This window comes from Crassostrea angulata, chromosome 8 (assembly GCF_025612915.1).
Source record: "Crassostrea angulata isolate pt1a10 chromosome 8, ASM2561291v2, whole genome shotgun sequence".
Lineage (NCBI taxonomy): Eukaryota > Metazoa > Mollusca > Bivalvia > Ostreida > Ostreidae > Magallana > Magallana angulata.
In genome coordinates this window covers 50,738,879-50,883,057 of record NC_069118.1, presented here as the reverse complement: position 1 = coordinate 50,883,057, position 144,179 = coordinate 50,738,879, and the positions used below count along the sequence as shown (strand labels likewise).

General features: G+C 32.9%; 3 protein-coding genes, 2 long non-coding RNA genes and 3 pseudogenes across 5 annotated transcripts in view; 4 read left to right on the top strand and 4 right to left on the bottom strand.

Annotated features, from left to right (window-relative positions):
• Positions 1 to 1,116: 1,116 nt before the first annotated feature.
• LOC128159231 (uncharacterized) lies at positions 1,117 to 1,938 on the bottom strand (annotated as a pseudogene).
• Positions 1,939 to 16,834: 14,896 nt separating this feature from the next.
• Positions 16,835 to 20,207, top strand: LOC128157884 (uncharacterized). Its single transcript, XR_008239873.1, has 3 exons — positions 16,835 to 16,948; positions 17,349 to 17,439; positions 17,842 to 20,207. It is a non-coding gene; the product is annotated as an uncharacterized LOC128157884 (long non-coding RNA).
• Positions 20,208 to 45,396: 25,189 nt separating this feature from the next.
• Positions 45,397 to 90,331, top strand: LOC128161072 (uncharacterized; annotated as a pseudogene).
• LOC128159747 (uncharacterized) lies at positions 51,692 to 78,096 on the bottom strand. Its single transcript, XR_008240177.1, has 4 exons — positions 77,956 to 78,096; positions 70,397 to 70,502; positions 55,047 to 55,159; positions 51,692 to 52,636 (listed from the first exon to the last, which is right to left on the bottom strand). It is a non-coding gene; the product is annotated as an uncharacterized LOC128159747 (long non-coding RNA).
• On the top strand, positions 79,522 to 87,761 carry LOC128159745 (uncharacterized). The gene is made up of 6 exons (XM_052822930.1): positions 79,522 to 79,959; positions 80,393 to 80,527; positions 82,209 to 82,421; positions 83,986 to 84,041; positions 84,874 to 85,011; positions 85,755 to 87,761. Exons 1-6 carry the CDS (start codon positions 79,597 to 79,599, stop codon positions 85,792 to 85,794), a joined length of 945 nt encoding a protein of 314 aa, XP_052678890.1. The 5' UTR covers positions 79,522 to 79,596; the 3' UTR covers positions 85,795 to 87,761.
• Positions 90,332 to 111,089: 20,758 nt separating the features above from the next.
• LOC128161071 (uncharacterized) lies at positions 111,090 to 112,926 on the bottom strand. Its single transcript, XM_052824320.1, has 2 exons — positions 112,851 to 112,926; positions 111,090 to 112,338 (listed from the first exon to the last, which is right to left on the bottom strand). Exon 2 carries the CDS (start codon positions 112,194 to 112,196, stop codon positions 111,090 to 111,092), a length of 1,107 nt encoding a protein of 368 aa, XP_052680280.1. The 5' UTR covers positions 112,197 to 112,338; positions 112,851 to 112,926.
• Positions 112,927 to 124,188: 11,262 nt separating this feature from the next.
• LOC128160037 (uncharacterized) lies at positions 124,189 to 134,402 on the bottom strand (annotated as a pseudogene).
• Positions 134,403 to 142,807: 8,405 nt separating this feature from the next.
• Positions 142,808 to 144,179, top strand: part of LOC128161443 (uncharacterized) — a 3,297-nt gene continuing 1,925 nt past the window's right edge. The window contains exon 1 of the mRNA XM_052824727.1: positions 142,808 to 142,878. The gene's annotated coding sequence lies outside the window, so the exon portion shown is untranslated. The remainder of the gene's footprint in view (positions 142,879 to 144,179) is intronic.

Genomic DNA, 144,179 nt, shown 5'->3' with positions numbered 1-144,179 from the left:
CTTCTGTCAAGTTGTCTGTATACATAATGATAATGCTATATACAGTATAATAAAAATAGATATCGAAGAAACAAAATATACTGAAGATTTAAAAATCTGATTTTTTTCTCAAATTAATAGTACAGTGCCGTACAGTGGGGTACAGTGATGGTCAGTGCCCGGTACAGTGGTGTACAGTGGGGTACAGTGCTGGTCAGTGCCCTGTACAGTGGCGTACAGTTGGGTACAGTGGAAATCAGTAGGAATGTACAGTGGGATACAGTGCTGTTCAGTAGAAATGTACAGTGGGGTACAGTGGGGTTCAGTGGAAGTCAGTGAAATGTACAGTGAGGTACAGTCAATGTACAGTGGATGTCAGGCAATGTCAGTCAATATTTGGGAATATCAGTGGATTTTGAATTCAGTAGTGTAACGTCACTGGTATATGACGTTTTTAAAAGAGTTATGACGTTATGACGGTTTAATTTCGCGTTCGTTGCGTAAAGCGCACCTGCTTTGAGATGGATATTCTACGGAAAAGTCAGCTGAAATTATATGTCTTGTATTCTCCCATTTTATATAATTTAGCTTTCATTTGATACACGAAATATCATTAAAACTTTGATTTGTAAGTTGATAGTGAACTTTCACAGTGTGGTAAAGATGTGGATTTACAAGTTTTCTATTCCCCAAATTAAATACACCCCTTTTTGGGCATTTACAAATAAATGTACAATATGGAAGGGATTGCAATTTTTGTTGCAATTATATTGCAAATTTTCCGATTTATTTTCTAAACCGTTTAATGCACCTCTAAAAGAAAAAAATATGGGTAAAGCTGATATTTTATAACATATTAACATCATGCGAATCATCTTAGTCAATGATTTTATAATTTACCATATATACTCTTGCTTTGTGTCTAGCATGTAGCGTTATAACACAATATTAAAAATGAAAATTCGCTATCAAAGGGTGGACAAGCACCGCCCTTCTTAATCAAATTTAATTTGCAGCTGTTAAAAAGTAGACCAAATAAACTTTAAACGTGAAAATTGCAAATTCCCAGGAATTGTGTTCACAAAAGAATGTTCTATTTTGCATTCAAAAAATTTATTTTCAATTAATCGCTACACACTATTCCTCCACACACAAATGCTTTTTTAAGCAGGCAAAGTGGAGGCCTTTTAAGCATCTCGTGCATTGCGTTCTTGATCGCCGCCTTTGCCCTGTGGCTCTGTCAGAGCATGCGACACAGTCCTTTTCTTCTCTGGCTAATAAATAAAAATGATAAATAAAATTTGATAAATGAAATATAATAAAAAGTTTTCACATCGTCAGTCATTTTATCAATTTCCTTATTGTACTCTCTCTCATTCATCTTTCTCTCTCTCATTCATCTGATTTGTTAATTTTTTATGTTTGTCGGAAAATCTATACGTGTTACTGTATATGTGGTATGAGGAGTGTATAATATAAGATAAAAATCATGTACAAAAATCACCGCTGCATGGATCGAGCAGACCAATATCTATTTCTATAAAAATCAGATTAAGGGGGAAACCTTTTCTCATATCACAGACCACAAATCTACCTAAGTTTTGATTTTATCAAAGTAATATCATGAATGCAGGCCTTTTAAAAAATTCAACTTCTGTTTTTAACAATGTTAACATTTTTAACATTTAACAGTCCCGTCTCGTTTGCCTCACGCCTCTGACGGGCTGGTCCCTGCCGACCAGGTACTCACTACTTAGGGCCTCAATCACCTCTTGTATAAATCTCAGACGGGATTTCACTGGTGCATCTAATGTGTTCTTTCTGTACAGGATGTAGGCGTTACTGCACATTCGATGAATGATATTAATGGCAAGTTTTTTTTCAGACTTTAATAGATTTGCGATTATCATTATAAAAGTGTAGCATCATATCTGCCACATCCACTCCCCCCATGTTCATGTTATAATGTTGTATTATTTTTGGCTTTCCATTTGAGTTTGCTGCATTGATAAAAGTACTGATCATTCTAACTGGTTTTTTACTCTCCCTCCCCTTGTACGCTGCTGCCAAAATTTCACCTTGTCTTACATACACACTTTCACCAGGTCCATGGGCGTTTCTGATTGTTAAAGGCATTTTTCGGTTAGATCTAAGGTTCCTGTCAAATACGTGTTCAAGTCTATTAATTTCCTTGCGAGGTCAAAACTGCAAAAAAAAAAACTGTCACAGACAACATGATAACCTTTCTGGAGTAAGTTGCAGTTTTTTAGGAGTCGCAGGACTACTTCTGTTCCTTGTAAAAGATTGGATGTGGGAGTAAACTTTTAACCTAGATAGCATTTCAAATGTGCAACATATCCAGTTGTACTTTCGGCTAATACCCAGAATTTCACTCCAAATTTTGCTGCTTTTGACGGGATGTATTGGAGCATTGCTATGCGACCTCTTGTACCAATCAATGATTCGTCCACACATATGTTCCGGTCAGGCATGTAGAAATAGGTGACGACACGGTTGAAATGGTCAATCAAGGGGCGAATTTTACTGTCGGGTCTGTAAAGTTTAAAAGCAAAACAAAATAATGAGACTGATTTTTAAGAATTTAAACATTTCTTTAAGAATTTAATTGAAATATATTTATCTAGGTTTTTATATAAAGCATTATTAACATAATTATACATATTTTGACATCGCATATATCCCAGTGGGTACATGTGTTTGTCGTTATTTTGCATGATTCTTGCTATAGCCCCAAACCCCACCCCTTTTTACCAATACCTTATGGTAACGTGCCTCATTTAAAAAATATAATTTTTTTTTTGGTGAGTTATATGGGTACAAAGGTAGCGACATTGCAGTAAAATACGTACGTTATGTGATTTTTTTCTGCAATGATCGCGTTTTAGCCCGCGTTTTATTGTTTTTATTTACACTTTTTAAATCAAAATTTTGAATAATCATAAAAAGTAGGTAATTAAAAAGTAACTAAACTATAATTGTTAATGTGCAGCAGTACGCAACAAATTACCAATGGCTGTCAATAAACTCCGTTCAGACAAAAAGTACGGGAAATGTGCATTATGACATCACAGTATATTACAAACCTCGAAACTTCTTATTAATCTATTTATTAGTAATATTAACTTATACTAATCTTTTAATTAAAAACAACAAATGCTATAACTTACAATTTTGATGTCCGTTATATCGTACACACTGAAAAATAAGCGAGATGTCGTTCTCGCAGTACTACAAAATATTACGTCATATGCTTCAAAATGACGCATTAAGTTAAAACATTGAAGGCTATCGTGCAGTTTTATAGCGAAGAAAAATAAATGTCATACATTAACGGAAAAGTATAAATGAATATTTTGTTTAAAATTATTATTAGTAGAATGCTACCTACATAGTCTTATTTTCATTTTGTTAAAAGTATGCATCGTATAAAGAAGCCACCTCGGTTTTGTATAAAATATCGTATATCTAAAATCTGAGTACCTAAATAAATCACTTAATTGCAAGGGCATACACTTACCTGATCCCGACAAACTTTTACATGTGAATTTGAAATATACTATGTAACTTAAAAACTTCTACGATCCTTGTAAAATCTTACAAATTATTTATTTTTTAATGAAATTAACCCTGTGACCTTCAAAATTATTCAACATATGCATTATAAATTACGGTTTCTACTAACAAAAATTCTTATCTTAAAAAGTTCGCACCTTTTTTCAAAATCTACGATATAACATCAAGTTATTTCATAATTCAGTTGTGAATTTTGACATGATTATGCCCTTGCAATATTGAATTTTTTAAATGACCTCAAAACCACAAATACATCTGCTTGTACCATGCGACTGCCATATCACGTGACCACTATGAACATAAAATATTGTACTGTTATATATATATTTAAGAAATATATTGCATTTGAGTGACTGTTATTGATTTTAAAAAGGACATGCCAGTTTAACTTAAGTATACGTGTTTTCATCACAAAAATTTGCCCATATTTTTATTGACCGCCTTAACTGTACTGCGTACGTTATATAAAAGAAATATTTGTGAATTTGAGCTGGACATCATCATGATTATTTCGTGCAGTCCGTGATTTTTTAAAGGTTTGTTGAAGCTTTCGACCAATCAATAAATTGATTAGAACTAGCGGGTTATGTGAATTTTTCCTGCAATGATCGCTACCTTCATAACCCGCATGAATCATCAAAGAAAGCATTTCATTGTTTATATTAACATCTTTCTTTAACTAATTATTATATTGATTATGAAAAGTTTGTAAAATTCACTAAATTACTGTTAATGTACAAAAGTCCGTTAGCTAAAAGGAGCAGCCAAATCGTCCCCTGTGAGACTTTGAGTCTGGCATCGTCATGATTATTTTGTGCAGTCCGGGATTTTACTAAATTTTAATAAAGTCGATGTAGGTTCAGACCAATCGATAAACAGGGCGTGTCAATTTCAGTCATGTCACTTTCAACCGCTGTAGATTTCGACCAGTCGATAAATAGGGCTTGTAGATTTTAGTCTGGCTGTTTCTATAGAGCTATAAATTAACTATAAGGTTCCGTAAGAAATAGAGGAAATTGTCACGAAAAAATATTTCGTGCTTAGGATTGTTGTTGTTAAAGTTGGTTTTCTGTACTGTAATTGATAAATGGAGTCGATATACAATAAAGATATTTATTCCACAAGGGTCCAGCATAAAGTGACGCGCTGGGATCTTGGGACAAAAATGGACTTAGTCCAGGTGAGGTACATTATAGGTTAATTACTTATTGTATCAATAAAAATAAGAAAGGATTCCCTTGCGAGGGCCTCTTGACAAAAAGATAGGTAAAGCGTGGGTACAGACAAAGGGGCTTAATCCGATGACCTGACACTAATTGAGTAGATCAAACATCGAAAGAAATTTCTAATTGAGAAGTGATTTGTTACGTAAAATTTGTTTGACCTTAACTAGATAGATATTTCACTCATCGCCGTGATAAGTGTGAATATTTACGAAGCAGATTATCAAGTAATAGAAAATATTTCCTTGCGGCAAAATGGGATTTATAGTGACAAAAAGATATTAGTTATTTTTTTGTGCATTTTGTTCCAGAAATAGTTTGAAACACAATTACAATATAAAGACACAATATGTAGAAAATAGGAGAATTTTCTATATTAAAATATATCTGATAAGGGGTCAAATGTACCTTATGATAATTCCCAACTATCACCGTGAAAAATTCACTGTTCAATTATAACTTTATTTTGGACTTTACTTTTAAAATTTAACATATGTTTTTTAATATTTTCTCACAGTCTATTTCTTACAAAGTTACTTATTTAATTAGTGATTAACACTTTTCGGACTCTATGTGATTTCAAAGAGACAGAGTGCCACGTCTCAAGGACTATTAGTCTTTTAAAACAACAATGTGAAATTATCAGCTTTACATGTCTTGGACATCAAAGACTCATTGAGTTTATTTAATTATTTATATCTGTGAACCTTTCACTCAGCTTACTTATGTCATCACCTGTCAATTTATACTTATTGTTCAGATTCTTATAAATAATTATGTACAATTGTCAATGGTCAGTCTGGAATACGGCGGCCAGCCTCGGCCACGTCCGACTCACCCAGAGTCTTGAGTCCGGAGGCCACTACTGGCCATATCCGACTTGTTTGTAACATGTCTGTCTGTTAAAATGTTATAATGTTGCCATGATGATCGTTAAATCTCGTCAAATAAAAACGGAATCCTGCATCAATTGCCTGTTTATTTCTCTGGAACTGTATACTGGTGGACCTTCGGGAATACGGCAAACCTACCCTTCGTTTTTACCTTACGGCCCACAGCGCGCCTCAACCTTATACTTTATACCCTTTACGCCAACATTCCCTCACCCCGTCCGTACTGCACACGGCGGATATACAGCTCCAGAAGAATTTATTAGCACCGTAAAAACTACGCGGTCACAATTGGTGGATGAATCCTAAGGGTAACAACAACGCCCGGGGCTGCTGCATATATTTTGCAGTAGTCAGATCCTGGACCTCTTCAGCCAGCGAGTTCCCCATTGAACATCAACCCAGTCTCAACGTAACAACGATGGACAACAAAAGCCACAGTCATCATAAACAGCGCAGATCTGATCACCGTGAAGTTCCAACCAACGTTTCAACACCCTTTCAACGCCCAATTACAACTATCTCAAGATAGTGATATTTCATTCAAAACACGAGGACGTGTTTTCCCCGGAGCGGTGGGAAACTATCACCGTGAAAAATTCACTGTTCAATTATAACTTTATTTTGGACTTTACTTTTAAAATTTAACATATGTTTTTTAATATTTTCTCACAGTCTATTTCTTACAAAGTTACTTATTTAATTAGTGATTAACACTTTTCGGACTCTATGTGATTTCAAAGAGACAGAGTGCCACGTCTCAAGGACTATTAGTCTTTTAAAACAACAATGTGAAATTATCAGCTTTACATGTCTTGGACATCAAAGACTCATTGAGTTTATTTAATTATTTATATCTGTGAACCTTTCACTCAGCTTACTTATGTCATCACCTGTCAATTTATACTTATTGTTCAGATTCTTATAAATAATTATGTACAATTGTCAATGGTCAGTCTGGAATACGGCGGCCAGCCTCGGCCACGTCCGACTCACCCAGAGTCTTGAGTCCGGAGGCCACTACTGGCCATATCCGACTTGTTTGTAACATGTCTGTCTGTTAAAATGTTATAATGTTGCCATGATGATCGTTAAATCTCGTCAAATAAAAACGGAATCCTGCATCAATTGCCTGTTTATTTCTCTGGAACTGTATACTGGTGGACCTTCGGGAATACGGCAAACCTACCCTTCGTTTTTACCTTACGGCCCACAGCGCGCCTCAACCTTATACTTTATACCCTTTACGCCAACATTCCCTCACCCCGTCCGTACTGCACACGGCGGATATACAGCTCCAGAAGAATTTATTAGCACCGTAAAAACTACGCGGTCACAATTGGTGGATGAATCCTAAGGGTAACAACAACGCCCGGGGCTGCTGCATATATTTTGCAGTAGTCAGATCCTGGACCTCTTCAGCCAGCGAGTTCCCCATTGAACATCAACCCAGTCTCAACGTAACAACGATGGACAACAAAAGCCACAGTCATCATAAACAGCGCAGATCTGATCACCGTGAAGTTCCAACCAACGTTTCAACACCCTTTCAACGCCCAATTACAACTGTCTCAAGATAGTGATATTTCATTCAAAACACGAGGACGTGTTTTCCCCGGAGCGGTGGGAAACTATCACCGTGAAAAATTCACTGTTCAATTATAACTTTATTTTGGACTTTACTTTTAAAATTTAACATATGTTTTTTAATATTTTCTCACAGTCTATTTCTTACAAAGTTACTTATTTAATTAGTGATTAACACTTTTCGGACTCTATGTGATTTCAAAGAGACAGAGTGCCACGTCTCAAGGACTATTAGTCTCTTAAAACAACAATGTGAAATTATCAGCTTTACATGTCTTGGACATCAAAGACTCATTGAGTTTATTTAATTATTTATATCTGTGAACCTTTCACTCAGCTTACTTATGTCATCACCTGTCAATTTATACTTATTGTTCAGACTCTTATAAATAATTATGTACAATTGTCAATGGTCAGTCTGGAATACGGCGGCCAGCCTCGGCCACGTCCGACTCACCCAGAGTCTTGAGTCCGGAGGCCACTACTGGCCATATCCGACTTGTTTGTAACATGTCTGTCTGTTAAAATGTTATAATGTTGCCATGATGATCGTTAAATCTCGTCAAATAAAAACGGAATCCTGCATCAATTGCCTGTTTATTTCTCTGGAACTGTATACTGGTGGACCTTCGGGAATACGGCAAACCTACCCTTCGTTTTTACCTTACGGCCCACAGCGCGCCTCAACCTTATACTTTATACCCTTTACGCCAACATTCCCTCACCCCGTCCGTACTGCACACGGCGGATATACAGCTCCAGAAGAATTTATTAGCACCGTAAAAACTACGCGGTCACAATTGGTGGATGAATCCTAAGGGTAACAACAACGCCCGGGGCTGCTGCATATATTTTGCAGTAGTCAGATCCTGGACCTCTTCAGCCAGCGAGTTCCCCATTGAACATCAACCCAGTCTCAACGTAACAACGATGGACAACAAAAGCCACAGTCATCATAAACAGCGCAGATCTGATCACCGTGAAGTTCCAACCAACGTTTCAACACCCTTTCAACGCCCAATTACAACTGTCTCAAGATAGTGATATTTCATTCAAAACACGAGGACGTGTTTTCCCCGGAGCGGTGGGAAACTATCACCGTGAAAAATTCACTGTTCAATTATAACTTTATTTTGGACTTTACTTTTAAAATTTAACATATGTTTTTTAATATTTTCTCACAGTCTATTTCTTACAAAGTTACTTATTTAATTAGTGATTAACACTTTTCGGACTCTATGTGATTTCAAAGAGACAGAGTGCCACGTCTCAAGGACTATTAGTCTCTTAAAACAACAATGTGAAATTATCAGCTTTACATGTCTTGGACATCAAAGACTCATTGAGTTTATTTAATTATTTATATCTGTGAACCTTTCACTCAGCTTACTTATGTCATCACCTGTCAATTTATACTTATTGTTCAGATTCTTATAAATAATTATGTACAATTGTCAATGGTCAGTCTGGAATACGGCGGCCAGCCTCGGCCACGTCCGACTCACCCAGAGTCTTGAGTCCGGAGGCCACTACTGGCCATATCCGACTTGTTTGTAACATGTCTGTCTGTTAAAATGTTATAATGTTGCCATGATGCACTGGATGAAAAATCAAGTTTCAGCAAAACTGAAACTATATGGAAACCTTGCTGAAACTTGAAGTTGAAGTTTCATGTATAGTTTCCGCAATGCGGAAACCATTATATCGATTCAGCAAGTATCCGTTAGGTTTCAGTCAGCAGAAACTTTAGTCTAAGATTCCTGATGGTTTCCGCAATGCGGAAACTAAATTTGAATCGTGTGAATAGTTGTGTAAATTATTATGGAAATATCAATCAGTTTCAGAACATTTCCGCTAGGTTTCAGTATGCTGAAACTTTAAGTTAAGATTCCTGATGGTTTACGCATTGCTGAAACTATTACTAAAATTGATTTGAGTTTAATAGTGATATCATTTATTTTCAACAGGTTTAAGTTTAATTCTAGCCTAATGATAATGAATCCGTACATACTAAAATGTATAGTAAGGTTTCAGCGTGACTGAAACTATATGTATACATGTAACTATCTTCAAATGTGGCAAATAAGGCGATTAAGAACCTTACTAAGTAATTAATTGAATTTGAAAAGAAAAACTGATGTCTGATCTTGTTTAATGCATATGATGAAATCATTAATCTTAGGTACTCGGGCACGTGTATACATGTGTATACATTCTTTGTCCAGGTGACCTCCTCTGTGATTTTCCTGTATATTCTGTGTGGATTGCAGGGTTTTTTCTGTCAGGAGTGAACAAAAGACTGTTACATAACATATACACCGTACGAAGCGTGAGTTTATAACTGGAGCCCGGCGGAATTTGTTTTCAATTTGTGTGTACTTGAGTTAGTAAAACTGATAAGTAAATTATAATTATTTAGTAAAATAAATTAATATACCTATTTTGTAAGACTCCTTCTTAAATCATTTAGTTATCATTTGAATGAACCTTGAGGTACAGTAACTAATTAAGCAAACAAATTAAGGTAAAGTCGTTGTAAATTTTTACAAATCGTACCAAATATTCGTACAACCTGAAGTTTAGAGCTAATTCATTCCTTTTTTAATACCACGCCAACACATGTACACAGGAATTTTTTTTTAAAAATTCTACAGTTGATAATAACAAGTAAAACCCACTTGGAGTTTGAGTCTAATATAATAATTGTTTAATTATTTACATGCATTTCAGACTTTACTCTGCATGTATGACTGTATCATGATTCACTGGCGTCGGAAGCAAATTGAAAGTGAGGGGGGGGGGGGGGGGGCTAGACTAATCCTCAGAAATATTGAGGAAAAACCCTAATTCCCAAAATCATGAAAATCCTAATCCGTGTCGGGGGGGGGGGGGGGGGGGGGGCTAGTATGCCTATTACCGTTCAAGGTAAATTTAGGAACAATTCAATACTAGGCATATAGCCCCCCCCCCCCCCCCCCCCCCCCCCCCCCCGGTTCGACGCCTATGTGATTCGTGCATTTCTATACTTTGTATTTACTTTCTGTACTGTAAACACAGATATTGATACATGTTTATGAAACATGCACATGTTTCTGTTATAAGATATAATAAGCATTATTTATAATTTTACTGAAGTTATACGTTATATTACAAAATCAGTTTAAAATCCAGCACTAGCCATGTGGTGCACGTGATTTTAATCCCATTAATAAAATTAAGGTCTTCCGTTTCCAACGGAAGACCTTTCTATTATTGTGCGGGAAAGATTATTTTTCTTTTTTTTTTTTTTCTTCCTAGACGCGAACTTTGAGGCTTCATATCTTGCTTATTTCTGAACGGTTTTTGCTCAAATTTTCAGGGCTAATGTACTTTACAAAACACTATCTTAAGCAATTCATAAAATTTAGAATTCCCTTTCCGTTAAAGAGTTATTCCCCTTTTAAAATTTTTTAGGGCCTTTTGTTTCCAGACAAAGGCTCCGAGACTATGATAGCAGGGAATGGGAATCCAACGAATTTGAATAATAGAGACATTGTAGTTGTGCACATCTGTTTTTGTTTTTAGATTACGTTTTTTATTTAGGAAAAGGTAGGGGGTCAAAAAACAGGATTCAAAAAAGTGCGAAAATTTAGACATATTTTCCTTTATATCTTTTAAACGAAAAATATTTTGTTAAGACATGTAGAATAAAAGTTGTGCAAAATATAGAGGGCTTTCATTTGACACCAAAAAAAAGGGCTGGCCCCTTAAATTAAGGGCCAATGGCCCCTAAAAAAGTTTGCTTAATAACTCAAAAACGGTTAGGATTTTGATATGGCTGTCGCTGGAAAAGTTGTTTGTTGGGATCTCATAAAGGTCGCTACAATGTTATTTTGTATGTGATTTGTGTAGTATGAGTGTAAAAAGCTTTACATGTTAACATGTACCTGTTTTCATTTGACAAGTTAACGAAAGTCTTTGCGCGTACAACTGGCATAAAGTCACCGCAGAAAGTATGCTGGTTTATACAAACGGCATTAATTCATAAGAATTGTTTTTTTAGAATATACGTGCTTTTTTTAGGAGTTTAAGTCATTGTTGTTAAGTTCTTATAATGCTCAACCCTTAAAAACGGGATTTGGAAAACAAATCATTGTTTTTCTTTTCTAGTAAACCACAAAATATGGAATTAAAAAAAATCTGTGCATTACATTTTAGTTATTAACTCCATACATTTAAAATCTACCTTGAATCAGAGCTGGTGTGTACCATTACGTAAGCTCTCCCTCGCCCGCGGCCGAGAAAATCGGTCACCATGGTCGCGGCTGGACTACCTAGCGGTCAGGGGTTATCTAATACACGAGAGTTGCGTCTCTCATATATGATTTTATTTATCCACAAACCCAAGAATTGTTTTCGTTTTGATTACACATGTTTTTTTATGGATTAAACGATTGGGTGTCAATTAAGAAATCGTTCAGTTAATTAATAAAAGCAATGCCATTCTCAATCTAAAGCAATAATAGATATAGATAAATTGTGGGTTTTAAGTTTAAAATAAATAACTTCTATTTGATAGAGTAAGGTCATTATACTGCAATTTTCAAGGCTTACTGGGTTCTGAGCTGTGTGGGTCTGTGCGTTGTACCTTTACGTAATCTATCGTTCGCCCACGGCCGAGGATCTCAGCCACGGCTGCACTACATAGCGGTTATTTATACACAAGATTCGCACACCGAGACGCACACTTCCATGCATATGAACGTGTTTGAGTTAATATAGTCGTAAATACAAGAACTGTTTTAATTTTATGTTATAAAAGTTTGTCCATTTTGTATTTATTTAATTAAATTTGAGTGTAAATGAATATTAATGAACGATATTAACCCAAATGGGAAACATCGTCAGACATAAATTAATGGTTGGTTTGTTTATATAAAATATTTTATAAACTGTACAAATAATGTTTTAAATCAACAACAACAACCCCCCCTAAATATTAAACATTTAAATGATGATCATCCATCGCCCATGGCTGAGGAGATCCGGCACGATTGGACAAGTGATCCGCGGTCGGTTCGTGATCTTGTACCTTATCACGCGTTCATGTTTCATATTTTGGCATTTTGCACGGACACAACTATATTTTATTATGTTTTCAACTATTATTTTGGTTTAAGATGAAAAGATAAATTTATTTTACTTGTACAGTTGATTAAGCATTGGTGTATACGATAGCGTACAAGGTAGTTTAAAAATCAAATCAAATTATAATCAAAGTTCCATGTTACATGTTTGCGGTAGGTGCTAGCACGATAACAGAATGTCCTGAGTTGAGGCATTCGATGATTATTTAAAAGAATATTCACATGAGTTTTAAACAACTTTAGACTAGATTCTGTCGGTCACATATTAATCACTTCTGTAGTTTTTCTACATGTTCGTTTCATTATGGAAGCGAACTCATTGCTGCCCCCCCCCCCCTCCTCCCGCCCCGCTGACAGGAGCTCGCGCTGTATTTTTTGGGGGGGGGGGGGGGGGGGGGGGGCGAAACGATATCAAGATCTGTCGAAAATCATTTTTGGTGGCTTCTTCTTATGTGAAACATTTTGTTTCACTTTCCCAACCGTTTGTTTATTCGGTCAGTCTGTGTTAATTCAATCGCCACGTGCGACCGAGAATCTTGTGTCGCTTCAGCGCACACAGCTCAGAACATATATAGCCCCGGGTCATCAATTGTTATGTAATTGAGTAACAGTTGGAATGGTGCTTTTACTACATAAAATATAAATTAAAAAATCATCCAGAAAAAATGTTACCGTAACTCAATAGTCAATACCAAAAATAAAAATCCGTATGATTACAAACTGAAATCGGTTTTTCAGTATTCGGCGGGATTTGATTTTTTCTTCTAACATTAGTATTTTTATTGGTTTCAGAGAATACGATGTAAAAATACAAACAGGAAATAAATCTGATATTATTTACATTGATAATGTTGAAAAATATTTAAAATTAAATTAGTCACATTCGTTAGAAAACAATGTTATACATTTTCCTATGTCGTATCATTCGCGTAAATAAATATGTTCTGTACATATCCATGTACCTCAGAAAAAATTCAAATGATTAAACAAAAAAGAAAGTTGTAATTACTATTTCGGATTTTTTTCAAAGTAATTTAACATTGTATTGAAAAGAACAAGAAATAAAAATGATTTAAATTTTTGACTCAATCTTCGTATATATTACCGGCGCTCCTTACATGTATAACGGCGTTCAGTGTATATAGATTATCATGATCTATTTGAATTAAGTTCCATTCGTAAAGATTCCCTTAATAATTTATTGCATGACTGTGTACATTGTAGGCAAATCCCTGTGCGTTAATTACGTCTTGTTTTCCGTTAACAGTGGTTTAAGTAATTAAAATAATTACTTGTAAAAATATCTATAATCGGGATTCCAAAGAACTTACTTCCCGCAATTCATAGAAATGATCAGTATGTTTTCTTTCTTTGTTTACATTTAATTTTGTTCAAATAATTAATAAATTTTCTATCATTTAAATTGTGTGCTTCATCAGATACTGATTCCAATTACCTTGAAGTCATTAATTTTTCCATTGGCTATTGACAAAAAAAGAGACGCTTGACCATCCAATGAAAACAAATACACAGAGTTTGATTGACAGGTTCAGCCAGGTGCAGGTCTCACCCGATGTCCGAGGTTATGTGTGCCGCGAGTGGTCTCAATAAGAGTTATCGATGTAAATAAATTAAAAAAAGATACATCAAAACATGCTCGTGTAAGTTAAATTTGATTAAGGCTTGTTCCATCAGAAATCATGTTTTGCTAACTGTACTTAATATTTTTTATGTATAGCGAATTTTAATATTGTACAGTCATTTTACCGGTAACGAATCAGTATGCGGTTTCTCGTGCATGCAACTATTATTATCAAAATTCCAAAATGTTTTTATTTTTTGTTTAAATCGCGTTTCTTTGTCCTTCTAAACTGTATCGAACTTCCGAAAATATAAAGGATGAATTACGGAGACAGTAATTTCAACACCCCCTCCAGTTTCCTAGTTTCGAATTCGTTTCCCAGTATCGAATTAAGCGCCCTTTATCACTTCTGACCGAATATTTTGAGGCGAATTAATTTCAAAAATATTCTAGAGGTACATGTTAATGGACTTATAAATGAACAAGGAAAAACGATTGTGGGAATATGTCATTTAAACAAATTATATGATCGTTATTTTTATCATACCGTTTTCCGGTCAAATTGAAACTGGACTTGAACAGTTTTCATTTCCGTTACTTTATAATATTGAATTTTCATAAAAACACTTTATAATAGTTATTGATGATAAGTAGTTGCCATTTTCCTTTGTTTTTCCCGTATATCTATCAATTTTTGCAGCCAAATAATACTGCTGTCGCAATGAACCGTAACTAGGAAAACTACACGTGGTTCTATTTGAAGTCGTAATTTCATTCAAAGCTCCATTATTATTTGATATGATGTATTATCTTTTTAAATGAATTATATTTACTAATTATTCACTAAATAGGGATCAATAACAAACTTATTTTCATAGTTAGGCTTAATTGTTTTCACACTTTCGTTTTTTCTGCTTTGAACATCCGGTAGCTCATATCTGGGGCACATTTTTAATTTGTAAACAATTCGGTAAATAATCGTGCAAATGGCAAAACTTCACGTACTGATATAATATTTATTTCTGTGTTATAATCACCTAGCTAGAATTTTTTAAAACCTCAACTTTTTTTTTTTTCTAAAAATTATTCGATACTGGCAAATATTCGTTACCGGTAAAACTGTACCAGTACTGAAACATCGTATAAAAACGTTATATATACATGTACTCTGTAACTAGTCGTCTTTTAATACAGATACCTTTCTTTTGTTTGTTAAAAATAAATTCAATTTTGTTAAAAGATAAGTATATCATTTCTTCTAGATTTTTTTTTCATGAAAATACCTACAAGAGAGTTTTGCCAATCACAAACAGTTTAAAGTACATGTAATGTAAAACACGGGCTCCATTTTGAAACAAATTGTCAGAGAGTTCCGAATGAAATCTGATAAACGTTTCACATGGTTCTCGCACGCTTTGCTCGAAATGATTTAAACGCATTGTCCGAAATTCTGCACGCTTTGTCCGAAACGCTAAACGATTCACACGAAACGCTAAACGGTTATTACGAAACGTTTTTCGCACGTAAGTCGCACGCTTTTTTGTTGTTGTATAGTAGTACGTTTCAGGGTCTGTAAATTTTGTCAGCACGCAACAATTCTAAATTGCACATTGTCTTCAAAAATTTACAAATATTTAAATAAAGAAGTTATCTTAGAGAAAAGGTTACGTGTTTTGTAAACGGGTTCGGTTTAAAAAAAAAAAAACCACAATTCCTGACATGACACATGAGTACATACTGTTTATTACAATGCTTGCTACCCTCTGAAAATTTAACTCGCCATTAAATATCTCATTTTTTAAATAATGTTTGTTACGATTACATAAACTGTGTGCGACAAATAGTTTTCCTAAAACATTTTCTTATTTTCTTTTTCAAAACACGTTTTATATGCAGGCTTTCAATCACAACACGTTTTTATAACAAAAGCAGAACTGAAAGTTTAGTAATTATAATCGTTTGACACCAAATCACATATATTTTCAACTCGCAGCAACAACGGAAGACCTACTCGTGGCTTTGCCACGAGCTCTGCTCTAGTTTGATTATACATTCGTATACATTTGATGTAGAAAGTATACCAAATAATTAAAATTATATTTTGTTTATATATCAGTCCGACGTGTACGTCTTACTTCCCGGCTTGTTTAACGCGTTTGTTTTTTAATTTCATAAGTATTCTTAACGTACTGTTCATCGCATGACCAATCAGTGCACATGTGTAACTGTAAAATAATTGCCATCAATTCATCGTAGTTGTAAATTCATCGTACTGATGAACGCTGTTAACCGGGCCCCGTTAATTGATCGGCATCTAATTATATTTGTGATTTCTGTGTGTTCATGCAGAACCTGCTCTGTGATGAACATATTTCCACACCTCTATATTTTGAATAAGAATATGACCGTGCTTAGAATCGCGGTGAAAATTGGACAAGTCGATCAAGACTAGCTTGTCAGTAAAATATATATGGCTCTATCATATTTAGTTTGGCAAAATCATCAGTACATGTAAATAAAATATAGTTAAAGACAAATTCTGATACATATGTCTCATTAAAACTTGTTAAATTTCATTGGACATTTGTAAACAAACGGTCGGCCATTTTTTTTTTTTGGTTAATCACGTGTTACAAATACAATTGTAACAAACACACGCCAATACTTTGTCGTATTTAACCAGGAAATACTGACTCCGAAAGTTCTTATTTACAATAAATATACATGTAAAAAGTATACTATTCGGTAAAAAATGATAATTTTGAATAAACATTATTCATTTTAAACTATCCCAAGATGCACTCTTTCAAGATTTAGCGGGTTCTGATTGGTCAGTATTGGCGCACTTTATGATTCCGAGCGAAGGTTAAAATGGACAAGAAGGTACTGTTGTAAAATGGAGAATTGAGAAGCATAAATAGCCTCTACAACAAGGAGATAATGCAGGAACGAAGAACTCATGTCAAGGTAACTTAATTCACAATATAGATACTCCCAATAACATTTTCAAGGCTCTAATTTATATCTCATTTGTAACGAGATCTCGCGCCATCAAATCAAGATGGCGTCATTTTTTCAAACTTGGTTCGGCGTTTTAATTTTTATTACCGTATCTCTTTTAAATATACGTTTTGACCAAGTTAACCATTAACCAACTTTATATGCATGATAATCAAGATTATCCAGGGTATACACATATATAATTATATAAACGTCCCTAATATATGAATGCTTGGTTGGTAAACAAGACGAACAATGAATCTTTCGCACATTATACAATTTACAAACCCTAAATGTAACGAAAAAAATTTATTAATTAAATCCGGAAAATGAAATCTTTCACGTTTTTCTTTTTCATCATTGACAGCATACAAAGTCAATGTTTCCGGTGATTAGTTGCATCCTCTGTTCGGTGATTCGGGTGAATGTTTTGACCAGCTGGACGATGTGAACGCAAGGTATTGCTTTGAAATTGATTATTTTCACCATTAACTTATACATGTGTTGGATGTTTATAATTTACTGTAGTAATTTTTGGGAAATCCAGGTCTAAGTTCTTGAAAAGGAGGTTGAAAGGGGGGGGGGGGGTGAAACACACTTATTGTTGATAAGTTTTTCCATTGTTCAACAAACAATAATTGAATCAAAATGAAAATAACATAGCTTCAAACATAAAATGAAACATTTTAGACCAGATACTACTGTAGTCATTATATGACATAGTTTAAACAGCAACTGGCAACTGCATAGTAGCTTCTGTATTCAGAATTTTATTCAGAATGCTTTTATTACATGTTAAGCTGAATGACTTATGTTTATTGTTTAAAAATCTAAATGAAACTTTATTATTCATGTTTAAGATAAATAGAACAGACATAAAGTACAGCCCAGTGAAAGGAACAAGTTCATCGCAAGAAGAAGAGTTTTAATGCTACCACTGTCCAGAACTACTAAGTCTGCTGTAGCCATGATGTGATCATATGAGTGCTTCACCGGTCTGGACAATGCTCGAAAGTCCCCCAAAAAGGCCTATTTCCATAAACTACGACTCGGGTTACATCAACAACAGCCAAGGACACTCCTAATTGATTCGAATGGACACATCTCTACGACCCGACTAAACCTCTGCAGAACAAGACTTTTTAACTGTAAAGTATTCTCATTTCAAAAAACCTATAAACTATAAAAGTACTTTTTTATATGATCAAATACCAGTATATTACAATGTCTGTCTGTAAGCTAGAATCTTAGAAAAATCACATGGTTTTGACTTATTAAATGATTGATAAGACCTTGCAGATATTAACTTTCATTTTCTTAAATAATTTGTTATATTTGCAAATATTGCATAAAATATTAGACTCCATGTAACATATATCCCCACACCTCCAAGTTGATGAGTGTTAACTCCTTTTTTTCCCATTTTCTTTGTTTAAACATTTATTGATAACTTAGTTTTTATTTGCAGCAATATATGAAAAATTAAGAAACCAATCTTAAATGTAAAAACACTGCATTAGGAGATGAATGCATGGGTCATAGAAATGATAAAATACACCAAACAATATTCAATTATGTCGTATATGAAAATATATAAAGACAACATATACCCCATGTATTACAATTTTTATATAACAAAATTACTTGGATGGAAAGTTATTTCGATGTGGGTTTTATTTTAATCTGTGTTATGTAACTAATATATAATTGGAATTAGCTTTTATATCATAAGTAAAATGCTGGTATTGATGAGAATTGTAAGGTGAATGATCTGTGTGATACTTTGTATTTTATACATTCATGCTACAAAAAGCAAGTACATGTACATGTAGTAATACTTGTCATTTATAAACAATGTATATTTTACTTCATGTCTTGGATTTAAAAATATTAATGTAGGTAAAGTAGTGAAATGTAGGAAGGTAAACCGTGTGTAAAGAAGAATATTCATCAGGAATGAAGTGTGTTGCAATCAGCATAATTAATTACCGGTAAATGTGTACATCATAGTTTTGCACATGATTTGACAGGCTGCTCCATTGTTAGCTTTTTACTGGCCAACAAGCTTTTCATATCTCCCTCTGGGTCATCTCTTAAATACTGACAGTCTTATGATATTAAAATCTGATCAGTTGGTACATCATGGGTGGAAATGAAAAGTTCACTTTGGACTTAATGGATTATCAAAAAAAATGATATCAAATCCTGTTCTATTGTAAAACATTAGATTATACATGTATTACTAACAAAGAAAAGGTTTATCCCAACTTGTAAGTGGGTCACTTTGACCTCATTTTGGAATTTATTGACATATTCAAATCAAATCTGGGTCATACCTCTATAGTCAACTAGTATCTTGTAGTGTATATATTTTTTTTTTTTTAAAGATGGATACTTTAGACTTTTCAAAAATATTTTATGGTGTACATATTCATTGTAGTTCAAAACAAATTGAGACAAGTGTATCATGTTCATGTAACAGTGAAGTTTTCATTGTTTATTCATGTACGTGCAGTTATTTTGTAAATTGCATTCATATTTTTTAAAAAAGTAAGATCTTTGTTGCATTTTTAAAGGGAGATTTGATAGGCATTTAATCGAGATGAAAAAAAATACAAATGTAAAGATTTCTATTGGAGTTTTTTTTCTTGTGCAATTTTATCATTTTTTAAACTAAAGTCCCTAATAAGGGAATTGCCATATGGATGTTTCTCGATTATTGTATCTTGGCTGTATTTTATTTATTATTGGAAACAATTTCAGATTTTTGAACAAAATAAATTTGGAACTGTTTGAAACTGTTTTGTTTTTACATAAAGTAGAAACCTTGCTCAGCTTTTGTGAAAGCAAAAATATAAAAAGTTTCAGTAAGTTTCAGTTGCGGAAACCCTTTGTAAACAATATGTTTCCCAATTGTATATGGAGGTTGAAACTATGCAGAAACTTCAAGTTTCAGTAAGTTTCCATCGCGGAAACCATTTGTAAACAATATGTATCCCAAACGTATATGGAGATTGAAACTATGCAGAAACTTCAAGTTTCAGTAAGTTTCCGTTGCGGAAACCATTTGGATTCATGGACAGCCTAAGTTTCAGCACTGCGGAAACTTAATGAAACTTGAAGTTTCCGTGCTGAAACCTGTCGGAAACTTAAAGTAACCTTAAGTTTCCGCAGAGTTTCCAAAGGGTTTCCGCAGCGCTGAAACCAGATATTTCATCCAGTGTTATTTATTATTGGAAACAATTTCAGATTTTTGAACAAAATAAATTTGGAACTGTTTGAAATTGTTTTGTTTTTACATAAAGTAGAAACCTTGCTCAGCTTTTGTGAAAGCAAAAATATAAAAAGTTTCAGTAAGTTTCAGTTGCGGAAACCCTTTGTAAACAATATGTTTCCCAATTGTATATGGAGGTTGAAACTATGCAGAAACTTCAAGTTTCAGTAAGTTTCCGTCGCGGAAACCATTTGTAAACAATATGTATCCCAAACGTATCTGGAGATTGAAACTATGCAGAAACTTCAAGTTTCAGTAAGTTTCCGTTGCGGAAACCATTTGGATTCATGGACAGCCTAAGTTTCAGCACTGCGGAAACTTAATGAAACTTGAAGTTTCCGTGCTGAAACCTGTCGGAAACTTAAAGTAACCTTAAGTTTCCGCAGAGTTTCCAAAGGGTTTCCGCAGCGCTGAAACCAGATATTTCATCCAGTGATGATCGTTAAATCTCGTCAAATAAAAACGGAATCCTGCATCAATTGCCTGTTTATTTCTCTGGAACTGTATACTGGTGGACCTTCGGGAATACGGCAAACCTACCCTTCGTTTTTACCTTACGGCCCACAGCGCGCCTCAACCTTATACTTTATACCCTTTACGCCAACATTCCCTCACCCCGTCCGTACTGCACACGGCGGATATACAGCTCCAGAAGAATTTATTAGCACCGTAAAAACTACGCGGTCACAATTGGTGGATGAATCCTAAGGGTAACAACAACGCCCGGGGCTGCTGCATATATTTTGCAGTAGTCAGATCCTGGACCTCTTCAGCCAGCGAGTTCCCCATTGAACATCAACCCAGTCTCAACGTAACAACGATGGACAACAAAAGCCACAGTCATCATAAACAGCGCAGATCTGATCACCGTGAAGTTCCAACCAACGTTTCAACACCCTTTCAACGCCCAATTACAACTGTCTCAAGATAGTGATATTTCATTCAAAACACGAGGACGTGTTTTCCCCGGAGCGGTGGGAAACTATCACCGTGAAAAATTCACTGTTCAATTATAACTTTATTTTGGACTTTACTTTTAAAATTTAACATATGTTTTTTAATATTTTCTCACAGTCTATTTCTTACAAAGTTACTTATTTAATTAGTGATTAACACTTTTCGGACTCTATGTGATTTCAAAGAGACAGAGTGCCACGTCTCAAGGACTATTAGTCTCTTAAAACAACAATGTGAAATTATCAGCTTTACATGTCTTGGACATCAAAGACTCATTGAGTTTATTTAATTATTTATATCTGTGAACCTTTCACTCAGCTTACTTATGTCATCACCTGTCAATTTATACTTATTGTTCAGATTCTTATAAATAATTATGTACAATTGTCAATGGTCAGTCTGGAATACGGCGGCCAGCCTCGGCCACGTCCGACTCACCCAGAGTCTTGAGTCCGGAGGCCACTACTGGCCATATCCGACTTGTTTGTAACATGTCTGTCTGTTAAAATGTTATAATGTTGCCATGATGATCGTTAAATCTCGTCAAATAAAAACGGAATCCTGCATCAATTGCCTGTTTATTTCTCTGGAACTGTATACTGGTGGACCTTCGGGAATACGGCAAACCTACCCTTCGTTTTTACCTTACGGCCCACAGCGCGCCTCAACCTTATACTTTATACCCTTTACGCCAACATTCCCTCACCCCGTCCGTACTGCACACGGCGGATATACAGCTCCAGAAGAATTTATTAGCACCGTAAAAACTACGCGGTCACAAAATTATGCTTGGTAGATGTAAATATATACACGTAATCTACTCTTGAAGGCGGAATAACACATCATCAGAAAATGCATGGCTGACCTCTGATCGAAACGATAATTCGCTTGCTATACAAAATTTTATAGACGGATACATGTAACTGATTCCATGAGTAAATACGTAAATAAAATAAGTAAACGAGTGAATAAAGTGTCGGGCTTGTGAACCGTGAAGCCCGAGTTTGAATCCTGCAGGGACTTAAGTTGTTACTTACTGAATTAATTTTGTTTAGATATTCGTTTTTTTATCCCAAAACTGCAAATGTTTTGCCTGTTTGACATATGTACAGTTTATTTATCATTATATCTTTCATAACCAAATAATTCACTGTTAATTTGAGTGACCTTTTCCAGGCATGTTATTCCACCTTAAACATAAATTGGGAAAGCTAAGGGGTCAATTCACCTGTAATTTGGACTGTTACGGTTCGGAATTTTTTTTTGTTGTCCACGAGGTGGAAAAACTTCAATATAAGTTGAAACCGGTTTCGTGAGAACATTTTCAGAAACCAACGGCTCAACTGGCTGTCGTGACTCTTATTCCAATATTCAGGATTGTTGGCTTCCTCACAATACCCATGTTCAAAATCACAGCAAGAAATCCTTTCATTTCATTTATCGTCAGAGGAACCCATTTTCTTGCTCTCGAAAATCGAGAGAGAAAACTGTTTCTTATGTGAGTCCGAGCGTACCTTAAAAAATTAATGTATATAAACTACCAAGAGAATCCTTTGAGAATAATATGTTACAATAAATCAAAGTAGATTATGATATTCAAAGTAATGTTGTGTGAAATAAATTCGCATTTGTTTTAGGCACATATGCATGTAGATGTGAAAGTGTGGCATGTTGTTGTAGATATAATAAAAGGAATTTCAAGAATAATGTTTCTATATTGTGTACACGATTTTTATTCACAAAAGCATATTTTAAAAGCATTCAATATTTTTTCAACGAGCAAAGCACATGTTCAAATAAACTACCATTGCTAAAAACTAGAAATCCCTCATATTATATCTATAGTAATGTATTTCTAAGAACTTCAACGCAATTCTGAGAAGGGTGTTAGTAGCTAAATAATTTTGTCACATTATGAATTATTCAATTAACTTTATATACAATTTCCTCCCGTCTTGTTACTAAGGTTATTTCTGTTAAATTTTAGCGAAATGTAATTATTTGAAGAAAAAACCCCTAAACAAACATTCACTTAATGTTATATCAAAATATTATCTATATATATATTCATAATGCAGTATAACAACATTCACAACAACTATAGAATACAATACCTATTTGTTTGTCGCACAACTTCTCTGATGAGGTTTAGGTTGAAAAACACCAGGAAATACTGCAGAGGAGATGCATTTTGCGGTGGCATATTCTTAGGCCCCGGATAAAACGGTTTACTTTGCACTGGTACAGGTGGCATTACACGGAACCAGTCGCCAGCCATCTTGCACAGCGTATAGCAGAACGCACATGTTATTATGACGTCATTTACGTAAAATGACGTTATAATAAATCGCCGCGTATATACTTAGCAGTCATTTTTTTATTGCTTACAGTTATTGAGGTGAAATGTTGAATTTATTCATTATTGTAACATTTACAAGGAATATATATGGAATTAAAAAAATTAATTTTGAATCAGAACGGTTATTCAGACGTATTTTTCATTTATTTTCGGACAGAATAATCATCTTCTGGTGATTGATTTTCAAGATTGAGAAACAAATATATGCGGAACAAAATTATGTACAGATAAATATAAATCCCGATACATGTACATTAATACATGAAATCTTTACAAAATGTGCCTTTCCGCGCAATGTCTTGCAGCAATAAAATACAACTTGCCAACAAATAACGACTCGCAGATATGGCACATATGTGGTTAAGATTGTATTTCATTCTAAAAAATAAAATATTATGTCATATATTATTCAGTCAATATGTCGACGTATTATAAAATACTATTTTGTTATTCAGTCTCACATACTATGCTTTTATAATTATTGACATAGAATGGATAAATCATATGGAAAAAGTGTCAAGTTCAAATTGGCCCAAAATCGGCTCCGTGGCACTCTATGCAACTGTGTGATCGGCCCAAAATCGGCCCTGTGGCACAGAAGTGGTAAAATATATAAGGGTAAATTAATACTTTTTATTTTATCTCCTGTAATGTCGCCCAATTAAGTCCATTAAGTATTCGCTGGTAGAATTTGTGAAAAAACAATGCACCGTTATGCGCAATAGCATTTCTTACCGGCTTTTGTACCCCAAATCATACCACAGTTAAACAGCCCAACCCGATAACGAACCCGACTGTAATAATTGGGGAAAAACGGCCGAATAAAGAACAAGACGATATTTTCAACGTCTTTGCCCGCGTTATTGGTGTTTTGCATTGTACTATAATTACATGTATGATATTAGCTAAATCCCATGGCCACAGGTCCATCAATGACGTCATTTTACAATATGATGTCACTAATGTTCACTTAACATGGGAGCTCGTTGAAATGCGTTTCTATAATTTTATGATGGTTTATGAGTAGTTTTCATTAAAAATGGACAGTTTCACATATGCATGCGACAACTAATTTTATAGTTTACAAGTAAGCTTATAATTCCATCATTTATTCATACAATTAAAATGATGTTGGTTGTCTCATGTGAACAATATGAATATGAACAATATCAATGTGAATCAAAATTTCTAGAGAAGAGTTTCTCATCTCATCAAGTTATAAGTCAAGGTCAAAGTAAAATCTCCTAAATGCTGTTCACCCTGTTGTCCAATATTTAAGCGGGAGCCTTCGAGATGGTCACTATCACAAATTTATCTAGTTCATATTCATTTGAGAATGAATTTGAAGATGGTAAATCTTTTCATAGTTTAACACTTTCACAGTTTAACACTTCCTTTCATTCATTACTCAAATGGTGGGATGCGATTATAAAATGCATTTTATTTCAGTTATGCAATGGTTAAACATTATATTTTTGAATTCAAAACCTCAAACATTACACATGTTGTAAATTGCAGCAATAGGTCTGTTATCAACTTTTCTTATCATAAATTAAAAAATTTAACTCATTAAAAAGAACTAAATTAATGTTCTCAATTAAAACTGCTACATTATTTTTTAAAAAGAGTCGAAGATCGGTACACAATTCACTTTGCCATTAAAACCCAGTAAGTATCACCAAAATTTCGCAAAAACTATATACATTTTTAGGATACAAGCAACTACATACGTATGTTTAAAGATAAAACGTAATGAACGATTGCACACGTCTAATGGACGATCGAGGCCATTCGGACTCGATGTTAAGACATGCCTTATTAAAGACAATGTCATAAAAATTAATATCAATAAAAAATGATTGATATGGGATGAAAGAATGACAATACGATCAAACATGATAGTAAATAAAAACGATTTATGAATATTAATTTGAGCTGTAACATACCCCCCCCCCCCAACACACACACACACACACACTAGAAAACCGAATTTTTAAAGACAAAAGATAATGGGGGTATCACTTATAGCTATACAAGGTAAGTAACACATTACAAATGCAAACAACATTTTCAAACATATAAAGATGACCAAGTTACAATATGAAAAAGATGTTAATTACACAATATAAACATATATACTATATAGAACATCAATCCCATTCTAGAATATAATTTAGGGATCACAGAATGAAATGGGAGTCACAACAAAATTTAAAAATTTATAATGTATTCATACATTATTAAAATAATGTATTAACACATTATGACAATACAATATATACACTCCTCAGAGCTCCTGCATATATTACAACAGTTACTAACGTTATGTCACAACGTGCCCTTATTATTTCGACATTTTTTATCCCATTAGCATCGAGCTTAAGGTCAGCTAATGAATCTAGTTTAAAATAACTGTTTCAATGAAAAGCTGACGGAGGATGATCAGATGGGTCGGCAAATGACTATTATATATAATATTTCGGGCACCGTCACTGTAAAATCGAAAGAATTCCGGATCCCGGTGGATGAAGTACACACTGAGGGTGTCGTGGTTATAGCAAGACTGAATGGTCTTCCACTAGTTTGAAGAGTAGTGATTTTCTGTAATTCCCGATTATGGTCCTTGACGTTACTAACAGTTTTCCCCCGACATCTAGACCAATTCGGTATCTTTTTGAAGTAGCTACGTACCAGACGGTCACAGGAAAGGGTTTGTCAGTCTGCATCCAGGCATCTGTAAGACAGTATTTCCGTACGGTTTCCGTTGTGATAGTACGGATCGCAGTTGATGCGACCAATGACTCCGACAATGACACATCGGGAGACCCCTAGCACTGTTTCCCGTCCTTCCACCTCCTCGCTCATTGTGTCCCCGAACAGTCTTTGAAATGACTTTCGAACAGTACATGGGTTCTTTGGGGAAAGGGTCTTTTGATGGCTTTTGGGCGGCGTTTCCGGCTCGGGTTGATCCTTACATGAAACCTCCTCGGGTGGGGAGATAAATTTCGTCATATCCAGTAAATAAGGCTTTGTTGATTCAAGTTGAATCTGTTTGGCTTCTTTCTTTGCCTTCCTATATAATAAGGGTTCTGTAAACTTGGCCCTCTTTTTAACTTGCTCAAGTAGATAGAATTAGTCGCTAAAGACTATGGGTATATGTTTCATAAACTGTATCACGTATTTCCCCTCCCTTTCCTAAAAGCTCAAATTCCCTTTCCTCCTCCAGTGTCACGGTCTGAGTATCTTTTTTCACTCCCTGCAGTGTGGCTTCGACACAACCATGCTTTTGGTCTCTTCGCCCAACTAGTCGTTGTTGGTAAATGTTATGCGAGGAGTCAGCACGTCATGTGCCACTGAGATGCCTCTATGAATGTGTCAGTTGCACTGCACTCATTAATTTTTAAGCCGTTTCAGGGGTCAAAAATTTTCCGCAAAAACCACTGTCTATTATTTAATTAACACCGCTTTTAAATAATTACTAAATGAGTGGAACAATTTTTTTAACATCTTCAATTTAAACGGAACTGGTAATTAAAAAATTGGAAGAAACAATTCATGAGAACCAAATTGACAGCTTCGGACAATTCACAGACGTTGAATGTATGCTCAACGTTAAGGCAAGCTTGCCTACTTAAACGAGAGAGAATTTTTTGCGGTTGATGTTTTCTAACCATATACTGGTGATTTATCCTAACGTCTGATTCTTAAAGTCGAGAGTATGGACGTCTGTACCAAGGCTGTATGTAAAGTTATATTAAGCATAATTTCTATTGACCTGATTCTGTTTTGCGCGTTAACTAAGTTTACATGTATTCATAAATTAAGTTTTTATATTTTTCGTCGTTCTCTTAAGTATTGATAAAAATACTTTTAATGGATTTTCGAATAGGCTGTATTCTGAAGAGGTAAATGAAAGGACATGCAGCATACTGAGCGACAGTCAAAATGAAGGTGACGTTTATTAACGGCTGTAACTCATGAACTAAGCCTAGATAAAGCAATATCCGCGTTAGCCAATACGGCACATTGAAAAATAAAACTACAACTAAAACTAATAGAAACGTTTTGATGATATCTACGCTACGTCGGGACTTCAATTTAGTAATCGCTTTTTCTTTCATAATATCCCTTTCCTGTAAAGTCGCTTTATCAATTTGGTGATTTGCAGGAGTTTGAACAGACGAACTCGAAACTTGAAAGGGAGCAGAGATTGGTAGATTTTGTGATTTGTCGTGTGAACGTTGAAATCGGGGACTGGGAACTGGAGCAACTAAACGCATTATTTGTCTATACTGCTGCACTACTCGATATGTACAAACAAATGTAATCATTGCAATCAAAAACATAAAAGTAAGAACTGAACATCCATAGATAAACAATATGAAGTGGTGATTTCTTCCATAGACATCTTTTGGTCTTTTCTCGTCAAATTCGTAATACATCCCTAGAACAACGACTGCAAATACGCCAACAATAACATAACTTAACACTAAATACATAGTTTGTCTCAAGGACGTGAACAATTGTCTGTATCTGTCGAAATTTGTCCCGGATGCAAAAAAGCGTTCTAGTGCTATAATTCCTTGATGCAAATACGACTGAAAAAGCAAGCAGTCAAAGTAAATTCTTAGTTTGGATAAGTTGGTCGCTGGCGTAAGTTTCCTGAAAGCTGTTCCTCCCAGCAGGAAAGGACTGGTCATAATGGCGTTTACGCTAAGACAAATTAAAAAACGAAAGAACCGATGTTTTTTAAGTTGTGCGTCTTTTGCCATTACAACTAATGGTGTTGTGTTACACACAAGAATAATTAAAATTATCACAAATCCCAACCAAATGTAGGCATCGCCAATCTGTGTGGATTCAACTTCGTCCAAGCTAGCGTTTCGAAGCAGTAAAGCAGAGTTGTTTGCCATTATCACTACTACAATGACTATGCCTGTTAAGCCACATTCTGAAACCGAAAAATACATGCATCTCATTTAGTAAATCGATATCTTTGCCGTGCGTCATGAAGTAGGCATTATTCATATACACCACTTACAGTGTATAATATTAAATAAGATTACCAGGTGATATGGGACACCTTCATGTTGTGATGTATTTCCGATCGAAAAAAATAAAATCAAAAGTCATTTTTTAAAAGTTTTATTATCCCCTCGCGCAACTTGTTGCGAAGGGGATATAGCATTGCTACCGTGCGTGTGTATGTAAGTTTTCTGGTAAATCCTTCCAATAGAATTTCCTCAACCTTTGCACAAATATTACTCTTTGTAAAAGATTAAAACAAATGCAATGTCATATTAATTGGTCAAATTTTTATGCAAAAACTTAGATAAAATTACACCATTGTGAAGGAGGGGGGCATACATTATGACTAAATTCGTTCAAAACCAAAAATATTGATCATTGATTGCACACTTCTGTAAAATAACAAATAAAAAATGCATGTGCCTTTCCAAACCATTAATACTATTACAAATTATTATTTCATTAAATCAATGTCATAATCAACTTTGTAAACGAGTTATCAATCGAAATTTCTGAGTAAGAGTTATCAATCCCCCAGAGCGAAAGTAGCGTGACAGAACAACGTTACGGTGAGTTAATAGAGTTAATAGCTTAATGTGTGTTTGAATGTTTGTTATTATCCCCTCGCGCAACTTGTTGCGTGCGTGCGTGCGTGTGTGTGTGTTCAGCTTTTGAAGTAAGTTTAAAGAAAAACCCTTGCACGGATATTTATCAAATTTCGGACAAGTATATGGCATGCTAAAAGGATAAAGTCTGATTTTCAAGTCAATTAGTTAAGTACTTTTTAATATATCGTAAAATAACACAGTTTTACACAGAAATTTTATGTACGACTTGACAATAACTACTTCCGCTTCATTTCTGTGAAACCACAGTGAAAGTAAGCAGTTCAAATCAACAACGTGATATTTTTGGATTTAGATCTAGTACAGGTAAAGAAACAGTAGCTTATGTAGTAATTGAGGGTTAGTAGAATGTGATCTCCTCATTAACATAACTATATACATGTATTCCTAAATAATGCATTCCCCGCACATTAACTCACGTCGTGAGGGGATGCTCCGCTTACCGGTTCCCTTGTTTTATCTTAAAGTTATAGTTACTAAACAGCGTAGCACAATAAGTTAATTAGAGCGTCAACTACAAATCTGTAAGTTATGAGATCAAATCACGCTGGGAATTTTATAAATTTAACCTTTCCAAAAAATATGAAAAAATGATGAAAGATTTGTTTGTCAAATATAATACATTTTTTAGCTCACCTGAACTGAAAGCTCAATTGAGCTCTTCTGATCACATTTTGTCCGTCGTCCGTCCGTCTGTAAACTTTTCACATTTTAAACTTCTTCTCTATAACCACTTAACCAAATTCAACCAACTTTGGCTCAAAGCATTCTTATGAAAAGATGAATTTAAATTGCAGAAATGAAAGAAAGATTTTCATTGAAAGCGGAGAAAACCTCAAAACTGTAAAAAAAAAAAAAAAAAAAAAAAAAGAAAAAAAAATAAAAAAAAAAATGGGGTGCATTTTAAAAAATCTTCTTCTCAAGAACTACTGAGGTAAATTCAACGTGATTGAGCATGAATAATCCTTATGGGAAGGAAAATATAAATTGCAAAAATTAAGGGCTAATTCTGTTTCAAATCTGAGTTATTGCGAAAGAAAAGGCGTATTTCAAGCAATTTATAGCATCCATGAGTCTTGGTAAAATGGGTAGGCATGACCGGGCCAGTGCAAAACAAAAGATTGACAGTTATTAATCTGCCAATCTCATTTAAATTTCAAGATATTTTCTGACCAGTATATTTGTATTCGCTTTATATGCTGCAAAATAATGCGTAATTGGAACTGACGATTGCCGATCTGCCCCGGCTTTTATTTTGCCCCGGCCCGGGTTAGCTTACCCATTTACCAAGACTCGTATTCCATAATTCTAAAACGAGGTTCTTTGTTTAAAGCAGCCATGACACTATATGATAAACGGGTCGATCTGACAATGATGAATTTGTTTGTTGTGCAACAGTTCGTGTACGAAGGGAATCTTTGAAACATGCAAAATACATTGGTGCCGATTTTGTGAAGTAAATTGAGGCTAAATATTTCAATGCGTTGACAGTTTTCGCATATGTCGGTGGTGTTAGCTTGTTGTGATTTTCGTTTCGTTTTCATTTATGCTTTGCGTTAACCTGGGAACTGTCACTTGTACTTCCTGATTTTTACGTATCAAATCAAACAGAGACTTCGGTAAATCAAACAGTTTACTGTTTACCTGCGCAAATTAAGCAACATCTGAAAGAACTAAAATGCAATTCATTCTGGCTATCGGTAATTCGGTATCATCATTTGCGTAATGGCAGAATAATGCAATATGTTTTGTTGAGATGCTCGGCATTTTCTCGAGTTTATTCAGTTTAAATAGAGTTTATTATCGCTGACGGAAATATGTAGGTATATACATGTATATGATTCATTTTGAAAAATAAATTGTGTTCTTTATTTGTTATAGTGCATGTTTCTTGTGCTTAACTGTTTACAATTTCTATTTACTTACCATATTTGAGTGTTAAGCTTCGAATTATAAGCAAGATACAGAGATTTGCTCACAATTCTATGTTTGTACACAGATCTTAAGCCATTCATTTTTTTTCCATTTTAAAATGGAACAATTGAATTAAATGCCGAATAGGAAATACCAATTTAAAAATCTTAAGCTGAATGTAATAAACTCATGTGAACAAAATATGACCTAAACCTAGCAAAATTTTGAGCTTGCTTATAATTCTACGATTGACGCTGAAATTTTGGTTGATCATTAGAAATTCTATATGAATTAGAGTATGTTAAATACTTGTACACAAAGTAATTAAAGAATGATATGCTTTATATAACTAATCTCTGGGGCCCCCTATTTATACAATGAATAATGTGAAATGTGAGTAAATAAAAACGACATCGTTAAAACAGTTTCCATAGTTCTGACACATTTCTGTTGCGGGGATAAAAGAATTATCGCTATTCCTAAGAAAATATTACAGCCGAAAATTATCCTGGTTTGTAGCAATTTCTTATTTTTGAATAAAAATGAAAAAAATGGGAGGGGTATAGTAAATTAGAGTGAGTGCCTGTCAATACGGTAACATTGATTTTATGGCTCTTTGACATGTCACGTGACAACATTTTTCATTCCAGTGTATTCATCAATCAAGTGTGAGTAAAGTTATAAAAGTCACGAGTTTACGCGAGGTAAAGAACAGTCATTTAATTATAATGGAGAAGACAAATTAAATTGTTGAATATTTTTAATTTGAGAAATTGAGCGCATTGAGGTGCAATTTTCTTCTTCACATTTATACATATTTTTTGATAAAATACAATAACTATTATATTTAAAAAAAATACATTAACTAGTAAGTAGTTTAGGAAGAAAATGTACCTATATGCTCTCATATATTTCGATCGCTTTATTAAGTGGGGGAGGGGGGTGGTGGGGCAGAACAAAAATACAGGGAATTAGAAGTTATATAACAGTGTACCCCCTACCAAATATTAAGTTCTATATCTTGCGTAGGATTTTCTTATTCTGTGTAAAAACAGTATTTTATGAAGGTACAATGTCAAAGATTACGTGTATGCAAAAATAAGTGTAAAATTCGAATACTTTACAATATTTATTTTTTTGTCATTCTACCGAGAGCCATATGGCACAATATCTTTTGAACGCCCATTGTTGCTCAGGTGAGCGATGTGGCCCTATGGGCCTCTTGTTTTAATTATTTTGATAAAAATGTATTTTTATCTATATCATTATCGACAGGTTCCCATACTATCAAGAATGAAGAGTTGTTTTTGCAATTCTGCCGAATTTAAAACTACTGTATGTATTAACATGTTTACATCTTTTCTTCTTGCAATCAGTCATAAATAGCACACGGTTAAAAAAAATCAGCAACGATCAAAGGATTTAGCATTGAATCTTTATTGATAAACCTGCCTTGTCGGAAAAGGTACATAATCTTTGCGAGTCAAAATGAATGTTTATTAGTTGCACCCGCTCTGGTGCAAAACCTAGCATACAAATAAACCAAATTTAACAAACAATTGATATCAAATCTGTTTTTTCTTTTAAATTTAAGAATTAAGCATGCCTGATGATTATTGTTAAATTTCGAGCAATTGCGATTTATGATTGCCTAGAAATCATTATCGGAAATTTATTTGAAACTTAAGGCGGAAAACAAACAACAAAAAAGTCATTTAATATCAGATAATAATTAAATGGATCCCACCTCATGTCAACAGATATATATAAAAAATATAGAAATATAACAGCTTATTGTTATCATTTGAGTTTTAATTTTAAAAAAAGCTAAACATTAACTGAATCGAGTAAGATAAACTTCTTTGGGAAATTAAGTGAACGACATAATGCAACTGCGATCTGGAATGATAAGAAAAAGATTTATACTAATGTAAAATATGAGGTGATCTTTTAAGTTGTACATATGTACGTTACACAAATAACAATTATCTTTTTTACATTTAACTAATTGTTAAATAGTATTATTTTAAAATCCAACCTCCATAAAACATTAAACAAAGGATGCCTATCATTATTTATCTTGATTTTGGTCATAATTGTCTAATAGCTGTTTTCTCTGTGACGTCACTAAAATGAGCCAGTTGCCACAATTGCGCAAACAAATCAAAAATTTATTCACACTCTGTCCTTAGAAGTATAGAGTGTAGCTCTGCTCAAGTGCGATTTTTGAATAATTATGTTCTTTTCAATATCGTTTCAACTATATTAATCTTCAACCTTATTCTTAAAACCACCTATAGAGCTTTTTTAAGCGGAGGGACAGGGCTAAAAAAGCATAATTCAGTATCCTTATAAATGACGAACCAAAATTTGAGTGTCAGTTGTAGAGGTAAAATCATGATACAAAGTTTACAATTGATGGTTCGTGCAATGTTTCTGTTTATATTTGTTCAATATACCTTTAAATGTTCTTTTAAGGCCGGTTTTTAAATATAGGAATTTATATATAAATAAACAATTCCTAGTATATGTCATATTAGTAGAGGTAAATAGGTAAAGGTAGAGGTATATAGTCTTGCTCGCAAAGGCAAGTGCATCTCACGACTTCTACATAAAACCCAATGGCGAGACCCGTATAATCCGTAGCATCCTCAACTCCTTGGGGAAGCATACAGGCATAGCTTTTAACGCAGCACAGTTAAGGCTGTCAATAAATTCCGTTCAAACAAAAAGTACGGGAAATGTGCATTATTACATCACAGTATATTACAATCCTGAAAAGAACTTATTGGTGTATTTATTAGCAAAATTAATTTATGCTTATCTTTTAATTGAAAACAACAAATGCTATTACTTACAATTTTGATGTCCGTTATATCGTTCACACTGAAAAATAAGCGAGATGTCGTTTTCGCTGTACTAAAAAATATGACGCCATATGCTTCAAAATGACGCATTAGTTAAGTCATTGAAGGCCATTATACAGTTTTTAGCGAAGAAAAATAAATGCCATAGATTAACGGAAAATTATAAATGAATAACTTGTTTCACTTTATCATTAGTAGAATGCTGGCCTACCTATATAGATTTTTTTCAAAAAAAATGGTTGTAAGTGTGCATTGTTTAAAGAGGCAACCTAGGTTTTGTCTAAAATATCGTATATCTTAAAGCTGAGTAGCTAAATAAATCACTTCATTGCAAGGGCATACAATTAACTGATCCGGACAAACTTTTACATGTGAATTTGAAATATGCTAACTTAAAAACTTCTATGAGCCTTCTAAAATTTTAAAAATTAATTATTTTTTTAATGAAATTAACCCTGTGACCTTCAAAATTATTCAATAAATCACGGTTTCTACAAACAAATAATCTTTTCTTACAAAGTTCGCAACGTCTTTCAAAATTCACGATATAACATCAAGTTATTTTCGCCCATATTTGATATCATTTTTACAGGTCCAATACCACCTAAATTGAAATATAATACGGGTACAAAAACCATTAAAAATATCAATTAATAACAAAACATACTAAAGGGGATTTTGTAAATGGATGATCTTATGAAATTGTAAAATGAGATCACAAAAAGAATATCGTCAGATACTTGAAAAAATGATAAAAGAAAGAAAGAAGAAAATAAAAAAGATAACACGGACAAGGTTTCTAAAAGAGAGGGGTTAAAAAAAGTTGTCGGTTTTAAGACTATATAATACTATATTTTTTTAGACTATATAATTGTCCTTTAGAAGAAAACACTCTTTAAGAAGATATTGCTAATATTTTTAAATTTGAAGCTAAAGTATAAGAAATTGTTCTTAAGTAAGCAATGGCATATAGAGCTGAAAAAGACATATGTTAAATTTCGAAATTGATCGTTAATTTGTTAACTACCCTGCCTCTTTAACTAAGTTACCTTGACTCAACCAGGGCGGCGTCTTGGCGGCAAATTTTATTTTAATATTTAATTTACCAGTGATTTCACCATGCCAATTATGACGTTTACATTTTAATAAAAGGAACATTGACCTTAAGGTAGAATGCAACATTAGTATTTTTTCGGAGCCTGTATTGTTGTTCAAAGAATTATATATGGCCTTTATAAATTTTTCGGTTTTCGGGGGCATTTTTTATTAGAAAGTAGAAGATATGTTTTGGTTGCAATAACACACGGAAGCATTTCAAATGTTGTTGATAGGTGCATGATACTTACATTTAACAAATCATGACCTGTGAAGTTAATATGATTGTATAACATTTAAAAACTACTTATAAAAAATTATTTGTTCATTTTCAAAATTCGTACGATTCCGATAAAAACAAACTATGTAAATTGCAAAAAATGATCCTCGATCTCCATTAAATTTCATTGTTCTCTTAATTTACAAACCATGATACAACCAAACTTCATAGTTTTAGGGTCATTTATGTATATTTCAATTTTCCATCGTTCCGGTCGGGATCAGTTAAACGTGGCTAAAATCTGATAATAAGCAATATTTCTTAAAGTTCGCCAAATTAATTCAATTTCTTTTTTATAATATTATTGTCTTACAGGTCCACTTAAAAAGGCACGTCTCTTTAAAACATCTTTTACAAAGGTTGAAAAATACGAACTTAAGGTGTTTTTATTATCAATAAAAGAAATACATGTACACACGTTTTATTGATTCATTTGATATATTTATGTTTAACGGTGCGACCGTAAGGGCGAGCGCAGTTTAATTATGATTAACGCCCTAGGTTCGTTCAGAGTTCGTTCACCGTTCACGTGGGGAAAATAGAACGTTTCAGGGACTGTAAGTTATTATATAGCAGTTATAATGCAAGTATTCAATATGTACGCTATGCAGCATTCATCATGCAAACTTATTCATTTCTTTCTTAACATCTCTTAAAATTTCTTCATGTTGAACATTCATATTTACGTTTTTACTGCACTTTAATCAAAACAAAAAAAAATTAAATGTTTAATATCACGTTAAATTGGTATATTTATAAACATTTTAAAGTAATAGCCCTTGTGTTTTTATTAAGCGTCACGCACATAGCATCTATTTTGAAAGTGGGGGACAAGACTTGTTCAAAACATTTTGACAAGCCAATAAAAAAAAAGGAAAAAAAATACAAAAGGGAATTTTTCAAAATCTTCAAAATCCTAATCCGGGACGGGGGTGGCTTAGGCGATATTTTTTGCTTCTAATTTCCTTTTTTTCATTCTAATTTTTTACTTACTCCTAAAAACGTAAGAGGGAGGCATGATAATTCAATTTTTTTACATGAAAATATAAGAAAATTAGTTGCTGCGATTGTAGATCCGCTCGTGATATGTCGCGGCCTAAAAACTTTGCAATGAATCAAAAATCATAGGCGCCGCCATTTTAATTGTTGATGAGGTATGAATGGGAAAACTGGTGAATTTTTAAGCCAAAATAAAAATCAAATGACAATTAAGAGGTGGGGGGAGGTTAAAGTAAAATTGACCGTAACTACATATATATCATAAATGTGTTTAACTTACCAATTAAGTCAAGGCTGCCATTTTACGTTTCCTGAGAGAATTGGATAGATTGATTTTGTTTAACTTCCGTTAGATTGGTTCTTTTTGTCAGGTGAAAAAAGAGGTTCATAAAAGGGGTAAATGTATCGTAGGTATTTTTGAAGTTTTTCTCTCCGATACAGTATTCTTTACAGAAGGAGTCATAAACAGATTGTACAGTTCCATTTTTGGGTAGAGATTTCTGTACTGCTTTCTAGGTTGATTCTAGTGTAATTGTGAGTCAGTGTCTGTGTTTTTAAAATCGATTGAATGGTTAACCGTAAGATATTGGTATCCCTCACTTTTGATAGAAGAATAGGCCCTCCAACAGTCCAAAAGAAAAGTTGTGTCTGGTATTATACATTTTTTTAATATTGGGAATTAACGTGTCGGAACTTCGGTCTTCATTAATAAAGAAACACTTTAATTTTCCTCTTGATTCCTCCGGATACCCATACACCGTCTACTCTCTTGTCTTGGTGGTATGTACTTTTTCCAAATTTGCTCTCATCAATCTCCACTGTTTAACCAGGTCTTCCAATTTTTGTATTGTCTAATCTGAATATTGATAAACAAACTTCAACTGAGAAATTCTTCCCGTCAGCAATAGTGTGGTTATTTCCTATGCCCAATTCACCCAAACCCTTCAAAAGATCGTAGCTCCAATAGTAAGCGAGTTTTACAAGTTTTTACAAACGGAGGTCACGATCCTTTTCTGACGGACACTTTTTTGTTACATTTTCTGTTCGTGCACGCCACACTACACCGTTTTTACCGTAAGGTTTATCCTCTAATAAAGGTAGAGACCCTTCCTAACAATGGTAACTTAAATCGTTAAAATTTCCCAACAAGCCGTTGTTAATCGTTGTTAACCAACAAGTCGTTGTTAATCGATCAGAAAGCGCCTACTTTTACAAATTTCATAGATATCGTCGGAAACTAATGAAAAAAAAATCAATGAACGGAGGGATATACATGTATCTTATTTAGTGTGTTTATTACATGTACCTTAATGTTTTGGCATTGCATTAACAAAGCTTAACAATGATTTTACATGCCAATCATTTCTTTGGTAGGAATGCTTGCTTTATTTGTAGAGGTTGGGGAGAGGGTAAATTTGTTTTTTAGTAAATTTTTACGATTTTTTAATTATTTCTCGTATTGGGCATTTAAATCTGAGTAGAAAAATACAGCAAGAAGGTTCGCATAATTATTAAATATGTGACTATTACATTTTATGGGAGAGGTTCTTCTGGGGTGGCTTGAAGGATATTAAGGTGACTTACCTTATATTTCAAAGATAGTTCTTTGACATCAGATATTTGTTTCAGTATCCTAATAACCTGAGATAGGGTGATATCCAACAGTCAGCACTAAGCTCATAAATTGTTAACTTTGTTGATTTATATTTTCAGGTGATATACCGTAGAGCATCGAAAAAGATGCGGTTTATGAAACGATAGCAGAAGCTTTTTATGTACTAGCTTGAAGATAACTAAAAAAGTGAAATGCTTTATTAAAACATGTCTGTAATTTCTATAACTGTTTAGCGTTATTAGGTTATTATCCCAGCAAGATGAATATTTTCATAAATGTCAATCTCATGTCTCTCATTTTAGAGGAACACAACAGAGACACATTTCTTAGAACTTCTATTATATATCGATACTAGTTTTTGTGATGATAAGGTTGAAATTATTCATCATTAAAATTTGTTGGATAAAAAAAAGAGTACAAATTGATCTATTTAAAGGGGCATGGTCACGATTTTGGTCAAAATTTATTTTTCTGTTTTTATTATTTGCAATGATTTAGGAATGCATTTCTAATGATCAAATGAAATTTGGGTGCAAGTCGTTGAGTTTTAAGCAAGATACAGGGCTTACAGTTCTTCGTCAGGTAAACAAGGCTCGTGCCCTGTTTTTGTTTACATAGATTCAATATACCATTTAAAAAATCTTTTTAAAGCTGGTTTGTCAATCTAATTATTCATTTTAAGCATAAATAAACAGTTCCTAACGAATAACACATTCATTTTAGGTCTAAAACCGGAATTTTCACTTCAACATTCAAAATGTGAACAAACGCCTTGTTTACAAAGCAAAGAATTGCAAGCTCTGTAACTCGCTTATAACTCATCAAATGACACTCAAATTTTCGTTGCCTATTAAAAATGGCTTACTGAAGCATTGTAAACATTTAAATCGAAAAAATAATTTTTGACCAAAATCGTGACCATTCCCCTTTAAAGGTGCATGGGGTGTAACTGAATGTTGCATTTATCCTTTCTCAAAAAGTTAACCTTGCAGTAAAGTTAACTGTATGCGCATTGGAAACGCTATTTAAAAGCATCCGATATTTGGCACAATTCATGTCAAAGCTTAAAGAGACACGGTGACTCAAATGGATGAACTGGGAAAAAAATGATTTTCGCATATATTCAAAACAAAGGTATATCTAGGCGACCAGCACGAAAGATGGCTTTCCAAGAAAGAAGAATTAGGGCTAACACATGCTGGACTTGCAAAGATACTGCTTGACAGGTTTGCTGGATTTTTTTCTTTTACACTAGTATTATGTATGTTAATTTTCAAGATTACTGTTAATTTAAACGCAATAAGCAGTCAAATAGCTACATGCATGATGCTTATAAAAGAAAACTTATTGGTTGTACACACTAAGAAATTTGTTAAGTTTGGGGCCCCGACGGGGTAATTTTAAAATTTACATTTAAAATGCAGTCTTTAAAACATAAACTAATGTTGACTCTGTAGTATGCATGAAGATATATTTTGTATTGTTCAGATTTTTAATTAGTGTTAATTAAAATTTAAAGTAGATCCAGTGTTCTGTGATGTCATACTTTATTGTAAAACTTTGAATTCTTTAAAATGTGTGCAAGATAGTTTTATTTATTTAATGTGAATATAATCACATGGATGTAATTAAAAATACTGTTAAATTTAAGATATTTTCGCGGCTTAATTTAATCCTAAATTTCCATATTTGTATACATTTTATCTATGCCATGGGGAAATAACTCTTTTCTGACCTTTCTCTCAGTTGTATGTCTAAAATCTATACTTTTTCTTATCCCAATAGTGAATTTTAAAATGTGTTTGTAGTTTTGCTTTTCTGACACAGTTTACAATAAAATTAAACAAGATAAACAAGTTTCTGCCTACAAGTTTTTTACTTTTAACAAAGAAAGTATGGTTTTCTGAGGCTAAAATATGCTTTAGTTCAATTTTATCTGACATCTCAAAAAGTGTGATGACATGTATAATTTTTCTAATAATTGATGAAATTTAAGTCTATTAAATTGAAATCAGTTCTGTTTTTCAACTTTCATCAGAGAGTTTTACGAGTATGGAGTTACCTTAACACGATATCATTTGTCATGTAATTGTTGAACTTCCAATGACTAGTGAGTTGGCTTTGCAGGGAAGGTCACAATTAACTGAACATGTATTAACAATTAATTTTATGTTTTTATTAGATTTTCGACAGACAGTGGGACAGGGTCTAGTTCAGCTCCTTATTCATTGCAGAAAAAGGTCCCGACACCTGTAAATAAACTGAAATACATTCCTCCACCAGATGTATCTGAGATTTCTTCAGCCTTGAAGTAAATGCCAAGAGAACAAAAAACAACAAAATTGTTGATGTATGCATGATGTAGGAGATTTGATATTTTAGTAATATTGAGTGGTAATTAAAAAATAAGTGAATTGGGCATATATATGTACTGACTACGCAATATTGTGTCGTCTTGAACTTTGGATTAAAAAGCTAAGGTTGCAGTTATATTTTTTAGGCGGAAGCGCCTATTGCAATTGCTTTCATGACCTTCTACGTCATAGGTCAAATTCCTGCCCTTTTTCGTGGTAAATCTATCGGATGTTATTTAAACTAAGGGCACACAACTCTCTACCTCCTGCCCCCCCCCCCCCTCCTACTGTTCGATCCCCGTTTAAACATCGTTTTTCATAATAGAACTGTGGTATGTCTCTAAATTTTTACTTCATCGTTTTTGTGATCGGCTTAAATAATCCATTGAAAATGCCTACAGCAAAGACAAGTGGAAGATCTATGAGTTTACGTTTTTGATAGTACAGGAACGAACGATAACTCTTGCGATGGTATGCGACATAAACAAAGGATAAGCACGGAGTCGGATGCCTGTCGATGAAATTGCGAGGGAAAAAATAGTTCAATATGAAATTGCGTGTTTATGAGTACAGAAGGAAAAATTGATAGGTAAACAGGTAATGAATGCTTTTTTTAAAAAAAAACCACGGTGTGTATGTGACCAAGTAGACTTGAAAGACATTTCCATATTTATTGAATGCAAAAGGTGGCAGGAAAACAATCTGCAATATAGACAAGCACACAATAAGTAATACAATAGCTATATACAAGGTACATATACCTTCGTAAGTGAACACAATTATGTGATAAATTGTACAATAAAAATTCATTTTCACAAGAAACAAGTTTCAGTGAGGAATTTCTTGTCAAGTGTGCAACTAAAATAAACGGTCATAACCTGTCTAATTGAATCTACTCATGACAACATTACATTGCCTTTACATGTATTAACAGCACTATACATGTTCCGGTAGATCAAAAGATACATAGGTGGAACAACATCCTAAACCTGATCTTTTACAAGAAGTTTACTGAATCAAAACATTATGACTAGATCTATGTTCCATACATTTGCACAAATGATGGGTTACTTAACGATGTGCACACACATGTACAAAATATCATATTACAAATTAAATTGTGAATACTGATGCCTTCAAATACATCTCGAGGATATGGGTACCTAAAACTAGGTCAAATGAGTGCAAATATGCAAAATACGTATTAAAGTAACAACATGCAACTGATACACAGATCAGAATAGACCTACTCTACAAATCTATGCAATAACTGTATCATACTTTAAATATCATGACCATAAACTCGAGAAAATAACACGAGTGTAATACTGTTGTGTACACGTGATCGACCGTGAATATAGACTGCATGTTTACATTGACAGATTAAATATATAAAAATAGTGTTGCAGTAAGTTATGTATGAATAACAATAATAACTAAACAACATGTAATGTAATACCTATAAATTCAGCAAATATATCTGTTGAGGATGTACATTTACTAACGATGGTGGTGCCACCGTTCTTTTTACCGCTTTTTCCGGCGTATAATAGAAAACAAAACCGGAGCTACAGAAATAGGAAGAAATCTGGAATACATCCCAATATTATAAAAATACGTGACTCGCTCACATGTATTTATCTATTTAAAAAAAGATTATTAGAATGATACCATGCCTATAAATTATTTGTAAACATACCAACGTTTCGCGTAGTAATCTCAGACAATACTGCATATGCAGTGTAAAATTTTTGTCAACAAACCCACGTTGAGAACAACTGGTGTGACTGTCCATCTTCGACATAGTAAGGTAAGTTAGGTAACTAATGTGTTATTTCTCATTGTATAAACGTTTTCCTCATCATTTTAAATTTTCATGCTACAATAATGGTGATAACGTTTTCTTGATCGAGAAGCTGGTACATTCTTAATCCGAAATTCCTCTGACTCTAATCCCCGCTTGTATATTGTGACATGCGGGGGAGACATGTCACAATATTAAAGCGGGGGTTAGAATCGGAGAAATCTCGGATAAGTACATAAATTTTATGAAAGAATTTATATTGTTTGTGTTGGGCATTCATCGATAATTCTGAAATGTCGGTCTATAGTTATGAATACTGTACAAGGCGAGGCCTGTAGGATTTCTTTAAAGATTAAAATTTAGCACAATGGAATCGCATATAACGGAAGATAACGTTTCCTTTTCTAAACCTTTAATATTTTGTGACACCTTTGCAGATCTATATGTTCATATGTTGATTTTATAATACGTTACGAACTGCACTCTATGATATAGGGTTCATTCATTTTGCTTACAAAAAATTACAATATTCAGCTTGGTTTTAAGATGACTCATGAATAATGCAAATGGATTATCTCCAAAAATATCTCAAATATAGCTTTTAAGTATCATACAAGATGCAATTGATTGGTTGATATAATAAATATTCCAGATAGGCTATCACAAAGATATTTAATTGAACATTTAAAAAAAGTTAACATGATTAATCCTTTTACCTACTGTATTTTCTTGTATCTCAGAATTACGTTATCATTACTCTATAATGAAAGTGACTAAAATTTCCTATGGAAATTTCTCTACATCATAATTTTTATGATAGTTTTGATGACTGCATCTTTTTTTTTTTTTAATTTTCAATTCATGAGAACTAGGACTATATACCAGTATAACTTTGATCTACCATGTTCATGATTAATTGCAATTCGAAAAAGACTCAATTATATACCTGACAATGATTATAGATAATGACCTAACATATATCTAATTGTTCTATATGCATGTTCTTTCAGATGAATGTCAAGAAACTGATTAACATTAACTGACAAGAAGAGAAAATGAGAGCCCAACATCAGTCTTCATCTCTGGTGAAGGGGAGAGTTGCTAAATTTGGGCGCACAGCAAAATTCAAGCAGACAAAGAAAAGGACGGATGCTATAAATGCGGTGTTGGCTTCCCAGTTCAGCGCTTTTAACTTCTAAATGAGAGCAGGGCATCTGAAATATGCTGGAATCCTCATCTTAATGGCCTTGACAACATTTTCAAGGGTAGTAAATACAACTAAACTTAATTACAATATTCCCCGTTTTCTTGTTTAAGTATGAACTAATCATACCCATGCTCGGAAGGAAAGTGGGTATATTGTTTTACCCTTGTGTTTCTGTTTGTCTATAACACAAATTTTGTCAAAGATATCTCAGCAAAAATTGCAGATGCTTGAAATTTTAACTCAGTCTTTGTGAAGGCATGCCATACAGTAGGATTCATTTTACAAAATATTTAATGTCAACTTCCCGTTACATGTAATGTTAACTATGTTTTTTTGTATACACACCAAAGCAGGGGTATCACTAGTAAGCATTAACTCACAGATATCTTGTTGTCATATCTTTAATAATATAGTAAATATTCTTGTTCTAAATGCAATTATAAACTGAAGAATTTTGGAGAAAAAACTTTCATTTACAGTTCAATCACTATATTTTCCATTACTTGTATGTTATATACCGAAATAACCTTACAAATATTGATAATTCATATCGTGTGATCTTCTTATATATGTCATCCTTTATTTGCAAAATACATGTATATTTTTGAAAATAAATTATTTAAGGTAAAACACATAAATTCAAAATATTTTATAGATGAATTTTATTTTTAAATCCATGTTTTCTTTCTTGGAGGTCAAGTATATTGTAATGAAATATTGCTTGATAACATATCCATTATTCATTTTCATCAACACATTTCAGAATATCCTGCTGAAAAAGACAGCTTTCATTGGTATAATGGATGCAAGAAAACACTAGTGAATTGAAATTCTTGTTACCACAAATGGCACACTCAAGGATTACACGCATTCCAAAAACACAATTACGGCATGCAGCTATAAAGGGATTCTTTGGAAGTCTATGTTCTGTAATAGGGAATTTCTCTTGAAGATTCCATTAGTATTAAAATAAAAACTTAAAAGTTCAAATGTCTTCAGTACTCTAGATAAGTGATTTGACAGTACAACATGGAGCAATTGTAAAGGACACATAATTTGTACATTATTGAATATCAATCTATAGTTATCCCTTTATTACTTGGCCTTTACATTGTCTTGTAATTCTCAACATTTGCATATATGTTTGATCTTTGTAAAATATGTTTGGTGTACAGTACAGTAGGTAAATACACACTTTCAAAGTTTTAAACATTTGTCAACAAAATGTATTAACTGCAATCTGAGGATCATTTAGATGTCTGCAATTCTCCACAGTCATATAAAATGGCTTTGAAATCATCCTGTTTCTGTTAAACTTGAGAATATATTAAGATAACTTCTAAATCTCTTTATTGATTACCTTTTTTACTATACATTGTCCAGATATTTTGTGTATTATTCACTAAAGCTGATTTCTCAATGGCTATTGCTTCTCAGGTAAGCAAAATGACACACAGATTACTTGATTGTGTAAAATACTGTAATCAAGTGATGTACAAATATAACTTCTGTATTTTGGTGAAACATTATTATAAAGAATAAAATACTGCAGTTTCAGAAGTTCAGTTTACTAAATTCTAATACTTTAATATTCTTTCATCATTTTGATATCAGACTACTACAGTAATCAGACTACTGAAGACCTACAAATATATAGATATATTTGGAGAAACATATTGAAGCTAAGATGTAGCAAGAAGTATGATATATATATATATAGAGAGAGAGAGAGAGAGAGAGAGAGAGAGAGAGAGAGAGAGAGAGAATCCTATGGGAAATATTTAAGACTCTGTTGTAAATGGTTATAACTAGGAAGCGGTTAGAGATAACGTCAGGGTCTGAATATATTGACTGATAAAGGCAAGGGTACATTAGATCTGGCTTCGTTTGGGATACTTTATCTTGTTATGGTAGATTGTGGTATTATCCTCTAAATGATGCTACTCCAGATATTGAATACTAATTTATTTCTTCAATAAGGTGATGGAAGGAATGATAGTCCTGGCCACAGTGCACAGTACTGTACGTACTCCTTAATGGATAATGGTACCAAAAAGATTTTGTCATTAATTACAATGGACAAAAGAGAGACAGAAAAGAAAAGTGCGAATATGGAGAAGGCATGTTTTCTACGGGCAATGGATGATTTAGCAGAAAAGGGTGTCTTGTTTCTGAAGTGGTCACTAACGCTCACTTACAAATCGGAGCAGTGATGAGTAAGTACAATTGCATAATAAAATCATCATTCTCTCTCTCTCTCTCTCTCTCTCTCTCTCTCTCTCTCTCTCTCTCTCTCTCTCTTTGCTGATATTGTTGTGTTAAAATATTCTGTCAACATTTGCAGTAACCGCTTTCCAGACATCAAACACTCACATGACATTTGGCATGCAACTAAAAACTTTGGGAAAAAATTGTACCTACTGGTCAGAATAAAAAGTGCAGAGAACTTTTACAGTGGAGCAAAGACATAATCAACCACTTCTGGTATTCATGCTCCTATGCCTCAAATGTGGGCAGCTTTATGGTTTGTTGGTTTTTATTTATGCAAATTTTAGAATCTTTACATGTTATTTGTCATATTGTAATTGAAACGCTTTCCCCTCATTTCTTAAAAGCTGAACATATGATAAACAAGGGCACCGCTAAGCGGAGCATCCCCACGCGACATGAGTTATTAGGTGGGGAATGTATTATTTTGAAATATATAGTTATGTAAATGAGGAGATCACATTCTACTAACCCTCCATTACTACAAAAACTACTGTTTCTTTATCTGTACTAGATTTAAATCCAAAAATTTGAACTGCTTACTTTCACTTTGGTTTCACAGAAGTGAAGCGGAAGTAGTTATTGTCAAGTCGTACATAAAATTTCTGTGTTATTTCACGATATATTAAAAAGTGCTCAACTAATTTACTTGAAAATTATCAGGCTTAATCCTTTTACCATGCTCAATACTTGTACGAAGTTTGATAAATATCCGTGCAAGGGCTTTTCTTTAAACTTGCTTCAAAGCTGAGTGCACACACACACATACATACATACATACGAACACACACACGCACAGTAGCGATGCTATATCCCCTTCGCAACAAGTTGCGCGAGGGGATAATTAAGGTCTTCCGTTACAACGGAAGACCTTCTAGTGATTGTAATGTTTATTATTATTATTATTATTATTATTATTTTTTTCCAATTTTTTGTCCACAAGATTTCTCAGAGATGGCTCGATAGATTTACTTCAAATTTTTAAGACTGATAGAGAAAGATAATATCTCGAGGCGTTTTTTTCATTTTTTGAAAATCCATTTCCTGTCGTCCGTATCCTGTCCCGCGACAAAAAGCTTGTCACATCGAAATCTCATAAACGATAAAGACTTGAACATCCAAACTTTGAGGGATGATAGACCTATAGTTGTAGATGTGTTTAAACATTTTTGTTTTGTTTGGCGTAACTTCCGGTCGTCACCGGAAGCTCTTCAAAAAATTTTGTTTTTACGTATTTAATTTATTTTCCGTAGAATAAAGATATTAGTATAGATCCTTATATATGTCATCTATACTATGTTAAATAAACAAAAACATTCTGCTTCCGGTGAGATATCTCGATTATCTCAGGAAGCTTTTTTTAAAACAGATTTTGTACCCGCAAGTTCTTAGGTACTGTAAGTGATCAAGACACGAAACTTTCACTAATCATAGACATTTGATTGAAGATGTGTTTAAACAGTTTCATTTTATCAACCGTTACTTCCGGTCCACACCGGAAGAGTTCAAACAAACCAAGCTGTTTATCCATTTTACTGTTTTCATTCGATAGTTTTCGTTACTTCGATAATCAATAATGTAAGATAGGCAAGTATACAAGAAATACGAAATTTAATTTTCATTAAGCACTTCCGTTTGTCGGTTTCCTGTCCCGAGATAAAAAACCTTATTTCGACAAAATCTCAAAAACGGTAACGACTTGAACAACCAAACTTTTTGGGATGATAGACCTATGTATGTACATTGTTCAACACTATTTTGTTTTATTCGGCGTAAGTTCCGGTCGTCACAGGAAGTACACCCAATGTTGTTTTTTTCATAATATTTTGGTTATTTAGCATGGAAGTAACATTTTAGCTATAAAAATACAAAAGGTCATCTACAGATGGTAAAAAAACAAAAAAAGTTCTACTTCTGGTGAGACATCTCAAATATCTCAGGCAGCCTTCTTTTTTCTTGTACCCAAAAGATCTCAGAAACTGTGAGACATCAGGAGACACAAAACTTGTTTTTTTTTTAAACATTTTACTCAATTTGATGAACAGTAACGTACCGTAGGTAAATGTACCACAATATGTACCTTAAAATCCTTAAATCAGTTCCGTTTGTTCGTTTCCGGTCCCGAGACAGAAACCTATTCTCAGATATTATATAAAAAAACTTGAACATCCAAACTTTGAGAAAGACAAAACAACGTATGAAGATATGTTTACTATGTTCTGAATGATCCGGCGTAACTTCCGGTCGTCACAGAAAGTGCTCAAAAATTGACATTTTGTCTTTTTGTTTTGTTTATTTCTTGGGAATTCCTTTACAGTATATATTATATCCATTTATTGTTTACAAGAAAAATGAATCTTTTTTACAGATTAATTATACACGAGGAACGGAAGACCTTGGTGTTGCTATAGCAGATTTACTTAAAGTTTTCAGGACTGATAATCAATAATATCTCGAGGCGTTTTTTTTTCATTTTTTCAAAATTCATTTCCTATCGTCCGATTCCTGTCCCACGACAAAAAGTTTGTAACATCGAGATCTCTTGAGCAACCAGACTTTGTTGGATGATAGACCAATGGTAGTAGATGAGTTTAAACTATTTTGTTTTGTTCGTCGTAACTTCCGGCGTGACCGGAAGCACTTCAAAATTATTTTAGTGATGCATTTAATATATTTCTCACAGAATTGAAATATAAGTATAAATTCTTACATGTGTCATCTATGTTAAGTAAATAACAACCTTCTACTTCCGGTGAGATATCTCAAATATCTGAGGTAGTCTTTTTTAAACAAATGTTGTAACAGCGAGATCTCAGAAACTGTAAGTGACCAAGACATGAAACTTAAATCGATGATAGATATTTGATAGAAGATGTGTTTAACTGCTTTCGTTTTGTCAACCGTCATTTCCGGTCCTCACCGAAAGAGTTCAAACAAATCAAGTTGTTTATAAGTTTAACTGTTTTTCTTTGAACATTTTAGTGAAATTGTTAAGCAATAAAGAAATGTTGTCAAATGTTAAAAAAGAGTAACTTTTATTTTCATTGAACACTTCTGTTTGTTCGGTGACAAAAAATCTCGACTTCACGAGATTTTAAAGATGATAACGACTTTGAACAAGTAAATTTTGTAGGATATGCCCTAAATATTTAGACTACTCTGTTTTGATCTGCGTTATTTCCGGTCGTCACGGAAATACTTTAAAAATTAAATTGAGAATGTGTTTCATTTTGTCGACCGTAACTTCCGGTTTTCACTGCAAGATTTGAAACAATTTAAGATGGTAAAATATATTTAGTTTAAATTGATTTCCTTACTGTTTTAATTAGCCTAATAAACAAGAATGTAAGTTAGGTAGATTTCCAAGAAATACATGTCTTTCATTTTCATTGAGCACTTCCTTTCGTCCATTTCCGGTCCCCAAGAAAAAATCCTTCTCTCAACAAAATCTCAAAATTGGCAAAGATTTAAACAACCAAATATTTTAGAAAGATATACTGTTCTATTTGGAAAGCTGTGTGTGGTGAAGAAACAAAACATTGGTTTGAAGATGTGTCATTTTCACAACCCTCACTTCTGGTTCTTACAGGTACCGTAAAAACAAAACAAGTTTGCTATAAAAATAACCGTTTTTCGTTCACTGTCTTAGTTTGCCTGATAAACTGTATAGTGGATTAGTTAAATGTATTAGAGTAAAAGTCTTTTAATTCAATTAAGCTTTTCCTGTTCCTCACAGTCAGCTGACTGAAATATCAATTTGGTTGCAAGGCATCAAGAAAATAAAACAGTTCTTGGATTAATAAAATTATTTTATTCAGCAATACACAATTTGTTTGACTATATGACAATAGTTGTTAAACAATATATTGGGCAATTCTGTATGAAAAAAAAATCATACATTCGAAACAAAAAGTATAAATGAAACCAATGAAAAATAACAATATCATGATGACATAGTTAATCTAACAATTGAATATGTCGTGAAGTTTTTCAAAGACAATAACCCTGCATATTTTGAAATTGTATACCTTCACTTATGTGTTATATGATTATTTCAAAGAGATTGGTTACATGCATTTATGAGCTGCCCACTGACACGGTCTTTATATCAATGTACATTGTCCACAAACATAAACAAGCAATGGACAAACATGTTTTTTTCATTATGAGTATTCTGATTTTAAAAAGATTCAATGTCCAACACTTTAACAAAATAACCATTTATGTTATTGTAAATTGGTGTTTCAGTGTGACCCAAAATATATTCCTGAAACGTGATAGTTCTACAACAATACACATCAACTAACAAAGTAATTAGTGACGGATTCTGTTTTTGTTCCTGAGAGTGTTTCCAAGTGAAAAATGATAATTTGTCAATGAAGATATCTTAAAGACCCATTTAATGATCGTACGGTTACTGAAAAAGTAGGTGTTATTTACCTGGAGTGACCATGGTCCGTCGGGGCGCTAATTGCTATACACAATGACATACGCAGAACGTAAAAATATTGGAACTATACCAGTTGTGTATAATCCAATTACAAATAAATTCATTTTATCTGAATATTTCTCTTGATTTGACCTAGAATTTATTTGAATAAAAATTACGATTATAATTTTAGTCCCCTGGACTGTCATCACTATGTACCCTAGAACTCTTAAAAAATAAATTTTCTTATTTTCATATCATCTCTTAAGTTTTTTAACAGGCTGATACATAAATTGGTGCAATGTTATTCTGTTTAGATTCTAAACAAATCCTCCAAATGTGATGGAAGCAATTACTTGAGACAGACTAGGGATAATGTTTAAAGATAACATATACAATGCATACTTTTGCATAATTGTGTATGTAATCTATAGTATCCAACATTATTGCGTTAATTCACGTACTTAAATTGTCAATGAAGAATACAATTATATGTACATGTATAATGACAAAGTTATAGATTAATAAATTCAAATACACATGTCACAAAATGCAACGCACTTTTCTTACTCAAGTAAGTACGTTTTTTTTCTACTTAATATATTTAAACAATGCAAGAAAGCAAAGGGATAAATACAATTTTCTTAAAATATCATAATGATAATGATTAAAAAGTATGACCTTCTTTCATTTTTCATTAATAAGAGCATATGGACACATATCTAGCTAACACATTATCTTCACATCATCACCTTATATAATAACACCAAATTATTTTGAATGAATAAACTGGTTGAAGACAAAAACAGTATAATTCATCTACACCAATATTATAAATTACAAAAAAACATAAAAACAAAACACACAAAGGAAAACTGAATCTATACTTGAATATGCACATCTACACATTATGTCCTTATTAGGTAATTTCATGAAAGAATGTTAAGGGTCTCTTGCAGGAGTTGCAATAATAAGACAAGAGACCCATGGGCCACATCGCTCACCTAATGAACAACAACTTCAGCTTAAGGTTCTCCGATCCTCAGCCTCAAAGTATTTTTTTCATCATTAGAATGATATTTTTCCTTCAACCTTAATAAATGAAATGATAAAAAATGAATTTTTTAGAGAGTGTCAATGGATTTTACAAAGTTATTGTAAATTTGCCTACGATGGATATAATGGAATAAAGAAACAAGTTGAGTTAAAAAAACATTCCGGTGCATCGATTGGCTCGAACTCTATACCAAGATGTATATAAGTGGGAGTGCTCCGTGGCTCCACTACGCCAAGCATGCAGTTGTGTAACTAATGGTTATACTAGCAGTAGTATACTAAACTAAAATTGTCTTTATGTATACAAGTCAGATTTATGGTACGAATAAAAGAAATCTGGATACTTTAGAGTTATAACTTTGCTGATGATCAGAGATCGTTAATGGAGTCATGATACAAACTATCTGGACAATGTACAGTGTAGATCCTGTAAAAATGAAATCCAACTTCGAATCTACACTACCTGAAAATGCTTCCTCACAAGTTTCAGTTTTCCTGCCTGATTAATTTCTGAGAATTTTTTAAAAGATTTACTCTATATATAATCTATGTAAAACTTCGCCCGCCCCCCCCCCAATTGTGGCCCCATCCTACCACTAGGGATCATGATTTTTACAACTTTGAATGTACACTACATGAGGATGCTTCCACACAAGTTTCAGCTTTCCTGGCTGATTAGTTAATGAAGAAGATTTACTCTATACATTCTAATGTAAAAATTTGCCCCTCCTCCCCCTATAGTGGCCGCATCCGACCACGAGGGGTCCTAATTTTCACAACTTTCAATCTACACTACCTGAGGATGCTTCTAAACAAGTTTCAGCTTTCCTGGCTGGTTAGTTTATGAGAAGAAGATTTTTAAAGATTTCTCAAAAATTTCTATATCTCCCCTTGAAAAAAGGCCTGGCCCTTTGAACCGCCTTTGCCTAAGGGTGATTTGTGTCAAGTTTGGTTGAAATTGGACCAGTAGTTCTTGAGAAGATGTCGAAACTGTAAAAAGTTTACAGACGGACAGACAGACAGACGACACAAAATGTGATCAGAAAAGCTCACTTGAGTTTTTAGCTCAGGTGAGCTAAAAAGGACCAAAGACTGAATGATTGACAGGTAAAAATTATCATACCCTCCACAACTGATTATGCAAGGTATAAATATATGGAAAGGGCTACTTGTGATTTCTGTACATTTACAATCTAATCATATTTTTGTGTCAGAAAATATAACCATGCTTCACAAGCACAGCAATACCTACCTTTACTTTTCATGTAATAAATAAAAAGAGATGTTTCAATGAAAAATTAAATGTCATCATCAATATAGAAGTTTTAAATTAATATGCAGTCCAGTAATGCTTTTTCTTGGCTGTTATGTGAACATTAGGGTTCATAGCTCAGGCCCTAATTTTCATTCAGCAAAAAGGGACCCCTTGAATGAAAGCTCATCATATTGTCTCTCTCTTGTTAAAATTTGGTGATGTGAAATCAGATTCATTGTCTGGCAAATTGCGTCTGTATTGAAAAACTCTGAAAATGAAAGTAAAAGTCCTGGTAAGGGTGTACATCAAACAAATTAAATCCTTTACTTCAATACACTCTGCAAATATATTTTGGTTAATGGCACTATTTTGTTGTCTGACCGATTGTAAGAAGTCAAAAGCTGTCAATGTGACAGCAAACCAGGTTTTCTTTTATGTGAACTGTATGTCCATGTCACCCTGAATTAATAAACACTATACCTACTGTATCCAGAGAAATGGAGTACCCATACGCAATTGTTTGCCAAAAAATGACTAAGTTCAAAAGGTGGTATTTTTTCCTAAATTATCAGAAATCTAAATCCCAGCAATATGCACACTTGTGATATATGAACAATTGATCTGCAAAACAACAACTTCCTATTGAAAAAAGTAGGAAAAGTTATCTGTACAATAGGGGTACACTATATGCAATGTTTTGCCAATAAATGACCAACTTCAAAAGCTGGTATTTATTTTCATAAATTATCAGAAATCAAAATCGTTGCAATATGAACACCACTGATATAGGTACACTAATAAATTCCTATCTTAAAAAAGGGTCAAATAAAACCACGTGGTCCAAATTTAGATGACAATAACATTGCAGGGGTGATATATATACATGTAGCAAAATTTTAATATTTTGAGATGGTCTCCACTAAACATCAGACAGTACAATTTTGTATTTTTTATATGTTAGGTAGAAAATGATGTTACTTATGACATATTACTATGTGATGAAAATTGGTATAATAGTATTTTTTAATTTGCATCGAAATTTTGAAATCAGGTTTCAAAAAAAAAAAATCGAGGAGGTCAATTTTCTTAAAACTTTCCGAATAACTTTGAGTTTCTGTTAAATATATATGGCTCAAAAATAAAAAGTTTTGCAATTGTAGTTTTTGTGGGAAAAAAACCCCAAAACAAACAAACAAACAAGACAAAAAACAATAAAAAACCACAAATCGGTCTCATTAAATTAAATTTTTACATACTCCCTAATTTTTAAAAAACCTCAAGTTAGGCCACATAAAATTAATATTTAGATTCTCATCCTAATTTGCAAAAAATTATAGGGCGGGTGAGCGGATTTTTAAGATATTTTTTAAAAACCATCTTTTTCACCATTCATGTTCTGGAAAGAACAACAACTCTATTCTTTTTAAATTGCTAATGCTAATATATGTACACAAATCCACTTGTAATCTTTAAATTACATTTTATTTGAACTTAACTGTTAATGCATGAAGACATTTGTATCCTTCTGATAACAAACATGACTGGAATCAAACAGTAATCCACATGTTTAGGCAGCCATTAAAATGTTTTGAATTTCTTCTATACTGAGCCCATTTTTTTTTTTCAAATGATTTTTTTTTTCAAAATGAAATAAAATGCAACGGGGCTGGCTAATTTCAGAGGGGTGGGCGTGAATGAGAATCTAAAAATTAATTGTGGCCTTAGGTATAAGCATATGTTAAGTATATGTTGCCTTGAAAATGTGTCAGGCGAACATCATGTGCAAGAATGCCTTCAGATACCATAAATAAAAATCATATCTAATTTCTGAATTTAGTATTAAGAGTAGAATCTCGTGGGTCAAATTCATGACATTATGCCAGACAAAACTTTTCTAAAGAAAACTTTTCCTGTCAAAAATTATTTAATGAAAAAAAAACAAGACTTTTGAGGCGTTTGAACACTAGCAATAACAATCCTGAGTATCACATTTTTAAAATACTAACCACTATGCAAACACAACTCCTAATGATATAAATAAACTTAGCTTTTTCTTGGAAAAATATAAATTTTGTGTCATAAAAGTATTTACCGTAAAAGTGTATCACTTTTTGATTGACCATAAAGTGTATATTTTTATGCTAAATTTGGTTAATATTAAGCTAAAACCCAGTAAGGTGAAAAAATGGTGTTTTTAGAAAATGACCCTTTTTGTCCACATTGGTGGGTAAATGGTATTTCAATAGCAAATCAAATATTTAATTTTTTTTTTTTACTTTTTGCAAATTGATCAAATATTAAATATTAAACCGTTTGATGAAATATGGAAAAAAAAATTGTCATCATTGAAATTCATCTCCATTAAATTGTTGCACTACTACTGGCATTTGACTCACTTCATTTGCCCATATTCTTAAGTTATCTTTCACTGACAACTAAAGTAAGATTTCGTTACTTAAAGTATTAAACTCTGATTTCTTTATTAAAAATATTGAAATATTAAATGAATTTACTAGCAAGATGTATAAACATGTTGTGCAGATATGTATTAAATACAGAGAATACAATGTATATCATGAACTTTTCCTTTTAAATTAATTGCAAATACAGTTTCTGAAAGTCTCAGCAATTTGAAATGTAAATCAATTCATTATTCAAAATTTTTGTGACATTATTACCTTCAAATTGTAGATATTCTTCAGTTCTTCACTTTATGTACATTTCACATACTGTTAGGATTTCTGTAGGCATTGGATGTTGATGCAAATATAACCAGTGTCTCAGAAGAGATCTGTAAAAACAACAATGAAAACAATAACTACTGATATGTAATATAGTAGACACAGTATCAATTTGATTCTCATTATCTCATAAATTCAGCACTGCACTCTTATATATAAAAATCCACTTTACATAGATAATTAAACATCTCATCTGAATAATATATAATGTCATCTTTCACTATAGGTATTAAGTAAAAATTCTTATAAATTGAAAAGGCAACATATTATTTTTTTTAATATTGAAGATTAGCTAATCTTGTGAAGACTATGGCTTACAAAAAAAACCAATGTATCTACCAGTAATCATATATCAATTAAATTCATTTTTCATCAGGCAAAAAAAAATCCCTAGTATAAAAAATGTGAACTCAAATCGATCTGAACCTTTTTTTATTTAGTTCTCACATGAATTTCAAGAGCTTCGTGATAACTGAAATACAATGACACTTTGTGTACACAGGTTTTTAGACGGTCAGTTACATATACATGATCTAATATTGTTCCACCCTCTGTTGTGTAAAAATGCACCATCTGCATAAGTCCCATTGATTCTAAGAAACTCTGTATGGGTCCTTGCATTTTGGCATCCTCATTCATGTCACCTATAATAATCAAGTTGCAATAACGTCTCTTATAAAAATCCACCACTTTTTGTAACCTGTCAAGAAAATTTTTCACAGGCAGTAAACTTGGCCGGTAGAGTGTAATGATCGCAATGTCCTCCGGATGTATTTCTATAGTTATTCCCTCTATATTCTTGTATTCCAAAGCATTGATCAAGATTGTCTCCTTTGTTTTCTTTTTGTACACTCCAACTCCACCACCTTTTGCTTTTTTCAGTTTTGACATAAGATCTTCGCTATCATCATAACACTGCTTTCGAACAACATGGTGAAAATCAAAGCCTGAAATTTCAATATCTTGAACATCCTCCTCTTCTTTCAACCATGTTTCTGTTAAACAAACAAAATCAGCTTTCATTAATCTGTTGTCACAATTAATCTCCTGAAAGTGTCCTCTCAAACTCTGAACATTGAACAAAAGAATTGTTTTGTAATTTCCACATTTTGTCAGATTGCATATCCAGTCCTCATCTAAAATGTATCTCTCCATACTATTAAGAGCTAATTTTACATCTAAATCAGCATAAATTTTTCTCTGCAAGACACTTTCATCATTGGTCTCAATGAATAGACCATCTTTTGAAGTTACACGACTGATTGCTACATATGCTTGCCCAGGAGAAAAAGTGCGATCTAAATTGACAACAACACTCTTGGAAGTCATGCCTTGAACTTTATGTGCTGTACATGCCCATGAGAGTTTCAGTGGAAACTGATGTCTGACAATACTCTTTATATTTTTTTCATTTATCTCTTCTTCCACTCTTTTAATTGGGACCACATTCCCATTGGGTGTCATCTTCCCCTGGATTTTACCAATACTTGAACTATCAAAGATGACTTCAATTACTTCTACTGCATTTACAGGCTGTTTGCTTTTAAACACAAAATTTGAAATATATCCCATTGCACCATTTACTAGTCCATCCTCAACACTAACATTTCGCGTTAGCATTACTCTTGCATTCACGGCTAAAAGTAATAAAGCAGAGAGGCCATCAGCTCGGGTACTAGTTAACGGTTTATCACGTAAAGTTAATTTTCCTGTTGTCTTGTCTTTCTGATAATCATCCGCTTGCACTTCTATTAGTTCTTCACAATTACTATGCAACATTTTGAGATTGTATTCATTTGCTTCTTGGTTTGTAGAATAAACATGTAGAACATCATCCGGTCCTTCTCTAATGCATTCTTGAAGTGTTGTCAAAGCTTCCTCTGATATAAGTTCTTCAGACGTTCTAATGCGCAGTGAATTCAAAACAGTTGCAAATGCTTTATCCTCTCTTTGTCGCATTATTTCATCCAACTCAACAATTTTAAAAAAATCAAGCCAGTAATCAATTGGATATGAACCATTTTCTTTATACAACCTCTCATCTTTTCGTTGTTTGACTGGTGGAAGTTGATAAAAATCTCCTACTGCAATAACAGATACACCACCAAAGGGCTTTTTACATTTTTTGATTTGGACAAGTCGTTCATGAATGTAAAACAGTAGTCTTTTGTACACCATGGAAACCTCATCAATGACTAAAATCTGCAAATGCTCTAATCTTGTTCTTATTCCACATAAACTTTGTTCCTTCAGGGGTTGATATGGAATTGGTAAAGCTTTTGTTAAAGAAAAAACATGATGAATGGTATTTCCTCCAATATTGAATGCTGCTGTTCCTGTAAAAGCTGTCAGAATCACAGATATTGCATTTGGGGAAGGCAAAGTTTTTTCAAAGAGACGAGATGCTTCATAGTGTATTGTCTTTATGAGATGGCTTTTTCCTGTCCCTGCTCCTCCAGTTATAAAAATGTGCATAGGTTCTACAATCTCTCCAGACATTTTCTTAATACACCACTCATGAACAGCATAAAATATCTGCCTCTGTCTCTCATTCAGACTTCGCAGTAAGGGAAGCATCTCTTTTCTAGTGTTCTGAGTTTCTCTCAAATGATAAATAATGTCTTCAGAACCACTACTTTCAACTTCGTGTGTGACTTCTGATTCTGTATTCACCTGTTCCTTTGAGATTGATTTTTCATTCAAACATTCTCTTCGGTTTAATTCTGATTCTGGACATAAATTTGCCCATGCATCTTCTGGTTCGCCAAGCATTTCAAAAGCATCCTGAGCATTTTCAATATCATCCTCATTTTTTGAGAAGTAATTATGATTGCTATCCACAATGCTTTTCACTTTGTCTAAAATTTTGTTTGAATTTACTTTGACATATCCATTCTCATAAAAAGTCTGGTACAAATCAAATCCAGGTGGTTTCAACTGATTCAGATTGCAGTATGGAAGGAAAAGTTGTAGACGACACTGATAAAATTTTTCAGGTGCATTGTCTCGACTAAATCTTGGGTATCGTATAACAGCTGGCTTCCCTCTGCTTCTCTTTTGAATGTAACCCTTTCCATTTCTCAATTCATATACACCTTCCTTTTTGCCCTTTGGAATCTCAGATTTACTAAGTACTCTGTATTCTGAACAGAATTCAGCAAGACACATTTCATTGAAAAGATTTAATTGAGGTCGGTTTTCATACCTTTCCACAATATTTGTCATCCATAAACTGTTTTCTTCATCATCATCATCGTCCGCAATCACATCATTTTCACCAACTTTGACTTTCTTGTTTTTTGTTATTTGCTGAAGAGGCTTACTCAGTCGAGTTGGATTTTCTCCCACAGGAATGAAATTGACTTTTCTTGAACTCTCCTTCATTTTAAGATTACAGACCCTGTAAACTGCTTCCTGTGCACTCACTTCTCTGTGATTTAGATAAGCTGAACCTACTCTCTTAATGGTGTCATGTGCACTCAAATTTCCTTCGGCTGCCTCTATTTTTGTTTGCTTTAGTAACATTCCCATTTCCCTTTCAGATTTTGAAATATACGATATAATATAGACTATGCAGCTGAAAGGGTCCAATACATATTGTATGTCCATGTTAGCATCCCAGCTTTTGAGGAGGCATGGATTGTATTGATTAGTCCACATTTCTGTTGGATTTCGTTTCAAAATACATGTAGTTTTAGAGGCCAATACTCTGTGTGCGTTTTCATATAAATCCTGTGATAGCTCTACATTGCTGAATATTTCCTCTGTTGTTCTACACGTATTAGCATCATCAGTTACTTCATTCCATACCTTCAACAAAATCTCCTTTGCCTGTGCACAACTTAATTCATTACTTGAATCATCCAAATTTTGTTCCAATTGTCTTGAAATGAATGAACGTTCAGATGGTGGTCTAGGGAAATTGAACCTACACTCTGTTCCTTTTTTTCTACATGATTTTGAGTGACTTTTGCTATGTTGTTGCACATCTAGTACAGTTTGTCTAAGTTCTTGGTCAGTGTCTTCTGATGGTAGAGCACATGTGATATACCTATCAATAAACTGACAAATACTCTCTTCACTGTCTTCATCTAATTTTGGGGCATTCTCAACCCAGTACAAGCAATGCATATGAGGAGAACCTCTCTGCTGAAACTCAACTCTTACAAAATAATCTACAATATCTCCGATTGGTTTTGCTGGGGACATTATTACATTTTTCTGGAAAACATGGAACCTATGTTCAAACATTCTTCCAACTGTAACAGGATTGCTTCTCAAAATTTCACTTTTCTCAGTCCAATCTAAATCGGAGGGATTTCTGTTGTCATTCATTTGTAGCATAATTGAACTCAATATTTCATTCCACCTGAATTCTGCAGCAGAAAAAGAACAGAACCATGTTGGAATTCCAAGTTGTCGAAGCATTGCAAAAAGATCTTTTTGTGCAGTTGACCAATATGCAGGTGTTCCTCTAATTGGTTGCATAAATCGCAGGGCTTCATCACTCCTGAGCAGTTTTGCAAGTACAACAGGATTTTGTAACATTTCTGTAGTGACTGGTATCCCTCCATCAAGTTTTGACACAGATTTGCGAATTGAAATTTGTGTTTTCTCAATGACCTGATTCAATTCAGATAGGTATTGACAAAAAAAAATGTAATTAGTATCCTTTGCAAATCTATTATCTGCATTCATCAACCTGTTGTTAAAATATCGAGAAAGTGTTATCCTTACATCTCGACTTTCATTCCATGAATATTTTCCAGTAGGAAATAAGTGAGGAAATGTCTTTGCTTCATTGCCCTCCTCTTGCAACATTCTTACTGGATTTTGTCCTTCACCTGGAGCTATATTATAAACATCGTCAAAGTAGTGATCTAGGACTTCTTGAGCAATATCAACAGGTTGTAAACAAGTATCTGTAGCAACTTCTTCAATTTCATTGTTCTGTTCTTCAACTATTTCTTCATTGTCAAAAGCTTCCGAATGCCTGAACAATGTACTTTGGTCATTATCGTTCTCCCATGTTGTGTTGATTTCAACATCATGATACCACTGATTGTTTTCTTTCAAATAATTGAGAGCTATTCTAATGTGATTTGGGTTTACGAACTGATATTCATAATATCCCTTGTAAGACAACTTTCGCTTGAGCTTAACTCGTAACAAAAGATTTTCATTTCCATCCAAAGGCAAACTGCTTGTTTTCTTTATGTTTGATGGCACACATACAACAGGTCCATGTATATTTTGTTGGCCACCTTTTGGAAGCATTGTCACTTTCATGAAAGGTATATGTAGAGCAATAAGATGCTGTTCTAGAGTATTTAAGCTATTTAGCTCTGGTGGAATATCTTCCAAACACATTTTGTTAAAAGCTGCTTCAGCAGGAACATTTCCACTGAGAATTTTTCTATGGCATGTAAAACAAATCCAGGTACGTGATTTGGGACAATTCTCAGAACATGCAGATGTACAACTATGAACATATTTCTTATCAATGCACAAATTTGCAACTTGAACTGCTTTAATACTTTTTTCATACATTTGAAGTGAACATCCTTGTACCTGGTTTTCAAACAAAAGACGATGGCAGCAGCAACATGTGTATTCCGGTCCATGTTTTATGCAATCTTTAAAGGATTTCACCACTTCATCAGTATTCTCAAGCATTTTGTGCAGTGCTTTTCTTTGTTTTTGCACAGAAGCCTTTATCTGTATCTTTGTTTCTGCATTGGAATGATATTTAACTTTACTGGCTGTTATTACATTTTCTTTATGCTGTTTATCTGTTTTATACTTCTGTGTGCTTCTTTGTTTGACTTCCTCTTTGAATGACTGATCTGTTTTATACTTCTCTCTGCTTCTTTGTTTGACTTCCTCTTTGAATGACTGATCTGTTTTATACTTCTCTCTGCTTCTTTGTTTGACTTCCTCTTTGAATGACTGATCTGTTTTATACTTCTGTGTGCTTCTTTGTTTGACTTCCTCTTTGAATGGCTGATCTGTTTTATACTTCTGTGTGCTTCTTTGTTTAACTTCCTCTTTGAATGACTGATCTGTTTTATACTTCTGTCTGCTTCTTTCTTTGACTCCTTCTCTGTGTAGCTCATTTCTTTCATACTTTTGTTTACTTTTTTCTTTCACATTTTCTCTGTGTAGCTGGTTTATTTTATATCTTTCAACACTGATTTGTTTTAAATTATCACGATAGTGTTCATCATCTCTGTATCTTTTCTTTGCATCTACAATGCATTTTCTTTTGAATTCTAAGTCCGTCTTGTACTTCATGTTTTTCTTCTGCAAGTTTTTTTCTTCAGCAGTAACATCTGACTTTTGAACTTTGTATCTTTCATTTTGCAATGAAACAGATTCTCGTTGTTGTCTCTTTCGGTTTCTATCTGCAAATTTCCTACTGTTTTCTTTCAAACCTGATAGTTTCTGTGATGTTGTCACTGACACATTTTCTTCCAAAGTAACAGATGTAACAACATTATAATGATTCTGATTCTTATGATCCAAATAAATGCCTCCCAATGATGTCATGTTTTTTTCTGATTCTACCATTAATCCAGAAAACGTTACCCATTTATTCAATGAGTATGTAACAATTTCGGTTTTCAGTAAATGCGACAGTGCAAGAATCTCTATTTCAGTTGCCCATTGTCCATCCATCCTCATGCCTGACGAGAAAATGTGGCTCTCTATAGAAGTTTGACCTGGCCTTAAGAATGATGTAAAAAGCAACTCATTTTCCAACAGATGATGACATACTGCTAAACGTATCGTGTGATGATAGTCTTGCTTTCCTGTTAAACAGAATGAGATTGCTCTAAAGAAACAATTTCCATCTGGCTCAACTGGTACACTGGTCATTGGCACTGTTATTTCTTGTCCATACTGATTTTGATTTTCACATTTCTGCATTGAATATGGTATTCTTAAGATTTCACAATGTGTTTTCTTCTGATCATCAGAAAGAGGTAAAAATCTAATCTGATGCTGCTCACTCCCAACAAATTCTACCTCATCAGCATCTTTGAAATCGGTACTACTAATATTGCATTGAAACTCTGCAGATTTGTTCAGTTCATCTTCTTCATCACTTATTTGCATTTGTCTTTCAATACCATCTTTTATACCCAATGAAAGCTGTCTAATTGAGCATTGCACTCCAGTTATTTCACATTCAACTGCTTGAGAATAACCCATTGATTTAGCCAGAGACAAGATATGTTTGCATACATCTTGTACTGATTCATACAATACTCGTGTACTTCTACCGTTAACACTTTGAAATCCTTCAGATGACCTTGAGTGGGAATCAAATGTAAAAAAATTACTGTGGCATTTCCCAATCAAAAATGTATTTCCACCAAAGCACACAAAACAACCATCATTGTCATCAAAAGCTATTTGAAGTGCATCTAATACCTGATAGGCATTGAAGTCATCATAATTCAGCACTACATCTGCCAAGTTAATCACACTTGGTAAAGACTCATTTGCTTTAAACTCAAACATTCTACCAAAGCATTCAAAAAACTGAGGCAATTCATTTACCAAAAGATATCTGTTTGCAATTGTTGAACTACACTGTAGATAGGAATACATCTCGTCTCCTGTTGCCAATATTTTGTTCATATCTTCAGATTGCCATTCTTCACAATTCTTCAATTTATGATATGCCAATGCTGTTAAAGAATTTGCTACGCACTGGGTTCCAGCATTTTCACCAAACATCGGATCACCCTGATGAAATGAACCTTGTACAGACAAATTGAAATTTTTTGAACATTTATCACCACTTGTTCTACTAGTAACTTGTGCAGTACTAGCTTTCTTTTCCTTGATATTGTCTTTGTTTTCCTTTATATTGCCTTTGTTTTCCTTTATATTGCCTTTGTTTTTCTTTATATTGTCTCTGTTTTCTTTTATATTGCCTTTGTTTTTTATTATATTGCCTTTGTTTTTCTTTATATTGCCTTTGTTTTCCTCTATATTGTCTTTGTTATATTCCTCTATGTGCCTTTCATCTTTTTTTAATGCCCTGCTGACCTCTTCCCCCTTGGAAGGTATCAGCTGCGCCTGACCTGCTGAACCTGACATCATCCAGATGTCTGATTCAGGTACTCTCGGTGGAGTACAAACCCACGCTGGGGAGTCAGGGGATGCTACCTTGTCCTTTTTGACAATCAGACGACTTCCCCGAGGAGGTGACAACCTCGGGGCCGAGTGCATTCTCTCACAAGGAGAGGCCTGCACCCTGGCCATGGGTTTTTCCTTAACAGGAGGTAACCCAATCAAACCTTGCCCAGGAGGACCTAAGTCAGCAGGAGACTCTGATCTAATCTCATCTTGAGGGATGTCATCCTGTCTCTGTTGCCTTTTCATCAACTTGCGTTTCTCTCGCTCTTTTCTTCCAGTCAATGACTTTCTCTTTGGCATCTTTAATATTAAAAAAAACCCAAACAAAATTCAAACATGTAAATAACAGTCAACAAGCATTATGGCATAGCTACTGCAATCATTTGACAAATGGTCAATTAGGAATTAAGACATTACCAATTTTTTTTTTACCTAAATAAGTCATAAGGCCAAATCACAGGCCTGAAAGGCCACAATGGCGTCGAGTTAAAAGTTAATTTGAAGAGTAAAAACCTAAATAATTTTTTAAACAAGTGAAAGCTGTCAATGTGACAGCAAACAGGGTTTTCTTTTTATATGCGAACTGTATCCATAATCCATGTCAACCCATATCCAGTGAAATGGAGTACCCCATATGCAATATTTTGCCAAAAATGACCAAGTTCAAAAGCTGGTATTTTTTTCATAAATTATCAGTATTAAATCAATTTAAAAAAAAAAATACATTTAAGTCAACTTAGAAAAAAAAATAGAAATTGTTTTTTATCACATAACTAATAAAATTACAATTCATTACAAATTTGCTCACCTAATTCTTAAAAAGTTTTGAATTTTCAATTGAAAATTTAAGTTTAGAAATATCTTAGGAGTTAAAATTTTTTGAATTTTTTTTCTATTTATATGGAAATAAATATTAAAATTATGATTGAGTTTAATTCTATATATTGTATACTGTTGATAACCACTCTGTCTCTTATTATCAATTTCATCTAAAATTCACAAGGGTTCAAATGACACGGGCCGAAAAGATCAGGGGTAGATAAAAGAAAGCACCCATTCACGTTGTTTACAAATTGAAAGTTGTTCACTAGTTGGTTTAAAATAACTTTTGGTTCTAGATGTACTTATCGCTCGATTAGGAAGTTTTGTTTCTACAAGATCAAACATTTGTGCATTGTCAATTTTCGATATGGATACAAAATAATCTATTTTGCAGGCTGGTACATTTCATAACCAAATTGAGTATGTAAGCCCAGCTATCGCATGTGTCTCAGTGCTAGTGTATTCATCCGCTGAAACCGAGACATATTGTTTTCAATAAAATGTGAACATTTTCAAAGACGGCAACCATTTTGAATCTGCAAACTTGTTTTGTTGATGAATAGTTCTGCTGAAAATTGAAGTATGTCATCTATTTTTCTTCAAACACATAAGAAAACTTTGCACTCATTTGAGTTGTTTGGCTCCTAAAAATGTTGGCAACTTCCGGACGTACGATCCCTAGATGGCTTTCGAGCTTCGCTGGACGCCATAATAGCAAATTATCTGTGGTTCCGGTCACCTGACCGTCCCTATTTTTTACCCTCACCATTAAACTTTTTTTTTGCCAATTTTCAAATTCTCCCTGAATTTTTCCCACTTTTCATCATCGGCACCGATATAAGAATTACTTTCAGCAATGGCAGGCTCTCATTTGCATGGGAACATTTTAATTCCAATCAGTTGATGGAAAATAAAATAAATCCAAAACTGTTTGCACCATACAATAGGATATATCCAAAAATCTTAAGAAATAATTACAATGAATACATGGATAGTAACATTAGTGGGTGAAATGAAATCTGCGGTGAACTAATTCATATGTTACTTTAGACTCAATCAACACCAAAGACACAAGGTTGCATGTGATACCGTATTCATGATGTCAGGCTAGGTTGCTATCTCCCGGTTAACACCAGTTTGCACATATGGCAGGGAAGCAATAAACAAACAATTTAAATTAATCCGGCCGTACAGAACAAATTTGTTTGAAAATTTTAATGCAATTTAGACATTTTCTTACAAGGTGTGAATTTAGGAATGAATTTTATTTTCCTTTAAAACTGTAAAATAAGATATAAGGCTAGCTAATACATGTATCATAACGTTATTGGTTTAGAACCATTTTAACAAGACCTTGGACTTTCAGAAGTATGAAGCTACCTACTTCTTGTGTCAAAACAAGTTAAGAATAAAGCTGTTTCAAGAGAAATATACACCGTTTGCGTAGTCTTAGCTAAATTGCCGGACAAATTGTGTTGATTTCAAAGAGCCATGGCTCAATGGCAAACAATGAAATAGACAGGCCTACGTCACATTGCTGTTTGACACAACTACCCAAAGTCCAAGCTCCTGTTTAAATGGTTATAAACCATTTATTCATTCAAACTTGCAGTAATTTTTTTTTATCAAGTCTTCACAGTCAACCTATTTATACTTTAAAAAAATTTTTTTTGCTAAAAACAGGCTTCTTTACCCTATTAACAGGATTGACTTAATTTAAAAAGGAAAAAACGGTAAATATCACAATTAGTCAATTTAAGTTTTGTATTTTAATAAAGACATTTAGCTTTGCAGGTATACACAGTAACCGTTATTCAGCAGAGTGTTATTACTATTAAAACAATCAAAGCAGTAGTAAGTTATGAACATTCTGTTCAATTATCAATTATGTATCAGAAAATACCAGGTATTTACCACTATTTAGTTTTCATCTTTTCACGGGTACAATTCCTTGTTCATTTTCAAAAACACTATTGTGTCCACCTGAAATGATCTCATTCTATATCTTGGATTTTAAATCATCGTAAACGCTGATCATAAAAAAGGTTTTAATTTTAAAAACAAGAGGACCAGGGGCCACATCGCTCACCTGAGCTACAATTGCCTTAATTCTGATCAAATTAGCATTACAGTTTTTGGAAAATACGAAATTCGAACTATTGTGTCCACCTGAAATGTTCTCATTCTACATCTTGGATTTTAAATCATCGTAAATGCTGATCATAAAAAAGGTTTTAATTTTAAAAACAAGAGGACCAGGGGCCACATTGCTCACCTGAGCAACAATTGCCTTAATTCTGATCAAATTAGCATTACAGTTTTTGGTTAATACGAAATTCGAACTCAATATATTTATAAGATACATCTATATTCCAAATCTGAGTTCAATGTGTGCAACAGTTGTTGAGATTATAATCGGAAAGTACAAGAGGCATAACACTGTCAAAAATCATCAGACCAAACCCAAATTTGAACTCAACCTATATATTCATAAGATACATTCATATTCCAAATCTGAGTTGATTGTGTGCAACGGTTGTTGAATTAATGATTGGAAAGTGAATTTCCCATTTTTTTTCGAACGAAGTTCAAGAGGCATAACTCTGTCAAAAATCATCAGACCAACCAACTTCGAACTCAACATGTATATTCATAACATACATCCATATATATATATATATATATATATATATATATATATATATATATATATATATATATATATATATATATATAATTTCACTTAAAATGTGTGCAATGGATGTTTAGATAATGATCAGAAAGTGAACGATGAAAGAAGGATGGAATAAAGAAACAGGGTAACACTATATACCCCAACCATTTCATGGGAGGGGCATAAAAAGTAAAACAGTACATCTTCTCTAGAGCATAAATATAAACATAGTATACAAAGCATAGCATGGGCTTTGTTCATATGAAACAAGGGATTGTTACGTCTGTATCATGATTATAACTTAATGGCTAATTTTGGATGACCGTGAGAAATACCATTCTTAAGTAATGTACACATTAACAAGAGGCCTATAGGCCACATCGCTCACCTGAAATCAATAGGCATCATAAAATCACCTAAATGGAGTCACAATACACACTATCAGCCAAGTAGTATAAAACATGTAGATCCTGTATAAATAAAAATCTATTTTTCCCCCAGGATATTCTTATGTTTATAATCAGGTCCCTTTTAAAACAGGATGATTTTATAGCCATATCACACGTTGAGCTATGCAGTTCTCAAAAACATCCCAAACAATTGTTTATATATACATGTAGTATAAACCTTCATCAAACTCTAAACCTCTTGCGAGTCCCAAGAATTTAATCCAGGGGTCATAGATGATTCTAAACAATTTTAAAGAATCAGCAATACAGTCAAACTTGTATTAAGCAGTTACTTGCGGGAGGCACCCAAAGGGACCGCTTAACAGAGGTGACCTTTGAATAGAGACTAACGAATCTGCCATCATCAAATACCTTACTAAAACAATTATTGGATTATTTCTTTTATTATATACTTGATATTTAGCATAATGTATCAAAATGATAGATAAAGTAATTGAATTTTTTTTATTGAGTATCTATTATATTCACAAATAAGTACAAATACATAACAATGCATTGTGCATGCAATTGTTTATATTTTTTAAATTATTGAAAAAAGTCTTTACGTGGTAAAACCTTGTCACTGACATTTTCACAGTAATAACACTAACTATTTTCATTAGTACAATATATTTAGAAAAACAAACACTGTTAATACAAATCAACAATTTATTTTTTAACAGACTGTATTTGAAGTCAAAATCATATCATTAAATCGAGCATTTTTCTCTTGCCTGGCCATGGACATTTTTGACACCTATTTCATTCATGTTTATAAATCAAATATTGTTAATACATGTTTAAACAATTTACTTGATTCACATTCGTATCTATTTTATCTACCAATTATGTACAATGTATTATAAGTACATCGATTAATTTGGGTTGTCTCACCTCAGGCGTATAATTATTGTTTACATTTATTACCTGAAATTCGGAAGCCATGTTTAAAATCCTTTGGTATAAATCATGTGACCGACCAAAATAGCTGCCTAATACATGTTAACTGTACAGTTTCAGATCAAAATATGATGACTGCTTTAGACAATTGACCGCTCTTTAGAGGGCAACAATATAGGATTTTTTATCGGGATGAAATAAAATGACCGCATACGAAAGGTGACCACTTCGGAAGTTCTGACGAAGTATATCAAAATGCTTGCATATATTAAAACATTTTCCTTTGTAGAAATTGGATCCTCAATGTGGTTCCACTTTACTCCTAGAGATTTTGATTTGAACAAATTTGAATCTACATTAGGCCAAAAAAAAAATTATTCCTGTTTCCTGTCGCCCAACCGACCCTATCTTTTACCCTCCGACCCTAAAAGTTTTTTTGTGATCATGGTGGTGATCGGTAACTTCACCAGAATTTCCTCAGAAAGAGAAGTGAAAATGACCAAGTCTTCTGAGTTCATAATCGTGTAAATTAACCTCACTGGCGAAAGAATGATAGAAAATTAATCTACATTTTTACTGCATAATTATACCTTGAGGTGAATAACTTGCGACTATCTTACCTTCAGGGGTTATAAATACGGGTGATGTAACAACATACTGTATATTGGAAATTACAAAAACAATGTTTATTACTTTAAATCCTGATTTTACAGTTAGTCAATAACCTGATATTGGTTAATAACTGCAATAAATGTTAAAATTATCATAAAACTGCTTTCTATATTATCTTGAGAATTAAACAGATCCTCTACATAACGTACGGTAGTAAGTGGGTCAAAGGGTTGGACTAATACCCCAAATACATGGAAGTACAGAGAGTGATTTAATTAATCATGTTGATATTGACATTAAGCTAATACAATACAAAAATATTTATCCAGAAAAGGATAAATACATTCAATACACGTAGATTAAATTTTGCAAATAATATTAGTTTTTATTTTTAATTAAAAAATTAATCTATTTTTTTTTCTTTGCCTGTTGTTTTCTATGCATTACATGCATCAACAATACAAAGACCTTTGGAAATTTTAAATCATCTATTTACATACTGAACACTGGGAATATACATCTCTCTCATTATTACACACATGCTCCAAGTTTTTAAAAATAAAATATTTTTTAAAAATAAAATTTTTTTCCTACCTACCTACCCTAATTTTTTTGGTCAAGTGACAGGAAACAGGAATATTTTTTTTTTTGGCCTAATACAATACAAAAATATTTATCCAGAAAAGGATAAATACATTCATACACGTAGATTAAAATTTTGCAAATAATATCAGTTTTTATTTTTAATTAAAAAATTAATCTATTTTTTTCTTTGCCTGTTGTTTTCTATACATTACATGCATCAACAATACAAAGACCTTTGGAAATTTTAAATCATCTACGGGTATTTATGAACACTGGGAATATACATCTCTCTCATTATTACACACATGCTCCAAGTTTTTAAAAATAATTTATTTTTCCTACCTACCTACCCTAATTTTTTTGGTCAAGTGACAGGAAACAGGAATATTTTTTTTTGGCCTTATCAGAGGTTGCTTTCACTAAAGATACTATATTCCTATCTAAATTTTTGTCTCTTCCCAATTTTGAACCCCCCCCCCCCCCCCCCCCCCCCCCCCCCACCGGGATCATGATTTGAACTAATTTGAATTTACTCTACCTGAGGATGCACCACACAAGGTTCAGCTTTCCTGGCTGGTTAGTTTATGAGAAGAAGATTTTTGGAGATTTATTCTATATATTCATATTTAAAAGTTCAACCCCCCATTGTGGCCCCCAACCTACCCAGGGGGCCATGATTTTCACAACTTTAAATCTACACTACCTGAGGATGCTTCCACATAAGTTTCAGCTTTCCTGTTCAAATATTTTTTGAGAAGAAGATTTTTAACAATTTCTCAAAATTTTTCAATAAATCTTAATTATCTCCCTTTGAAAAGAGAGAGATCCTTAATTTTCTCAACTTTGAATCCCCTTTCCCTAAGAGAGACTTTGGTTGAAATTGGCCCAGTGGTTATGGAGAAGATATTGAAAATGAAGTTTACTGACAGACAGACAACAGACAAAGCTAACATTGAGCTTTCAGCTCAGGTGAGCTAAAAATAATTAAAAACAGAAAACTAAATATTGTCCAAAATTGTGACCATGCCCCTTTTTGTTCCATCTAAACAATAATTTGCTAAAAATCTTTAAAAAATTGATTTGTTAGTGCTCACCTTATAGCTGTTCACACCTTCACAGCAACCTTGATTTTCTACACGTGTTCTCTTTGATATTAATAAGTACTCCTCCTGGGTTACAAGGCAGAAAAATGGCTCTGCTCTAAAATTTACAAATCAAAACAAAATTATGCATCCATCATATTGGTTTAAAGTTTAGGTTTCATATGTTATATCCCGGAGACGCTTTAATACATAATAAAATATCGCTTGTAACTTAAACAACATCTCTACTGGTGTTATAAAATCGGAACAATTTTACTATCGATTATCAAATTGAATCGGCAGCTCACAATCAATTATAAAATCGATTATGTAAACTTTCAAATTCCAGCACAAATTTTTTTTCCATTTTGTCAAAGAGTGAAAGATACCAGCATAAAAGAAAATACCTTTTTTAAATTTATATATAAATATTTTTTTTAATTAACTTATTTTCAAATGAATTTAATATTATACTTAGAGGCCAACATAGGGCAAAATTTTAATTGATATTGGATTAGAAGCAAGATATTAATAAAAACAAGAATAGAATTCCTGGGTCCCCCGCCGGTCAAGCAGTATACTAGTATCGACCAAGGCTGATTTAGGAACTTGACCAAGGTATTAGTGGTATAAACATTTGGTATAAATTTCATGTAAATCCATCAAAATTTGTAGGCATGAGGGGGCTTACAAGGTCAATTTTTGGATAAAATGTAGAGTCATTATTGTGGTCAAAGTCCCATAACTCCAACAAAAAGTATCGACCAATGCTGATTTTCGAACTTGACCAAAGTATTAGTAGTAAAAACATTTGCTATAAATTTAATGAAAATCCGTCAAAATTTGTAGGCATGAGAGCGCTTACAAGGTCAATTTTTGGATAAAACAGAGTCATTATTGTGGTCAAAACCAATAACTCCAACAAAAAATATCGACCAATGCTGATTTTCGAACCTGACCAAGGTAATAGTGGTATAAAGATTGGTATAAATTCAATGAAAATCCGTCGAAATTTGTAGGCATGAGAGCGCTTACAAAAAAGTATGACGGACGGACACACGGACACACAGACGGACACCCGGCATTTCTATGTCCCCGCTCCGCCTTGCGGCGGGGGACAATAACACTTCTAAAATTTGTAAAACCTTATCCAGTTTGTTAAATTTAATTGATCTGATACATTCACACATTTTATATATTAATGTTTTGCACTTCTTCTTATTACATTTACTCAAGGGCGAAAAAAAATCCACTAATAGGAACGAAAAACTACTTATTCTACATTGTAGTCCCACACTTGTGGTGCTTTTTTTCACTTTCAAATGACTAGGTCAATGACCTACTTTTTCTGCTAATGTCAGACCTCTGAATTTTTTTTGAAAAAATTGTCAAAATTTGTCAAAATTGTCCACCATTTTCAAGGTTTTCTTTATTTTGTAATTATTAAAAATAAATAAAACAATTTGTAGGTTGGGAAATGATAAAATACGAATAACTTTACTAATTTTATATTTAACTGAATTGTTTTAAGCTCATATTTTAAGTTTAATTTCGTCCGAATTTCCTCTATCAATTTCCAAAATTGTACCCATTTTTGATCGAGTTTTACAAAAAACTCACTAATAGGAACTCCAAACCATTGACTGTCTAAAACTGTTTTTGTTGTCTGTATTTTGTTGACATTAACATTATATAAGATTAATGATCAAAATTTCGAGATATTTTATCTTGAATCGATTTCATGTATTTTAAAGATTTTTCCAATCGCGTGCCAGCCAGTGATATAAAATTATTGACGAGTAAATACAACCATAAAATATGTAAAATGATATGAAAAAACATATAGAAACTTAACCTTTGCAATTACATCACAACAGAAAGTTTTTAAGAGAAAAAAAGAAAATGAAAAAATTCGTCTGAATTTCCTCTGTTTTAATATTAATCTACCTTTGTCGGAGCATATCTTCCTCAAATAAACAAATCATGGATATCAATATCGATATTTGTTAATAACGTTGTTATTTTGTTTTTTTAAAACAACTTTGGACTTCAGATATTGAACTTTGTAAAAATATTTTTTGAAATCTCAAACCCTGAGTGAACGTAATCCTTAAATGACAAATAAAATCAGTCCATGTACTTTTTTGTGTTTTGGAGGTATATTTAGTGCAACCCTTAACCCAATTACAACCGTTATGTAGCAGATCTGTTTAATTTTGAAGACAACTGTAAACAAACGTTTTATGATTATTTTAGCAATAATTTGGCAGTATTATTAACTAATTACAAGTATCAAACTTAATTGTAATAATGTCATGAAATGTAAAAAACATCGATTGTAATTTTCAATGCACAGTATCACCTATTTTTATAACACATGAAGATAAGACAGTTGCAAGTTACTCATCACAACAGGGTCTAACTGAGCTTATAAAAACGTCTTATGAATTTGATAATTATCATTTTATTGCATTTGGGTTAAATTAACAAGATCGTAAACTCAGAATAAAGTGCGACTTTAACTTCTCTTTCGTTGGAAATTCCGGCGAAGTTACCGAGCAGGTCGCCCCCTAGGTTGGCCACTGTATATAATACCAGAGACATTAATAACAAGTTATTTATATCTCTGATAATACTTTAGTCTTTTTAAGGATATTGCTACGCAGTAAAAGGTCATCCGTTAGAGTGTCACGTGACTGAATTTTCGCGACTATCGATGATAAAAACTTACTATTGATTGTTGCCAACTTGCTGCCTTCAGCGACGATTTTTCGATAGTCGGCAACTATGTAACAACACTAATCTATACAACATTGTTGAAATGATCATGGACAAAGCCATGTTACAGTTTCAACCATGTACAGTACTGTATATTTGTAGAAAACTTGCCGAGATTGTAGCTATATTAAAGAGCATTTTAAGATTAAGACCATTAAAGCATGCTGAATACAAAGCTTTGTTTGTTTGTATATCATCTTTCTCTGACATGTGTTAACAGTAATTTGCCGAATATTATATGCACATTTTTCCTATAAAAATTGTTTGTGAAAAACTATCATTGACTCATATATACGACCCTATTACTATACACCCCAACGGAATTTTGTCACATTTTATACAGGAAGAACATTGGCTATCATAATTCAATACATCGCCATTATACAGAAACGCTTCTTTTGTTTGTTTACTACATTTTTCAAACAAATGAAAATAATTGTATGAGCATATTAAGCAGAAATTATATTGCTCTTAGTCCGTTGATAGATAAATTGTACTGCAATGGCCGTCTCAAAATATTAGCAACCAGAATTGTGCATTCACTATCTCTGTCTATCCTACTTTTATAGATGTTATTAATACATCTGTGTAATAGATCCAGATTGCAGACCTGATTAAGTAAGCCTACCACATGTTTTTCTAATCTAAAAGATATGTTAAGGACCTGAATAATAACTGTTATTTAAATTAGATTTAGATTTTAAAAAATTGCAACTTTCTGTCACCTTTGTGAGACATGACACTCTACAATTTCTTTACTAAAAAAAAAATACCATGTTACACAATTGTCACCATGTAAAAAAATCCGGCACGTCTTTTAACCCCAAGGAACCCCAAGGAACCTCAAGGATACCCCAAGGAACCCCAATGACACCCCAATGATAGAAATGAATAACTATTGATACCCAAGTGGGTCTCATTAGAGTACAAGGGTCACCCCTTACCATTGATACCCCAATTATACCCCAAGGAACCCCAAAGATAACCTAATAATACAGATTTATAACTCCTGATACACCATAGAACCCCAAGGAACCTCAAGGATACCCTAATAATACAAATTTTAAACTCTTGTTACCCCTGGGGACTCACTGGTATTCCAGATACACCTCTAGGAATCCCAAGGAACCCCAGGGATATCCCAAGGAACTCCAAGAATACCCTAATAATACAGAATCATAACTCTTAATACTCCATAAAACCCCAAGGGTACCGTAATACATTGTAATACAAATGTAAAACTCTTGATAACCCTGGGGACTCATTGGTATTCCAGATACACCTCTAAGAATCCCAGGGAACCCCAGGGATATCCCAAGGAACTCCAAGAATACCCTAATAATACAGAATCATAAATCTTGATACTCCATAGAACCCCAAGGATACCGTAATACGTTGTAATACAAATTTAAAACTCTTGATAACCCTGGGGACTCATTGGTATCTCAGACAAAACCCACGGATACCCCAAGGAACTCTAGGGATACTCTTATACATGTATTGGTTATATAAATTTTATAACTCTTGATATCCTACGGAATTCCAAGGATATCAAGAGAGTTATATATCAAGGATATCTCTTGATAATTTTTGGGTCTCTTTGATATCCTAGACAAATCACAAGGTATCCCAGGGAACCCCATGGGTACCCCAAGAAACCTAAAGGATACCCTAATAGTACTCTAATAGTAATAATACAGATACCCCATTGTTATCCCTGACACACCCTATGAATACCTCAAGGAACTCCAAGGATACCCAGTAATATAACTTTTGATACCCAAATGAACCCCAAGGATACCCTAATAACACAATTTTATATCTCTGGATACACCCTGGGGCTTTTTGATATCCAAGACACCATTAGGTATCCCACGGAACCCCATGGATACCCCAAGGAACTCAAAGGATACCCTTATAATACAGATTCATAAAACTTGATACCCCATAGAACCCAATGGAACCCCAAGGATATAGCCTAATAATTAAAATTAAAAATTCTTGATACCACTGGGGACTCATTGGTATCCCAGACACGCCTCTAAAAACCTCTATAAACCCTAGGGAACCCCACATAAATCCCAAGGAACTCCAAAAGATACCCTAATCATACAGATTTATAACTCTTGATACACCTTACAGATTATCAATTTTCCATACACACATGCTCCATCTAAACCATGGCTCAGATAATGGCCCCCTTGGGACAAATGAATTCAGCCAGTTCCTAAGAATTTATCATTGACAAACAAAAATTCTGCATTGTCAGTTGATAGAATACTTAGGCCTAAAAAAAAAAAGTGTTTGTTTCCGCTTTCCCGACCGACCCTAGCTTTTACCCCCCGACTCAAAACTTTTTTAAAGGATTTTTGATGGAAAATCGTTTATTTCCGTTTTTATCCGATTTGGAAAAAAAAAATTACTCAAAATTTTGGTCACAAAAACGCTTGAAGCAGTTACTCTTCTCAAATCAGTGTAACTCAAACATTTTGTTTCAAAATGGCTGTATGTTTCCATGTGTTGTAGGTTTTAATAATGCTCTCATCGTTGGCAGAGGAAGTATCTGATATATAATATCATTTTTGTGTTTTCTTAAGGCCAGGAATGATATTAAAAGTATTTTTCATTTTACACCATTCAGCAGTGTCAGTATCTAACCGTCATGTATGGATAATGCAATATTAAAGGGAAAAAAAATATTTGAAAAAAAAAAAAATTTCCGACCGACCGACCCTACTTTTTTTCAGCATGAAAGCGGAAACAAACCATTTTTTTTGTTAGGCCTTATAAAAGATAAATTTAGTTAACGCATAAAGACAAAAAAACCTCCATTTGAATGTATTTATATAAATATATTTTAGGCTGTTTTAATGCTATAAATTAATTAATAAAATCTGTAAGGATTACCTCCCTTACTTTTCAACATCAGTGAACAATATATAGAATAAAGAAAATGAAAACTGTCATAAAATCATTAAATCTTGTCTGATCCTAAAAAAATTACAGGTGCACATCTTCAGATGGTGATCAACATATGTATAAATTTTCAGACTGTTCCATGCAGTAATTAAAAAAGTCTATAGGGGGGACAAAGTTGCATCTACAGAGAGACGGACAGACGGACGGACAGGGTGAAACCAATATACCCCCCTAAACTTCATTTGTGGGGGTATAGGGGTATAATGAGACTCCTGGGGTATCACTAGTTACTAATTTCTATTATTGGGGTTACTTGGGGTTCTTATGAGTTTACTTGGGGTTCCTTGGGGTATCCTTAGGGTACTACAAGGTGACCCCTGGATTCAAATGAGACCCCTTGGGTATAAATAGTTATTAATTTCTATCACTAGGGTACCTTGGGGTAAGCCTTTGATTTGAATGAGACCCTAGGGTATCACTGGTTAATAACTTTATCGTTTGGGTTCCATGGGGTTCTTACGGGTATCCTTGGGGTTCCTTGGGGTACCCTTGGGGTACTAAGAGGTGACCCTTGAAGTCCAATAAGACCCCTTGAGTATTAAAATTTATTAATTTTTGTCATTGGGGTTCCTTGGGGTATCCTTGAGGTTCCTTGGGGTTCCTTGGGGTTTCCTTGGGGTTCCTTGGGGTTAAAAGACGCACCCAAAAAATCTAAGTTTGAGTGACATATTGTTCCTATAATAAGTGTTCATTACATGTAGTTTTTAATAAATCTTGACTGCCAGACATTAATGTGTCACCTGTAATTGAATGAATTCTTAACAGTGGAGTAATCCTTTCAATTAATTTAACTAATAAATGAAATAGAATTGATGAATGATTTTAATCAAACACATGCAATAAATTCAACATTTTAAAAATCCATCATATGTTATTTTAAATAGTTCCACTACATGAAATTATATACATGTATACATGTAGTTACGAGTAGCTGTCTATTATTTTTTTAGTCGAGGGAGATAACTCGTGTTTCAGTCCGATCCTTTTTTCACCTCTAATTTATCGTCAAGACCGCAGCGGTGTTGATTTGCTGGACGACCCAACCGCGGGGGTACGCGGTTTTACCTGAGACCCCTGTTTTAAACCGCGTTGCAATTTGGACCGTGGGGGTGCGTGGAAAATACGGGATCCGCGTTGATGGTACTGTGTGTGTGTGCACATATATACATAAAACACATTACACACATATATAAGAAAATCAGTGAAAAATGAAAGATGAATCAGTGGTACTAGGGGCTAAAAACTATTATTCCAGCTCATTGGCAGCCATTATATTTGACAATTTTAACACGATCATTTAATGACTGATGCTCGTCTATGTTTATTGCTCCTAAACTCAAATTAAAAACTTTCCAAGGTTTTAATTAAAAGTAATTTTAATGAAAATAATTGACTATGTGCAAACCACTTAAGTTTTAAATGTGTTTAAATCAAGAAATACGACTTGTTTCACCGATGTCTTAACCAGCTGTTAACAAATTAGTGTGAAATTAGAAACATTAACATCAAGGAACCGATCTTTTAAATACTTAAAAGTAGCAAAAATTTCAATACATGAACATATGAAATTCATAAGCACTGAATGAAAAAAAAAATCGCAATTTGTTCAGCTATTTACAAAAACAAAACTTGTCACACCGTTTATATAATAGCTTTATCAAGCTATTTTTGAATAGCATAAAATAATTTCAAGCAATGAATCTAAATCAAGAGGATGTATTGGGTATGATAATTGCAACTTTTCTCAATGCACAACTGGCACAACAGAGACATGTCTCTGATGCACAATACCCCGTACTCTTTAAAATACTTACGTATCTTTACAGACAGCTATTCCAACTAATAAATGGTCTTTATCTTCAACTATTAAAAGACTTATGAAGACTTTGCACAAAAATTCCCGTAATATGTCTATGTATATGATAAACGTCTCCCCACTCTCTGAAGTCGGTTTCACTGTTAATCCATACGACAGGAAATGTCGATGACGCGTGACGTCATGTTAAATTAAGTCGTTCGTAAAAATCTCGCCCTGCGTTCTCATCAAATTGTCCAAATTCATTAAAAAATTCGCAAAATTAAACTTTAAAGGTCGCCCAAGCCGAAATTGCACTGATACAGGTGATACATTTTAGAAATGCACTTGGTTCAATCAGGGACGTATATACTAAGTATATACGTCCCTGGTTCAATTGACAATGAATATACTTCCTTTTGCACGCAATATCTTTCACCAAATCATGCAAATATGCTTTTGTGTCAGTCACATTAATTTTGTTTGTCAGTTCACTGTTGAAATTCAATAGCATGCAAGAGTGGGCGTTGGAAAAATAAATAGACACCTTCATGCGCGGATCCAGAAAAATTTCTAGGGAAAATTGTCTTTGACAGTGCGGCTCAGGGTGGGAGTGGGGTCCGACCCCACTCCCCACCCCTAACCCCTCTATATACAGGCACGTAGCATCAGGGGGGGCCAGGGGGGGCCTGGCCCCCCCACTTTTTCTCGCAGCAACCAATTTTTTAAAATTTACATATAAAAAAATGAATTATAACGGAGTTGGCCCCCCCCCCACTTTTTTGGAAGTAAGTAAAAAATTGATATGAAAATAAGGAAATTAAGGAAATGAGGAGTCAAAGTGAACTTCTCCCCCCCCCCCCCCCCCCCCCCCCCCCCCCCCCCCCCCCACGGATTAGGAATTTCATGATTTGGAGGGAAAAAAATTTTAGGAAATTTTTGGGAAGTATAGTTTAGAGTTTAGTCTAACCCCCATTTAAAACGTTTGAAAGGGACGGGAACAGGTTGAAACCATGGACGTCTGATAAAACTTTAAATTAAAACAGTAATAAAGAACAGAATATATGAAAGTATTGTTATATATAATTCCGGTATAATTTTTAAAAACTTCAGATAGCTGTGCAATATTGGTAAAATATATTTAATTAATTTTTCTTGTAAGTTGCTATTTTAAAATAGTTATATTTCACTTATAATTATATACTATAATATATCTATTATAATGAAAGTTTAGTGAACTTATTTTTTTTTTGCTAGACTAAGTGTACGAATAGCAACATGTATATAAACAATGTACTCGCATATCTTATGTATGTACATTGAATTAGAGAAAAAAAGAAGACAATTTTTATCTGGGTATAATTTTAGTTTATTAAACCGGAATCTGTACTGTATTATTCTCTTCTGGGAATAAACCCCGATTCATGCAAGAATCGTGGCCCATTTGATTTCAGACTTGTGACGACCGATTCTCTGAAATCATCGGATAATGCTTTGCCTTGCGTTAAAGTTGCGTATAATCTCTCCCAAATTGGGATCTCATCAGTATTTGCTGATTATATACTTCTTGGTGAAAGAAAACATTTTTCAATCGCTTTGGTGATTAGAAATCATACTATTTCGATCGGTTAACTTATACAGCTAATTTTGAAAACGCTGCATGGTGTGGATTGAAAATACACTTTCTTTAACTACTGTTTCAATCCAATGTTTTCTCAGACGTCCGCGACAATTCCCGCCAAAAGAACAGAAGTATATATATAGTCAGTGTCGAGCAAACTCCTGCAAAAGCGAGATGGCGACAAGAGGAGTTGACGCGAAAGTGTATATTGTATCGAACTCTCAGGAAAGGAAAACGGACAAAGGAGAGTATGGGCAAACCGTAGTATACGACAACACAAGTAAAGGGATAAAACAAATGACATTCCCTCTGAAGTTTACAGACAATCTCCTTACAGGGAAATTTTATTTGATCAAAGCTGTGAGCATAGGCGACACCATTCGCCTGTACGAGACATCCAGGGTAAGAATAAAATTATACTACGAAACATATAAAAAATCTTTTTCAATTTTCAAATGCCCCACAACGGAGGCTTGACTAGGGCCCCTTAAGCAGGTCAAGGCAACTTCGTTCTTTCTTGAAGGATTTTATCATCCAAAATTGGAGGATAGATGCTTGCGCCCCCTGGTGGAATTTTTCAAATAAAGGGCAATTAACTGTTTAAAATACAAATACAAAATAATTTTATTGGCACAAACACAATTACAATAATTAGCAAAGGCCCAATGAGTATTGTAAGTTTACAATAACTGCATGTACAGTTTATATTTATGTAACTATGTACATATTGGTTTAACATTACCTTTTAAAACTTAAAAAAAAACTCCGGCTTTTTATTTTAATTACCATTATTGTGAAAAATGACATACGTCTCATGATTTCCGTATTTTTCAAGGTTTTTGAGTGTGGAAAATTTCCCATTGAAATGGACAAAATTAACAAGTACCTCAACCCTCCAGAACTTTCTGTTGAACAAGTGATGGAAACGCCCCAAAAAGCAACAGTCACAGTGAAAGGAATTCTGCGTAATGTAAGTAACACACCACAGTGATTTTTCAATTTTTTTTTTCAATAAAACTTCAGCTAATTGTAATTGCTGTTAACATCATTCATTATATTACATGTACTTCTGATGAGTTGAAAGCTCAAGTGAGTTTTCCTTATCTTTATGATCTATGCCTAAAATGATACTTTAGAGTAAAGATTTGGATTAGGCCACTGAAATTAATTTTTAGATTCTCATCCCTGCCCGCCCCTCTGAAAATGGCCCGCACCAATGCAATTTATTTTGTTTTGAAAAAAAAATTGTGCACAAAAAAATTCTGGAAAAAAAGTCTGGCTCAGTATACAAAAAATTCAAAACAAAACGTACCTTCTATGTAAAAATTAGCTCTTATTGTGAAGCAATATATTTTTTCATGTAAATATAAAAGTAATCCGCCACCAAATATACATGCCTTGAAAAAGGTCATAACAGAAAGAATCTTAACTGAAAAATATTTGCTGTTGAAAAGATGTAATTATAAGGAATACGAAAGCCACTGGCAGAATATCTGTGAAAAATTGTAGTTATAGAGATAAGTTTAATTTTTCTGTTTTTTTTTTTTTTTTGATAGATGTGAACTCTCATATCATTTCGTTTGTTTTCAGTATAACATAGTCTATACTTGTATTGTAATCCACCTGCATAATCTCTCTCTCTCTCTCTCTCTCTCTCTCTCTCTCTCAAAATCAGCTTCACTTCATATGAAATATACAAAACTGTACTATTAAGTAGAAATAGTATAAAGATCTATGTAATATGTTTATAAAAATGTTACAATCATTATTATGTTACATATGTACATATGTTGTGAAATGAAAAACCCAATTAAAAAAAAAAAAAAAATTCAAAACATTTTAATGGCTGCTTTAAAACATGTGGATTTAGACCACAATTATTTTTCCCTCTTATTCCTTTATACAACAAAAGATCATATAAAAAAATCTGTCTCAATTAAATAAAGCATACCTATACAATGACACTAGTCCAACAACACATCCAAACCACAGGAAAATCAATCAAGAGGGGACAGAGATCATGGCCCTTAAAATAACCCCTACCATAAAAAATCCACTTGCACTTTTCAATGTGTGTAAACATTGGCCTCTTTACACCCTTTCTATTGTGCCTTTAAAGGTATATCCTGTGGGTATTTTTTTCAAACCCTCTTCTTTCCATCCATACCCTAAAAGGAACTAAATTTGCCCAGTTAGCACCCCTGGGAATTTTTTAATAATGCATACATTTTTAGAATGGAACTAAACTTGTGTCGTCAATGAGCATGGGGTAAAAATAGTGATAATTGACCATATGTATTATTGTTTGGACTCCAGTCATGTTTGTTATCATAAGGATACAAATATCTTCATGTATTAACAGTTAAGTAGAAATAAAATAAAAATAAAAGATTATAACTGGTTTTGTGTACTCAAAGTAGTATCAACAACTTAAAAGAATATAGCAGTTATTATTTTATAGATCATGAACAGTGAAAAAGGTAAAATCTGCCCACCTGCCCCATATTTTTTGCAAATCACGATGAGAATCTAATTAATTGTATATGACCTTAATTTTACATCCATATAACTTTTCTTGCAGTACATAAGCACAGTTTTGTCAAAGAGATAAAAAAATACCATTAAATAAACATACATACATTTCATTCTAGTACACAGAGATACTTACATCACCTAATAGCCAGAGGAGAGAAATCACATTAGAGTCCTTGCAGGGTTCAAGAAAGGTTGTTTGTAAGCTCTGGGGGAAATGCGCAACTTTTGACATGCCGCCTGTGGACAGTATTATTTCTGCAACAAATATGCAAATTGACCAGTGGCGAGGAGACATTTGTCTTAATTCCAGCGTGCTGACACGTTTGAAGGTAATTTTAAGAAAGTCAAATTAAAAAATTTGCTCAGCATCACCCTTAGAGAAAAGAACTGGCTTTTTTCCATTGAACTTTCATTGATTTTCCAGTTTTCATTGAAACACCATTGTTTGTGCATTTATTTTTCTTGTGTCTTCATCTGACCAGTTTTATACCTACCAGTTAAATAGCAGTTTTCAGATAACTGCATTTTCAATGGCCTGCAACTCTCGGTGAAACACCAGTTTTCCAATTCACTTAAACTTCAATGTTACTGTTTCCCAGTAAAATACCATTTATTTTCAGGAGCAGCTAGTCTGTTTAATGGAATTCTTATACACATTTCTAGATTTACATTGTATTTCAAGCTGAGTTGCCAATCTGGGTCACTGGCCTCTGCCAAATAAACTGACCACTAAGAATTAAGATTACTGCATAACAGGAAGTTGAGTTGCAAATTTTGAATGTTCATCTTGGAGCCTAAATGTGATGTTCATTTTAAGGAAAATGTGTTATTGTTGGGCATCCTGCTCTTTTGTGGCATATATATACAGTGAATTTATGGAACTTTTTTTCTGGGGATATATTCTTGATCACTTAAGGTAATATTCCTGTACTTGTATGATTTGATACAAATGTGTGTAAATTAAGACTAATTAACATTTACACACTATCAATTAAGTGATTTAAGCAAGCAGCTAGTGCATGGATGTTTTGAAAAAAAAAAGTTATGTAATATAGCTTTAGTCTACCTTTTTAGATTGTAATTGGAAGTCAATAAACTAGTAAATAATTTATTTATGCATGCATGTGCATGCATGAATACATTTAGGTACTATTTACCTTTTTATAACAAGCATTATGGGGAGATTTAAATTAAACTATATTGAGATTTCTCTGGGTCATCAGTATTCTGCATAATGTGCAGGGTTATCTTATGATGCAACTTGATCTTGACCTACTTTATCTGCTATAAAGCAATCAAATAATAATCAATGGGTTTTCAATGCCTTTGTGTAAACCATCCTTTTCCATTTATTTAGCATTGAAAGATGACGTCATTTAACTGGTGCAAACTAATTTGCATAAGTATTCATTTTCAGTGGTGTTTCAATGGACTTAATTCACTGAGTTTTCACTGTGTTTTAACTGGAAACTGGAAATTCAATGGTTTCTCTTGGTAACAATATATAATGCCATTTTATGTGACAACTTGGTAACTGGAAAAGCAATGGGGTTTCCATGGTCAGAAATAATGGTAGTTCAATGGCATTCTTTTCTGTAAGGGCACTTCCTAACTTTTATAAGCAGCATCGATCTACCTGCCTATTTACCACCAAAATTATCAACCACTGAGAAACAAAAGTATATTGCCTTTAACATATAACAATTCAGAAAATATTGATGAATAACATATACGTCACAATTTTATAAACCTAATGTATTCATAAACTATACATCAGACCTTTTTTCTGAATCTTGACAAACTTTTTTCATACATTTTATACATCATACAACATTGGGGATTATTGCTTCAATATTTTTAATTCATGAATATATAATTGTATTATTTTTTTAGGAAACTGAAGAAGAAGGCAAGTTTCATGGAGAAGTTGAAGCATTGGAGGTGTCTGAGTAAGTTTTATGATTGAAATGATATTTATGCTTTATTTATACCGATTGCAGGCATGCATGGTAAAAATTTGAAAACTGATGATCGATGAACAATATTGAGCTCACCACATGTATTTCAACTAATCAAAATTCATCTATCATATTAATCTCAACATAAAATTTCACATTTTGTATCTTGTACTCAAGAATGACTAAGCCAATTTCAACCAAATGCATGTGCTACAAAGCATCCAAGAAAAGGATTGAACCTTAATTAATTGTTTACATTCATGAAAACATTCATTGCACGTTTTCAAAATCTGTAAATACACTACTGCAAAAAAGCCAATAAGAATATGGCAAGCTATCTATCGTTTAGATTAATCGGCTTTCTTTAAACCATTACCCCTGGACCGAAAATGGAGCCAAATTTCACATACAAATAAATATTTGTCATGATAAAGCTACAACATATTATTACTATGCAAGCATCTTTATACACAATACTTACAAGTTTCAATCTTATGCCTGTAACTTGAATAGCATGATAATTTGATAAAGCTTCAACATTTAATACTATGCAAGCATTTTTATACACTGTACAAACAAATTAAGTTTCAAACTTATGCCTGTAACTTAAATGAATTAAGGTAAATCGTGCCACTCTCTGATCAAGGGTATTTGAAGTTCCAAGGTCATGTTTTCATGGTGACCTACCTATATAGCTCTTGTTAGAAGCATTGTGATTTACATAGCTTAATATTGTTCTTGGAATATCACATTAAATTTAAAAGTAACATGTACTAAACATAACAATTGTCACAAACTTTTCAAATAATTTCTATGTTAATAGAAACTACAGTTACATCATTGTCAACGGGATGACTTTAAAGATACGAACTGAAATGGTAGAGGCGATCTTTGGAGGTCAAACCTTCAAAGAGAACATTCATGTAAAAGGTTCAGTGAAAGGCACCACAGTCGTCAACATGTAAGTATATATTCTCAAAGTTATTTGAAGACTGTGTAGATAAACATCGATATTTATGGGAATGTATTTAAAGTTTAGGCCAAATAAAAAAACACCTGTGGTTCCAGTCACCCGACAGTCCCTAATTTATACCCCCGACCCTAAACTTTTTTTCGCCAATTTTCAAAATTTTCCGGAATTATCCCCGCCTTTAGTCATCGGTTCCAATATAAGATATAGTTTTATAGCTATGGCGGCCACCAATTAGTGTTGGAACATTTTAATTCCTATCAGTTGATTGAAAAGAAGATAAATCAATTATATCCCCGCTCAAAAGGAAAAGGAGGTATACTGTTTTGTCTGTCAAACTGTCCATAACAAAAATTTCTGTCGCATTTTAATCGGCATCTATTAATCGCAGATACTTGAAATTTTAACACACTATTTGTTAAGGAATGTCGTTTGGTGGAATTTATTTTTGTTCCATTAAGTTGTCAACTTATTGTTCAATGATGACTTTGTTTATTTTTTGTCTAATTAACTTTTAAGCAAATTTTGTCATTTTTTCTCGGCAAAAATTTATTACAGATTGAAATTTTAACACACTATTTGTTTAGGCATGCCATATTGTGGGATCTATTTTTGTACCAATCAGACGTCAACTTCCTGTTAAATGACGACTTTGTTTATTTTTAGCTTAAATTTTCATAATAAGTTTAAGTTTTGAAGTTTAAAATTTATAATTTATTTCCTTTACTTTTCAGAAACAAGATCAACCCTGCTAAAAAATCAAAGTTGGAATAGTGTAGAATCAAGCCATGCAACTGCCTTCCACTAGTTTTGACACGGGTTAAGATTAAGCTGCATTATGACTCTATTTAGCTTATACATTTTAGCATAGTAAAAATAGTACATGCTCTTTAGCACACAATGTGTAAATGTACATGTACAAATTACCAAGAATTTCTCATTCCATTGTTGTTCTAAGATTTCGGCCCTTTTGAACGTACAATTTTTGCCATATATTAACAATATGCAAGCACAACTTCTCTTAAACCACTGCACAGAATTTAATTTTACTAGAAATTATTTAATAAAGCACGCAATGTATGCTAATTGCAAGGAATTTTCATTTTTATATTATTTATGCGAATTTTAACCTAGCTTTTTTAATTTTAAATTTAAACTGCATGAAATTCAATTGATGCTATTTAGATCGCATATTACCAGTCAGCTCTGATAATTTCATTATTATAGGGGGAGGGGGGGGGGATTACAGCACTTTTTAAATTTAGAATTCTGCCCATATATTTAATTTTGTAATGAGCAGCCTGATCGAAAGCACCATTCCTCTTAAACTGCTGCATTCAATTGTTGTTATTTAGAACACATTGTGTAGATCCACATATTACCAACAAATTCTGATTCCATAAATATTTGGCAAAATTTGATGCTTTTGAATATATAGTTTTCTTGTTCTTGAAATACATGTGCATATTTGCGGAAAGTTTTGATCTGATAAATTTGTTTAGTAATTCTTTGAATTGAGTATTTAATTGATAAATACGTACCCTACTATTAATGATGTAAGCATTGTCAAGTAACGGGGAAGAGTGCTGTATGTAAACTTGCTCACTTTTTCCTCCATAATACATTTATTACAGTCATTACTCATATAGTATAAATGCATCAATCTCACCCTTGCTATTAACAAAAGAGAGTTAATATTCTCTGATTATCAACAGTCATTGTTTTCATCAATATCAGAAAGATATTTCTATGTGTTGCATATATTTAAGATTAGGATCACATGAACATGTTCAGCTGACCTCTTCTGATCACTTGTTGTCCATCGTCTGTCTGCCACAAGAGGATTATTACCCCAAGGCCAATGCTACATCCTTGGAAAAATTTTTTAATTTCAACAGAAAAATATGTATTTTAAGTCTTGGAATATAAATTAAGCAATTTTTGTCAGTTTTACAATATTTCGGATTTTATTAATACATTTCAAGAGATGCACGAACTGCTCTTCAGGTGGGCGATGTTGCCTTATTATTTTTTTAGTTCTAATGAACTATGTCCCAGGTTAAAGAAAACCCTTGACACTGGTAATTGTGTATGTCTGTTCTTAACAACCTTTGTCACTGATTAAAGGGACCTGCACACATTTTGAGCACATTTTTTTTTAAATTTTAATTTCATTCTTAGCTTGTTATTTACATGTGTGTTGAATTTGTAAACATTTCAAATCTTCCATGACCCTGTTTAAAATATATCTATGAATACAATTTGAATCAGTTTTTCTTGTACTATGCCAAGTCATTTTTCAAAAATATCTTAGTTTTTGTATATCATTAATTTTGTAAACCAATATAAATGACCCCGGCATTGTTTACAAAACAATGGATTCTCACTTGTGTATATTATATTGCATGTAACTGCATGACTTATCACTCAAATTTTGTCAACCAGTATGCACAAGTAAACAAGTTTATACTTAAAAATTAAAATTTTATCTCAAATTTTATCTAGGTCCCTACATGCATACTCATTAGACTTGCTTTAAATTTTGTCAGATTCTCTATAAGCATGCCACATTTATATTGTTAACCCAATGGTAACTACCCTTTCAATGGCCTGTCTTAATATTTACATTTAACGTTCAAAACTTTATATTCACTGAACAGATTACCTATTAATTCACATACATTGAGCATTGGCTCACATATATCATTTTTTTTTGTAATACCCCATCACGGATTTTATTTTGTTCTTGTAATATGATAAATTTTATTTGTTTCTTAATAAATGTAAAAATTTATTTAGTATTGCCTTTTTTATTTCATTATTTTGTAATGATAAACACAAGGTATCAAATTCCAATTCACTGAGATATGTCAACTACCTTTCTTTTTTCAAGTTTGCTTGTTTTATGCATGGTAAACATTTGAAGCTGTAATCGATGAAATTTATATTTTCATCCCTCACTTCCGGTTCTCACCAGAAGAGTTCAAACAAGGTTATAATAAGTGCAACTGTTTTTCTTAGATAACCTGTTCATGAATAGAGTATGATAGCTATATCTACTTGAATAACAAAGTTTTATTTTTATTGAGCACTTCTGGTTTTTTCCTGTCCCGATACGAAAATCCACGCATGTCTCGAACTCGGGTTGTCGTTTTTAAACAAATTTAATGTTGTAACAGCGTTATCCACAGGGGCTCGTCACGAAGTTTTTTCAACCTTTTATATCTACCACTTCTATACATTAAAATACACAAGGGAGGAATCAAAACTCGAAAAAAAAATCGCTACCTCCCGATTTCGGTCGCCTCGTATTAATTCTCGGTTTACTCTCCGGTGACACTTTCTTCGAAAATGCGTGAAAACTTCTCAAGTTGTTGCCGATGTTTAAATTTTGCAGGTATTCCTAAAAACAATGGTCCTTTCCCGATCTAATGATACCTAGAGTGCAAGGTTTAACGTCCGAGAAGAATTAATACGAGGCGACCGAAATCGGGAGGTAGCGATTTTTTTCGAGCATTTCAAAAATTTGGTTTTTTCCATATTTTATTCATTTAACATAAAATGAAAATATCAGTATATAATCTTGCATATGACATCTATATAATGTTAAATTAGCAAATAAATTTTACTTCCGGTGAGATATTTCAAATATATCTGTGTAGCTTTCCTTTTTACAAACTTGATGTCCGCGAGATTTTTGTCACTAAGTGATTGAGACACGAAGCTCTCATGATTGATAGAAATTTGATATGGGATGTGTTTAATGGGTTTAATTTTGTCAAATGTCACTTCCGGTTCTTACCGGAAGGGTTCAAACAAATCATGTTTTTAACAAGTTTAACTGACTTTCATGGGTGTTCATCTAGCCTGATAAACAGTGATGTACGCTAAGCAAATTACGAGAAATACTAGCTTTTGTTTTTATTAATCACTTTCGTTTGTCTGTTTCCGGTCCCGAGACAAAAAGTATTGTTTCAAAGAGATCTTAGATTTGGCAGAGACGTGAACAACCAAACTCTGAGGAAGGATTGACTTACATGTATGATTGTACAAATGGTTAACATTTTTGTTTAGATCAGCGTTGCTTCCGGTCGACACAGAAAGTACTTTAAAAATTGATTTCTTTTTCATTTTTGTTGTTTAACATTTAATTTACGTCTGGATATATCATTCACAATAATTATCATATCCACTTTTTTTTCTATGGGAGAGAAGCAATGTCTTACAGTTGAATTGATACATGTATATCAAAACGGAAGACCTTTTTGTTGCTTTTGCAACAAGTGTCTAGTTATCACGCTGTTTAACAAACATTTCATGTTTTTTTGGTGTTCTTATGTAATTCACAGTAAGTATTGTGTGGGGAAGAGCATCACACAGTGAATGAATACGAGTGGACGTCATATTCCAACAGTTACTTTGAAGCCAACAAATGCTTGCATGGACCAATTGAGAATGAGCACAAACATTGGCTACAGAAAGGCAATCCTGCACATACTGCTCTCATCCAAATTGTTTTCAATACGCGATTTCTGAGACAGATACCTTATTATGTGAATTTCAGGTATGTTCTGCCTAACTTCTTTTCAGTAGGATTGTACAGCATGGCTTGCTTTTTTACGATATAGAAAAACAAACTATATTTATCTGTGTTATTCATTACATTTTCCACACTTAGGAGCACTGCCGAACTGGAGAAAATTAATAACCTGATACTGATGTACAGCGGGAAAAGGTTTGCCTTCTCACCTCTAGTGTATCGAGCTAGATGTCAATTAGCATCATTAGATTACAATGCCAATGTGGACAGAGAAGTCAAAAGAAATTCCGATGGCACTTTACAGTAAATATTTCAATTTTTCATTCTTATATGCTACATGTATTTATTGTTGAACACGGAAGATGAGGTTTAATCATGTTTAACCTTATAAAATTTATCAGTTTAGAGAATTCAATTTCTAATGAATCCCTTTTTTTGTAATATTAACACATTCTTTATGTATCGATCATTTGGGCAACACAGAACTTTTACAAAAAGAGTGGCTGCTGGAGTATCACACCTGTGAGATTGATAACAGCTACGAACACATTGACATATTGAAAGAAAGAAACACTGGCTAGACTAATCGACCAGGAAGGGATGTGTCTTCCTGCAGAGCTGGATATCCATGACCCGCGCCGCCTAAGCAAAAACATAGCTCCAGTGAACCCAAAGCCAATTGCAACTGCGGAACTACAGGAAGAAAAAGTCTCTTGCTTCATGAAAAAAACCCTGAAATTTTGCCAAAGCCAGTTGAAAAAAATTGTTTAGTTTATAATGTCTCAAAATTCTACTTTTTAGCTCACCTGAGCTGAAAGCTCAAGTGAGCTATTCTGATCACATTTTGTACGTCGTCCGTCCGTCCGTCTGTCAACTTTTTTACATTTTGTACTTATTCTCTTAAACCGCTTCGCCAATTTAAACCAGTTTGGCACAAAGCAGCCTTATGGAAAGGCAAATATAAATTGCAGAAATGAAAGACCGATCTTTTTTCGAAGCAGAGAAAACCTCGAAACTGTAGGAAAGGGGGGGTGCATTTTTTGAAAAAATCTTCTTCTCAATAACTACAGAGTCAAACTCAACGAAATTTTGCAAGAATAATCCTTACAGGAAGGAAAATATAAATTGCAAAAATTATCGGCGAATTCTGTTTCAAATTTGAGTAATTTACGAATATAAAAATAAAGAGATAATCGATGTCGATCAGTTTATAAATTCGGGTTCGGTATTCCATATCGAAAACGAAAGTTCATTGTGTAAGGCAGCCATGTTTGAATGTTGACACCTGACAAACGGGTCAAACTGACAAAGATGAATTTGCTTGTTATGCAACAGTTTACGTGCGAAGGGATACTTGAAACATGCTAAATATATTTGTGCCGATTTCGTGAAGTGAAATGAGGAAAAATCTTTCAATGTGTGGACAATTTTGACTCGTGACCGTGTTTTTACGTTGTTTTGAATTTCTTTTATGCTTTATGGAAATATCTGTAATTTGGAATTATTACGTATCGAATCAATTATAGACTTCGGTAAATCAGCTGTTACCTGCGCAAAATGAGCAAAATCTGATGCACTAACAACATATTTTATTATGAATACTATACATTTTATTGGTAATCCGGTACGATCTCTACATTATGGTTGATTATAATGAAACGTGTTTTGTTAAGATAATCTGCATTTTCAGTCTTAACAAAGATTGTTTTTGCTGCTAGAAATATATATTAGGTGTAAACATATTGTGAAAAATAAATTGTGCTCTTTCTTTGTTTTTAATTTAGTGCATGTTTCTTTTGTTTTAATTGTTTACAATTTTCTCAATACTAACCATATTCAGCTGTGTCAAGTTTCGAATTATAAGCAAGATACAGAGCTTTGCTCACAGAACTGAGGCCATGCTTTTGTTCATTCTGAATAGGAAATACAAAGTTATGTATCTTGCTTATTATTCTACGATTGATGCTGAAATTTTGATTGATCAATAGAAATGTCTTGCCAAAAGGATGATATGCTGTGACTACTCTCTGGTGCACCTTCTTCAACGATGAATTGCATAAAATTTACACAAAGAAGATGGGTAAATAAGGTGTGCAAAATGCCCATATGAGGAATGATTAGATACTGCAAAATTAAAATATCATTTAAATCTAATAATTGTTTTCAAAATTATTAGAAACAATGTATATTTAACGTTACATCAGATTGTAATGCGTAATTAGCTCACCTGAGCTGAAAGCTCAAGTGAGCTATTCTGATCACTTTTTGTCCGTCGTCCGTCTGTCCGTCTGTCTGTCCGTCTGTAAACTTTTTACATATTGAACTTCTTCTCTAAAAGCGCTTATCCAATTTCAACCAAATTTGGCACAAAGCATCCTTATGGGAGGGCGAATATAAATTGCAGAAATAAAAGTCCGATCTGTATTCAAAGCGGAGAAAACCTTGAAACTGTAGAAAAAGGGGGGGGTGCATTTTTAAAAATCTTCTTCTCAAGAACTACTGATTCCAATTCAAAGTAGTTTAGCATAAATTATCCTTATGGGAAGGAAAATATAAATTGCAAAAATTGAGGTCTAATTCTGTTTCAAATCTGAGTTTTTACGAAAATAATAATAAAGGAAAGGCGTGTTTCAATCAGTTTAATAGCCTCGGATTCGGCATCCGGTAAAATGGGTAGACAAGACTTGGCCTGGGCAAAACAAAAGATAAGCAGTTATTAATCTGCCAATCTCATTAAAATTTCAGGATATTTGATGGACCAGTATATTTGTATTTGCTGTAAATATTGCTGCAAAATAATGCGTATTTGGAATTGACGATTGCCGATCTGCCCCGGCTTTTATTTTGCCACGGCCCGGTTTTGCTTACCCATTTTACCAAGACTCGTATTCCATACTTCTAAAACGAGGTTCTTTGTTTAAAGCAGCCATGCCATTATACGAAAAAGGGTCGATCTGACTATGATGAATTTGTTTGTTGTGCAACAGTTCGCGTATGAAGGGAAATTTTTGAAACATGAAAAATATATTGGTGCCGATTTTGTGAAGTAAATTGAGGCTAAATATTTCAATGCGTTGACAGTTTTCACACATGACGTTGATGTTAGCTTGTTCTGATTTTCGTTTCGTTTTCATTATTTATGCTTTGTAACCTGGAAACTGTCGTCTGTATTTCGTGATTTTTACGTATCAAATCAAACAGAGACTTCGGTAAATCAAACAGTTACGTTAACTGTTTACCTGCGCAAATTAAGCAAAATCTGATGTAGGAGTACTGAAATACAATTCATTCTATCGGTAATTCGGCATTATTTTTTGCGTAATGGTAGATTAATGCAATAGGTTTTTGTTGAGATGCTCGGCATTTTCTCTAGTTTATTCAGTTTAAATAGAGTTTGATATCGCTTACGGAAATATGTAGGTATATACATGTATATATATGATTCATTTCGAAAAAAAAAATTGTGTTATTTATTTGTTATACATGTAGTGAATGTTTCTTGTGTTTAATTGTTAACAATTTCTATTCACTAACCATTTCTGAGTGTTTGCTTCGAATTATAAGCAAGATACAGAGATTTGCTAACAATTCTATGTTTGTACACAGATCTTAAAAGCTAAAGGTTAAATCAAAGTACTGATAGTACTGAAAAGCGCTAACCCAGCTTCTGTATGTATATAACAGATACTGTGGTTTCATTAATATTCAAGGGTATCAATTTTCGTGGATAAAATGAAAATCACAGTTTCAAGGATATGTAAATTCGTGGCCAATGACCCTTTCAATACAAAATGTTTATAGAAATTGCGTTTCAATGAACATTTAATTTCATGGATCAACTCAACAACGAAATCAATGGAAATTGATATTCAACGAATATTGATGAAACCACAGTATATGTATATAGCATTTCAGCTTCTGTATACGCACTATATTTCCTCATCACTGCATGACAGTCCCTGCAATGATGTATGTAAGCCCCGTACATTAATTTCACAATAACCCGTAAATTAGATTCACAATAGCCCGTGCAGTTATGTGCATAAACCCCTGAAACTGGTTCCCTAACCAGTTTAAATGATGTATACTTTTGCTTTTAGGGGGCGGTTATTTGATGCACCGGAAGTTGAAGTCTAACGACAATAAAGGGCTGAGCTATGCTTAGCGCTTTAAAAAGTAAAAAAATTGTCAATATTTATTACGAAAATTTTCAAAATCTGTTCTTCCAGAAACCAACTTATTGAATTGTAAACTTAACCTTTTTAAGCTCACCTGAGAATGGGGCCACAATGGGGGGTCGAAGTTTAACAAATAAATATATAGAGTAAATCTTTAGAAATCCTCTTCTCAGAAACTAATCGGCCAGGAAAGCTGAAACTTGTAGATTCAAAGATGTGAAAATCATGACCCCTGGGGATAGGGTGGGGCCACAATGTAGGGTCGAAGTTTAACATATGAATATAAAAAGTAAATCTTTAAAAATCTTCTTCTCAGAAACTAATTGGCCAGGAAAGCTGACACTTGTGTGGATGCATCCTTATGTAGTGAAGATTCAAATTTGTGAAAATCATGACCCATGGGGGTAGGTTTGGGCCACAATGGGAGATCGAAGTTTTACATAGGAATATACACAGTTAATCTTTAAAAATCTTCTTCTCAGTAACTAATTCGAAGGCAAAGCTGGAACTTGTGTGGATGCATCCTCAGGTAGTGTAAATTCAAAGTTGTAAAATTCATTACCCCCGGGGGTAGGGTTGGGCCACAATGGGGGATCGAAGTTTAACATAGGAATATATACAGTAAATCTTTAAAAATCTTCTTCTCAGTTACTAATTCGAAGGCAAAGCTGGAACTTGTTTGGAAGCATCCTCAGGTAGTGAAGATTCAAAGTTGTGAAAATCATGACCCCTGGGGGTAGGTTGGGGCCACAATGGGGGATTGAAGTCAAACATATGATTATTTACAGTAAATCTTTAAAAATCTTCTTCTCAAAAACTAATTAGACAGGAAAGCTAAAACTTGTGTGGAAGCATCCTCAGTTAGTGTAGATTCAAATTTGTGAAAAGCATGACCCCTGGGGGTAGGTTTGGGCCACAATGGGAGGTCGATGTTTTACATAGGAATAAACAGAGTCATCTTTAAAAATCTTCTTCTCAGAAACTAATCAGCCAGGAAAGCTGGAACTTGTGTGAAAGCATCCTCAGGTAGTGTAGATTCAAAGTTGTGAAAATAATGATCCCCAGGGGTAGGATGGGGCCACAATGGGGGGGGGGGGACAAAGTTTAACAAAGGAATTTATAGGGTAAATCTTTAAAAATCTTCTCAGAAACTAATCAGCCAGATGATTCTTTATAATTGTTAAGACTTTGGCCCCAGGACAATTCTTTGGCCTCACGAGAAGGTTGAGAGTTTATTGTACGTTTATATCCCATATATAAACTATTGTTAGGGATCTTTTTGAGAACTGCAATACGCAACACATGATATGACTATAAAATCATCCTGTTAGGAAAGGGACTTATGATTATAAACATAAGAATATCCATGGGAAAATGGATTTTATTTATACAGGATTTACATGAATTATTGTATATTGTCCAGATAGTTTGTATTATGACTCCATTGAGCTGATTTTATCATACTTATTGTTCCTCAGGTGAGCGATGTGGCCCATGGGCCTCTTGTTATTTTAAATACTTGTGATAGGTTGATTCAGATTGGCGTATGTGTCTCAAAACCTCCAAATAATGTCATTTAAAACATCAATGCCTTTTATTTTATAGAGTGGGTCTGAGTTCCATATGTTTGGTATAGTCTAAATGCGGTTTAATGGAATTTAAACCGATTTTAATCAACATATATGTGGAGAGATGACCCACTATACTTTAAAAATGTCATTTGGTAGCCCAACAATTGAAAGTTTTAGAAAAAATAATACAAGTCCGTAAATTCGTGGCCAACGTCTCATAAATCATTTAAACAACACACTTTGTTGTGAATAAAATGGCTCAGAGGTTAGAGCACCAAACATTAGGTAACTTTATAGACTAGGATTTTGGTTAGTTCGATACCACAAAAACTTTAGGATTTATTATTTTTTTCTTATCATTTTTTGAAAAATTTCAAACTGAATATAGTTTGAAATTACCATTTTGTAAACTTGTAATATTACATATCAAATATATTTAATTGGAAAAAAGTGTTAAATTTGAAGTATTTTACGACTAAACCAAATGGGCAGTTGTACCATCTTATTCCCCCATCTTCTTTTTGATAGTTTTCGAACACAAGTATATGAAAACGACGCTTTTTAAACAGCTTCCATAGTCCTGACACATTATTATTATTATGAGAATAAAAGCATTATCGCTGTTCTTAAAAAACTATTGCAACGGAAAATCATCTTTGTTTGTAGACATTTGTTGTTTTTAATAAAGATAAAAATAATGGGTGGGCCTTCGTACAATAGATCGACATGCCTGCCAATACATTGATTTGAATTATAGCTCTTTAACATATGTGAACACTTTTTTCAGTTAAGTTTATTCTTCAATCAAGCGAGCAAGGATATGAAACGTCATACAAAATAAATTCATGCCTGGTAACTGACAATTGTTTATAATGGACAAGGCCAATTTTTTAATTGAAAGAATTAAGCGCATTTATTCTGGTGCATTGAGGTACACTTTTCTTCTTTCACATAGGATTTTTAAAAATAAAATACAATAACTAGTAAATAGTGGAGGGAGAAAATGTACCTATGCTCTCATGTATTTAAATCTTTTTATAAAGTGATGGGGGGGGGGGGGCTAAAATAAAGGGAACTGGAAGTTAACTGTGAACACCAACTGAAAATTTATTTATTTATATTGCATATAATCTTATGTTTGGTAAAAATGATATTCCATAAAGGTAAATATGTCAAAGATTAAGTATATGCTAAAATAAGTGTAAAATTCGGATATTCATTTTTGGTTAATCTACCGAGGGGCCACATGGCACAATATCCTTTGAACGACCACATAAAGCCAGTGTTGCTCATTAGGCCTCTTGTTTCCTTATCTGGAATCGAAACTGCGAGGACACATGCAAATTTTTGGACATAAATGACCTACGATAAGCCACAAAAGACATTATAACAAAACTTTACAAATAATGGTATGAAGGTGCATTTTATAAATAAGTTTAATACCATGACAAAACTGTGTACATGTAACCGAAAGGTGTTCACTTTGAAAAAGCATGACAGGTTTCCCTTTCAGTTGTTTGACTTCACCTGACGCCGTGGAAATATGAAATAGTGCTCTGTAAATCTAATTTATGCTATTTATTTTCAACAATAAAAATAATCATGATTTTTTGCATACTTATTTTCAATCAATAGTCATTTAATAAACATACTTCATCGTACAATGTACACAATAATTTTTGGGGGAATCAGTTTGTCTGTAAACTTTCCTAACAACCCTCATATACATGTCTATTTAAAATGACTATAAAGAATCCTTAGACATCACATATGGAATTTTTTATAGATAATTTTATTGTATCTAAATAGATAGCTTTTAAAATGGAATTTATGTCTTATGTTCTGTGTATCAAATCTAAATTCATTGTAGAGTGTTAAATCATGCCACTGTGAATGAAACGTGTTTTAAACAACTATAGTAATTATCAAGAATTCAGATAAAAACATGCCTGAACCAACATAAACTTTATAAGCCAAAACATCTGTGAGAGCTTAACTGCATGTTGCAAATTCATGATCAGATGTATTAAGATAGGCCTATACTCGGCTCTAAATGGGCTCAATCAATAAAGGCTTAGCTTTAAATGATAGATTTACATTCAAGCAATACATATACATAAAAAATATGTATGTTTACATGCTAGTTTGTTTGTTATCACCTCTCAGACGGGTGTACCCCCTTGCCAAAATTATTGACAATGATGGAATTTGCCAGACGTCCGTTTTTTCCTAAGAATAATTACCATTTTTCGGAAATTAGAGCTTCACATACAAAATAGAGTATAAACATCTATCTAAGCCATATCCATCAATAAGTTTTCACAAATTGTTGTAAGTAAGTACGCTTTATGGACCTGATGTATCAAAATAGAATACAAAAAATGTGATGCATGTATCGTGTTTCGTCATTTTTTACTATTTTATGGACCCAAACTTAAATTCATGGTGTTTATTCTATAGAATGACATCTTAGAAAAAAGATTTGGTAAAATAAATCATATGTTAGCGGATTACTTTTCACCCTATAAACTCTCAACCAAGTAGACCCTGACGAAAAAATCCGTAAAAATCACAATTTGCTACAGTTTTCTGCTTAGATCTGTCAATAATGTTAGATATCATTCAAACATTAATTAAATGACGATTGATTAAACTCGATTAAGCTTTTGTCTCTAAATTTAAACCAGATTTAGTAAAAGAAAACAAACAAGATATCTGTGAGCCAATGCTCACTAGTGATACCCCCGCTCTGATGTGAATATGCAAAATAAGCAAAGTCGACATTTAACAGAAAGCTGGCATCCGTTTGGTACAGAAATATATCCCACAATATGGCATGCCTAAACAAATGGTGTGTTAAAATTTCAAGCATCTGCGATAAATAGCTGCTGAGAAATCTTTGAGGAAAATTTGTTTGAAAATTTTGGCTAAAATAAACAAAGTACTCATTTAACAGGAAGATGACGTCCGATTGGTAAAAAAATATATCCCACAATATGGCATGCCTTAACAAACACTGTGTAAAAATTTCAAGCATCTCCGATAAATAGCTGCTGAGAAATCTTTGACGAAAATTTGTTTGAATATTTTGGCTAAAAATAAACAAAGTCATTATTTAACAGGAAGTTGACATCTGATTGATACAAAAATATATCCCACAATATGGCATGCCTTAACAAACACTGTGTACAAATTTCAAGCATCTCCAAAAATAACTGCTGAGAAATCTTTGATGAAAATTTGTTTGAAAATTTAGGCTAAAAATAAACAAAGTCGTCTTTAAACAGGAAGTTGACGTCCGATTGGTACAAAAATACATCCCATGATATAGCATGCCTATACAAATACTGTGTAAACATTTCAAGCATCTGCAGTAAACAGTTGCTGAGAATTCTTCGACGGAAATTTGTTTGAAAAGTTTTGCTAAAAATAAACAAAGTCGTCATTTTACAGAAAGTTGACGTCTGATTAGTACAAAAATTAATCCCACGATATGGCATGCCTATACAAATACTGTGTAAAAATTTCAAGCATCTGCGATAAACAGTTGCTGAGAAATCTTTGACGAAAATTTGTTTGAAAATTTTGGTTAAAAAATAAGCAAAGTCGTCATTTTACAGAAAGTTGACGTCTGATTAGTACAAAAATATATCCCACGATATGGCATGCCTATACAAATACTGTGTAAAAATTTCAAGCATCTGCGATAAACAGTTGCTGAGAAATCTTTGACGAAAATTTGTTTGAAAATTTTGGTTAAAAAATAAGCAAAGTCGTCATTTAACAGGAAGTTGACGTCCGATTGGTACAAAAATATATCCCACGATATGGCATGCCTTAACAAACACAGTGTTAAAATTTCAAGCATCTGCGATATATAGTTTTTGAGATAAATGCGACAGAAATTTTTGTTACGGACGGACAGACAGACGGACAGACAGACAGACAGACAGACAGACAGACAGACGGACGGACGGACAGACAGACACACAAGGGTAAAACAGTATACCCCCTCTCCTTCGGAGCGGGGGTATAAAAATTCGGAAGGGGGGGGGGGTAAAAAAAAGAAAATATACTCGAGATCCTGGTTAATAAGATACTTCGTTTTTCATTATACTTTAACAGAATCAAGTTTCTCAACATTAATCATTTCTATCTTTCATAGAATACATATAAATCAGTTCTAATTTATGTCGAGCAAAATCAACGCCCAAGAATCAAAAAAGCTATTTAAAAGTCGAACCAATATTGTAAAATCTGAATTATCACGTAGTAAAATACTCGGACTACTTTAAAAGCTTGTCATTATATCAATAAAATACATACATGCAGGTACAGTTACCGGTACTTAAAGTACCAGTATATGGCAATATGAAAAATTTGATAGAGCACCCTGCTCACTGGTTCATAAAACAGTTATTTATATATTTACTGCATTAATTTTTCAAAACTGCATGCAAGAAAACCAAAACAAACTATTTTCAACTTGTTCTAATCAAACTTCACATAAAATAGTACATGTAAAAATATTTTCAAATTTGACTCGGAGCTCGTCTAAATTTTTGAAAAATGACACAAATAAAATATTTGATTGCATATTCAGAGCTTAAATAAAGAAGATTAACTCTAGATACACAGGGCTGATATGAATAGGCATTAAATGCTTTTTGAAGTGAAACTAAGAATTTACAATAATTAAGAAATTCATTGCATACATACTGAGTAAATCAATCAAATGTACCCCCATTGATAGTTGCCTTGATTCAAGAAAACTATACTACTGACACAAAAGAATATAACTAAATTGCACAATAAAATCCAAAATAAGGAGTTTTTAAAACCACTAAGAAGAAACTATTTTAGATACACAATTTCAACACCCTCTTTCAGCACTTACCGTAATTACTATCTCATTTAATTAATCCTGAGAAGATCATACCTTTGGTCATACAAATTAACCTATATCACTTTCTACATACATTGTGCATCTACAGGTGAAAATGTCTGGTATATTACCATGAACAATGACGCCAAAGACTCAAAATAATGATGAAAGTGCCAAAAAGATATTACTACAGTATTACAAATAGTAAACCTTCTAGCAGACCTCATACATCATGGCAATCAGGGTTCAATGCCAGCAACCAAACTCATACACATGATACATTTGTAGTTATAGTTATATTTCTATAGGTCACAAAAAGAGACAACTGACATAATAAGAGAATATCAGAAATTATGGAAATAAAAATTTGCAATGCATCAATAATTTAAATGCTAAAATAACTATTTCTAACCAGTTGTATCATCAATCTATATCTACACGTATTCTCATATAACTTAACAGATCTAGAAAAAAATATATATTGTCATGCTTATCCATTATCATTTCAAGTGTTAAAGTGTAACAAAAATATATAGATATACAAATTTAAAAAACAAACATACAATTTGTTGTTTTCTTCATCTTTCTGTCAAAGGGGTATGTAAGAAGTCGGGGGTGGGGAGTGGAGGCAGCTGCATTGATATATGGCATGATAAATATATTTTATATAGAAATTGATGTATAATAGCTAAATGTATGCCTATTTCCCTCCTTATGATTTTAATCAAAATGATTTCGAACTTTATGTTTATTCTTTTTCATGTAATACATGTATATACATAATTATGTAATCAGAGAGAGAGAGAAAGGAACCAAATTTGCCCATTTATCTGCCTTTGTATTTAAAAAAAAATGAGCAAGGAGTAAAATATACTATAGTATGTGACCTTTTGGCATCTGATTTTCATTTCCCGTAACAAACGCAACATCTCGGGCCTTTCCGGTAGTCAGCAAGGAAAACAGAAAGTTTTCCGAATGTTCTCGCAATCAACTGCTCCTCTGTTTCTAATCTCGCATATCAGAGAGGTATTGCCAGTCTAGAAATCAATAACTCAATAATAGTCTTATCTATCATATTAAACCGCCTTTCCCCTGTTAAAATTTGGTGGTGTCATGTAGAGTCAGATTAATTTTCCGACAAATTGCCACCCTGAAAATGAAAGTAAAAGTAGGGAATGTTTTCTTTATTCTCGCTTACTCCAGACTCTCGCTCTCGAGAACGAGAGTCTGGGGTAAGCGAGGCTATGTTTTCTTCAATTCTCTCTTTCAAAGGATATTTTTTCTACAAATCCTATTTTTTGACATGTGTCAAGCACTCTGATTTAAAACGTCACAATAAAAAAATAATATAAATGGGTACACCATATAAGCAATCGAAACATCGCTCGGCCTTTTCCGTCAATTCGAGACTTGAACCCGATTGACCATATAAGGTAGGCCTCATGTTTTGACACGTGATTTTTCTTTCCCGTCAAATTGTCAGAGTCGTCAAAATGCGCCGAAAAAAATCAAGTTAGACGAGCAATCAATAGAAGTAGAAGGTTACGTTCACAACGTCTCTCCAATGAAAGTGTCTAGAAATAACAACAACTACTTTAACGCAATATTTCAGGAGGAGGGAAAATACACCGATCTTGTATGTTTTGTACAAGATTACAATTCTGTTCTGAAGGACATCGAGAAAACAAAGTAAGTAAATCATATTTAAATTGCCTAACTAGTGTTTATTATGAAATCTCAAGACAACAATTATGAACTATAGTGAAGTGTACCTTTCTAGATTACGTAACGTGCAAGTACCCATTATTGCCCAAAAATACACAAGTTTCCTCATTACTCTCTTTATGTAAGCTCTCATGTTAAAATTTTAATGCAAATCTCTGCATTGTTCATATACTAAATTTGAGTAATTATTTTTTTATTCTCATCAATATCGACTTACTTTTGATGATATATTCATGATCTTCGATTTACAGGAAGTCGAATACCCATTATTGCCGCTCATATTTTTCGTCATTTTTCAGCAATCAATCGGTAAAAAGGTCAACATTTTAAAAAAATCTAACAATACAAGATAAAATGCAAAAAAATTACAAGAAAATTATTTCATAAAAGCAATTCAATCATATTATTAACAGGATTATTTTCGATGTCTCTGCAACCACGTGCACACAAACAGAGGAACGTCTGCTTCACAAATCTAGAGACAAATGATAAAAAAATTTAAAAAAAAAATGCGTTGTTTATTTATTAAAAGCTATTGAAAATAAGTTTCAGTGTGTCCAGTAAAAGAAATAATATGGGTGAAAGTTAACAGCAACGCCTCCACGTTACACCACAGGTGCGCAAGGATAAATTTTTGATCCGCTTCGGGTTGCAAACAAAATGGCGTTGTACGTGCAAGCAGACGCTCGGTTTTCTTTCTTAAATATTGTGTAGTAAAAATGGTATCTTGCTTATTTCTTTCAAATATCATAACACGGAGGTATATATTCCTCGAATTTAGACCTAAACAAAAAATGCCCTGTCACCAAAGTGGATTACAAGTCAAGCATTCGTTGGCATGTGTCATCGCACGGATACAAATGAGATACATTTTCATAGGCTTACTTTTGTTAAGCTGAGTTCCGAGATGTTTAAAGTAAATTTTCTTCGTTCCCAACTCTTATAGTGTCTTATAAACTGTGTTATTTATTTATGTTGGTTTGTAGCTAAAAACAATGAATATATAAGGGAAATATTGTTGTGTTTATAACAATCGGCAATAATGGATACTCGGCAATAATTGGTACTCACACGTTAACATTCAGTGCTGAACCTTAGCTAAAGGTCTGTAGCTCCCGGTCTGAAAAAAATCGGATGGACGACCTGGGAGGCACAGTGCCTCTCATTGTAAAATTCTGCAATTTACGGCGCACATGAATTGCGCTAGTTTTGGACCAATTAATCTTATTTCCAGACATATTCTATACAAATAATTGATTCCAAAAAATTCCTCAGACATTTTATTATAGTCTGTCCCAAGTTATTGTTTCCGTGTAATTTAGGTGATATTTAGGTCACCTGATTCAATCATATACAAAATAACTTCATTGTTCAACTCCTGAATATACTTTGATAGAAGGAGTTTATACTTTAAAGCTATACACGCTATAATTTACGTCAATTTTGAATGACAGTGAAAATGCATGTGTTTGTCTACAGTTATTTTCAAATAAGTAACTTATAAAAGTTATCCTTAATCTGTAAATTACAATGGTGAATTCCATCTCGTTACAAAGATATAGATTTTTAATTGTTTACTTTCCTGCCAGGAAAATATACCTTTTCATGAATATTGATAAAGGAAGAGCAAACCGACCTCATTGCGCATGTCAGCGGAGAACTAGGTAGTCGTTATTGTTTGCCTAATTAAATATCCAACTTGATTTTTAATATGCTTAACAGTTGTTAATTTGAAATACATACATGTATAATGAGTAAAATACGTTTGTCATTCACGATACCATTACTTCTGCATTAACACTTATAGGATCTATAAATAGCACAAAGGGGAAAAACACAGGTCTACGTCATTTTTTAAAGGCATTATTTATATCTACTCACAGGCTTGTATTTTTTTCTTTTGTTTGTACTCGTATATCGGACAAATTTATGCTTTACTGAAAATATCCTTTCCTTTGTGAAACTATCACAATTATGAAGATGTTGACCCTTCACAAGTTTGGTATGATAAGCTAAATTTAGCTGTCGATATCACGTGATAGATTGATATTCACGAGGAGGCATTACTTTCCTGGCAGGAAAATAAATATTTTTTATTGTTTAATATTTGATATATTTGTTACGTGATCGAATTGACCATTATAATTAACAGCATAAAGGTAACTTTTATTAGCAATCAAACACATACATTTTCCCCTTTATTCAAAATTGACGCAAATTATAGCGTGTATAGCTTTAAACAAAGAACAATAATAATACACTTTGGTGTACTATTGACTTATATATGACCTTGACCATGTTTTACTCAAGGTCAAATGAAGAAAAAGATAATAAAATTTTGTCTGGGTCTGGTTAACATATAGCTGACAATTGTTAAATTTGCCCCATATTACAATCCTTGGGAAGAAGGGGAGACATGAGTTTTTTTGTAAAAAAAAAAACAATACTCACTAGTTTTATTACAAAATTAAACAGGTCTGTAAACAGAAGACTACTGTGGTTCAAAATCAGTGTCAATGTGGTAAAGGTTAAAAAAATATTTGGCAAAATGTGTGCAATCACACACAATCATTTGAATATATCATCAAAAAATCAATGTTCAGCTATCATAAAATCACCACCGGTGATTAATGACCAAAATGAATTAGCCACTTTTAATTGGCTAATGAATATTGGTAACTTTCATCAGGACAATATTGCAATAACCATGGGTTTTCATAGGATTTTAATTTTCAATTCAAATCTATTGTGATCGTTCAATTGGGATATTCATCAACACATACCAGAAGGCAAATAATATGTGTTTGTGTGAGTGAGGGTGTTTGTATGTTTGTTTAAACAATAAAATGCTTTATTTGGTGATTTATTCGGGATATGAAGGTAGCGACACTTTCTTGTTTCACAGTTTCTTGTCAGTTTCAGTCGCTGATTTCGACCAATCATTCAGGGCGTTTAGGTATATACGAGGGTTGTTCGGAAATTATTGAGACGATTCAAATATTTCCCTTTTTAAATGACGAATTAGTGTGAAAATTGTGTTTAAAAAATCGAAGAAACTCCAACAAATAATTAAAGAAAGTAATATTAAAGGGACTTGGACATGATTTTAGAACACAATTTTTATTTCTATTTTTTATTTATCAAATGGTTTACTTGCACATTTTGAATTATTGACCAAAATTTGAATGTTAGAATTTAAGTTATACAGGAGCTACAGAGGGAAGAACTCATTGTTATGTAAACAAAGCTCGAGTCTTATATTTGTTTACAAATAATGTAAAGTAATGAATTTCCACTTCTTTGACATAATAACTCGTGGGAAACAAGGCAAACCTATTCATCGTGTTTAAGAAATATATTATCAAAAGCAACATTTGATTGAAACTTATACCAATAAAACACATTCTTAAACAATAACAAGGCTCGAGCTTTGTTTACAAAACAAAGAATTCCAAACTCCTTATCTTGCTTACAACTCAATATCTGACTTTCACATTTTGACAAAGCATTAAAAATACCCATTTTATCCATTCTAAACATTAAAAATGGAAAAATAAAATTTAAAATTTGAAGCACAAATCGTGTCCAAGTCCCTTTAAAAGAATATCAAATGTTTCGTTTACGGCGGTAGATAAACAAGTCAGTGGTCGGATTACCTGGCGCAGGCATAAACTCTGAGATTAAAAAAACTTGAACATCCCCTTTCTAAGTGCCCGTAGACTTATAGTTAATGTTATAAGAAATCAAATAATATATGTTCATTATACTATTTTTGCGACTAACCGTTGAACAAGTTTTAGTGATGTTCGAGTTGAAATACGAATATACTATAAATATATTTACCAAGCAATAGAATCTGACAACGACTTTACATTGAATTTTCACGTCAAGGCGGCGTAGCGAATATACAGACCCTGAAACGTACTACTACACCAAAAAAGCGTGCGACTTTCGTGCGAGAAACGTTTCGTGTAAACCGTTTAGCGTTTCGTGTAAACCGTTTAGCGTTTCGTGTGAATCGTGAAGCGTTTCGTGTAAACCGTTTAGCGTTTTGGGCAAAGCGTGCAGCGTTTCGGGCAAAGCGTGTAAATCGTTTCGGACAAAGCGTGCGAGAACCGTGTGAAACGTTCATCAGATTTCATTCGGAACTCTTTGACAATTAAATGGTTTCAAAATAGCACTCGTTTTAAACATAACTTTAAACTGGCAAAACTCCTTTGAGATATTCTCGTGAAAAAAATCTATAAGAAATGATAATTATACATGTACTTATCTTTTTACAAAATTGAATTAATTTGTAACAAACAAAAGAAAAGTACGCGTATTGAAAGAAGACTATACGGCTGTGTACAACCAGTACACATAACCTCGGACATCGAGTAAGACTTGCACCTGGCTGAACCTGTCAATCAAACTCTGTGTACTCGATTTCATTGGATGGTCACACGTCTCTTTTTTTTGTCAATAGCCAATAGAAATTTAATGACTTCAAGGTAGTCGGAATCAGTATTTGATGGTTTATAATTTGAACAAAATTAAATGTAAACATAGAAAGAAAATATACTGTTCATTTCTATGAAATGCGGGAAGTAAATTCTTCTGAATCCCGATTAAAAATATTTCTACAAGTTATTATTTTAATTATTTAAACACTGATAACGGAAAACAACAAGTAATTAACACACTGAAATTTTCCTGAAATGTACACATGCAATTTATTATTATGGGAATCTATATGCATGGTACTAAATTCAAATAGATTATTTTAGATATATTGTACGCCGTTATGCGGGGCGCCGGTTATGTATACGAATATTGAGACAAAAAATTAAATCATTTTTTTTAATTTTTTGTTCTTTCCGAAATTCAAAATAGTAATGACAACTTTCTTTATTGTTTAATCGATTGATTTTTTTCTGTAATATTATGTACGGAACATTTATTTACGCGAATGATTCGACAAAAGAAAAAAAATTAATTGGTTGTTTTATAGCATTTTTCTAACTTATGTGACTAATTTTATTTTACATAACTTTCAAAATTATCAATGTAAATAATTACAGGTTTATTTAATGTTAGTATTTTTACATCGTATTCTCTGAAACCAATAAAAATATTAATGTGAGAAGAAAAAACAAATCCGGCCGAATACTGAAAAACCGATTCAGTTTGTAATCATACGGATTTTATTTTTGGTATTGAATATTGTGTTACGGTAACTTCTTTTCTCTGGAATTTTTATTATTTACGGCACTAATAAGAATCATGGATATTTCTTTTGAGCAATAAATATATTTATAGAAGTACATAATACTCTGTGGATAAATAATTTGTTTGCTTTAAATATAAGTACCAAATTAATTCAATTAATCAATTCAATACTTATGTACAGATATGTTTCTAATATCAGTATTTCTATTATTTCGTATTTTCTTAAAATTGATTCTTACTAATAGAGTCAGGGTAAAAATCCGAGAGGACCCGAATCGATCAGGATAAAAGCGTGTCCAAAGCGTGTGAAAAGCGAGCAAATCGTTTCGTGCGAGAATCGTTTCGTGTAAACCGTTCAGCGTTTCGTGTAAATCGTTTAGCGTTTCGGGCAAAGCGTGCAGCGTTTCGTGTAAACCGTTCAGCGTTTCGTGTGAACCGTTTAGCGAGCGTGTAGCGAGCGTGCAGCGAGCGTGTGGTGTAGTAGTACAGTCAGTTCAAGCATATCTTTTACAACATACACCATAGCATAGCATAGCTTTGAAATCTCATAGCATAGCATTGACATCTCATAGCATAGCATTGGAATCTCATACCATAGCATACAATCTCATAGAATCGCATTCGTCATATCATACCATAGCATAGCAAACAACAGTATTTTAACTCGGTTTTAAATGTTTTTATTTGATAAAATAAATGTTTACATGACAGATTTGTGGTAAACTTTGGCTTCTTATTATTTTACTTCCAAATGTGAGGAACTCTTCTGTGTATGGAGGCGTTTTTGTTCAAATCTCATAGCATACCATAGCATAGCATAGCATACAATATCATTAAGCTCTTCAATTCAATTTCTCATAGCATAGCATACAAATCTCATAGCATAGCATACAAATCTCATAGCATATCATTAAAATCGCATACCATAGCATAACATTAAATTGTAAAAGATATGCATGAAATGACTGTACGTTTCAGGGTCTGTACTTCAAACTGGTTGAAATATCAGAAGAAGACATTTTAAGACCAAGCAATTGCTTAAAAAAACTGTACGATGACAAGGAATAAAGAGCTTCACTTCGTCATATTTTTTTAATGATGGTTTTACTAGAATTAAAACAAGGGGACTAAATATTAAGCACTTTTTACACGATAACTTTCTTCAACAGTTCTAAAATACATGTATGTACAAAATGACTGAAGGAGACATTTACAGTAATTTGACTTTCGTGTAAAAATAACCCGAAATTTTTTCCCCATTAATTAAGAATGAGAGAAAATGTAAATGGTGACATTTTGAAATGAAAACAAAAAAAGATGAGAAATAAAGAACAAGTCTTATTTCTGTTCGTTTGTAAGGTTTTTAAAACACAGGAGCAATGAGAAGCGTTAAAATGACGTTGCGAAAAATTTGCAGAACTTGCGCCGGGTCACTGGTCGATGGCACGTTGAACAGCTAACAAGGGAAGATCTAATCATGCCGTAGACAGAAAACTTTTCACATCAATAAACTCTATCCTTTTTTAGATTTTGGTGAAATTTCAAGGGTTAATCTTTGTTCCTAAACAAATATGAGAAAATGTCTCTAATTTCTGAAAAACCCTCGTATATAAAGCACTAATATCGCTAGCGACACGAACACAAAATTGTGAAAATTCGAGGTGTTAGCCATTTTCAGTGCTCTATATATCAATTTACTGGCTTAGTATCTATACATTAGACCCGACACGTTAACCTTACTACGTACGACTTATATATATTTCTTTCTCTTTATTCTGTCTAAGACTACTGCCTCTCTCACTTTATGTTGAATTTTAATTTTAAAAAAGCATATACATATCAAAGAAGTACAATTGAAATCAATATTAGTGGGCCCGGGGAAATCTAAGATTACTTCATTGACAGTTCATCCATTAATTTATGTACACGTACCCGGATAATTTAACATTATAGAAAGTAAATTCCTCAAGATGATTTATAATTGGAAATGTTTACATATTTTCTCCATTTGAAAAACCTCGAAACACCTCGCACAACTTTTCTGCGTTATAACCTGGGTGTTTCATGTCCGCTAAAAGGCAAACTCCCCAAAGACTTTCTATTTATTGGTCTTGTATTGAAACCTAAAGTGGTAGAGGGGGCGTTTCAAAACAGATAATCTGGACTTCTCTCATTATAATTATAAACGTAGTTTTAGCACAAAGATCATCGCAATATTAAGCAAGCCGTGTTGGAAGCAGACACTTGGGACAGATTAAAATATCTCATAACAAAATCATACACAATTTACCATATATCATTTATTTATTAAAAAAAAAAACAAAAAAACAACAACAACAGATAAACATCTCGTTCTGAATACAAATGGAAATACCCTTCAAGTTAATTTGTTAAAGTTTTAGTGCAAAATCATAAATGATCAGCCATTTATTCTAAAATATATGTTTGAATCGAATTGATTGTTTTCGACATAGACAGCCAACTGTTTTTTTTTTCGTTGAACTTTTACTTCTCACGTTTCCTCTGTATAGCCTGACGTCATTTCATCGGTATACGTCACATCCGTCGTGTTACAGTTTTCCTCCTTCCCCCGATGCGATACCTTTCGTCCATTGATCTACATTATACAGCACGTGTAGTTCCCGTTTTGACTTATGACTTCGATGTCAAAGCATGTAAGAATTTATAACCACTGCTGCGATTTCATTTTTTTTATCTTATTCGTCCCTGTCACCAGTGTTATTTTATTGATATGATAAACAATATTTTCTCTAACGTGATTGGATATCGTATAACCGAAAATGACAATATACGTATAATGCAAAAAACCAAAACAACCAATATCCGGAGACCTTATCAACAGTTAGAGAATCTGTTACTGCGGAATTGGGATTCAACTGCAAAACTAATCACTAAAATAAAGTAGTTCATTTTCCCTTAAAAGGAGATTAGCATTCTTGTGAAATAAAACCTACTTTATTAGCTCACCGAGCTGAAAGCTCAAGTGAGCTATTCTGATCACATTTTGTCTGTCGTCCGTCTGTCTGTCTGTCCGTCCGTCTGTCCGTCTGTCCGTCTGTCTGTAAACTTTTCACATTTTCAACATCTTCTCAAGAACCACTGGGCCAATTTCTACCAAACTTGGCACAAAGCATTCTTAGCCTAAGGGGATTTAAATTTGTGAAAATAAAGGATCACGCCCTTTTGCAAAGGGAGATAATTAGGAATTTATGAAAATTTTCGAGAAATTTTCAAAAATCTTCTTCTCATGAACCATAAGACCAGGAAAGCTGAAACTTGTGTGGAAGCATCATCTGGTAGTGTAGATTCTAATTTGTGAAAATCATGACCCCCAGGGGTAGGGTGGGGCCACAATTGGGGGTCGAAATTTTACATAGGAATATACAGAGTAAATCTTTGAAAATCTTCTTCTCAGAAACTAATCAGCTAGGAAAGCTGAAACTTGTGTGGAAGCATCCTCAGGTAGTGTAAATTCTAATTTGTGAAAATCATGATCCCCAGGGGTAGGGTGGGGCCACAATGGGGGTTCAAAGTTTAACAAAGGAATATATATGGTAAATCTTTAAAAATCTTCTTCTCAGAAACTAATCAGCCAGATGATTCTTTATAATTGTTAAGACTTTGGCCCCAGGACAATTCTTTGGCCTCACAAGAAGGTTCAGAGTTTATGTACGTTTATATCCCATATATAAACAATTGTTAAGGATCTTTTTGAGAACTGCAATACTCAACATATGATATGACTATAAAATCGTCCTGTTAGAAAAGGGACTAATGATTATAAACATAAGAATATCCAGGGGAAAATGGATTTTATTTATACAGGATCAACATGTATTATTGTACATTGTCCAGATAGTTTGTATTATGACTCCATTAAGCTGATTTTATCATACCTATTGTTCCTCAGGTGAGCGATGTGGCCCATGGGCCTCTTGTTATATTTTATTTTTTTTGTTTCTACAGCAAATTATATTCAGAAGTTCAGTTTTAACTTTTTGACTGAGGCTTGCATAAATCAATAAATCGATCGGTTTGCCTATTGCAAACGTTTGAAACATATAAATTAATACTACAGAACTCGCGTTTTTTATTTCGGTTAAGCTTTGGATAAAACTACCAAAAACAGTTGAAACTAAAATTGGAGTCTCCTGTAGGAAAAAGGAAATACCCAAATATATGTGGATCTTCATTAAAATCAAATATTTTACATTTCTTAACGATTTTAAGCTACTGGTAGGGGCTAAATTAGACATCCTTTTAATTTCCTTTCTTACTAAAAATATAAGTAAAACTGTACAAGTAAAATGAATGCAAATTGGCAGTAGAGTTAGGTATACAGTTTGAGCAAAGAAAGAAAAATATTGTACAAATATGTAAAACGATGCATCAAGAGTGACTATTCTTTGATCCCAGACGCATGCATCGATTTTTTTAAGTTTCATTCCAGATGTGTATTCTTGTATTGTAGGGAGACTTCGTATAGGGAATGTATATACCAAGGCACAATAAGAAACTACTACAATTATATGTAAAGAAAAAAAAGGAATCAAAAATAATTTGAAATTTACGTGTCTGAATTTAAAGGGAAATAGAAACATGGAAACCCCATGTAGAAGCAGAAGAGATTTGATCCAAAGCGAGGTGGAGTGAACAGCTGTTTGAAATCGAATGAACACCAACATGAACCTACAGAGTTTAAATTCGACAAAACCATAGTTCCAAATCATTAAATTAAAAACTGCATCCTTTAGACCTGTAGCCGTAGCGAAAAATACATCAATTGCCATTATTAAGATTAAACATTTCTGCATCTGCCCAAAAAGCTGTTGTTTTTTTAAAGTGACCACAAGTAAAATTGCTGCAATGAGAGGAATAGTCCATAGATATGGGTTAATATAGCGAACGCATGCCATTCCCCACTCTCCATAAAAGTCACGATATTTGTAGATTGCGTCCACCTCATATTTTGTCGACGCAAGGTTTTCCAAGAACTTTTTATACTTTTCAAAAAAAGCACCTGGACCGGTTTGATTTTGCGACATACTGGTTGTTTCTCTTGTCCCTTTCTTCTGCTAATGATGCCTTGGTTTGGTTTTAAATACCAGAAGTTGTATTCTTGTTTCCTTCAATGGTATATTATCCAAATTGATATTTCGCCATGAAACATAATGAGTAATTTTTCTCCTAAAATAAAATGTTAATTGCAAGCTTCATTAAAGTAGAAAGAACAATAGAACAACTTATATCATTTTTAAACAAAGTTTAGTATAATAAATGAACAAACGGATCATCAAATATGAATTAAGTGAGCTTCATTGCCTTCTAAATGCAAGAAGTTAAAGAGACGATGCATAGCATTTTTCTGTAATTCATATGAACTTGTAAGTATGTATCCAATTATAATTAATAAATATGCTTATTATTAAATACACCCAAATACGATGAAAAAATATTGTATAAAAACGAGTAATTTTGCAGTTGAATAATGAAAAAAGCGAAATTATTTAAAACAATACGTGTCACAATTTGTATTTTTACACGAATAAAAAAACAAATTATACTTATAACGTTTACGATGATAATTGCACATGTATAATCAAGTTTTATCTAGTAAGCAAAACAGTCTTAGAAGTGCAATCAATCATTTGTAAGTGTAAAAGCTGAAAAAAAACCCCGAATTTATATCTTACTCTTACCTGATTAGACTGCTATAGAAGACCACATGGTGCTGTAAAAAGACTTTAAATACGGTACATTTATTCACGCAAAACTTGTCACCCATTGCCTTTCCACCATATAATTCGTTGTCAAACAGGCCTCTTTATTTAAATTCATGTTGAGTTATATCTTCAAAAACTATTTTGCACGATTGCTTAAATAAATCTGATTACCTAAAAAAAATATATGTGACACTATATCTGTGTGTGAAAAAAAATTCATATTGACTCTCGCCTGTATAATACTCTTAACGAATTAATGTATTGTATTCCAGAAAATGTAAATACTATCGAAGGAGTGAAAAGAAACTATTCCTGTGATGGACAGTACTAAATATTTGTGATCCGTGAAGCACGGATCAACGTTAAAGTTATACACGCTCTATTTTGCGTTAATTTTAAAGCTGCTTGGTCCGATTTTTTTGTAATTACAGTATCAAAAATTTTTCCATACAAATCATTTATCTTAGAAAGTTATGGACTTTCTCCTATTTACACCAGCAGAATCAGTCTCCCTTCAAAGTTAGAAATATTTAAAGTAAATAAAATAATTTCTCTTTGAGCAAACGAAAAAACATACCAAAATGCATCACGGGAATGGTTAGAAAAGGAAACCGCTTGGTTTCGTCCCCCGAATGATTGGGGTTATTCAACCCGCATGCCATGCATCGTTTGTAAAGAAAGCAGACTTTGGAAATATTAGCGAACAAAACGTACACATGTTTATTTGTAATTTGTCTGATCATTTCGACCTTTATTTAAAGCGATGTCAAAGTCTAATACAACCATACCCGTCTCGTCGTGAGGGGCGAAATTTGACATGAGGCGAAATAACGCAGTACCTTTTAATGTCGTTTGTTTTGTTAGGAAAGTTTGTACGTATTTTTCTTCATTGAAATTTGGCATAATTGACGGGTAAAATTACTGCAATGTCTATTATTATCCATATACTAAGCATATCAATCATTTAAAAGCGTGCATAAAATTTGATATAAAATCGGACCAAGCAGCTTTAAATGACGGGGAAAATGCATGTGTTTGATTTCTTACAAAAGTTTCCTATATTCTAATAATAAGGATGTCCAATTCGATCACGTAATAAAGACATCAAATGTTAAAGATTAAAAAATATTTATTTTCCAGCAAAGAAAGTAATGCCTCCTTATGAATATCAATTCTATCACGCGATGAACACCTTCATTATAGTTGTAGTTTCAATAAGGAAAGGATATAATTTTTCAGTAAAGCATAAAGGATTATTCGCGGTATGGTCAAATATCTGCCACCAATTTTTAAATAGTATTGAATACAAATCAAATCTTCATTAATCTTTATACAGTGGACGCCAATCACTCTAATCTTGACTTTATTCATCATTGCTTATTTGTTGTTTAGCATCAATTTTTCAAAATAAGGCAATCTTCATGACGTCATTTCTACATCATGACGTCACTGTTGTGATAACCTTTTACACTCTTATTTTTAATATGATTTTAACTATCTTCAACCTTATTCTTACAGCTCTTTATAAAACTTTAATTTTGGGGGGGAAATGATTAATACCGCAAATAGTCATTTGTTCTATATACAAGTACGAACAAAAGAAAGCAAGAATAAAAGCGTGTGAGCATGTACATGTATATGCATTAACCCTTTCGCTGCCACGTCAAAAAAGACGTTATTACGCTTCAGTGCCAAGCATGACGTTATCAAATTCATGTTTTGACGTAACAATCTAACACAACGCGCCGTACTATTTTTTTAGCGTTGCGGGATGCAGTTTTGTGTTTAATTGATAATTTCAAGTGTTATTATCGAAAACAATGGCTTTTTATCCTTTTCTCTGTCATTTTAAATAAGATGTTACGCCATTCTCTTTCTTCTTCCTTTTTTAACCGTCGCCAAACGAAAAAGAAATGTAAAGAAAACCACGTCTTGCAGAAAATTTGAATTACTTCATTAATGATGCATGTTCCCAAGCTACAAATACGTGCAGTTTTTTAAATAATCACTTTCTTATCCTGTCAATCCTTTATAATAATCCACGCATGCATGTGCATTTTTTATCATTGAAATTGTAATTAGTTCAATAAGGTCTAACGCATATATCTAATATTTCTTTGTTTGCATATATATGAGATATAAACTTCATGATAAAAAATCTATCTTATCCTGAGAGAGAGAGAGAGAGAGAGAGAGAGAGAGAGAGAGAGAGTTTGAGTAGGTTGACTTTAAAGAATTCATAAATTGTCGGATTTTTTTGTTTTTGTTTTTTTTTTTGTTTTTTTTTTTAATGTTTTGCTAACCTTATGACATGCAATGCAAACTTAATCATGTTTTTCACACCAAAGTTTCCCTCAAATTGTGAAAAATAGAACCAAAAATCTTCAGTTGATGGGGCGGGATTATCAAATAGTTATCACGAAAGTATATTGTCTAAATAGCAGTACTAAGTTTTTCCCCCGAATGATGTGGACATTTATTTTTAAAACATGTTCATTCACTCTTGCACCGTATGGGATTAACTGACCATGTTCAAACCATATTACATCAACAGTAAACTATATGTGTAATTAAGCACAACACCAAATGTTTTAAGGCGATTTATATAACCAACGTACATTGTTTTAGCTAATTCCTAGCTAAGAATTCGATTCTATATCTCGAATCGAGCTAAGGAGATTTTTTTTAACCAACTTGGGGTCTTGTAGTTTTTTTTTAGTGATTAAATCCGCTTCACCAACTGAGTTGTCTAAAATATAATAATGATAAAATTTTATGATTAAATCATTGATATATTTTATATACTAAAAATTATACATAAACTGAAAGAATAAAAAGTATTTCCATAAAGTAAACAGGTAATAACCGTGCGTGAGAACAACCATCCATGTGAAAATGTCTTCGATGTGCGGTGTCCAATTTTAGAGACACGGTTGAAATTTAGTTTCAAGAAAGAATGTCTCTGTTGGAAATGCTCTGAAGAAGGAGACAGAAGATACGAAAAAGGTATCAATATGACTTGAAGCGCGGGGGGGGGGGGGGGGGGGGGTGCACTGAAGCCTTGATCTCGAACACGGTCAGAAGCATCACCATTATCTCCAAATAAGTTATTACATGCAGTTCTTGTTTTTCTGTCCAAAGATTCAGTTTTGCTCTTTCACATGTATGAAAACTACCGTAAAATGTCACCAGATGGATTTTTTTAATGTTGATCATCTGACTAAAAAAAATTTCTGGGATCACATCAAAGTTATTTTTTCAGTGCCCTATCCCTCCTTATTTGGCATATCGCAGTTTATATTGCAGTTCTTTAATTAATTCTGAATGAAACAAAAAAAATATATAAAGTACATGCTTCTTTTGGCGTTCTGTCAATATTTCAATTCTGAGTAAAAAAAAAAAAGACACACGGTCTCCATCAAGCGATTCATATTCTCTCGATTTCTTGCATATTATACAATACCAGAGACCGATGCTGTCTGTAGTAGCTTTTTACCCGATTTATGTTTTAATTTTTTTTTTTTTTAAAACGCATGGATATTACCGATGTGTTTTGTTTGATTTTTTCAACCTACACTAACGGCAGCATGAAAATCAAAAGTCGCGCACATTCGAATTATACTTGGCCTTCGATGGTGGACCAAAGTATTAGCTCTCGCCTTGCATGTTAAAGATGGACTTAAGACCCGTATTTTGACAGTTTTTAAGATTATCCTTTAGATATGACAATTTTTTGGGCTATGATGAGATCTTATGACAAATTTTGGTCTTAAGATAGATTTTAGTCAAAGTCAGTTCTGTTAAACGAGCCCCAGGTTTACTCTATGACAGAAAAGGAAAAAGTAAGATTGGTCTTGCTCTTGTAGGGGAGGGGCATTTCATTTGGTCCAGGTTGTACATTAGGACAGACATTATTTTCGGTTCTGACTGAAAAGTCCTGGGGATCTATTCACAAAAACCATACGCCAGCCATGGTAAAACGCAGACAATGAGTTGCCGCTGTGTGATGTAGTGACGTTATTATTATGATGTCATTTTTTACGTTGTGACGTTATCTGCAGTACTCACTAAACACATAGAACATACAATGTATATTGATACAAATTTAAAATCAATAATAAAAATCAGAACCTGAATATATTTTATATTTTTTTTTTATTTTAATGTATATTTTTTTTAAATTGCCATAGGCCCAAAAAGGCCCTGTGACACTTAACGTAGATATTCAAATAGGCCCTGTGGCACAGAAATGGTTAAATTATTCTTGCAATTTTCTACTGATATCGTCTCTTTACTTGCCTCAGATTTTTCCCGAAACACGGTTCCCGACCTGGGAAAATGAGGTATGTTAAATTCACGTCGAGATCGAGAGTCGCCATTTTTACATGTAAACAAACAGCAAATCTTCTCTTAAACATTATTTTCTGTCAAATTAAACATCAAAGTTGAAGTTACTACTTATTCACAATCTCAAATCTTGAGAATTTTGGAAGCAAATTGAAGATTTTGATGCACCACTGATGTAAACTTTGTTAACAGTACAATTGTTTTCAAATGTTTAAGCTACTGTACAGGTTTAATTGTTGAACAGATACAATTATTGCTATATTTTGTGAAAAGTATCACAGTTGTTGTCCATTTAGTCAATAATAATTTTCTGTTTTCTTTTGTCTAATGTAGTTAGTACTATTTATTTTTTTAGCTCACTTACCTTAGGTTTTTGTGCCGTGCTAGTGACAGAAGTACAGCAAGTAAATTGAAAGTTTTCCTTGACCAACTGCCATAAAATGTTTATGGACAATAGATATATTATTCTTATATTTTTTCTATTATGTATAACTTGGCTGTTTTCCTATCAAAATTTATATTTGTAACTTTTAACATACTTCTTTTTTATTCAAATGCTCAGCCCAAGAAAATCGCAATATCACATTTTGTTCCTGATAACTTCCGTCAAACGAAAGAGTTCAAATCTGAAAACGATATCAAACATTATTTTCTGTCAAATTGAACATCAAAGTTGAAGTTACTATTTATTCACTATCTCAAATCTTGAGAATTTTGGAAGCAAATTGAAGATTTTGATGCACCACTGATGTAAACTTTGTTAACAGTAAAATTGTTTTCAAATGTTTAAGCTACTGTCAAGTTTAATTGTTGAACAGATACAATGTTTATTATGTTAACTTGAGTTCCTTTTGCTACATTTTGTGTAAAGTAATACAGTTATTGTCCATTGGGCCAATAATAATTTTCTGTTTTCTCATTTTTAATGTAGTTTGTTATATGTTTTACGGTGCTACCGTTCTGGCGAGCGCAGCAAGAATTACACATACCTTGCGTCATTGTCAACTTATAGTTTATTTAGGTATCAACGAACGTCAAAGAATTTTTGAAAGAGTATTGCTCTACAATAAGTATGCCAAAGGTACTAATTTAATCATTGGCGTCGGAACCGCCCCCCCCCCCCCTCACTTCTTTTGCAAAATTAGACCTAGCCCCCCCCCCACTTTTTCTCGCAGATAATATAATTATTCCTCAAAAGGTTGAAATATGGAGAAGTTGGAGTCGTAGGCATATTAGCCCCCCCCCCCCCACCCCACAGATTAGGAATGACATGGTTTGGGGGAAAAAAATATTTTTTTTGGAACTGTAGATAACCTCCCCCCCCCCCCCCCCCCCCCCCTCGGATTTGGGTTTTCGTGATTTGGGGAATTAGTTTTTTTTTTCATTATTCCTAAGGTTTAGTCAAGCTCCCCCCCCCCCACACTTTCAATTTGCTTCCAACGCCAGTGAATTTTAATGGTTATGATAGATACAGCGCAACCCATTACCCCAAGAGAGAGAGAGAGAGAGAGAGAGAGAGAGACCGGTACCTGTTTGTAGGGGTGTAGTTTCCCACTTTTAAATTTAATGGTCTGACTATATGCAATATCTACAAAAAAAAATTTACCTGTTTATTTTTTTATTTTATTCCTTTTTATTTAGTTCAAAATGTCCTATTTCATTTCCTCCCTACTCATATACTTATCTGCCTACCGTACATGCATGCACAATTAGCTAAAAAATGGATCGATGTGACAGTAAAGTATGGCAAGAGCTAGTGTATATATATATATATATATATATAAATCTGATTTAGGCATTGAGGAGACCAGACCCTAAAATGTAGTTTAGGGAGACAATATACAAAATTTTTATATGTGCATATTTTTTTATTGCAAATAGTCATTTAGAGGTCTTCAAGATTCAAATAACTTTACATGTGTTTTAATTTTTCAATATATCTTGTCCTTAAAAAAATACAGCAAAAATGGTCTCCTTAATATTTTGTTACTCTCTCATAAGGCTTAAGGAGACCGTGCATATATTTTCATATATATTTTTTATGGCTTAAGTAGACCATTCTTTTTTCCCATAATTTTCATGATTTGCAAGTGCTCTATCATTTTTTATCGCCACGCAACATAGAACTAAGATATAATGCAAGGTCACTGTGTACATGTGCATGTATATGTAAGCTTTGTTAATATCTCACATAGTTGATGGTGTGGACTTTTAATATTCATAGATGGTCATTTAGAGGTCTGTGGAATGGCAATAATCTCACATCTGTTTTAATTTTTCATTACTATTAGCCCTTAAAAATATACTATATTGTCCCTCTAATATTTTGCTACTGTCTTATGCGGCTGTGGGATACTGATAATACATTTTTATTAATATTACTTAATTAGGGTTTAGGTAGACCATTCTTTTTTTTTAACCATAACATTCGTGATTTGCAAGCCCTTTAATTTTCACTGTCCGGTTTTTTTTCGCATGTCACGAAATTTGCGAAAATGGGGAAAATATGTAGCATTTTAAATTTGCGTCCCTACTGAAGATTATCTTCTCAATTCAATCCATTCTACATGTATCCTAATGTGTTTTAGAATTTCACATTAATAAATGAAAAAAAAAAACATTTCAAGTTCATGAACAAACTTTACTAATCATCAAAACTAATTTCAAATAGATTTCATTTATAATTTATGGACCAGGGTGTAAACATTAGTTCAATTTTGAAAGTTTAAACAATAAATCATTTCAAATTTATTAATAGAGCAATCATTTCCATTCAAAATTCAGTGTACATAACATGTCCATTATTTTGGTGAACTTGCAGTTCAATTACAACAGTTTCATTTTTTTCTGTGCAACAAAATCATGTATGTAAGGATCTGTAAATTTATGAAATCAAAATATTCATAATCTATTTTCAACCTTCATATTTCAAATTTCATGCATTTCAAGAAAATAAAGCTTTTAAAATTGATTTACTTAATATTCTTCATAATTCATATATAACAATAAAAAAAGGTGATCAAAGATCACGTATTGAATGGACCATTCATTAATAAATGTTAATGAATAACATTGATAAAAAGTACACATGTAAGAAATTGACAAAGTTTAAAAGTTACTCTGGGAGCAAAAATGACTGATCAAATGCATGGCAAAAAAAAAATTAAAGGACGAACAGGATTATGCAGCTAAAAAAAATTCAAAATTTTCAAACATAAAGACATTAGGATGTCGTCTGCAATACATATCACGTTTAGGGGCCACTTTCTTGCCTTATAAGAAACAAAGGTAATTACAGATTACAAAGCACCGAGACGAGGCATCACCTTTATAAAGCATCACCTTTATGAGACCACCTTTATCATATTACCTGAAAATCATAGTTAATGATCTTGGATATCTATGGATACTGTTTCGAAACAATATCATATTACTATATCATATGTTAAAAAATTGGATAATAATCATATGTTCATTTCATATATTAATATAAGATACACACATATAATAATAAAAATAAAATACTGTAATAAATAATGATGCAATATGATATTGTAACATATGATATGACATAGTGTCATGTTAAATACATTATTGCATTTGATCACATAAAACAATATCATAATATATAATACAATGTCATATCACATAATACATCACAATTTTGTAACACATTATATTATATTGTATACTTAAGTATGATATTGTATGATATTATATCATATTTGATACATAATATGATATTGTATCATAAGATACAATATAACTTGATTCAACATTGTATCAAATCATATGATACAATATCATGTGATACAGTAATATATTATATAATACAATATCACTTTATACAATATCGTATCATATGTTACAATATTATATATTCCAATATCAAATAATACTATTTCATGTGATAAAATAATATATTATATAAACCAATATCATTTTATACAATATCATATCATGTGATAAGATATTATATATTACAATACAATATTGTATCATATTATACCATATTAAATATGGCAATATAATATGAAACAATAGCATGTGATAAAATAGTATATAATGCATTATCATTTTATACAACATTGCATCATAATAAAAAATACTTTACATTACAATATAATGATACAATATCATATCATAATGCACAAAAATATTGATACAATGTCCTACTAACTTTTTATAATATAATATATGATATAACATTGTATCATATAAAACAATAGTGTATCAAATCTGACAATACTATATCATATGAATCATGTTATATCATTTAACATCAAACACATCTATCAATCAGGTTAGAGTGAGGTAGGATATTCTTTTTAAACATCCTTGATAATAGAGATCAGGATCTGAAACTGAAGCAACCTCTATGATTCATTTATATTATAGTTAAATTAACTATGCAAGCTATTGTCTATAAATCATGTGACCTGTTCCAAAATAACTAAACCTCATCCAGCATCCAAAACCTATGACTCAGATTCGGCATTCAAGCCTGCCAGATGCATCAGTATCATAAGACGCATCATCAATTCAAGTTTGGTTAAGTTAGGACCAGTCATTACTAAGATATATTTTTAGCATCCTTGATTATGAAGATCAGGCTCTGCATCTGAAGCTACCTTTGCAATTCATTTATATTATAGTTAAATCAACTATGCAAGTTTGAAATAGTACTATTAAAATAAATTTAATATATGACCTGTTCCAAAAAACATAACCTCATCCAGCATCCGAAACCTATGGCTAAGATTCAGCATACAAGCCTTTCAGGTGCATCAGTATCTTAAGATGCATCATCCATGCAAGTTTGGATCAGTAGTAATTTAGAAATTGCTATCAAAGGCCACCTGCACCAAAAACTTTAACCTGTTCCAAAAACCTTAACCTCCAGCATCTAAAATTCATTGCCCAGATTCAGCATCCAAGTTTTTCAAGTTCATAAAAAGGTCCAGATGCATCATCCATGCAAGTTTGGTGAAGATAGGACAAGAAATAACTAAGATAAAGGACCTGCAACAAAAACTTTTACCAGGTCCGGACGCCAACGCCAGCAGTATAGCATAAGTTCCCCCGAACTTCGTCTCGGTGAGCTAAAAATAAATTATCATACATGCCCTACGTCTTGTTGTTACATTACAGTTACATTATATGTAAAATGATGAGATTCATGTTTGCTTTTTCATTGATTTCATTTCATTTAATTTTTTAAATCTCCTAAGTCTTGTTGTTTTTCTCTCGTTGAAGATTTTAGATCTAATCTTCAAAAATTTGGTCCTCTCATCAAGCCGTTCCAATGAATACATTTCATGTTTTTCCAAAAACTCCTGGATTTCTCTTTTACCTTGAAAAGATTTTAAAAATAATATGAACAATCAGAATTATTATATTGTTACATATTCATGTAAAAAGGATAATACCTATGTATAGATTCAAGGCATACCATACTCTGTATGGTTTTTGCTTCCACTACTTCTTGCTGAATATTTTGATTTTCATAAATACATTCATGCTCGAACTACATTCATCCACTTATATGTCAAGACTATCTGTTTTGAAATGCCCCCTCTACCGCTGTAGGCTTCAATACACAACCCAAAATAGAAAGCCTATAGGGATTTTGCATTGCATCGGCCATGAAATAGCCTGGATGACATAATTGAAAAATTGTATGAGGTATTTCAAGTGGGTTCCGAATGGTGAAAAGATGTAAACATTTCACATTATAAATCTCCATGAGAAATTTGTTTCTATTCCTGTAACGGTCACCTGAGTAGCATATAACCCATACACAAACTTGTCGAGGAGTCTCATATATGCATTTAATTAATTAGGTTTTATTCTGGAGTAGAAAAATTATAAATTAGTAATGATGGCCACCTCCCTGCCTGAAATCTTTCAAAAAGAACTGTGAAACCTACAATTTTGGCAAAAAACTTAAAAGATCGGGTCTACAAAATCATGAATTCAGTTTCCTTTCAGGTGTGTGGGAGTAAAAAGGATAATTTTTTTAACATTATATGCAATAACACCTATACATCCATTTTGGCCCTGCCCTAGAGTTAAAACCCATACTCCAGGGGACATGAAAATTAAAATTTCAGTAGAGGACTTCCTGGTAAACATAATTATAGGTCAGTTTTTTATACAGATGTGTGAGAATAGAGAAGAAAATGTTATAACATTATATGCATTAACACTATATTGCCTCCCCCCTCATGTCCTGAACCCCTGACCCAGGGGCCATGAATTTTACAATTTAGGTAGATGAGTTAGTGGACATCGTAACCATGTACATGTATTCAGTTTTTTGCCCACATGTGTGGGAGTAGAGAAGAAGATTTTTTAAGATTTAAAACATTTTACTATATGGCCATATTGGCCCCACCCTAGAGCCTGAACCCCTGACCCGGGAATCATAAATTTCACAATTTTGGTAGAGGGCTTCATGGACTTTATAACCAGATATATATATATATATTTATATGGGAGTAGAAAAGAAGATTTTCTAAGATTTAATACATTTTTACTATATGGCCATATTGGCCCCACCCTAGAGCCTGAACCACTGACCCAGGGGCCATGAATTTTACAATTTATGTAGAGGGCTTCATGGACATTATAACTATGCAACCAGTTTTTTCCTAACATGTGTGGGAATAGAGAAGAATATTTTTTAAAATTTGGCTCTTTTTTTGCAAATTTGGCCCCACATGTGGCGCCCCGGGGGTAGTAGAGCCATGAATTTTACAATTTAGATTCCTCTCACCATAGAGATGCCTCACATCAAAAATGGTAATAATCAGCCCTGTAGTTTTTAAGAAGAAGTTAAAAATGTAAAATTGTTAAGGCACGATGCACGATAACGGACGAAAACGGATTGCAATAAACTCAGGTGACCTAAAAATTGCTAATTCATCAAATTGTGGATAGATAGACCAAGCAACAAAGATATATCACCTGAGCTGCTTTTAGTCTTCTTGGCTGCAACTGGGCTTGCAAGAACTTTAGTTCCATTATCATCTTCGATCTCAAAGAAGCACTCTGTAATAACAATATCATGAATATCTTACTTTGCAAATACTAAGGACAGGCATGCATAAAACGTAATGAAAAGAGAAAACATTATGAATGGGTTTTAATTATTAAACGATGCAAATCAATGTACCATTGTCATCTTAAAGAAAGAAAGAAAGAAAATTATTGAGAAAAGTTTTTATCATTTCAATAATATGACTTCTATTACCCCCCCCCCCCCCCCACCACCACTTCCACCACTACCACACACAGATTCACACAAATAAAAAAAAGACTGATCACCTTGTGGGGTAACATCCGATGCATTTGCATTTCCACTCTCGCAGGGTTTGGACATCAAATCTTCTTCAGTCACATGTGATTCAGGTGCTGTACTTGGACCTTTAGGATTGTGCACATGTAACTCCGACACTCACCCTTTTAGATAAAATTTCAAAAATGTACACAAATACAAAAATTATTTAATGAAGAAAAAAGAAATAGAAATACATACACAGTGATTTACCACACTAAAGCACTGCCCATATGCAAATGTGGGGGTATTTTACCCAGTTTTAAGCTTAAGTGTAAATTTTCCCTTACATGTAAATAATCCCTTTTACAGTATTGAAAGTGGTACTCAGCAAATGTTATTAAACACTTTACATTTTCATTACTATCTGAACATTTCTTGAAAGTCAAATGGAATTGTGCACTACAGCCTCTGTCACAAGTCACAAGGAAATAACTCCATCTATACATTGTCATTCAAAAGCCAGAAGCCTAACACCTAGCTGCAATAATGTAGCCCTCTCCTGTTTTTTTTTTTGTTTTTTTTTTTGGGGGGGGGGGAGTAAACATCAGTTATAAAAAATCGGAGAGGGCTACATTGTTGCAGCTACATATGTTATCAAACAAGAAAAACATCCACAAAATAGATTGAAACAAACCTATCAACTTGACTTCTTTCATCACAGGAACTGAGAGAGGGAAAACAATGGTATGGAACTGCAAAAGATCAAAGAATCGTTATTGCATAAATAAAGTTTAAAACAAGAAATCTTTTAAAGAAACAGTTGCCCCTTTTGTGGCTTTATCAATCTTAAAATGATTACTTTCTTTCACAAGTCAAAATTAATTATTCTTACTAGACTTTGACCCGTGCGTGCACGGGTTGACATTGCATATGATATCGGACATTCACTACATCGACGCACCGTATTGTTTACAATTACAGAACCAAGCTTTGGGCCTACAATAATGCTATTAATTTCACTACACTCTGCTTAGTTATAATAATCTGACAGGAATGCCTCCCATATACCCGTAATGTAGCAGAAAATTGCAGAATCGCTCCGAATCGATTTTTGAGAAAAATAATGAAGTTGTATTGAAAATAACAGTCAAATTATTCATAACAAACCATTCTGAGGCTGTAAATACTTTTCATCTAAATATTTAATTCATATTATTGAAGGAATCAACACTTTTTTGCTCGCTTCAAAATTACACACCATGTTGATATTCGGATCTCTTGGGATTTTACTCTAACACAGTGTATTTATATTTAGGAATATTATTACATATAGGAGAATTTATTACATCCATTACATTCCACTCATATCATGGAAATCAAATGCATTATCACAGCATTAGGGAGACCAGACAAACATGTTAATTGTTATACATAATAACGTTGCAACTTTGATTCTAATTCATTTACTTTGTTCAAAATGCTCACTGTTTTCTCTGAGGTTCAAGATGTCCTGTTTTTCCATTGCGTTGCGGCTAGCTCTCAATAAATCTGTGTTGGACTCTGTATAAAAGTACTAATATATTGTATTGTAAATACAAGCTTCAACATTTACTTTTTAAATCATTGCAAATTTTATTCCTTATGACTAATTAAAATAAATATTACAAATATATTACCGGTACATCCATTACATTCCACTCATATCATGGAAATCAAATACATTATCCCAGCATTAAGGAGACCAAGCCCCAGGATCACATAATAACATTGCAACATTTAGTTTAATTCATTTACCTTGTTCAAAATACTCAGTGTTTTCTCTGTGGGTCAAGATGTCCCGTTTTCCCATTGTGTTGCGGCTAGATCTCAATGAATTTGGGGTGGACTCTGTAAAAAGTACCAATATATTGTATTGCAATTTCAAGTCTCTAAGTTTACTTCTCTATATCATTGCTAAGTTTATTCCTAATGATTAATAAAAATAAATATAACAAATATATTACATCCATTACATTCCACTAATATCATGGAAATCTAATGCATTATCACAGCATTAGGGAGACCGGACAAACAATTTTATTATACTTTCATGTTAAATGTTAAATACTGAAATCTGATTGGTTTAGACGCAGTTGGTAATCCGTTCTATTACCCTCAGCGTTAACAACACACTTGGCAATTGGTAACACAACGAACTGTTACATGCGCTTAAATTATGAGCGTACGGTTTGTCGTAGAATTTACTTCATTTCTAAATAAAAGCAGTAAAATTTTCTTTAGAAATAAGACATTCAGTAAAATAAAATGAATAGTGCCTGTTTGGGAGGGTATCTATTGAAATTGACACCCCTCGAAAACCATTGTCAACCTCCGCTCACTGCTTTACCTTAGGGTCAAGCTGTCCTGTTTTTCCATTGTGTTGCAGCTAGATCTCAATGAAACTGGGGTGGGCTCTGTAAAAAAGTACCAATATATTGTATCATAAATACATGCTTCTAAGTTTACTTCTTTATCTCTTTGCAAAACTTATTCCTAATGACTTATACATGTACTTATAAGTATAACAAATATATTACATCCATTACATTCCACTCATATCATGGAAATCAAATGCATTATCACAGCATTAGGGAGACCAAGCCCCAAGATCACGAGCAATCTTAGACTTGAGTAGTAAATTGTACACTGCCAGTGGCGTAGCTACCATGTATGCTTATATGCCTGAGCATGCACATCATTTGGGGGAAAAATCAGTAAAAAAATAAATAAAGAAAAAAAAAATATAAAAAAAGAATTCAAGTATTAAGGTCCATACTTAGTTATTCCATCAGCCCGTTTCCGTCACTCGGTCCTACTTTATCCGAAATCAATGCTAAACAAAGACGTATTAAGCACCAAATATAGCCACACAATATGGTCTTAAAGTACCATATTAAAGAAACAGTACACAATGCATGTACCTAAAAAGGCAACTATTTATTTTGCAGTTGAACTTAGTTTTACACATTTTAAATTTCCCCGATAGAATATCACAGCTTTATTGAGATATTCATTACCATAAACTATGTCAAAATGAACTTAAGAATAAAAGCTTTGAGTGGGTCAAAGGCAAATGTCAAAAAAAAATTCTTCTTTTAACTTTTAATAAGTTTTGTGATTTTATTTTATGCCTAAACTATAGCCAAAACAATTTTAACTGCCTAAAAATAGGCTTAAATAGTAAGCATTCCTTTCAATTTCTGCTTTAATTTTTGGTGTTAAAAATCGTCAGAATCCATGAGCTTCCAGGGGCTTTCGCCCCCTGGGCTTTGTCCTGGACCCACTGGGGGCCTCATGGTGGCCCCCACACCCCCTGCCATTTTAAGCATGCACTTCGTTTCAGGTCTAGCTACCCAACTGACTGTATTATTGTTTCTTGCTTAAAAACATAATAACATTGCAACATTGAATTTAATTCATTTACCTGCTTCAAAATGCTCACTGTTTTCTCTGAGGGTCAAGATGCCCTGTTTTTCCATTGTGTTGCGGCTAGCTCTCAATGAATTTGGGGTGGACTCTGTAAAAATACCAATATATTGTATTGTAAATACAAGCTTCTACGTTTACTTTTTTAAATCATTGCAAATTTTATTCCTAATGATTAAACAAAATAAATATAACTGTTACAAATATATTACATCCAGTACATTCCACTCATATCATGTAAATCTAATGCATTATCACAGCATTAGGGAGACCAGATCAACATGTAGATTGTTATACACAACTACATTTCAAAGTATATCTAGTTAATATAAATGGATTTACTTAAGTCTGAATTAAAATGACTGGGCTCTCAGCCTCTTGTTCTTTCAGGTATTTTTTGCAAAGTGAAAATGGACTGCAGATGCAAAATTATTCTTTAAATAATAACATTACCCAAAACCTTCTTATTTTCATCTGATTCAGAATCAGAACTTGGCGAGTAGTTTGATACACTAAATGGGTCAGAATCCACATCAGAGGGAACTGAAAGAAATTAAAACAATATAGAAAATTTTCTTTCATAAACATTCATCAATTATTAGTTTACCACATTTGGTAATTGATGTTTCTTTTTTATAAATCTGACAACAGACCACTGACTAAATCAAACTTTTCAGCCATGGTACAAAAACAAGACTGTACCAATATTCAGTGAAAAATGAATTCCAATTCAGATTGATGCTTAAATTAACTAACCTACCAAATCTGATAATTCTATGTAAATGTATATTTTTCAAGAAGTACATTCTTTAAACAATTTGCAAAATATACATATTTACTACAAAAACAGATTTTGTAATTTATCTAACAAAAAACAATTTTGTTCTGCAAAGGAGACCCTCCACATTAGTGACAGATTCACAATGCACACTGACTTATATTAATAGCTTTTTGTTGGCATGGATGTTAGCGCGAGTGGGTCATGATGTGGGAAGAAGTTGGGGTGACTGGAGAAAACCCACGTGTCCAAGCAGGCGACCAATGTACCCTATCATATACAACAACTGTCGATCATGGGGATTAAACTTGGGTCGCAGTGGTGATAAGCAGGTGCATTGTCCACTGCACAACTGGACACCTCTTTCAAGCTTTTAATTTAATAGTGCTTGATAATGAAAACAAAATAAATCTATTCAGGTCAGCACAAGAACCGTATATAATGTTAAAATTGAAAGAAAATCAAACAACTATAAACAAAATAAAGTGAAATAAAACCTAACAAAACCATTACCAAAATCAAAAGGATCACAGCCTTTTCTGAAATCAATCAAAACTAGTACCGGTAAAAACATGTACATGAACAGGGGCTAGTGTTGTCACGATGATTGAATTTCAATCAACATGATCAGTTGAAAAGGTTGTCGATTTATCATAATCGATTTTAGATTTTATAATCAATTATACTCAGTCTGGGTTTATTACATTAATATTATACCTATCATTTTGTTTTCTAATCTGTATTGAATGAAATGAAAACTGTTGTGAGCTGGGGGTTTTCTTCAATCTCAAAAGATGTGTAACATTCTACCTAATAAAAATACAGCAAAAGTCTTATAAGCTTTTAAAAGGAAGTGAAAATAGCACTTATATATTTTAGATTATACATAGCATAAAATTTAGTGCCCCATATTATTGAATTTAATATAATTTGTTACCGATTCGATTATTGACCGATCATCAGATGGCAAGAGACAACCAATTCTGCTGATTAATTGATCACGATTTTTAACCTATTTAACAACACTAACAGAAGTTTTAGGCTTGTTTTTCAATAAAAACATATAAATTATCTATTCTGATACTTTTTAAATTTTTGAGAAAAACCTATTTTTTAGATTAGTTTAAAACAAATCAATGTACGAAAAAATGCAAAAACAAAACCAAAGCCAGATAACAAGATATCCAAAGCCTGATTGTAAATCACTAAACTCTCTCTTAATAATTATTTTTTGTGTATAATTAATCCAACCATTTTCCTACCTTGCTGCGCCACCGCAAGCTTTTCCCATCACAACCATAGTCATATACATGAAGTATCTCTTCCCCAACCACAATGTCTCTCTTAGCAAACAATCATAGGTATTCCCTTCCATTAAACACTCTGAGTTTATGGTGGAGTTTGCATCGTCCTTGCCATCATTTACAAACTGGCAGATACATGTATGGTTGTTCACTCCTGACAGCATCAATACTACAGTGTACATAAAAAGAAATCAAACCTTAAATAAGAAGCATATACCGGTAATTACTGGTATTTTTGCTTGACTTAATTAGAATTGTTTATAGTTATTTCTAGAAACATTACTGCCATACATAAATGTTAAAATATTACATTTAGCTGCAGGTCTGTATCTCCTGGTCTGAAAAAAAAATTTGGATAAACGTTGCTTCAATTCTTTTTTTTACATCAGGAGCTACATACCTCCAGCTTCATGTAAATATGTATAAATCGTATTACCAAAGTTCTTTTCCATTATATTTATAGATAAATATTTTGTTTTCTGTGCTTGTCTTCAATCTCTCCTCCCCATCCTGTCCTTTTAACTCTTTTCCCCTTAGAGGTTTCTATCCTTTAACCCTTAATGACGCGTTTTGACGACCCTGGCCATATCCTTAATGACGACTTTTGACGCACCCTATATACAGCTCTTAATTAGACCCTTCAACACCTGTTGTTTATTATAAACATTGACTGGTATACACCTGGCCATGTATACGGATGGTTGTTCACTCATTCTAAATAAAGATATCACGTGATTTACCTGTGTATGGTGGCGTGATGCATTACTACAATAAACAAAGATGGCGGACTACGATGCGGACATCGCACATGTTTTCACTTTTTGTTTATAATCAAGTTTAGAGGTAGAATTTTCTAGATTTATTGGTAGTGAGATTGAATAATGAAAGCCAGATGTCAAATTCATGCAAAATTTTGTGGAAAAATCTGTGTAGTTACAGAAAACGGAACACAAGGTGTGCATTACCTGCAACCCCTAAATACACGAATATACCGGTAAATTTGAATTTTTTCAAAAAGTTAACACACTTATTTTGTTAACATGTTAGATTTATCAAATCCTCTTACACCATTTATTGGAAAAATCGTAAATATAAGTCTGAAAATGATAGACATGAATTGAAAAGTCAACCACAGGTGCATTTAATTATTTACTATCAAAAAACGAATTCCGTGATGACAATGGAATCTTTCTATAAAAATTATTAAATAATTGTTTGTAATACACACAGTTTGAAATATATTTATCAAGTATCTGTAGTGAAATTATTCTTTATAAAGCTTCAATGTAGAACACTCAGTTTTATTTTCATATACCTGTTAGCACCTGTATTGTTTTATTAGTGACTTAAATAAAAAAAATTTCAATGAATATTGAAAATTTAATTCATTACAAATCCATTGATATATAATTTTCTATGTTTTTGATTTGCTAAGACCTGTAATAAGTCTATTCAAAAACACACACCAGCTGTTTTCAGTTCATCTGAAAACACTCTAAGGGTAGCCCAGGGTAGAGTGTTAAGGATATGGCCTATGCGTCAAAAGGTGGCATTAAGGGGTAAAGAGTTAATGTTTCTCCTGCAGGAGAAAATCTCCACTGACATGACTGGTTGTGCTAATAACTCCAAAACCTACATTAAAACCACAAGCACCTGTGTGAAAGCATTGTTTATATGCAAAGAAAACTTTTGGATTCATAAACATCTACATTAAGCCCCATTCACAATTGGCGTACGAGCACTTTACAACTCTTTGCGATCGGAATGTTTTAGATTCGCACGAGCTCTCTCATATATTGCATGAGGTCTCGCATTTGTTGCATGCGTTTTAGTGCTTGCATCAAGTCTCCTTAAAAATTGTGGACATGCACACTATTCAGACGCGACTGAATGCGATCCAAAACATCGCAGTGCAATGCACGAACAATATATAGTACGAACATTTTACAACATTTTGTATACTCGCAAGAGTGCAGGTGCATGATTTTTAAAGGTCATCAGATGAATCGCTGCTGTAGAGAGAGAGAGAGAGAGAGAGAGAGAGAGAGAGAGAGAGAGAGAGAGTTGAATGTGATAATAGTCTACCATATATCATATGTGCATGTTCTAGTGAGAACATACATTAAATTGGTAAACAACAAAATATTTACAACCATCGACCATTTCTAATGCTATCATGTATGAAACATGTCATGTTATTCTAATAAATCAACAATTACAGGGGGAAGAGCGCCCCGGGTGCGCATAAACATTAAAATTAATACAAGTATCAAAAAGTAGTTTTAAAAGTGTTGCTACATTGGTAATGCTTCTGGATTGAATGTTCTTGAGAGCACATTGTGCACAACGCTGTGTAATCAAGACATACATGTTTTGCCTGGTCAACAGATCACACTCAGCCCAACGGGAATCTGTAGACACATTGTTTACATTATTATTAATCATCAAAAGCCAAAAATTTTACAAACCTGATAATATCCGAAAAGCCAAACGAGAGTGATACTATGATGTCACATTTGTAAATGTGGGGTGAGCATCCCGGTTGTAAACATGGAGGCCTGACTATCTTACCTAAGTCAATTCGTACATAGAATAGTCGGCTATCTTTCCACTATACAACTGATCTTAATTTGCTTTTAATTCATTTAGGTAACAAGGGGTACATGTACATATATCTACATTACGTACATAATTAATTTAAAACAATATTACTGGTACATATAACTGTAATATAGAAAATTCTTCATGTCGATCTATTTACATAAAGCGACATTCTTCGGTTAACTTTTCTGTCCATTTTCAATAAACTATAGCTATATAATTACAGGGATTTTTCAGCCTTTTTTTATTTTGAAAATGCCAATTTTTTTGGAATTGGGAAAATTGTATCGACAATTTCATGCAGTTGGGAGAAATTATATGTTGCATACATCATGATTTCTGAATTTATTATCATAATGGAAAATCAAAGAGCTAGACTTTAATTGAATAGAATCTAATTAACTTCACAATATAGATATATGTATAATATTCCTATATTTAGTTATTAGAACAAGTTTTTTTCCCTGAAATAAACACCTTCAACACTGGTCATAAAAGTATTACATTATTAAGAATTTATCAACATCCCCTTTTAAATTGAGAATGTATTTTTCTGTTTGAAATATTTCATAACATTTACCTTTTACTTTTATATCAGTCTAGTGTGTTGAAAAAAAAAAACATGTACCATTTACAGTACTGTACTGTATACCACAAAATAACGATGTTTTAGAAAAACAGAGGAAAATCGGATTAAAAGTTGGCGATGTTTACAGCGTGTTTGGAAACTTTTATGACTGCAGTTTTGCTAAATGGGTTTAATCATTTGTTAATACTGAACATTTATGGACATTCTGGTTATTTTACGAAGTATTTTTTGATAAGAAATAAACAAAAGAACTATTTACCAGTTGGGGAAAAATACTGCTATACTAATTGGGATCATAATTTGGACAGCTGATGAAGTGAACTTATTTCCAATTGGGAATGGGGACGACTTTTGCTCTGGAGAAGGTACTGATAAATCCTTGAATTACATATTACATCAAAAGTACAGTGGAAATGAAAATCATGCTTTTATTGTTAACTTCGTTTCGAATGTCCTCGAAGATTAATCAACATTTGGTGTAAAATAGTCAAGTTGCACACATTATCGCCCTATTTTATTTGAATATTTTAAAAAAATACTTCATAAAAACATTACTTTGTTCAATTGTAGTAGGATTATCAAAAGTACTTACCATAAAATGGCTTTGATTCCTAAAAGGCAACACGCTGGCGTTAAAAGGTCCATTGTTTTAACCCGAGACGTTCCGAGAGTACTCGGAACAAATGGCGGAGAGCACTTGCCAAATGTTCAAACATGGTCAAGAAATTAACGACTTTTTTTCTAGTTAGGCTTTATACATAAAAAGTGAAAAAGTATTTTGAAAACAAGTTCATTTAGAATAATTAAAGGCTAAACAAATTATATATGTTAGATTTTTTGCAATATTGCAAGTTTTCGTTGGTCTCCTAAATGCAGAAAAATAGTCATTGCTAATTATACGATGGAGGCAGATTGAATTCCTTTTTACGAAAAAATATAGACAAAAGGCAACTATTGGATGTCAAATAATAGACACATTGATGCATTTTAGGCAAAGACACACCGTTCATTCATTTAAAGATAAGCCAATTACATTTTAGACAAGGTCAAAATAATACGGAGACCAAAATATGTCTCCCTAATCTACTGGTCTCCCTAATAAAGATAAAATAATACAATCGGTCTACCAAATGCATAAGTCAGGTATATATATATATATATATATATATATATATATATATATATATATATATATATATATATATATATATATATATATATATATTAATATATATATATATATTAAAAAAAAGATTAAAAACAAATTATATGTCAATGAGGCAGGTATCGCAGTCTATACTGAAATAGCCAGTACACTCATTACAGATGTTTGATCCACCTCTAAATTTATCGCGGGAAATATAGCACGAGTGCACTGTGACGTCATCCATGACTTTGTTCGTCTTTGTTTACGTTTCTCGACTCAATACGAAGGAATAGAAGCATGTAACAAATCTTTTTGAGTCTCGCCAAAGTGTCTTCGAACTTTAAGTCACCGTAAGTTACGAGTTAAAAGTCGGCCATTTTTGGCAAAGCACCACGGGTGAAAACATTAGAGAGCATTATGGGACGTAGACAAAAAATTTGTTTGATGAACTCTATAGGTTTACCTCGTTCTTTTTCCCGCGCAAACTGGTTCTTAGAGCTCGCTTCGCTCGCCATTACTTTTTTTTTTTACAATACTTTCCTTTAGTTTCTATGTCGTGCTACATTGTAGTGACAGAAATTCTGTTCTATTACAAGTCAATTAAAAGTTTTCCTTCCAACACTTTAAATACGTTTATGGACGATAACTATTGTTTCGTTACATTTTTTCTATTTAAATAATCTATAATTTTATTGTTTTACTCTTCTTCTTTTTTTAATTCTAAAAATTCCAAAAACCTCTTCATCAAAATTTACTCTAATTTTCACATTGCTAGTGATTCTTGAATTACCATTACATATGCAAAATGTTTCTGCTGTGTTACCATTTATGCTATGTTTTAGAGTCTGACAATTACTCTACGTTTTTTGTGCACCTTTCTTAATCGCTTTTCTTGTCTTGATTAATACATTAATTGTGTAATATCTTGTTTCGCCTTTTTCCAAAATTTATAAATATGTGTCGTCCAAGTCAAGCATATTTGTATTTTTTTCTCTCAAATATACTTCAATCAAAACAATATCTTGGTTTTGATGTGTGTTTGTAATAACATCATTTTGAACAGATTGAAAAATATCAAAAAAATTGTAAATCAATTTATCCTTGTTGCATGGTAACACTTTAATGACCACAAATTTCCATTTAATTAATTATTTATTTCCTTAGAATGTCTACCAGACAAACCATTTAACTGAAAATTAATTAGACCATTAAATAGTCATTAAAATCAACTTTATAAGTGCAAGGAATGGAAAAAAGAAAGTAAAATTTTCATTCTGTCACTTTTATTCCACATACAAAAAAGTGATTATATCTCGGAACGCTGTTGGCTGTTTATCTAAATACAGTGTTACCTTTTAAATCCCTGAAAACCTTTATTATTCAATCTATAAACAAAGACCATGCAACAAAATGGTTGTTACACGGTTGCAGTTTGGAGATAAAAAAAATTAATATCTAAAAAATTCAATTCAGTAAATTACAACAATTTATAAGGAACCGTTGTTCAGGTGAGCGATGTGGCCCATCGGCCGTTTGTCATATAATTACCACAAACATCTTGGTTAAAATATGTAAACACTTAGTTTGACATTTCCTTCTGCCCCTGTAGTACTTACATGTATACCAGCATTATACTATATCAAGAATGAATCCAGTTATGTTGATGGTTCCTTAGTATATGTGCGACAAGTCAAAAGTAGTTCTTTAACTGAATAAGTATGTTATAGTTGTGATCGAGATGCTTGAAATACATTCTCTAAAGTCAAAATACCATGTCGAAATAACAACGGCAGACAATTTCTATGATACTTGACATCTGTTGATAATTTCAACAACTACGCGGATATTCTCTGACACAAACCTCCGTTTTTAGATTTCAACGAACATGTTCCTTTGAAGTTGGTTTGTTATTAAGTGGAAAGTTGAAGGTGAAAGAATGGTCTTAAATTGATTTTCCAAAACTTGTCAATTAGAGCGATATCACAACTTGCTAAATCAAATACTGATGCTATGTTAATAAAACGATCCGGTATAGAAAGTGTGACGTCATAGATTAAGTTCAATGACAGCTCCAATAGCGGCGGGAAATTTGAATTAATTGGTCGATTTTTCTGATTTATTCATTGTTCCGGGGTTTTAAGTGAAAAAAAATACAAATTATAATCTTGCATAGTAGAAAAAAATAAATTGATTTATTGTACATCATTTTTTTTGGCTTCCTTTCATTTAGTGTTTTACGCTACATGCAATAAACTATATAATAGCACGGGTTTGTTGATTTTCGAATAAGCAAGGCATGAATAAGCTTTACTTTTAGTAAGTTAATTATACTTCCGATAAATATTATGAAGCATATGTTATGAAAGGCGTGATTTGAATTATAATATTATTAACTGTATAAATGTTTAATTTTATGTAAAACGGATATTACATTTGTAAGAGTTACGTTTTAAGTTATCTACGTGTAATTAAATGATTAAATGAGTTGTCATCGCAAAGTGAGTCAAGTAGTGCAAGGCGCAATGCGTGCACAACTAATAAAATTTGCCAGTTGCCTCCTATGGACAAAACTGTGAACGGCCGATCACCACAAACCCAAACGTTATTTATTTTGGGACTTTTGTTTTAATTAGTTTGTGTTAATGGCTGAAAAAGCATGGTTGACGAGACCGTTTTCAATTATGTTTAATGAATATGGCATACAAGAGAAAGTGGTGTGTGTATATATATATATATATATATATATATATATATATATATATATATATATATATATATATATATATATATATATATCCCTGCTTATTAGTTATGTTTGATGATTTCAGAAAAAATGCAGTTATTACACCTGATAAATGAATTGCATTCTTGAAGTACAAGCAATAGAAAGCTTAAGACTGATAAACAGTTTTGGTTTTTATATTTCATTTTTATGTTATGGCGATATAAATGGTGTGAACACGAGGAAGTACAAACTTAAAATTATACAGTCGTTGAAAGAACTTCAAATGTTAGTGGGGAAATCTAAGATTTTTTCATTGACACTTCATCCATCAACTTATGCACACGTACCCGGATAATTTAACATTATAGAAAGGAAATTCCTTAAGAAGATTTATAATGGGAAATGTTTACATATTTTCTCCATTTGAAAAACCTCGCACAATTTATCAGCGTTATAACTTGGGTGTTTCATGTCCGCTAAAAAGCAAACTTTCCAAAGACTTTCTATTTATTGGTCTTGTATTGAAACCTGAGGCGGTAGAGGGGCGTTTCAAAACAGATAATCTGGACTTCTCTCATTGTAATTATAAACGTAGTTTTAGCACAAAGATCATCGCAATATTAAGCAAGATGTGTTGGAAGCAGACACTTGGGACAGATTAGAATATCTTATAACAACATTATACACAATTTACCATATATCATTTATTTATATAAAAAAAAAAAACAACAACAGATAAACATCTCGTTCTGAATATAAATGGACATACCCTTCAAGTTAATTTGTTAAAGTTTTAGTGCAAAATCATTGATCGATCAGCCATTTATTCTAAAATATATTTTTAAATCGAATTGATTGTTTTCGACATAGACCGTTAACTGTTTTTTTTTTTCGTTGAACTTTTACTGCTCACGTTTCCTCTGTATAGCCTTACGTCATTTCATCGGTATACGTCACATCCGTCGTGTTACAGTTTTCCTCCTTCCCCCGATGCGATACCTTTCGTCCATTGATCTACATTATACAGCACATGTAGTTCCCGTATTGACTTATGACTTCGATGTCCAAGCATGTAAGAATTAATAACCACTGCTGCGATTTCATTTTTTTTATCTTATTCGTCCCTGTCACCAGTGTTATTTTATTGATATGCTAAACAATTTTTTCTCTAGCGTGATTGGATATCGTATAACCGAAAATGACAATATACGTATAATGCAAAAAAAAAACCCATATCCAGAGACCTTATCAACAGTTAGGGAATGTGTTACTGCGGAATTGGGATTCAACTGCAAAACTAATCGCTAAAATAAAGTAGTTCATTTTCCCTTAAAAGGAGCTTAGAATTTTTTGGAATTAAAAACCACTTAATTATATTTTATTTTTCTTGTTTCTACAGCAAATTATGTTAAGAAGTTCAGTTTTAACTTTTTTACTGAGGCTTGCGTAAATCAATAAATCGATCGGTTTGCCTATTGCAAACGTTTGAAACATATAAATTAATACTACCGAATTTGCGTTTTTTAATCCGGTTAAGCTTTGGATAAAACTACCATAAACAATTGAAACTAAAATTGTAGTCTCCTGAAGGAAAAAGGAAATACCCAAATAAATGTGGATCTTCATTAAAATTAAATATTTAACATTTCTTAAAGCTTTTAAGTTACTGATAGGGACTAAATAAGACATCCTTTTAATTTCCTTTCTTACTAGAAATATAAGGAAAACTGTGCAAATAAAATGAATGCAAATTGGCAGAAAACTGAGGTATACAGTTTGAGCAAAGAAAGTAAAATATTGTTCAAATATGTAAAACGATGCATCAAGAGTGACCATTCTTTGATCCCAGACGCATGCATCGATTTTTTTAAGTTTCATTCCAGAGTTGTATTCTTGTATTGTAGGGAGACTTCGCATAGGGAATGAATATACCAAGGCACAATAAGAAACTACTACAATTATATGTAAAGAAAAAAAAGGAATAAAAAATAATTTGAAATTTATTTGTCTGAATTTAAAGGGAAATAGAAACATGGAAACCCGATGTAGAAGCAGAAGAGATTTGATCCAAAGCGAGGTAGAGTGAACAGTTGTTTGAAATCGAATGAACACAAACATGAACCTACAGAGTTTAAATTCGACAAAACCATAGTTCCAATTCATAAAATTAAACACTGCATCCTTTAGACCTATAACCGTAGCGAAAAATACATCAATTGCCATTATTAAGATTAAACATTTCTGCATCTGCCCAAAAAGCTGTTGTTTTTTTAAAGTAACCACAAGTAAAATTGCTGCAATGAGAGGAATAGTCCTTAGATATGGGTTAATATAGCGAACGCATGCCATTCCCCACTCTCCATAAAAGTCACGATATTTGTAGATTGCGTCCACCTCATATTTTGTCGACGCAAGGTTTTCCAAGAACTTTTTATACTTTTCAAAAAAAGCACCTGGACCGGTTTGATTTTGCGACATACTGGTTGTTTCTCTTGTCCCTTTCTTCTGCTAATGATGCCTTGGTTTGGTTTTAAATATCAGAAGTTGTATTCTTGTTTCCTTCAATGGTATATTATCCAAATTGATATTTCGCCATGAAACATAATGAGTAATTTTTCTCCTAAAATAAAATGTTAATTGCATGCTTCATTAAAGTAGAAAGAACAATAGAATAACTTATATTATTTTTAAACAAAGTTTAGTATAATAAATGAACAAACGGATCATCAAATATGAATTAAGTGAGCTTCATTGCCTTCTAAATGCAAGAAGTAAAAGAGACGATGCATAGCATTTTTCTGTAATTCATATGAACTTGTAAGTATGTATCCAATTATAATTAATAAATATGCTTATTATCAAATACGCCCAAATACGGTGAAAAAATATTGTATAAAAAACGAGTAATTTTGCAGTTGAATAATGAAAAAAGCGAAATTATTTTAAAACAATACGTGTCATAATTTGTATCTTTACCCGATTAAAAAACACAAATTATACTTATTTAAACGTTTACGATGATAATTGCACATGTATAATCAAGTTTTATCTAGTAAGCAAAACAGTCTTAGAAGTGCAATCAATCATTTGTAATCATTTGTAAGTGTAAAAGTTGAAAAAAAACCCAAATTTATATCTTACTCTTACCTGATTAGACTGCTATAGAAGACCACATGGTGCTGTAAAAAGACTTTAAATACGGTACATTTTCTCACGCAAAACTTGACACCCATTGCCTTTCCAATTTATATCTTCAAAAACTATTTTGCACGATTGCTTACATAAATCTGATTATCTAAAAAAAATATGTGACACTATTTCTGTGTGTGAAAAAAAAATCCATATAATTTTTCAGTAAAGCATAAAGGATTATTCGCGGTATGGTCAAATATCTGCCACCAATTTTTAAATAGTATTAAATACAAATCAAATCTTCATTAATCTTTATACAGTGGACGCCAATCACTCTAATCTTGACTTTATTCATCATTGCTTATTTGTTGTTTAGCATCAATTTTTCAAAATAAGGCAATCTTCATGACGTCATTTCTACATCATGACGTCACTGTTGTGATAACCTTTTACACTCTTATTTTTAATATGATTTTAACTATCTTCAACCTTATTCTTACAGCTCTTTATAAAACTTTAATTTTTGGGAAAAATGCATAATACCGCAAATAGTCCTTTGTTCTATATACAAGTACGAACAAAAGAAAGCAAGAATAAAAGCGTGTGAGCATGTACATGTATAATTATGCATTAAATTTCTAAGGCCTAGGCCTATGTGTTTTCCCCTAAGGGCTATTTAAAGTTTGTGTGAGTGTTATTCTATTTAAGCATTTAAAAGTAATGGTACCGTGAATGACAAACGTATTACACTCAAATATAATTCAAGTATGTAATTCAATTAATAATAACTGTTAAGCATAATTATACAAATCGAGACGGATATGTGATTATATAGGCAAAAACAATAACGGCTACCGGAATTATGCGCAATACGGTCGGTTTCGCTCTTTCGTCATCAATGTTCATGAAAGGGCAATATGATAGGGGAAAAAACAATAACTGTACCTTTGAAAGTAGATGGAATTATCCACTGTAATATAGATAACTTTTATAAGTAAACAAATACATGTCATAGTTTCATTGCGTTTTCACTGTCATTCAAAATTGATGCAAATTATAGCAAGTATAAGTTGAATATAGAATTATTCAAACGGTTTTCGATTTTAGATTAGACCTTGACGATACATGTATCATTCCACCTCAACTTTGATGCAAATTATAGCAAGTATAGCTTTAAGTAACAAAATATATTTCTTTAGAGAATTATTCAAACGGTTTTCGATTCTAGATTAGACCTTGACGAGACGTGTATCATATCCACCTCTCAGGGATTCTTGTTATCCATACATGTATATCCGATAAGCCACGAATGAAATTCCAGCAGAATGTCTTCTTTTCTTAATTTTGATTGATTTGGGATCACATAAATAACTTCCATCAACACTTTTAGACTTCTTTGAACTTTGAACCATATCACTCCTTTTCATTAGTTTTAACAATATAGGGAATATTGTCGCTCTATGACCTCCTAAGACTCCTATCAAATTTTTTCAACAAATCGTCAGTAGATTTACATTAAAATTCTGATTTTTTCTTTCTTCTTTCAAGTCTCCAGAGCTGTGGACCTCTATATACCGGTACATTGTATGTACTTTGCGTAAAAAAATCATCATCTAAATCTTTAATCTGCTCAGTACAGCGAATTGGTTTTGGAATTAAGCTCGATATTGTTAAATAGTTTAGAGGAAACATCTTTGTCTTATCTATTAATTATTTACATTCTAATGATTTTTGATTTAATTCTGTGATCTTTAAATGTTTCTAAGTGCAACAACACTGCGTATGAATTTACATATAATTTACATGAGTAGTGATTTCTATGTTTTCGGTTAGAAAATAAAATGTTGTCAAAACACCATGTTTTATAATTTTTAAAAAAGTTGAACTTTTAAGAGTTATTTATCATGAATTATATTTTCATGCTCGTCGATCAAAAGTCTATGTGATGACCAGTTTAAACCGGTTTTATAAAACAGCTGTTCTTGCTGTTACTATTTTACTCCTTTCGTGATCTGCAATTAATATCGATTTACATAAGTAAATACTTGATTTCGTCAGTAAGAGAAAGTAAATTTAAGCATTAAATGATATATTTTTGACGTCTTCGTGTCAATTACTACCGTCAGTTGAGCAGGCAAATTATCATAACGCCTTTGTCGCCGTCGGAGGCACGGCATCTTCAAATAAATTAAACAATTTTTCCTGCAATCGAGTGCCGATTTGAAAAGTTTACTACGTCATCATCACTCTGTTGGAATGCAACGTGGTGTAACAGGGCCTTATGCCCTTAGTTAATCATTCACAAAAGTACGAGAAAAAAAATTGACTTATCTGTAGTTGTTATCACTAGTAACACGATCTGTATCTAACACATTAAATAAAATATTTTATGTGTGATTGCTTTTTTGGAAGTTATCAGTAAAGCCCTCAGTATTCATAAAAATAACCTCAACATCAACGTGTAAAGAGATATCTCCTTTTATGATTTTTAGTCTAACCCGATTGGTAGAAAATTTGTTTAACATTTACAAGCGTTACCGGTTATAAGCATTTTGTGTATACTAGAAGAGTTAGCTTGTTATCTAAATACACATTATATTATTATTTTGTATGTTATTCTGCACAAATACGAAGGTGAGATTATATATATATATATATATATATATATATATATATATATATATATATATATATATATATATATATATATATATATATATATATTAATTTTATAATTTTATCGATGTTTTATGTCATTTTTAACTATAACTCATTGATCAATAGTTGTTCGACCTGGTGTTGAGATTCATCATAAAATAGACTATAAATAACTGTCTAACAGCCATTTTTTTAATGCGTATCTTGTCATACTAAAAGAGTAAATGTTGGTATAGCATAATAAAAGCATTTTCAAATCTCTTTTTACGTAAAGTCTTTCTTTTTTTCATGACAAATATATGTGATTACAATTATACTATGCCCAAGATATTCTGGATTTGCATTTTGCTTAATTGCATTGTATTTATAAATACCTAAGGGTTCAAACGATGTTCATTCAAAAGTATGAAAAATTTCCAAGATTTCTCAATCGAAACGCCCCTGTTAGCTTATCAGTTTTCTTTACAATGCTAGAAAATGTGATGTCTACGGGGATTTTGTATTGCAGCAATCCCGGATGATAACGTTGTAAAATTGCGCGATGTAATCCGAGTGTATTCCGAATGGAGAAAAGATGTAAACATTCCCAATTAATAATCTCCGTAAGGAATCTGTTTCCGTTCCTGTAAATTTTTCCGAGCGAAAGATGATAATGTGTCATTGAAATTATCTTGGAAATTATGCCTTTCAACTAGTTCAATTGCACTTCTTTCACAGATATATGTATTTTTATTAAAAATCGTCGAAATGTGCTGCATTAATATTATGGGACAGACTATAATTATAGCATAATTATAGCCTCATGATTAAGAGATTACGTGATCTTACTAGACGATGATTTTGTATAAAGTGCACACACTCGACGTTTTAGAGCAACATAAACTTTTTCGGTAAATGATTAATCATAGTATTAACAAATACTAGTAGTTTGCTTTTCAAAAATAAAACATTTTTTGGGGTTGCAATATCATCGATCGCGTTAAGACGGCCTGAATCGCGAACTATAAAATAAAAATAATGGATTAAGGTACCTTTATGACAAATAGTTGTGCGCAATACCTCAAACATTATTCAAAGCACACTGCAGTTTGTTTATAAAATTGAATACTCTAAAAATTCCAAATTACTATTCAAAAAGTATAACAAATAAGGCGCTTTTATATTATACTAGAGGTTGGTGGTACGCATCCGTTTTCGTCATAATGATACTATTTACTTTTCTTTTTGAAACATAGTTTAAATATTTGATTTGTTAATATTTAGACTGTTTGTAAAAG

What these genes read in the sequence shown, in the direction of transcription:
- LOC128161071 (XM_052824320.1), bottom strand. Translation starts at nt 112,196, where the DNA reads ATGTCGCAAAATCAAACCGGTCCAGGTGCTTTTTTTGAAAAGTATAAA.
- LOC128159745 (XM_052822930.1), top strand. Translation starts at nt 79,597, where the DNA reads ATGGTGTGGATTGAAAATACACTTTCTTTAACTACTGTTTCAATCCAA. An exon ending in GCCTGTACGAGACATCCAGG is followed by an intron (nt 79,960 to 80,392) that starts GTAAGAATAAAA and finishes GTATTTTTCAAG; the next exon opens with GTTTTTGAGTGTGGAAAATT. An exon ending in GAAGCATTGGAGGTGTCTGA is followed by an intron (nt 84,042 to 84,873) that starts GTAAGTTTTATG and finishes CTATGTTAATAG; the next exon opens with AAACTACAGTTACATCATTG.